Source organism: Hetaerina americana, unplaced genomic scaffold, assembly GCF_022747635.1.
Source record: "Hetaerina americana unplaced genomic scaffold, ioHetAmer1.1.p SCAF_7, whole genome shotgun sequence".
Classification (NCBI taxonomy): Eukaryota; Metazoa; Arthropoda; class Insecta; order Odonata; family Calopterygidae; genus Hetaerina; species Hetaerina americana.
The window spans coordinates 71,188,952-71,333,130 of record NW_027287316.1 but is presented as its reverse complement, the minus strand read 5'-3'; the positions used below and the strand labels follow the sequence as shown (position 1 = coordinate 71,333,130).

Sequence of the window (144,179 nt, the reverse complement as noted above, 5' to 3'; positions counted from 1 at the left end):
CGTTTTAGCAGCCGAGAGGAAGTAATGGAAAAATCGCAGGAAGCACTGATGGACATACCGAAAACCGAATATAAAAAATGTTTCGAGGATTGGATCAAGCGCTGGCATAAGTGTGTTGCAGTCGATGGGGATTACTTTGAAGGGGACAATATAGATTTAGATGAATAAACTTGTATTTTTAATTTTCTGAATAAATTCCGGGAAATTTTTGATCAAGGTAGTATATCGACTTAAATCCAAAATGTAATAATGGATGGAATACAGAGAGACTATTCTGAGGTTTTGCTGATGTGCAAAAAATTGAAAACGGGATATCAATTTCAAACTTTCCATTCCACACACTCGAGTGTTCTGAGGTGAATACCACAGTTTTTGTGGATTCAGTACACCACCCAGGGGAAACTTAATGTGATTTCTTGGCGACGCCAACTGAGGCCAAGTCAACGTCAATTAATGGTTTTTGGTATGCCACTGCATGAGAGCAAAAAAATATTAAGCGAACGAAAAGATCAACCATATATCACTTGGTTATATGCAAGGCAGATCATCAACAACGAGGCAACATGCAATACGCATTTCCAGTGACAAAAAGGGCAAATAAATGAATTTCCCCTTCTTCTGCGATCCTGTGGTGAGGTGTAGTATATCAATGGAGCCCCCAAGTCGCAAGAATTTCTATACAAGTAACGTCATGAATATTTCCCCTGCTGAAATTCATTGCTTCCGTTCAATGCGTAATGAAAGACCATTGATATGGATAGTTTTTTTAGAAAACCATCAGTTTTTACAAAAATGGACATGATTGGATTTCATTTGATGGAATTGCCTTAAGGTAAACTCCGAGACCATTTTTCAGCCAAATGAATGCCGGAACTCCTCGAAAATCACCATTAAATAAAATTCCTGCGTAGTGTAGTGACGCACCTGGAAGTTATCTGAAGGTCACGGGGTCGAATTCTACCTTGAACGTGAACATTCGTGATGAAGTTGTTCTTATAAAATGCAATAGCGTTGCCGGCAGATGACGACGTCATTCACTGAAGTACTCTAAGAGCCCAATCGACACCACTAATTAAATAAAAATCGGCTATTGGTAGGGATAGGCCCCTTTTCAGTGTACTAATGTGCCCTAGTGCGTTTTACCATAATCGTGCAGGAATAGCCAAATGCACGGGTTTTACTATACTTAATAAATATAATCAATGGTGTCAGGTTTGATACATCTGAATAAATATTTATAACTCATAAAAATTCAACTTTAACAAAATAATTATTGCCCACGGTGAAAGGTTGCATTTTACTAGCTGGTAGCGGATACAAATGGATGATCTTTGATCCGCCAAACTCCCACGGAATATGGCCAAATCTTTGAATTCCTTAATAACCCAGCCCTTTCGCACAGGAAAAATTCTCCAAAGTTTCTTTTGGATTATTCTCTTTTCCACGGCGCTTCTACGTCCATTGGAAACCTTCCACAAGTATTAATTCTTTCCGAATGTCATCAGAATTGAGCATGAAATCTAACTAACCGCTTAGCTAAATGCACGATCAAGTAAGTCAACAAAGCAGAAATATTCACCTTTCGCTTTCACCTTTTCCTTTTAAATGGCGCAAACCTTATGTGCAGGTAGCATAAAAAAATTGCGACTTAGAAACTAAGTTGAAATGCGGTGAAAATGGATGAGGAAGTGAATGCAATGACGAGCTATATAAGGAATGGACCGAAAACACCTTTCATGGCTCAATAATGTTTTATTTGCAAAACGTCATGCAAATTTGAAATCCCGACATACATATTAGCACGCAAAAAATAACTTTCACTTTACAGGATAGTTGAGGAAAGCTGAACTCCGTGACACCTCCCTCTCCGTTAATGACATTTTTCTACGCCTTTCTCAAATTGATTGGTTTGACAAATTTGAACTTAGGCACAAAAAAAGGTGTGAGGTCATTCTAAATTAATGCATTCGTGCTGTACATCGAATCAGCGTGCGATGCTAGAAAATTCAATGCTTATACACATACAATTTATATGTTGTTTAGGAAAAGTCTTCATTTTGTGATTGATTCATTTTGAGAGCATTAATAGTTGGAAATTGATTATCGGCCATCTGACGCTTGGTGTCACTTTTCGCTGGATATATAGTATAACGCAAACCACTCCTTACAGCATGAAAAAAATCCCTTGGGTAGGTCAATTTTCCATATTTTCCTGAAAAGTCGTTTGCATAATTAAATAAACGTGAGATCGCGTCACAGAATTTCCAACCAATTAAATAAAATATCGCCTTGAATCTTTATGCCTAACTATAATGCCGCCACAATTCTACACAGATGCTCTGTTGGTCAATGGATGATCAGAGTACTTATCATTAGTTGATTTTTTTAAGTTAATTTTTTCCATTTTCACCTACAATGTGCCCGTGGCACAATTTGTTCACTTCAATTACGAGTGCGAAGAGGACATTTGGTCGTCGAAGGACGGCAAACTGATTCCATGCAATTCGAAAATACATAACTCAGGAGAGTTTTAGGATGAGAATCATTATTTGCCATTCAAGCAAGACAAACCGTACCCTAGGACTGACTATGAATGTTATATTCATACGTTGGAGGTAATTCAACCGAAAATGAAAATTGGTACATAAAGAAAAACCGAAATACCGCCAAAAATATGACTTGGAATAAAATATGACTCTTGGCCTACCGATATCCCCGGAGTACTCAGAATAACAGCGGTGTTCCCTTTCCACGAAAAAACCCACATCAACATTTCAATGTGGATTTAGAGCTTTATTCTTTATCTCGAACCAACCCCGTTTAAGGCTCTCGCGCAAGGAGATCGCTTTGACTTATTGAGCGCGCTCTAGCCCAAGATCTAGTCGAGCCTCAGCGGGCTTTCGTCGACGTCAGGAGACTTAGTGACTCGTGTGCCCCAGGCACACGAAAAATTCACATAAACTCAATCAAGGCCCAATTAATCGATTTGGACTCAGAAAATGGACTGGGATTAAGTTATGTGGCATATATATATATATATATATATATATATATATATATATATATATATATATATATATATATAACGCTAGTTCGATATGCAAGAGAGCGATTCTCTCCATATTTTTTTTCATATCAGCCGAGCTTTAGGTGATTTCATACCTCTCGCCTTTTTTCATCTTTCTCTCGTGTTTGTCAAAAATAGTTCCATTGTTTTCAGATGAAACGCTTCAGGTCTTATGGCTCACGGTCACAGAGCTCAAATTCTGATTGGACTCTCGTTACTTTAGGTTCAGTCGTTTCATCTTCCTGATGATGGAAGTTGAGGGAAGGGAAATATTCGTCATTCAAAGGAACGAAATGAATGCACGAAGCTATCAATTCCCCAGTACCTTCGAGCAAGGCCAATTAACTGTGGCGGCAACGAAATTCCCAGGATAAAATTAAAGCAAGACGGCAAAAGAAACTTCTACTGGTACGAGGGTATGCCAATAAATAACTCGCAAAACACGACAGAGGCAATAATAATCGAAGTAACTTTCTGACATTTATTTTAATTTTCTAAACATTCACCCTGTACGCTTATCCCATCTATTCACAAGTCCTTGATAGCCGGCAGCAGAGAAGTATTTTGTTTGTTGTACCAGCCAACGAGTAACCTATCGGGATATGGCATTATCATTTTCAAAACGTCGGTCACCCAAATGATTTCTTAGGGGTCCGAACGGATGAAAATCACTGGGGGCTAAGTCGAGAGACTAAACACGTACGGTGGATGTTCCAAGCGTTCGCAATGAAATGTTCGTGACAACTCCTGCGTTTATCGTGCTGACGTTTGCGATATATTTATAATATATTTAGTGACTTAACATCGTATATTGTCAATACTTCGAAAAAGCATCCTCCGCCATGGGTTTCACATGGACTAAGTGCAGGGAGATGTCAATCGCAGAGACATGCCCGATACCATTGAGAGATCAGACTAAGCAATTACATAACCTGCCTCATGGCTTCAATACGGTCATTAGTAGCATACGGAGCCGAGACAGTTTCTAACACACAACTTGAGACTGACGGAACAACAAAAATGTATATTACCGAAGAATGTTAACGCTTAAAGAGGCACACAAATATATCTATGTGATGAGTAAAGGTTAACTCTACATAAAAGTTCTAACCATTTTATTAAATGACGAAGACATCAGATACGCCCACCCTAAATCGGCAGCAGCGGAATAGACGCCAAAGGCTGTACTTGTTACCCTTCTTCTCAATGAATTTACAGTATTGAGGGACTAAATTTTATCTCTGCGACCATTAGAAATGATGACATGTGACAAAGAACATTAAATCATAACAGACTCACGGGGTTCCCATACAACTCCGAGCACACCACGATGGAGTTTTATTTTCAGAAAGTAATGCTGCGCGGGAACTTGACGACATACCTAATCGTATTACCCACTCGCAAAAAGATATAGAAGTAATATATTATTTTGATGAATAAAAATATATAGCAGTGATATATTATTTTGATGAATAAAATATGTTCTCGCAAGGACTTCCGCAGCAGGCAAGGCTCGCAGGGCTTTCACTTCCCAGAGGGCCAGTGTGAGTCCGTACGGGAAAGGGTAACGAAACGGGAAATTAGAAAACGGGGAACTCTTTCGAGATCGCTTCGGAACGGCCATCTTCTCTCCGGCGCTACGTGCCTCTTTCCGCATCGACACTCGAATTCACTTTTCCTTTCTTTCTCAGGGCACTAGGTGAGTGAGTGGGTGGCCCACCAGGCAACGCCACGCCCTTTTCCACCCGTTGGTATGCATGAGCCGAAAGCAAGAGCGTTCCCTCAAAGTGGGCCTCTTTTCAGGGATGCTCCACGGACGAAGAGACCTTATCCATTATGCCCTCAGGGTTGAAGTTTCGGAGATATCACACATCATCCGTTGGAACTTGTAAGTACAATCAAGCACAATGTACGAGTAAGTACAATGGTACTTACATCTATCATACAGGAACGACAAAATAGATTTGGGATATGCATTGTGTTAGCATAACAAGAATGTGTAAGAATACAATAAAACTAAGAAATTAAATAAGGAGCTTCCGCCGAAAGAATAAGTCAAGTTACCACACTGTAACCACGATGACAACCCGGGGATCTCTCCACGCCAGCTAGTGATGGCAACAGGGTTGTGGAGCTTGAGAAGAATTATTTGACTCTTTCACTTTCACTTCCCAATAATTCTCTAATACGCCAGCGTCTCTAACTTTGATTCGGTTACTTTTTAAACGTATTTACACAAAATAATTTCTTTGATGTAGCTCGGGGACTAAATTTCCTCTGACATCGCTAGCTGAAAAGGTATAAATTTAGGATATACCAAAGAAAACGATCAACATGAAGGTTGGCTTGACATGAGTGAGTATAGTTCACAGTGTACTAAGCCTTACCCGACGAGTGCAAATTTACAGCTCAAGGTATGGAGCCGGTACCTCCCCTGTGCCGCCTACGGTTTTCCAGAGAGGTCACCGGTTCACAAAAAATCACACAACGATTTGGAGAAACCCAAGTGTGTACATAGTCACCAGGAATCGAACCCGGTTTATCCAATCAACAGCCGAACGCAATGCCCACTAGGCAACTACGCTCCTATTTAGCAGGTAGTAACAATAACTTGACTCTACATGTACATTACGATGCATATTTTTAAAATCTTCAGTATTTTATTCCTAAGATTGGTTTACTGCAGCCCTCCACTCTTCTTTATTCTATGTTGATTCCTCAACCACGGACAATTTTTCTGTTTTACATCCTTAATTTGTCCAATGCTTTTAACTCTTCCTCGCGAGATCTTCCCTTCTATTTTCCCTTCTATTATATTTCTTACTAATCCAATGTGCCTCAAGTTATGTCCAATGCATCCAGTTCTCTTTGCGGTAGGATTCTCCACATGGTCTTCACCTCTTTTGCTTCGCTTTATAAATTTCTTATTCCTCACTTTGTCCGCCCATTTAACCTTCAGCATTCTCCTCCGCCGCCATGTTTCAAAGGCACTCTTCGCTAGTCCACTTTTCCAATGTTCCATGCCTCTGTTCCGTAGAGGGCCATACTCAATACGAACGTTTTTTGACGACCTACTTCTGTTACTGTTAAGTTTGTTTTTGTTGACTATTTTCTTTGAACATAGTGGTTTCCCCTTCTTCATGAAAGCCCTCTTAGCCTTAACTATTCCGTTGATGCCGGTCAAATTTATTCAATCCCAAATTATACTGCTGCCCAGATAGATGAAGGATTCCACCTGCTATAGTTTTACTACTCGCATCGTGATAGCTGTCTTCAGCTTCTCCCTTTTACACACAAGAATTATAGTTCTTATGGCGAGTTAATTGATAAAAATACGAAACGAGGATTGCGGGCTAAGTGACTGCAAATCCACAGCTACGCAAATAAAACTATCAACTCCACGACCCCTGTGTCTTCTCAACCATGAATCGTAAGTTCATTTTTCTTTTTTTATCTTACAATTCCGCTATTTATTTATTTCGCATTCTATCAGGAGATGGGATTGAAGAGGTGAAAAAAGAGGAAGATTCCACTCTTCGGGAAAGAGTAAGTCACGACAACGCAGAGCTTCCAGAGAAGGGCGGTTTGGGGTGGCGAGTGAGGGGTGGAAGTCGACAGGTCGCCTGGAGACGCAGCACGATGAACCCGGGACGGCTCCTTCCCGGGAGGGAGTAAGTCCAATTGCGGGCACGTGAAGGGGAGCTCGCCAAGGGAGGGGGGGGGCACACAGAGTCATGTTTCCCTCACTCCCCTTCCCCACAAGACATCCGCCGGATGCAACGCTCTGCCACTCTTGATCCGCTCGTTGCATTCCCCGGGAAAGAGGAAACGGTGCTCCCTCCAAGTTAACCTCTGACTGTATGCCTCTTAATGACTCCAAGAGCAGGGATAATCTTGAACATAAAGCACATTTTCCACAAGCGACACATAGGCCATGTTCCAATGGCCCTACCTCAATCCCCAAGCTTCTGAACATTCTTTGAACTTGCCTGACGAGTTTCACGAGACTCCGATCGTTCGTCTCAACTTTTCGCGGTACTTCCAGGAGAACCACGGATATGAAAATTGCACGTGAAGGTAAATTATTGAGAAAATTATAATCAAACAAATGGGTGCTAACTGATACGTTTACTGCGCACTCGTGACGTATTTTTCAGAAATATATGACGTCCGTCGCCACTTTATGAGCGAGCTAGAAAGTTGAACTCGTGTGATAAATTTTCGCTTCCGTTTATTTCCTCTTCCGTCGAGTTTCAAAGCGCAATTCCGCAAATCCAGACCATTTTTACTCTTCCAGTAACAATACCATCACTTTTAAAAAGTCATTCCAAATAGCCTCCATTATATTCTGAAACTCCATCACACCTTTGAAACAGAGCCCGTTGACCAATTCAATGAAAACCCAACGGTATCTGATTCAACGACAAAACCTTTGGAGTTTCTATCCGCTTACAACGTCAAAAACTGTGTTAATGAACGTTTATTTTTCATAAATGTATATATGTTCTTTATATCTCATACATACTCACTATATTACATTTATAGAGCATTAAAATAAAATAAAAATGCCATGTACATATATTTCCTTTTTAAATGAACTATTGGCAGTTAGTTCTACACCAACATTGTAAATTTATATTTTGTCTCTATTATATTTTACTGTAAATAAACATTACATAACATCTACAGAAGCCGAGCTAAGATTATTGTTCATACATTGTTTCCTATAAGGCATTTCATTAAAAAACTAACTGCAAGTAAATATATACTGTATATAACAGTAGTCATTACGAGGCAACTTGGACCCCAATCCATTTATAATAATTTGGATAATTAATTGGTTTGATCTGGTTTGGGAAGTTTTTTTGCAATGGACTTCGTTATTTCATTGCATCACTGTTGATTTACACCGGAGCAACGTATATGTTTGCTATTCACGAATTGATGGGCTTTTAAGCACCGATGGTTTTCGTTGTGAGGCAAAACTTCACCCCTAACCGACGATTTAAGTGCAGGCCCGTATTGCTAGATAGTTTTCCGGGTAAAAGATCTTCCAAGGAAACCGCAAATTGACTTGACTGAGGGACTAAGGTGATTCGTGTGGAGATGTGCCCAGGTTGCACTCGTGAAGTTAGTGTGCGACTACTGAAACCTTGAGTATCAAAAGAACAGGCCAGTGGCACGTCGCTATGAATATTTAGCGTAATTTTATGGTTTTCATTAACTATCTCTTAACGAATCGTAAAATAGAATACGTTTTGCCAAAGCGGTTTCTTTACTAACTCATTGCACTTACATTGAAATTACTGACGGATAAAGTTGTTGCCTCCAGCGTAACTTTATAGAATTTACAAAACATATTGAAAATAAGTAACTTTGGGTGTGTAATTACAAAGCGGTGTGTGCGGAATTACAAATTCACTTATTTCATTTCAATATAACGGAGAAATGATAAAAGTCGCGCGTCATTTACGGATTACTTTATATCAGCTTTATATTTTTAATATCTACTTATAATTTACTTTATAGACAATGAAATCTGTTGCTCTAACGATGAAGATAAAAGTAAATCTTGAAGACACGATGGTTTCTTTTAAAGAAATTCATTTATACGATAATCTTTGAGATGAAGTAGTAAGTGTTGTTACTTCAACGAAAAAAGGATACCAACGGACACGTTTCCCCTTAATCGCACAAATATTTGTTCTTAAACGATAAACAAACCAAAATTACAATACACGCACCGACATTCATTGTATAACATAAATGCCGGTGCATTTTCCTCGCCCATGTTTTTCGTGTTTGCCTTTCATCGAAAGAGCATTTAGTAAATAATTATAAACAAAGACCACATTTGAGCCTTTTTCATGATGGCTGCCGTTATACTCAATTCGTCAACAGGTAAATTGCATCGTCACTTGCACGCAGGAAACTTTGGAATGAAATGAAAGAAATTTGCACCGCGCTCGTAAACGATTCTCGACCCATAAACGCATTGACCGAAAGTGACTACAAACCACCTCCTACAGGTACCGAGATAATACGGAGCCTAATGTACTGTTTTCCTACCCCTAGGGCTCAGGCTCGGATCCCGGAGTTGGCCGGACTTTTCAGCGGTATTCCGATCCCTAGGCGGGGTGCTATGTGGAGAGACCACTTCAATCGGGGTACGCCGCCCGTCGCATGGGACGTTAACTTGTGGACCACATGGCGCCTTTCCTTAAGAGTAGGCTACCGCTGACGCCGGGTTTCTGTCCACCCTTCCTCCCATTCCATGAATATCCTTCCCCTACTGAATTACCCACCTATCCCAAACGGCGCAAACGACCTAAGAAGTCGGTTGCACCTTCCAAATAACTATCACCATTACCGCCTCCAATTTATCTTTTTGGGGTATTGTTTTTAAGTAATTATTACTAAGCAATAACCGAGATATATGGATAAAATGTATTCTGCATATTCTCGTAACCATTTCCGTACATTTTGCTGTAAATTACAGCTATTAATTTTGATATTTTTTGTTCCAGGATGCCTTAAATTGAAATATTATTCGCAGTGTTATTAAGTTACTTCATTTGAAAGGTCACGGTGCCCGGCTAATCCTCGATGAAATGATAGCTGTTTATAAAAATGATAGCCCGTCACAATAGTGAGGTGGAAAAGGAATTTTCAAATTGGCTACTGGTCCCTTGCAGACGACCCATGAAGTGGCAGACCATTACTCACGAACGATCCTGCCACAGTAAAGAAAATGCAGAAAATATTTTTTTCTGTGAAATCGAAGAGCAATCATCCAAATGAACTCGAATGTGACTGATACTAGTTACGGCAGTGTGTGGAAAATTATTCACGAATAACTGCACATATCAAAAGTGTCAGCACGCTGGGTTTCGAAACTAATTATTCCTTTTCAGGTTCAAACACGCGTTGGCTTTGAAATTTTGCCATATCCGCCCTATTCTCCCAATTTCGCCCCAGGCGACTTTTTCTTTTACCTAAAACCTCGGAGATTTGACAACGCAAATGAACTCAAACACAAATGACGTCATTCAAGAGGTGGAACAATAGAGTTCGACGTAATCTGCTGAGTCCTACAATGACGGTCTTTGAAAAGTCAAGAGGCGCTGGGAGAAAGGTATGTTTCACTCTGAATGGTGACCATTTAGAGAAGTCTTTATAATAACTAATAAAGGTCATCTTATTTCGATTATTTTTACTAATAATTAAAACATTACGATAATGCCTCGTAAATTGTCATCTTTAGGAAAAACGAACCGTTGGGCGTGGCTCCGCCTGATAACAGCTCTCGGCAATACACGTTGCTTCAATGGCCAAAGATAGCGGATTCTGTCAACAAAGGCGTTAAAAGCAGAGGAAGCAATCAAATACCCCGTGGCCGGAACGGTAAATAAACCCATTCTAATACGCGGAGCGGACTCGTGCTGAAATGGAATGCGACCGCGTACAGACGAGCCCAGCTCCTTCAGTACCGCTGAAACACCACCATCACATCCCCGAATGTCCTGGAATTTAGGGCACCTAGCATTGCAATAAATTAAATTAAGTACAAATTGCCCAGGTGATTAACTGGACAAGCCTACTTTCCGCTGATGAATAACTTCATTACAGTGATATTCGTCATAATATAGCTCAATTAAAGCGTATTTTCTTTTATTCGACGAACAAAAGTTTTATTTGAACTCCAAAGATTCGATTCTGATGACTCTGATGGATAATACGGGCGAACAAAAAACATCGCATCCCCTCTGCTGCCCAATATATTTTTCCGGTAAAAAATACGAAAACTTCCATTAATCCATTTAAGTTTGTTCTAGTTTTTCCCCCAAGATATTCCCATTAACGATTCCCTATAATTAGAGTATTTCTAGTAATTCTCAAAGCTATAATTTATTCCTATTGTTTATTAAACCCTATGACCACCACACCCTCACAAGAATAATGAGCAGAATACTCAGCATTCGGGTAAATTGTATCTTGCATCTTTTTTGCCTTAACAGGGTCATTGTAAAGAGCCTCTAATTTAATTTTTCAACTCGGGGAAAAAATACGGAAAACGGAAAATTTACGTGCTTGAAGTTCAGTTTCTATATTAATTTTTCGTAGCTTTTTACTTACCGTGCTCATAAATTTAAACGATTACCTTTTGTTATTGAGAATAACTTTAATCCAATCATGACAAAAAGGTAATTCATCCACTCCATTCGAAATTCCCATGTTACTTCAGGCGCTCTGCAAAACAATAATGTTAACTAACTGGGATGCCAAATGACCATCCTTATAAGGTTGTCAACTCGGTTACTAATTCCCTACCGATCTTATGCAGTTATAAAAGCCAGGGACTGATTAGCGCATGGTTAATTCGACAGACCTTAGACAATGAGTTTTCAAAGTGATGAATAACCAACTAAATTGGGGAAAATCGCTGCAAATTATTTCGATATCAATATTTTAGAGAAAAAAGAATATTTATTATTTAAACATGGTCATTAATCTATGGTGGCCATCCATTCTTTTGAGCCACGCAGGGGAAAACGGCTGGCCACACACTTCACAGTTTAAATGCTTCAATGAATTATTTAAGAGTTAAAAATTCATTTCAAACAGCCAAAAATGGAAGTTAGATAGTGTAATGAAATAATTCTCTATCAACTCAAATATCTCTATCAAAAAGCGTAGGTCTTCACCTTCAACCCATGGGCCATGTTAATATTTTACAATTCAAACTATTTAGGGGTGGCCCACATAAGTAATCATTCAGTACCATTACCCGCGATATTCTATCACCTTAAGGCAAACCAAATGTCAATGAAAATTTAACAGCAATAGTAATGAGTCAATTATTACATTGATCGATCGAATTTCCTGTACACTCTTGGATGAATGAATGCTTTCGTGTTTCACAGGGGAATTCATACACTTTCTAAATACTTGTACCCTTAGTCTACAAGTAGGTTTCTAACGGGGCCAAGGAATAGACATTCCTTCATTTTTAATCCTGCCTAATACAACCTTAAATACCCTAACACCCCACATTAAAATAAGATATTTTTTAACACCATAGTTTTAGGCTACCTTTTGCCACCTTTCAAGGTGTCATCTCCAGGTTTCTCCACCTCGTTTGCCTCCCGCCTCCATCATAACCTTCAAAATCCAAAATATTTTCCGTTCTTTTACCGACTGATATCTAAAAGTATTTCATGCTAATTCATTAACAACTCACTTTGGTATTATTTCTTTTGCTCAAATAATCTAATTTACATTGAAACTGGTTTGAATTAAAATAATCAGTTGATAAAGTTTGTGCGAATATTTTCAAATTTATTTCAAATGAACTTTCAACCGAACTTTGTAACGGATTAAGTCAATTTAAGAGCATTTATTATAACTTTCAACATAATTAAACTAATGAAAAGTGATTTCGCCTTAAATCAGATTCTTTTAAAGCTTGAACGATTCCAAGTACAACGACTATACATAGCAAAAATGCATAATATGTTTATTTATTAAACAGCTGGCATATTGACTTTTCATAAGACAGGCCTTGCAAGATATAAACTTTTACGATTTTCATGTTCCACTAGATCACACATCCTCCCACATCATGTATCAATGAAAATTTCCTCGTTTAATAACATTTCAAATGATTTAAATCAAGAAAGATGGACTTCAAGAAAACAGAGTGGAAAACAAATACCCTATCGGAATAACTGTGCGTCACACTGACGCACACGACGCAACACTTTCTCATATTTTTCACATTTTAAAAGAGAAAGCAGGAAGACACGAGCATTCCCGCTTTAAAATTCAATTACTTGTTACACTTACTTCTGTGAATAGAGACTTTCCTCCAATTAACATATCTGCCATCAAGACGAGACATTTCTCGGAAAAACTTCGAAAAATCAATAGCACAACTTTCAGTTGATTTAGCCAATATCTCTAAGGTTTTAATTTATAAACACAAACGTCTAATGAGTATAAAGAAACATATTCGGACACTGTGAAAATATATTCGCAGATCAAAGCCTTCGATTCTGTTTTCTAAAACGGATTCTAAATATTGTACTTGCATGTAATTCTCGGAAAATCACTTCGGCAAAGCTTCCTCTCAAGAGCAACTCCTATCAGCAACATATATTAACTTGGGCGCACATAACTTAGTTGAGTCAGAAAAAGCTACTTCACAAAAAAATGAAAAATAAAATAATTAACCGATAATAATTTTAATGCGGGAAGGTAACGTAACCTTAACACTAAACCTTAGTTGAAATACGTCAAGTCCCAATGGAGTATTACATACATTTAGATTCATATCAACAACGCAACTTTGGGACAGAGGTGGCATGACCCCTGTTAAAGCCTCATCCAAAATAAAATCCTGCCGACAGTAGTGAACATCTCCCAGAACAGTGATAGAGCGGAGCGAGAATATGCTTAGTGATACTTTTTCCCGTTTTGAGCAGTCTTTAGCGAACGGCGAATGTCGTTTTTAAAAGGGTCCTTTTCTTCTCCTCACAGCTCAACACTTCCAGCAATAATACTTTGAGGATGTCGATGGTTTACGGTTTTACTTTGTGAAATTTCATGATAACCGAATCAGCAAAATTGTTTTCATATTTAACTTTATTACACTACTACCGGTTTCGACGCTTAATCGACATCATCAGGCGATCATGCCATCTATGCGTCGAAACTGGTAAAAGAACAATAAATTTCAGCGTGAAAAATACAAAGTTAATTTATTCAGTTATAACTAATGGAATTAAGCAATCAGAATGGTCGCACGTCGTCACGTTACCCGTTGGTGTGGGTCTAAGCGGATTTCCCAATACTTTTCCCCACCGAAGCAATAACATTTACGCTACAAAGGAGCATTCTGAGGGATTTTAAAAACAAATGCAGCACGGTGACGAGAAATTTAACGTTATCCCACGAGCACTCCGGAAAGTATCGCTTTCGGTTGATTAGGGGTCTTGAATTTGTTTCGCCTAAGCTACCAAATAAAACGTAGTGAATCACGCCTCCCCTTCCACCCAGGTGACAGAGCTTCCCTCCCACACTGCGGCTTTGGTTGCGCGTGCGAATTCCCGCGCGGAAGTCGCCCGGGAGATCCATTCCAAATGAAAGATAGAAGATTGTTCCCATGGAAACCACAAAGGGAGATACCGGAAGGGGGAAAAATAAAAACCTCCGCCGTCTCGCCTGTAACAATGCATATTTAATAATCAACCGGGACCGGGTTTATTTCCGCAAGTTAAAATGAGAAGATAGTCGGCGCATTCTAACTCCAGCCCATAATCTACGCTTCCCTAATGCAAAGCGAAGATTAAATTGCACTCTAGCAGTGGGAGTGTTGTCCCACTGACAAGCATATTGAATCTGTTTTTCTCACATCAAAAACGTACGGTTACTGAATTGTGTTTTTTTACGTAACACTTTGAAGTATAAATTATTCACCATATAAGAGTATGAAAACACATTCCGCGCACGCTTGGTGTAACACCAAATCAACAAAGGCCTCCACGCCGAGTGCTGTTCTCAAGGTCGCGAAACCTTGAAAATAAAAATTTGGCATAAAACTAAATAGAAAATCAACCTGACATTTTCATTCCATCAAAAGACATACCACATATGTTCCTAATTGAAGCCTAGACCATTCTCAATCGTGTGCAGCATTCATCCACGATGCAAACAGTCGGTATCTAATGTTTATTGACTGTCTGCGGTTTCCCTGCATCGAAGCCAATGACTAACCTATCGGAAATCTACAGCCGAGCACTTCAACGCCAATCGTACGTTTTGGCGTCAAACAAACATTCCTGTGCCGTTCGAATGCATTTCCAATTCTCAATCTAGATCATGACATCCCTAGTGGACAAAGAGTTAATTACTTGATGTTTAATAAAACGCACATACATTTCCTTAACCACCGCCATCCTTAAGAACACCGCGTCAATCTAAAAAAAAACACTTTGAAACAAAACGCGACTTCCATCTCTAGCCCGGGAAGTGATGAAGTTTCCCTTATAGCATCGAGCAAATGGAATACTAGCGGTGTAAATCATGTAACTGTGTAAATGCATGACCGACTTTACATAATAGTTTTAAGTATAAATGTAAAGCAGCCACTGGGTAATAAATAAACTTCATTGTAGTCATTAATATATTGTTTGTATGTGATGTGGACGTCATTTTGTATGTGATGTGGAAGTTTGTTTGTATGTGATGTGGAAGTATCATTGTATGTGAGAATATTTTGTCTCTTATCTCTTTTTCTAGTGCGTGTACGTACGTATTTTTCGTTGTAAGAGTTATCTTTGACCAAACTTGACCGTTGCCACCAGGAAAATCGCCTAATTGCAACGTAATTCTTAAATAATAAAAATAATCATCGGACGATTTAAGTGAGACAGGTAATGACGACGGGCCGAAATGACGATAAAAACTACATTATCTATTAATTATTTCAGTTAAATTTTATCGGGAAAAAACTTTATGGATGGGTATTTGCAAGGTAGCAGTAGATTTTCCAATTCAAAGAAATTAGTGTATTCATTATCAACAAACACAGATAGTTGGCTGGGAATAAATTGAAGGCACCCTGTCACTATGGTTACCTTTCTCATACCTGCTTTTGCTAACAGTTAATAGAAATGTACTATTCTGGACACATACCTAGAATACTGCACCAATTGCAGTCATCCATTTAAACTTCAATCGCCATTTTAGAGAATACAGAAAATTCAAAAACGACTTGCGGTGTCGAAATTATGAAACAATAATAACACTGCAACAAATTAAACAAAATTGACCCGGAGACGAAAACAATACACACACACACATATACTGCGTGAATAACTGTATTGATTACCGGAAAATCGGGAAGCCTTACGCTGAAGAGGAAAATAAATCACCGCCCAGCCGAGGGACTCACAAGCTCGGAGGCCAATTCTAGGTCAATAAGACAACAGTTCTAATCGAGGAAATGGAAGGGATAATCGTCCTAAAAAGGAAGCGCCCGCTCACTCAATTGGAATAGGGTTCGCCAACAAGGAAGGCCCAAGATGGCTGGCAACGAGGGAGGTCGCGATTCGTAAAAGAAAATGGAAGGCAAATTTGCAGAAAATTAGCTAAGACGGAGGCTAAGGGACTGGGATGGAAATCCACTAATGTGTTTGTTCAACACGGTCAAACATTATCGGAATGAGAGTTACCTAAAAGCACCGAATCAAGGGCACGGCGGGAAAAGAATGACGGGATTCTCCCAGTTCCTCAAAAATAAGTAGATCCTGGGAGTTTTGCGTACATTTCATTCTTGCTCTGCGAATCTTGACGTCAATCCCGTTGGAGAGAGACCATGGCACTCCGTCCAGCCCACTCTACCCTACGTCAGCGTGACAAATACAGGGAGTCTCTCAGGACAAAATTGGTTCCAGAGAGTCCGGTCTCAATTATAGTAAAATGGGACACTTTAGGAACAATTTTACTTCACACACTAAAGGAGAATCAAACGAAGTGCACACTAATTTATTTCACCCTAAAAAAATAAAATTCAGGTTCATTCACAACAAAAACTTAGTAGATGTTTATTTATTATACCATATTTTTACACAATATTATCGATTTAATATTTGAGATGCTTAGTATTTTAAAGTAACTAAAGCCTTCGATCAAAATCAAGATGACCAAATCAAGTCCAAATATTTGTCAAGGGCATGTAATGCCCAGAGAATCCTTTTTCGTCACCCTTTCTCTGTATTTCTTGACCGTCATCATGTGCACAGCGAGAACCGTCTCTGCACTTCCTATGTATCTAATGTATAAATTGAGTAGCTTCAGGTGTGATGCGGTGGAAGTTGAACAAAGTGAATAACTGATCGTAGCACTTTTCCACTTAATAAAATTTTCATTTTATGACCGGGTTTCGATGTATTACATAAACTTGTGTGCCGTCTTATATACATTTAAGATTCCGGAAGGAGGGGAGAGGACGTGGTAGAAAACGAAGCGGGGATGGAGAGAGAGTGGAAAAGGGGGGGGGGGGGAAGACAAGGGAGACTATAACAAAGGATAGCGGAAAAACAGCTTTTCGAACTTTTTGACGCCGATTAACGATTATGTCGATTAACATCGAAACCCGATCGTAATATAAAAATTTTATCAAGTGGAAGAGTGCAACGATCACTTTTCCATTACCTAATGTATGTTCCAATGTACCTAACAAAATCTCAGGACGAGTTTTTCCGACCTAATAAGGATAGATTACGACGGCAATTTACATTCGAGATAAAAATATGAACAACGACTCTCACATTTCTGTTGACTTGGCCATTTAAAAATGCTAAAAGGGATCGCAAAACAATTATTCGCGATTATCACAGTTGTCACATATTATCACGTATTTGTTCCAGAAGAGAGAGCAAAAAAATATCCAAGCGACGGCTAACAATGAGCATTAAGTATTCCACGACAACCTTTCCTCCACTAAGCGCCTATTGTCGGCGGGGCCACTTCCAGAAAACCTTCTGCTGTTTCATCACCAGTGGGGGAGGAGTCTCTGCCATTAGCGAACCTTCGGCTGCGCGGGGGGCCTCGAGTAGAATGAAATCCCCCGCGTCCACTGACGAAGTGCCTCCATTCATCCCCTTCAGCGTCGTGGGATAGAATAGCAGTCGCCGATGAGTGAGGGGCACAATGACAGGAAGTGAGGGTAGGCCGCCGAGGCGGTCTTGCGAAAATGAACGTCAGCGACTGACCTAGAGAGACAATCGACCTCTTCAAGGACGATCGCTCCGAACGAGTAGTCTCCGTCGGAATGATGATTTACGGCCACAAGATAAAACCATTCGTTCGGAATGGTATTTATTTCCAGACATCAACACGACAGCCCCGCACCGATAGCCCGATCGCGACGAAATCCGCAGACAACCGCATCAACACGGGGCTACTAGAAAATCGTCGGAGACAAATTAGGAAATTTTCCAAAAACAACCATGCAAGTCCGAAAAAGTTGAGATATTGATAATAGCTATGTGAAAACTTAATGAAACAAACTGCTCCAGGCCAAACTTGGTGGAATCGTTTCTTAGCGATATGAAATAATTTTGTGATTCCACTTACACAGCATATTTGAACGACCCAGGCTTCATCGCTGTGCGAAATATCATCAAGTAAAATACATAGTCCATGCATTTTACCTGATGACGTTTCACACCGACGAAACTTAGGCCGTACGAAGAGTATTATGTGTATGTGGCATCCAAATTTGATGTCTTTCACCTCGAAAATGAATTCTGGACTTTTTTAAAAATGAATTCTGGACTGGTTTAAAAATCCCTTTTAAAGGGGATGGAGGAAGAAGGTAATAATCGCACACGGGGTTTCAAAAGCCAACGAGTCCAGATGGGCAGTGTTAGGAAGAGGTGTAAGGCAGGGTTGCCCATTATCACCGTTGCTGTTCAATGTACGTGGAGGAAATGATTAAAGAGGCATGGGAGGAACTGGACGTAGGAATGAAAGTGGGCGGGGAATTCGTAAAATCAGTTAGGTTCGCCGATGACCAAGCGTAAGTTTGTCAGTCAGCCAAGGGGTTGCAAGGATTGCTAAGTGAATTGGAAATTCAGTGCGACAGATATGGGGCGAGAATCAGTATTAATAAAACAAAGGTTATGCGATTTTCTAGAAAGAAAAAGGCTAAGCTTAACATTAAAATAGGAGGGCGAAAACTAGAGCAGGTGGAACAGTTTATGTATCTCGGAAGTGTTTTGGACCAACACGGTCAAAGTAGTAAGGACGTTAGGAGAAAAATTGCGCTAGGCAAAGAGGTTTTCACAAGGAGGAGGGAGTTGATAACGGGGACGTTGGGTAAGGTTGTTAAGAAAAGACTCGTAAAAACTTTGATGTGGAACGTGGCTATGTACGGCGCGGAAACGTGGTCACTGAAGCAGGAGGATAGACGTAGACTGGAGGCTTTTGAAATGTGGGTGTGGAGAAGAATGGAGAAAGTGAAATGGACAGAGAAGAAAACGAACGAGGAAGTACTTGGTATGGTGGGCGAAGAGAGGGGTTTGTTGGGAGCAATCCTATGGAGGCAGGAAAAGTGGGTGAAGGGGGTATTGACCGGCAGTGGGATGTTGAAGATTGTAATAGAGGGGAGAATGTTAGGCAAACGAGGAAAGGGAAGGAACAGGATAGGGGTGTTGGAAAGGATGAAGGGAGGAAGAAAGTAGTCAGAGATGAAGAGGGACTTTATGTAGAGTAGGCTACTGGATTTTTTTAGGAGTCACAAAATATTTATTTAGTAGCTGTGTCCATCGAAAAACTTACCTTAACCGGTAGATTACCTAATGAAATAAAATTAATATACATAAATTATTCAAATAACATACACCGTGAATACTACAGGTACATGTACTACGGTATCTAAGGGATCTGTACTTTTCTACGTATGCGAGAGGAGCTGTAGGCAACGAGAAGGGCAATACCTACAGCTACATGATATTAGACAAAATACTATACTACTTAGGATAAAAAAAATAAAAATATTTCCCAACTAACGCGGTCGGTTAATGCTTCTCATATCTCTTATCGTCCGTGGAAAAATTGCATCAAATCAATGGCAAATGTAAAGGAATCCAATGCTATAGCATAAGTATGAGTTAGAAGATCTTTGAAAATTTAGAGGAACACAATATCTAAGGGAAAAACATGAATAAAATAAAAAATTAAACCGTGTAATAGTGGGTAGACATCAAGCTTCTAAAACGGCTTCGGTTTCCACTTTTAAAAAGTACACCACCTCTCCTTTGCCCGAAAGTAACCCTGCTAGTGGCATTCAGTTAATTATGCTTGAAATTAAGGGCTATTGAAGCTACCAATTAAACAGAAAGTTAATTCGTAAGATAGGGAAATTTTAAACTAACGGTTTTAAAGCATATATTTCAAGGGGGAAAGAATGAGATTGAAAACTGTGACACCACGTAATTCGACTCTACGTGACATAATATGATTATATATAACACTTCCAGCGGCACACGCCTTTCCCTGAAAATGTACAATAAATGAATAATCCAAATCCTCAGTCTACCCGTAGCTTTCGGATGTGTCGTCGAAATTATATATATATATATATATGTATATATATATATATATATATATATATATATATATATAACACACACACATGAATACCCCACGATCCACCAAAAAGGTGTGTGGCAGGAGCTGCAAGCACCAGGTGATGGGAAAGGGATAGACGAGTATGCGTCGTAAATTAAAAGAAACGACCAAGAAAATTGTCTCGGGCAAAAACAGAAGAAGAAAGAAGCCTTCACCAACTAAAGGCCACCGAAGCCTTTGTTTTGGCAAAAATATATATAAATAATTATTTTATCAGCAATTGAAAAGAAGAGAATTAAAAATAACGGCCAACTTGATGAACATCTAACAAAAATGTAATACCAGAGAACGGCGCCATTCCAATCCTATGTTGTTTTACAATTCATTTGTACTTTTTTAAAATGAATCGAACGAGAAAAAGAGTAATTTTTGGAAAAAAACTCAGATATGAAAAAATCGAATTTACTAAAGGCGTACGTATCTCTTTTTACCGATTGGTTTTCTTCATAAAAACAATTGGACCTCCACATCTCTTCGTGCAAATGAAAAGTATTAAAGGAGTTGACGTTGCATTGTAATTGTTAAAGCCAGAAATCAGCAAACACTTAACATCAATGTCAATTTCCAAGAAAAATAAGCTCTGCGTCTGGATCTATGTCGTTTCATTCAGAATAATCAGTCTGTTTACCACTCATTTTTTAACTTAACCTTATCAATCTAACTAAATTTAAGTACATTATTGCACATCCTATTCAAACATTAATGCACCGGCATTCCTAGTAATGAAATAGTATGGAAAACGTCGCTCCTCTCCAATTTCATAAACCATTTTCAAGTGATCGATTTCAGTGAATTAATTGTCAGAGTCACGTGCTCCAGCTTCGGCATCTTGGAAATAGAACTTAATAAAACATCTGGGTCATTTCATTTTCGAGAAAAAATTTTAGATAGCCTTTGAGCTGTACCACTTAAAAATTGTCTGTTGACCTGATAAGATACCATTATCACATTTGCATAATTTATTGATTGAAAAAATGCCAATCAGTATGGATGATAATTCAGAGGACACCATGTCGATTGCTCCCAATTGTCGGATTATACTAAACAACCTTGACCAACAAACCGCAAAGAAATGTTCCTGTTAACACGATGCCGGATTTATATGGAGGGGCCATTTAATTCTGATGTCTGAGGAGAAGGATGGTTAAAATAAAACGTGCGAAATAATAACAAACGAAGATTTGCTAGGAATGGTAGGGAAAAGGACACGACAGGAGGGAGAAATTCGAAGAGGGCAGGAAACGTGGGTGCAGGAGATGAGGAAAATTGAACCTGCGATAGAAGGGAGAACGATAGGTAAGGGAGGTCGAGGGAGGAAAAGAATGGACATTTTGGGAGAAATGACAGGAGGTAAGTCCGATTAAAAAACGATTTACAGTTATGTGTGGTGTTAAGTAATTAGGCAGACCTCATAGAGGCAGCGAAATACGGATCGAGCAGACTGAATAAGTGTAGGGAGGTTGAGTCAATATCGTGAGATAAAGAATAAACTAAACTGAACTAATTGAATTATGGCAAGAAGAAAGGGGGTTAATAACGGAACGTGAGGCTTAAAGAGTACTTAGTGTCCTTTTGGTCGGGGGTCCGAAGTTTTCCAGTACTAAAATGCGTAGGTCCTTGAAAAACCTACTTAACCAGTAGGCTACTGATAATGAATACTTAGTTCTGGATGAATGGGCCACGGAATCACACATGCGTACCTTGAAGAGCCACCACCTGTGCATGGATAACGCTGAATCTTATCGTGCCCCACCATAGCCCTATTGAATCCACTCCCTCCGCAAGGAAGCACCTAGCGACGTGACGAGCTCGTCGACGCACCTGTCATGTTGACACGTCCATCCGTGACGCCCGAGGAACCCTTTTTATGGCCGTGAGACGCTCACCGCGACACAGGAGGGCAGAAATACATAAGTATGCATGTGAAGACGCACTTATCGAACGGGTACGATGGATTAAATATCCGAGCCTTGCCGATGGCGTCGTGCCGCGACGTTTAGTGCGGTGATCGGCACAACCACGTAGTGTGCCTCGATTCTGACCTGGAATCAGCACTTATTGCGAAGTGCTAATATACGTGAGACGAAGGAGGGCCGCCTCGTTAATTTGCTGCTCCGTGAGCTTCCGCGGGGCACAATCTAAGAAGCACACGGACATTACAGAACGTGGAAGAACCTGTTGCTGCCATTTGAGGACAGATTTGTCACCAGTGATCGATCGACTCTTTGTAATCGATTGCCGAATGACCTTCTTGACCCGCGTCACTAGAAACGACAAAAGGCGCTAAAAATAGATAAACAGAATTCGCAATAAAATGTTACTGGAAGGTACAGGACATCTTATGTTATGTGACTAAAGTATGCTATATTTAACAACACATAACTCCTTCCCTAGACTATGGCACCATTGAAATATTGACAGACCAATAAACTTGCAGACCTATACACAAAAAATGTAAAAAAAAACAAGAGAATTGGAATTATTTTTTTTGATGAGTTGAGAAATGGGGTTCCCCACAATATTGGCAATTGAACGACAGGAGAAATCACGGGTAGAAGAGCGGAATTAACAAAAGAGTTTTTTCTGAACCATAAAACTAAAAATTCAAAATCTTTTTACTGAGCATTGTTTTAATTTCGGCTTGGATCGGGGTATTTCATCATCCTTAATGCTTTTATTTATGCTATGCATGCCAACAGTTTTTATCCTGCAAAGCAACGAATATCGAATGTTCAGCTAGCGTGACGAATGAGAAGGTACACTTACTAAAATGTACACTTATTATTAACTTCTATAATCACCAAAACCGGTGGAGTTTAAACCACAAATAAATACGAACAGAACAGAGAAGAGGATACAACAAGTAGATGATAAATAAAAGTCTAAAATAAAAAAGTAGAACGTCAGCAGAAACGCACAAGAAGCTAATGGAATAAAGTGGAATTGGAACTGAATCTCAAAAAAAAATGTTTCCTCGCGTTAACATTTTAACGGGAAATTAAGTATTGTAATGACAAAGGCATCGAGAGTAAAATACTACGACTCGGACACAACAGCAACGTCAACACGTCCCTAACAGCGAAACGAGAATTAAAATACCTCTCAACTTCGGTGGACAGTTTAACATCAATTTGATGAATTCTCTCTTTTCGCTGACGTAAGCGACAATAATACCAGGATGACGGCATCAAACGTGAGTTAAAAACACGTGTTAAGAGGTTGGTAATGTGAAGAAAAGTCTCCTGCTCCGAAGGATACCATTCCGAGCCGTTGGCAAACGAAACGACGAACGACCTGCAACAAATTCGAAAGCGTCCCTTGCACCCCATCGAATTTCGTTTGTGATGATCACATTCCTAGTGGTGATGGACTTCGGGGGAAAGGTGGGGGAGTGTGGGGTGACGAGGACGGAAGGAGACGGCCACAGCCATCACAACAGGTGGGTGCGGGGTGAGGGGGAGCAGAGGAAACCGCACCGATAAACCAGGGCGTCGGCATTACACAAATCGATATGGGTCGAAGGACAACCATCCACGAGAGATCGGAGGAACAGCAAAACGTTTTCCACGCTCTAGCTTTGAAAAAAATGCTCCATCGGCCGTGCCCTGAGGGTCCGCTGAATCTCCCCGATGGGTCGACGCTTCTCTCGGACTGGAAATTGCCTCGGACGTCGATATCGTGGCCACCGCCAGTGTTTTTGCACCAAAGAAAACCGGATTTGCCGTAACGTCATGTCCCTGAATTCGCACCCATGACTCTGGCCGAATGATCGACGGTATAATTTCTGACTTCCTTCTGTTTAACTCGACAACCTGCAGAAGAAAATATTTTTCAATTCATTTCAATTTACTGCTTCCAAAACACTGACTACCCCAGGATTCATTATAAATTAAATAATATTTTTAATCGTCCCTGGCTTGCATTTAATCGCGACTTCTTAGCCAAAATGGCACAAGTAATACAAGGTTTGCAGTTATTTTATACACACGTTTCGTCATCTTACGAAAACGAAAATATAACGAATAAAATACGTCGATCTACCTGTTTAAGCAAATCTCCAAGTAAATACAAAATGTGAACGATTTATATTGAAATAATAACCTTTCGTACAATGGTAACAGTAAATTCCACAGATATTTCTGTAAAGTAATCAGGAACAGTTATTTAATACATTGATTCAAATACTTACGAACGAATCTCCTGCGTATCATCTCGTATTTGATTATTGAATTTTATTCGCATTGATTTTGAATAAGGTAGCATTTAAGGCATAGCATACTTGTAGCATGGTAGTCCTTCATGCTAAAAGGTAGCCAGGCAGAATTTCTAGATCAAACAACCAATACGTGAGAAAAACTAATCGTATCATTTTTACCTACTTTACGGTAACGACATTGACTTCGTAGTCACAATTAAAATACGTTGATTTGCTGATAATGCAGCGGTTTACCGTGATATCCGTGATCCTGAGGACACACCAGCTTTATCAGATGACTTTCATGCTATACAACTCTGTTACGATACTTGGCAATTAGAATTAAACTTTGCGTAGGGATGAATTTTTGGAAAAGGAGCCATTTCCTTCCGAACGCTTCCTGCATAAAGAATATCTAAATGGAATGTGTAGACTCGATTAAATACCAAGACGTTACCCTCACTCAAGACCTCTCCTGGATGAAACACATACGGGGAATATGTGGACAAGCTAACAAAAAATTAGGATATATTAGAAGAATACTGGGTAAAAGTGATGAGAAGGGCAAAGAGAAATGTTATCTGTCGTTGGTTAGACCTCCTTTAGAATATGCTCTTTGGGATCCTCGCGAAGTTGGATTAATTGCCATATTGGATCGCGTGCAGCGTAGAGGAGCTGGATTTGTAAAAAGTTGTTATGATAAACTAGGTAGCGGATCCAAAATATTAGAACGGCTCGGCTGGGAATCACTCACGGAGCGAAGGTTAAATCGCAGATTAAAGCTCTTGCATGAATTGGAAGGACGTCTCTTCAGCAGTGACGATGAAAATGTGTCATTACCCTCATCGTACTACGGTAGGTGAGATCATGTCAATAAAATTAGGGAGATCAAGGGTAGAACAGATAGATTTAAGATGTGATTTTTTCCACGAACGATAAGGGATTAGAATAAGAGTATCCGACCGCGGTAGAGTCATGTTCGGGTAAAATTAATTTGGCGTGTATTCACCCTTAGCCACACACCCTTGCGGTGGCTTGCAGGGCATATTAAATAACAAATAAATACCTCACATTAAAAAATTATCGGGCGTTAAATAAGCCACTTCCCGTAATCATCAAATTAAGATCCAAATCAGAGAAGGAAACCCGATTTCACGTAATATTTCAACAAAAACATTTCTCCCTCGGGGATTAAATCTTACGAAAGAATCTCTTAGGGTGCCTTGGCCGTATGCGTAGCCTTCATTCAAAGTTGTTTTTAAAGAGGTTTTGGATACGCTGTAATGAATTATTGAGTTATATGTCTACAAATATAGTTTAGTCTGCGAGTTTACCGAGGTAGGTATCCGGGAAAATGTTAATAAGGAGCACTGAAGGCAACATTGTGCAAGCCAGTAACATTGGTTTATTGCAGGTAGAAGACAGACTTCGGTAGAATATTTTTCAGCGATAGGTGCGAAAGTTAATTCTGCATGCGTTGATTTGGAGCAGGTATACGACAGGGTAAAAATAGTTAAGTTGTGGAAGGCTTTGGGTGAATATAAATGGGTAGTTGCCAAATGCTATAAAAGCAATGCATAAAAATAATAAGACCAAAGAATGGCACTTTTGGTGATCTGCTTGAAATAAAACATGGTTGTGAAACAAGGGTTCGCAATCACCATAAATGTTTAATATCCTTATGTAAATATGTGTGAGTGAGGGACCAATGGTTAAGGCAAGTGCAGTGCTTGGAGATGCAAATCTACCCATACTTCTATGCACCGGCATTGCAGTACTGCTGGCGGAGAGCCAAACACGCCTATAAGGTGCCCTGAATGGCTTACGTGAGATAACACAGACAAAAAAATTAAGAGTACACGCGAATAAAACAAAAGTAACCATAGTAGTAGATAAGAGGAATAGGCAGAATCAATGAATAGCGAGTTTAAAAGAAGAAAGAACTGAAAAAGAGGATAATTTTGTGTATTTTGGCAGAATATTTTCCAGCAATGCGTGGAATAGATGGGGAGATAAAATGGCAGGCGAATTCCACAAAAAAGTTTTATTAGTAGAATGTGGAGTACATTGAAAATATCTGCTTACGGTAGCAAAAACGTGAGAGCATAAAAATGTACTTCACCCCACATAACTGTTCGGAAGTGATACATGGTTATTCAAATGAGCGAAAATGCATATTGAACTCGTTTGGAGAGGAGTGACTGTAATAAACATTGGATAGATAGGGCAAGGAATAAGTTAACTACGAAATAATTGGCGTTGTGCGTACTGGCAACAAACACGTATGAAATAATTGTGCTGGGCTGGTTTGTGTAGATGATGGATGTGAGTCGAATCACCAAAGAGACGGAAGAGTGAATGGTGAAGGAGTAGACCGGGTGGTGGAGGGTGTAATGATAGAGGAGGATACTCTCAAGAAAATGGAACATTACAAGGCTCAGGCGTAGAGAAGCACGTAGGAAACAATGCCTGAATGTAACATAGGTACATAAAGCGCGCAAATAAAGGGCAGCTTTGAATGAATTAGTAAAATGAAGTGGGCTTCCTGATATAACCAAAAATCAGCCTTTTTCACGTAGCATACCCGGAAAGGGAACGTGAATGATATAGATACATGCTTGAATTTCGTTTTACTTGTTAACAAGGTAGCAACAGGACAGTTGAGGGAATTCAAGAGTCGATAACATTAGCTCGGGGAACAGAGAGTACAATAAAGTGCAAACTACTGGTTTATATCGGCGTTGTAAGACGCAGAATTAGTCTACATTAAGCAGATGGTAATTAAGAAATTCATTTTAAAAATTTAACTAGAGCATTCTGCATTGTCGGGTTTCACCGCGTCGTTGTTCAAACCACCGTTCGTACTTCAAACCACCGCCGCGAAAACCTGCGCAGCCATATATTTAACTAGAGCATTTAGGAATAAGCTCGATAGCACAATGCGCTAGAATTTAACCGTGTGTCAATCTACTATTCACACTAAACAATTGCGTATAAATCTGAGGCTATCAATCAAGACCAGCATCAATTTTCAGTCGAGCAAGCTCCACCACTTTTATATCGTCTTGGGAGAGAATAAACAACAACCCAAACAAGAGGGTTCCAACCCGTGATTTTTCCATATGAGATTTTCTGGTTTTCATATGACCTGCCAGTCGTTACTTTCGCCATAAAAATGGCTGTATGGCTTCAGTGACTGGCGGGGTTAAATCTTTAAGAGGTAAGCCGGGAGGAGAGTCAGGAGGCTTTACCGAAGCCTGCACCTGTAGACGGCGTCCCACGCCGTATGGTTATCTCTGAAATGATCTCCGCATTCATATCCGACGCACAACCAAAAATAAGGATACAAGAACTACTTTGAAGTAAAAGTTCTGCTTCCCTATTTCGTGCCATTATTCAGGCTACATTATGGCGCCATTTTATATTTCCAATATACACCTCGCGCTCTAATACTGAGTCGTTTTAATGGCAATTACACTTGATTTAAACGGAGATGACGAACGACTGTTAAAGTTAACAGGCGCAAAATATTTTACACACCGAAGAGGAAAGAACACACCCTTAAAAGGCCCCAAAAATAATCAAATTTCCGCCCTATTGATTACAGCAGTCTCAATCAACAATTTACGAGTACCAAATGTACGATAGTATCCCCACTGTAGATACGAAAAACTAGGAACTAAAATGAGGCAACATGAACGAAGAAGTAAAGACAGAACTCTGATTGAAATTAAAAAAAATTTTTTGGTGTCGCACAAAACTCGATAGATTGCCTATAATGAGGCAGGAAACCAATTCCGAATCGATCAAGAGGTTCCCTTGAATAGAGAACGAAATACAATTAAATGAAGATCTCATCCACCCAAATAAAGATTGGATGAATTTTTCACGCGACCGTATATTGAGAAAATTTCCGAGACGTTATAACTCAATTGGGGATCTGAAAGAGAAAATGTGTGGCATAATGCGGCAAATAAAACAATAGCGAACCAATGTTCCTTACCGGAGATCGTAAAATTGTTGTTGCAACACTGATGTCACGATTTCTATTACATTCAGTGCATTATGGACAAATTGCCTCTCAAATCTGCCCTTTCACAAGCTGGGACTTGGGTGGCTATTGGCACAAGTAGTGCCGTGCGAGGAGATTCCTCGGTAATCAAGACTCCAGTGGTAGGTTTCTTTCTTGCTTCAGTGGCGATGGCTCCGAAGCGCACACCGTCCGTTATTCCGTCTGATTATTCCGTCAAGCGATAAGTGAAAATCGGCTTTAGTAACGCTGACATGGCATCCGCTAATATGTATCCGCATATGGCCAGTTGTATTCCTCTCCTCAGCTAACCTTTTCATTTTTTTCATAAGTTCATACATCAGCATTTTTATTATTTAACCAGAGGCAAACCGTACTTGGGTCTTCCTATGCAGTCCTTCCTCGATCCTTTCATACCATATAGCGATCATCCCATGAATGTCTCCAGGAGATTATTACGCCTAGTCATGAGTCGAAGTTTGTTTCTTCCCCTTGGCAAAGTTTTCAATGAAGAACTTTCTTCCCCTACTCTTCGAGGACTTTCGTCACCGGTGTTTCGCCCTCTTCATTTAATCACCATCATTCTTCTGCAGCATAATTTTCACTGCTTCCTCTCAAGACTTTTTGTTCATTACCACTGAATACTGTTCTCTAAATTTATCACTTAAAGAAGCGTTTCCTTACTTCCAAGCTTTTGTCGCAAACTGTCAGCAGACTTTTCTTCTGGTATTACGTCTTCTTTACCAGGGATATAGAGGTCAATATCTTTTCCGGCGTCTTCACTGGCATTCCAACTCCTCGGTATCAAAATTCCTCCACTTGTTTTCGTTTTTGCTGACCTATTTTTATTTTGATCATATATTTCTTCAGCCGGCTAAATGTAGTGGTTTTATTAATGCTTATCTTCATTAAATGATTTTCCATAATCTATTCACAAGGAGTTTACATTCTATATCATTACCAAACAGAAGTAGGCAGATTATCTACCCGTGTAAAAAAATTCCTGCTATAGTTTTTATTTTATTTCATTTATAGTAGGTGCAATAGCAAAATTTAAGACCGCTTACGACAGGGCATATCGTTGCCTTACTCTTTCTTTACAGCAGACAAACTTACTTAATAATGCATGTCTTTACACACACTTCATATCACTTCCCTGTCGTTTCGAGTGACTCATTTTTCCTTCAAAATGATTATATTATATTGAAATCAACATTATCAAATGCTTTCTCTAGAATGGATGGATGCTCTAAAAATTAGATTTTCTCATGGCTCCCGCTCTCTCTTCTAAGGCAAAGGGACAATTAGAATCTACTGCACTGCAAGTTTTCCAAGGACAAATTCAAAAGGTCAAACTCTATAACAGGCACACAATAGTCTTCCCGCATGTTTGACTAACTCGGAGAGGATTTCGCAAACTTATACGACATTTCCTTCTCATAAATCAACACGAAATCTCGATCTTATTATAAAGTTTCATTTTCCATCTTTATGCACAATGTGACCGTTGTTACAGTACATGGAGTTCAGTATTTTTACTACTGACAATTTTATCTTTCTCAATGTATTCATTGTTTCATTGGAATGAGAATTTTGCACCTTAAAGTCTGTCCGGAATAAAATTTGTGCATGGAATTTCTTTCCAGTGACTTCGAAATGTTTGCGTACTTTTAAACATTTTTCATGTGATGAGTTTTAATGCAATTTATCACGTAAGTTTTTCGACCATTCTTCCTTGGCCTTCATTGATTTACGGCTAATTACATTCCGGATTTCAATGCTCCTTCATCATAGACGAGATTGAAAAGTCTCGTATTTGTGTTCACTCCAGCGAGTGAGTCCAGTCGAAGTTATTTTTTGCGACGTTTCTCGCAGTTTCTCTAAATTTTTCTGAGACAAATCCTTAAAGGGCTTTTAACTTGGACTTCAAACTCGTAGACTGTTGCGTATTGCACACGACTACGATTATCTAGCCATATTTCATGTACAATAAATCTTCAGAACATCTTGTTCCTTAATACGCCTTAAAAATTCACAATATTAGATGACGCCTTGGTGGTTAAATGCCTATACGAGTCGGTTGAAAACTGAGAGATCAGGTCTCGGTGACTCATTGTTTTGCGAAATTCATTCATTTCACTATGAAACTCTCTCACTTGTGGGCATGAGGGCGGGTGACCCCGGTAAAAGTTACCGTAGCGGTATTTCATATATTTCTTTGAATTGTTTCAATGCAACAATTTCAGAGTGTAAAAATCATTCGCCTTGACTGGGATTCGAACCCAGATCCCTCAATATCCGGTCGAGTGCTTTAGCCACTTAAGCTACCGAGGCGTCCTCTTAAACTCTGACATTTTGGGGCTTTTAAAGGAACAAGATGTTGTGACGAAATACCGTACATAAAATATCACAGGCATTCGTAGTCGTGGGCGACGCGCCACAGTCCACGAGGTTAAATCCAACTTTAAACACTTATGGTGTTTATACTTTGACAAATTCCAAAGAAACTGCGGGAGATGCCGCAACAGTAACTTCACGACTATGAATGCCTGTGATATTTTATGTACGGTATTTCGTCACAACATCTTGTTCCTTTAAAAGCCCCAAAATTTCAGAGATTTCGAGGACGCCTCGGTAGCTTAGTGGCTAAAGCACTCGACCGGATATTGAGGGATCTGGGTTCGAATCCCAGTCAAGGCGAATGATTTTTACACACTGAAATTGTTGCATTGAAATGCACATTAGCGGATGACTCCGTTAAAAGTTACTGTTGAGGCATCTCCCGCAGTTTCTTTGGAATTTGAATTGTTTATTAAATGTTACTCGTATTCTCACTATCTCTTCCGCTGATTTCTGCTTGCTGTTGTGTTCCAATCAGTTGCGTCTGAACACATGCTACACCGTTCCGTATAGCATGAGATCAGACGCCAATCCGTCATCTGTTTCCTCGAGTTCCATCACTTGCCGGGAATTCATCGATCAGTGCACTTTCTCGTCTTTTTTTTTTAATTCAAACATGCCTTGAATTCTAACATATGACCACACTCCACATGCACTATTATTTAGAAATACCACTCCTCCACTCGGTCTGGAAACCTCCGTTATGTCAGAATCAATTTGGAATGTTCTTTTCCTCGAGCATTCTCCAAACGTATCTCATTCAACGCTGGTTTCAAAAAAATGAATCCTGCATGACAAGAGCACATTGGGTTCAGAATCTCTCCTCTTCCATTTGGCCAACTCAATATATACTTTCCCACTGCCTTTTTTTCTGACCCTTTCCAAAAACTGCATTCCACTCTCCAACAACCGTCTCCTATGATTTACTTTCCTTCTTATTGTACGATTTTTATATAACTCCCGATTTTCCGTCACAGATATACGTAATCCACTTTCTCTTCATCGTGTATCTCCTGCTTAGGAATCTGTATTTCCCCACAGTTATGCCCTCCAGATTAGTTTCTGTTCTACGGTTGCACTGTAAAACATTATACATTCCCTTTCCTACAATCTTCAAAATTATTCTGACTTTGAATTTTCACTGACACATTCTTTGTATTTGCTCTTCAATATTTGCAAGCCGTCTACCATTTCTACGCGATCAAACGTTATTGGTACCAATCCAAGTACCGCTACTTATTGTGTACGGTGAACACGATTGCTTAATTGTGGAGTGCACTCGCAAATTAATACACTTTATTACCATTCATTGCCGAGTATTATGTATTTTTGAATGAAAATTAAACATATATTCCTGGCATGGATAACAACATCGAAAATAGATCATTAATAAGTGAATTTAAAACTAGTTATTATGGAAACCAAAAAAAATCACTAGGTAATGGATATCTGAAAGTAATATTCAGTCTCAGACGAAATTTCTTTAAAAATCTGTAAGTGGGAATCAACTCATGCACACGAAAAAGTGCCGTAGTGACTTGACCAAAAAAAGCTTTTGTCCAGAAGAAAAATTATGACTTGGAAATATGTGACGGGGGATTAGGGCTGGATTGGACGGATTGAGGGAAAAGTGAGACCAGCGAAAATTAGAGTGAAAGGGGATAAAAATAATGAAAATATTTAAAAATACTGAGGATTATAGAACGTCTGATGGTGGAGCCTTCACTCCTTTCGTTAAGTGAAAGCTTGTGTCGTCGTCTGTTTTTTCTACGACCTTCCTTTCTCTTTTCCCCTTCTCCTAAATCACTCACTATTTCTTATGGAGCAAAAATGATCTAGCCGTCGCTCGCCTCCCACAGTATGCAACCGCAACTAAAAAATATTCCTACCCGCATATTTTATGCTTAGGAAGACACTAATTCCCAAGTAGGATACGCATTCAATAATGATACAATGATTTGAGTGATATTTGAGGCAGATACTGAGTAGAATTCCATTTTATGCAAAAGGAAGAAAATAAAAGAGACTGCGTTTCCACGGAATAAACATAGATTAATCAAACATTAATTACAAGAAATTAAAATACCATGTTTCATGACAAAATAGCAAAAAATCCATCAAATGACACCTTCACGTACGGTAATGCTCTTGAAAAACGCTACATACTATATCAGCTCTCAGTATTTCGAATCCTCTTGATTGTAGCGTAGTCAACACCGAAAGTAATAGCAAGACGCTAGATCCATTCTTCCCAAATAATAATTAAAATGGCTTTAAACATATGAACACACTCATTCTCGACCTAAGTTCAAGTCACTTGCAAGTATATCGATTCCCCGCGGAGCGAACCCGCGTTGACCGAGGGCGTGGACAACTCATAGTATAACCCATGGGTGTGAGGGAGGGAGCGTCGGAAGGCGCCGGACGTCGTCGCCGCGAGAGGAGGCAGGCGCCGGGGCCCTACCCCAGACGCCAAAGACCGACTGCAGAAGCATCCGCTGCTAAAAAAAATTGCACCCGATGGAGGGATATAACTACTGGTGACAACGAGGCCGGTGATGAAGCTCTTGACGCGGAGCCAAGAGCATTTACACTAAATGCGGAAAACCCATTTCCTGAGGTGGCACTCACGAGAGGGATAACATGAATCAATTTAAAATCTGAAGAGTTCTAATAGTGGTTTTGAGCAACACATGCGGCGGCGCCAATTCATCTATTATGCCTCAGTAAACAATTCAGATGACCATTATTTCTTCGAACGCCTGAGCCTAAACAATTGCGTTAATAAAACCTCTTTCCCCTTCATTAGAAATGTATAGAATACGAACGACGAACGGAACCCTGCCACGGGAGGAAAATCCTCGCACACCCTAAATTCGTGTGGCTCGGGACTCACGAGGGACACAAACCGGCGTGGGAAAATGTGCTTGAAACTAAGTTGTGCATTGATTGATTTTTTTATTATCATTATTATTTGTTTTTACTTATTTTTTAAATATATCTTTGTTGAATCACCGTTATCTACACATGTGTCCAAAAGAATACGGTCCAACCAGTAATCCTCTTTTTTAGTAGGTGCACGTTCGTTCTCAATTTATTTAAACAAGCGGAAATTCAAATTGGCTAGACCTGCATCGTTGAGGAGCGTTAAATCATAAGAAGCATTAATCTCCTACGGCCAGATGTACCCGGGAGACGAATTAGGGTGTGTGATGATAGGTCGCTCACCAGCAGCAGTGACGAAATATAGTCTTTACATATTCTCCTAGTCGATGTTTTCTGTAAATTAAACACGAATCACAAAATGTCATACCTTAAAAACGAGACAAGAATCGTGAGCTCTGACGTTAACGCACAAGAACACGCCAAGTTAACCATATGGGGCTCGAAGTGAAGAAGCTCCTGGATCATCCGAATCGTTGATCATTACAGAGTGAAGTTGTCTAAACCTTCATTCACCTCTGAGTAAGTGACAACTGAGAGACATTTAGACGGCCCAGAGTAGCAGTAGCTCAAACTACTCGTAAATACATTTCAATAAACCACGTAATTTACGCCATGAGCACAAATCTAATACGCATTTATATATGTATTCCATGTATTACGTGCATATCCTAAATTACTTCAAGAGCAAGGTTGGAGCAAAGTATCATCAAGTGGGATGTGAGTCACTTTTTACATTCGCTGCAATGATGGTATTAAATTATAGTTTCGTAGAATTAAGGCTCCATAAACATGTAATGGATCACCCCACAACGGACAATCGTCCTATTGCTGAGACGGGAAGAGATTTCGGTAGAATTCCTACCCCATACTTATCTGGGACTTTTCCCACTGGTGACTTCAATTGAAAGATATTTAATGCGGGCCGTGAATGTCTCACCCATCTAATTATTTCCGCTTGACCCCAAATCTTTCACCAGAGGACACATATTGTCTCATTTTTCGATCCCCACAAGGACTATTAACATTCTCCAAGAAAATATAATCTGTGAAATTAGCAGAGAGAACCTTCTTTTCAATTCCCGAAAGTTCTAATCTTGAAAAGAAGTTTTTTTTATATCATTAGTAGGGAATCCTGGATTTGTTCCAAGGACCAAAGGCCGGCTGAAAAAACCGAGAATAATGAAATTTGAATACAAATAAGTATGACGTAAGAATCACCAAGTAATGGCGTACTTTTTTTGATGACCCACACATACACGTACACGGACAAATACGTATCAACGGGCCAAAGCACCACCAAAATGAAATTGGACGAAAGATCCCAACAAATGCGCCCCTGGCTCATCCCAATTAGTGATCAATTACAGAGCGAAGTTGCCTAAACCTTCATTTACCTCTGAGTAAATGACAACTCGGGAAGATATACTAGATGACCCAGAATAGCAGTAGTTCAAACTAAATACGTTTTAATAAACCCCGTAATTTACGCCAAGAGCCCAAATGAAAATACACATTTAAGTATGTATTCCATCTATTCCGAGGATATCCTAAATAATTCAAGAGCAAGGTTGTAGCAAAGTAGCATCAACTGCGATGCGAGTCACTTTTTAAATTGGTTGCAATGATGGTATTAAATCATAGTTTCGGAGAATCAAGACTCCATCAATAGCAAATAAATAGAAAGGAACTTTTAATGAATATCAAACCCGCCGAAACGGATGGAATATTTTGGAAAACCGCGACTCCATATGGTGCACATGGTAGACAGATAAACGTCTTTATTCGGGCGACGGTATCTTTATTGGGTACGGCATTTCGAACCACGCTCTTTGGGTTGATATGATTACTTTCTCTAGATGAAAGAGGTAAATATATAAATCATGGCCGAGAATGATTTCCGGATAATTTAACTTCGGCTGGGACATGACTAAATTTTCATAGCCATTTAGCCATTCCTCGAGCCGACGTATTTAAAGAATCAGTTAAAAGAAGGCGAGTGATGCAACGCTGCCTTACTCTGAGGTTTTGTAGTGCAGCCGAAATCTTTCACTTGCAATACTTTCTAAGCTTTCAGACTAGTTTAAAAACAGATAATGGCTACGGTGAGCATTTCTTTTGAGACCTAAACTTTCGATTGCACCAATAAAAAATGTCGTAAAAAATCCCATTAAAAAATCACTTCAAATTAAAAAAAATACTTCATTGTTTATCCCCGTGGTCTTCACACAATTTTATTAATGCTTGATGTGAAAAGTAATTCATCAAAATAAGAAAATATTATTATAACATAATAATATTAATATAAGAAAATAGTACAACACCAAAGATACAAATTTATCTACACCAAAGATTCAAGTTTTCGATGGGAAACAAAATATTTATACTTCGATACCGCCTTAAAAAGAAATAAAATTCTCTTCCACTAGATAGATTATAATACAAAACAGGATATCAAATTAAATAAAATTTATGAATAAAATATACCTGTATAACCATCAGAATACGAACTTTCCTCCTAGCGGGGAATTATGCAGCATCGCGTTGGTAAGCAAAGCAACCCGCCCAGGGTCTAAAACAAGTAAAGAAAGTATAATTGGTTCGTAATTTTATACCAACATGTTGCTGTTTGGGCAGAAATGAGACCATACACAATTACAATGTTTGTCCCATAAGTAGTGTGACCTATTTTTTCCGGATAGATGAACGGCGGTTTCGCCGGCTGGGTTGAGGGAAGGGAGTGTCAGGAAAGGCTGAAGGCCTGTGGCAGTTGGCTCCCAGACTTTGCGGAGTACAGATCGTTCGTTTGCGAATCCTCTATAGCGTGACCTCGTTACGCTCTGTCATGAACATGTTTTTGGAACTGCGCTACGCCATACAATTTTGTGTGAAACAGGGCTAAACCGGGAAAGAAACTCATGCCATGCTCAAGGCAGCTTATGGTGATAACGCCATGGGTAGATCGGGCGTTTGAGTGGAACAAGTTGTTTCAGGAGGATAGAGAAGATTTTGAAAACACCGAACGTTCAGGACGCCCTTCGACCTCCTCAAATAGTGACGAAAATCTGGCAATAAGCAGCGATAAGCAATGTTGGACAGGGATCCCAAATTAAGCGCTCGCATGGTTTCTGATAAACTTACCATCTCTATAATTGATGCACATCGACTTGTGACCGTAAACATGGGCATGAAAAATATGTGCGCAAAGTTAGAGCCGCGAGTTCTCTCGGTCGAACCAAAGGAAACTCGCACGCGGGTCCACCAAGAGCTTATCGACCATGTGAGCGAAGATCCAAATTTTTTAGACAAGGTCGCTACTGGGGACGAGACTTCTTCATCCTACCCTACCTTAAATCCGTGCTGAAAAGACGTCACCATGGCTCGTTGGAAGCGTTACACCAGACCGTGGCGCGGGAGCTTAGCAGCATTTCGGGAGCCGCCGTCCAGAAGGCGTGCGAGGCGTGGAAAAACCGCTGGCAGCAGTGTGGGGACCCCAAAATGGTACTACTTCGAAGACTTTTGAGTGAATCAATCAAATCTGCCAATAATTTTTTTTAATCGTCTAAGTTATAGTTCTTTTTAGACAGATCTTGTAGTCTATAAGTTGGGAACATTAGCTCATAATTATAATTAAGCCAAATGTTTCAAAATCACGAAGTAATTTTACCTGAAGCCATCCACCTAGAGTTGCCAGTGATCAAATATAGGGTGCATTCCAAAAGTAATGCAATTAAATTTCCCGCGCCGCTCCTATTGGTCGGAGTGGGAATGAACCACTTGACGTAGGTGGGGGCGGGGACGCTAAGCTTTGCCGCAAAACCAGTCTCAGTGCTCTCCAAGCTTTGAAAGTGGCAGGACATCAGTTATTGTAAACATACTACCTTGATCAAAAAGTTCCCGGAATAACCACCGTGTGGCGCTCCCATCGTTCCGATTTGAGTTCTGTTTTTTTTGTTAAATTGGTACATCTGTTGTTGATATTCCCTTTAAATCTTAGTGTCATAACTTGACATTTGCCAAAGTTACGTAGCCAAGAGTACATCTATCTCTGTGTGTGTTGGCGATTTTTTACAATTTCAGAAATGGATTTAAATTTGCAACAACGAACTTGTATTAAATTTTGCGTAAAAAACGGATTTAGTGGCGCACGGACGTTGAAAATGTTGGAAAAGTGTTTCGGCAACGATTCTCTAAAAAAAACGGTCGTTTACCAGTGGCACGAGCGGTTCAGAAGTGGTCGTGAGTCAATCGAAGATAATGAACGCAGTGGCAGACCATCGACATCGAAAGTCGGTGAAAAAATTGATAAAGTAAAAGAAATGTTGGTCAATAACCGCAAATTAACCATCAGAGAAATAGCGGAGGACTTGAACATTGCCTATGGATCCGCCCAAGACATTGTGGTTAATGATTTGGATTTCCGTCGTGTAGCAGCAAAGTTGGTGCCAAAAGACCTCAATTTCATGCAAAAAAGAGACCGTGTTGACGTCGCAAAAGACATGATTTGCGAGGCTGAATCCGATCCCACATTCATCAAAAGGATCATTACTGGAGACGAGACGTGGGTTAATGAGTACGACACGCAATCCAGACATCAGGCAAGTGAATGGCGTTCACCAAATGAGCCGAGACCAAAAAAACCACGTCGTTTTCAGTCAAAAAAGAAGGCAATGCTGACGGTTTTCATGGATTACAACGGTGTAGTGCATCATGAATTTTTGCCAGAAGGCCAGACAGTAAACAAAGAGTATTATTTGGGCGTTATGAGACGTTTGTGTGAAGCAATTCGCCGAAAGAGACCAGAAATGTGGGCAGAAAACTCGTGGATTTTGCACCATGATAACGCACCGTCGCACAGTGCTATCATTATTCGTAATTTTTTGACGAAAAATGCAACAAATACCATCCAACAGCCACCTAATTCACCTGATTTGGCTCCCTGTGACTTCTTTCTGTTCAATCGAGTTAAAAAACCATTACGGGGAACGCGTTTTAGCAGCCGAGAGGAAGTAATGGAAAAATCGCAGGAAGCACTGATGGACATACCGAAAACCGAATATAAAAAATGTTTCGAGGATTGGATCAAGCGCTGGCATAAGTGTGTTGCAGTCGATGGGGATTACTTTGAAGGGGACAATATAGATTTAGATGAATAAACTTGTATTTTTAATTTTCTGAATAAATTCCGGGAAATTTTTGATCAAGGTAGTATGCGCGATTAAGTTTTGTGCTAAACTGAAAAAATCTCTTGAGGAGACTAACATAATGATTCGTGAGGCTTACGGGGACTCTGCTCTGTCCTACTGACAAGTTTCGAGGTGGTCAAAGGCCTTTAAGGAGGGCCTGGGAAGAGGTTCACGACGAACAACGCTCTGGGCGGCCGTCAACCAGCAAAACCGACAACAATGTGGCTCAAGTTCGATAATTTGTGGACTTTGACCGTCGTTTGAGTATCAAGATGGTTGCCAATGAACTGAACTTGTCGTCTACTGCTGCGTTTCGCATTTTTACTGAAGATTTAGTGAGGAAAGGGTGCGCCTAGCTCGTGCCCAAGGTGTTTGTCAGACGACCTAAAGGCCAACCGAGCGGAAATTTCAAGTGAACTTTTGCAATGTATTGAAAATGAGCACGATTATTTGGACAACTTCATCACTGGTGGTGAACCCGTTTTTCGTCCATAGAAGAGATTCAATCAGCCGTGACGAAGACCTTGCGAGAGGAGAGATCCCCGAAGACGCCTTCCATGGCACGTACCGGTCCTGGCAGTCGCTGGAAAAAATATGTTGAGGCCCAAGGACAGTACTTTGAAGAATTTTAAGTGTTTGTGCTAATCTGTTCAACCAATTACTCCAAAAAAACTATATGCATAACTTTCGGAACGTAACCTGTATATGATCTAACTCTTTGACATTAGGCGATGATGTCATTCGGAGAGAATGGGTTTACTACGTCCATAAATTTGGCATACCTATGGATCCAATTTATAATTTTCTTCTTTTCGCCTCCTTCCAAGAATTATTTTGATAAGAATTGCTTGCATGGGTTGTTTCCAATCAACTACACATATTCAGAGCAAATTCCGTGAAGTAATGCTTCGTCAAAATAACACAACCCGCAAACACCTACAGACAGCTAAAACAACTTCAAGAAGAGCTACATGGAAATTATTCTTGTTAAGAACGGATAAATAACCATACAACTAGTTTGGCAGCTTTCATTTTTACGATCTACTGTCATTGTAACAGCCACTCTTGAATCGCCTTCCTCGGCCAAAAGCAAGTAATAATAACGACCAGAGAGTCGATTTAAATAAGACTTATATAACACCCCGTGAACTAAGCAACTTCATGAAGATTTCATTTTCACGTCAACATATTCAAACTAGAACTTTGGAATAAATTCAATGGGATTCTTTATTTCCCATATAACTGATTACTTCTAAAAAAAACCCCTCTTGATAGGGAGTCCCATAAAAGTAATTGCATTTCAAAAATGGTGAAAACACGAAGAAGTGCTTCCCGATTCGCGAAAAACTGCCGCGAAAGCAATTGCGTGACACAAATCATAACGTATTTAAAACTTTAGTGAGTCCATGGAGACGATGACTGAACATATAAAGAACTGATTACACATACAGGTATATCAATGTACCATTTTACTTTAAGTGACAAATAAATCATCGAAGAATAATGAAGAAATAATTAGTCTCGTAGTAATAGTAAGTAATATAAATTGGAGTCAGAGAAGACAGAAACTGGGGAGCAGATAGATTCAGGAATTCAATTTTCGATCGCACAATTCACGACAGTAACTCAATGAAAGCAAAAATATTACAAATTAAACACATATCTCGCCTTTGTAGACTTACTCAGACACATTTCCACGACTTCACAACAACTTCTACCACAAGTCCTACGATACCTTTCAGTGGATTTCGGAGATGTAGATTCGAACACTCCAAAACAATGAATATGAGCGTAATAAGTATACAATACCACGATTATGCTCGAATGATTAAGTATATCTCAGTTGATTTGGTGGAAATATTACTCGAGAACATAATAAGTAAATAGTGATTTGCGTATGCCTTCCTGTGAAGGCTGATTGCTCATTCCCAAACGTCTGTTAAGTCGTCCGCTTCAGCTCCCTATTTAGCATATTGTTTCATCCGCCCTTTCCTCGTGTCTGTCAACCACATCCGACTAAAGTATCCATAAACTGTGCAACCCATCCACTTGAAAGTTTCTCTGTCACCATAACCCGAACCATCCACGAAAATCAACTACGCACCACCGCAGAAGACCTCACTAACTCCTGACAGGAAACCTTCATCAGAATAATGTTACCATCGAGATTTTCTTGCGCCATTGAGTACAATCTTTTCAGCTTCCTTCTCACATCAATTACAGACAACAAGCCAACTTATTTCCACTCATCCTTCTCTCGTTCATTATGAAGACCAAAGTTAAATAATAACACTCACCACACTTTTCCAAATGACAATTATTCGATAAAAAGTACTTTCCATACAGTTATTCTCCACCTTTCGCAGATTGAGAACGGGCTTCATGAATTTACCAACATCTCCCATTGAATCAAAATGTAAGCATCATAATTACATGTGAGATGGGCACGTAACAACGAGCGAGATGACGCACAGGTGTGTTAGAGGGTTCGGATTCGAACTGGAGGGTTCAGAGCACTAATCTGGGTTATCTCAGCTACAAACACGATGCACTATTTTACTTGGTACAAGATCTTCCTGGTAAACTGCTGGTGGATGAGGGAAGGGGACTGGCCCACATTCACCAATTAACGGATTTCATAGCCCGTTGGGTACGAGATGAGCTCCGCCCCGATCGATCGAACAATCCGTCGGGTTGATCACTGCAGACATGTCGTAACTTTTCAACAAGCTTATGTCAACTTAGGATCATGGTCAATTCTAAGGTCAACTCTCGAGTGCTTAAAGATAATTTTCATTGAAAATGCAGAGAGAAAAAGGAAAATTTAAACTCATCATACTAGACAGGGTTGTCAGTGATGACCGGTGTTTTTTGACACACGTGCAGAAGAAATGTTAACGGTGGAGTGGGAAAGCCTCGAGCAGGGATTCAGTGGTCGGCGAGGCGAATAATTCAGTAATTCATTTAGGTTGGCTAAAATCAACAGCTAGGCATGTAGAAGGCAACAACTAGTCAGACAGCCAAAGGGATTTCAATTACTTCACAGTTGTAATGTTAGAAGTATGAAATGAGGATTAAACTACAAAAAAAGTAATGGCATTCTCAAAAAGTAGGAAAGTAAGGTAAGCATTAAAGAGGTGGAAATAATCTAGAACAAGGGGATCAGTTCACTATATTAGCACGGACGTAACAGTAGGGATGTTATGATTAGACTACGTTGCAAAAGAAGAATTTCAAAGAAGATGAAAATTAACAGCAGGTACGTAAAGTAGCGACATAAAGAAAAGATTAGTGTTGAAAAATAAGAAGCGCAGTGCTCTGTGACACTAATAAAATCTAGCATTTGAGGCAAGAGATTGAGAGCAGATTGGAGGCTTTTAGGACGTGGGCATGAATTAGGAAAACAAGTTGGACAGAAAGAAAGACTAACAACCAAATTTGAAATATGGCGGGAGAAGAGATGTTGCTAGTGAGAAAGAAGCTGATAGGTGAAATACGGAGAAGGGAGAAAAGGTGGGCAGGGTAGGAAATGTTACGTAAGAGGGGTAGATGAAGGAACAGAAATCAGACGGCATGAAAGTGGTAATTATACGCGAAACGTCTACGTTAGACACGGAACATGGTCTGATGTAGGGCAAACAATAGGAAGTTAACACGACATACAGTACGTGTATACGGAATATAGGCTGTACGCACATTTAAAAAAATGCGCACGAAAGTACACAGGCCACGGAAATAAGATTTTCCTTTGAGATTTCTAGAAGTATAAATTTCCGTGACAGCCGAGGAAACTCGGGCTGCAAGAAAAAAACGCTACAGGGTTTGATTTACAGATTCGCGAGGAAATCTTCATGCTGAAAGCGCAGAAATTACACTGACGTATTCGGGATATAAGTTTACATCAAAATTGTTATCAGAGAGATCGATTCAACTCCATGTTCTCCCGCCAATATCTACAGAAAAATCAAATATGAACAGAAATTCGCCAACGTTTACCCGACAATCGGAAAATATAGGCAGTAACTTCACGAGGCCCATGCAACTCTTCACAAAATGTGAACTAGTTTTCAACATTCTTTTATTTCGTTCGTAAAACACCTAAAAACTACAATCTAAAATCGCTTCCACCACGAGCCGTTACGTTACTCGAGTCGCAATATAAACACTCAAGTCAGGAACACCAGTTGCTCCATCCACAGAACTAACTCCACATAAGAAATAAACATAGTAATCAATATTATATTTCGATATGTATCTGCCGGAGGTTGGCGTGATTTTAACACCACGCAGCAAAAGCGGACTGACCACGTCAACGATCGTTGTTGAATTTTTTTCTAACTTAAGCCAGTCAATCCCCAAGCGAATAAATGCAGGGGGAAAATTTTTTCTTGTCCAATTGAACTTCTAGCAGGATCGTTTACTTCTATCAAGTTATAATTTTACTACTACCAATTAAAACAATTCTCCCATTCCATTCACATACTCGACATCTCATTGTTCAACGGGAAGGTATGGAATGGGAATCTAGGACGAGTTCAGTGGCATTGTCGTGAAAACAGAAGGGGGGAATGATAACTTAAGAGTTATATTTATTGAAAGAGATCGCACAACAGAGTAGCGTGTACTAGTTTCGAGTACACCAATAATTTGGCTAAATGCTCACGAACACTTTGGCTGTACTCGGTTACCTCATCAGCGTGCGCTACATTACTGCGGGAATGGAAATACAATATACCTATACATTATTCTGGGAAAAAATGACGAGTCCAAAAACAGATGGATCAATTTCCAAACAAACTTTACAGAAAATGTTGCTTGAATGAAATTGTATTATAGCAATTAATGTATCAAGTTACCTCAGAATTATGTACCACATGTGTTTAAACAATTTGGTTTTCTAAAAAATCGAATTTGGTGAAAACGCCTATGAAGTTGCAGTATATACATGGGTGATTGGGGCCATTTACCAATCTCTCTCTCTCTCTCGGGTGACTGTAATTGGGAAGTAAGGAGCATCTGCAAAAGCGATCGCCCGGAGGAAAGACATTAGGTATATTTCAGGCTCATCTCCAAGCAAATTAAAGGCGTAAAAGGAATTGAGAGGATGCGAACACGTTTTTCTTTCAAATAATTAAAGGCGTACAAAAAATGTTGAACATACGAAAACTAAAATGAAAAATGGAATACTTCTGTATAAGATACGTTAATAAAGTATATCCTGAAAATAGGATAAAAGAAATAAACAATTGCTAGGCAATCCTTCGTAGTCACGTTTCCAATACAGCTAACAAGAAGTGATATGTACAAAAATGAAAACTAATGAAGCCTAACTTTCACACATTGCATTAAGAGTGTAAACAACAACTTTTAGGTGATTATACACGAATAAAGAGGGTGTCATAGCATTTCGAAAGATTATTATATTATTATATAGCTAAACTTGTTATGAGTTTACAATGAAACCCCAAAAACTAAGGGCAAAATATTGCAACTGTTTTAACCATGAAATAAACATCTCTGATTAGCCTCTTGGGTACGATTAGCTCCTTGGACACTAATAAGTAAACTTTAATTGCTGTACAACAATTACGTACAAAACGAAAATTTTAAAACTTGCAAAAAGAAGTGAAGATCAAATACTCTGAAATCATGAAACCGAATTTTGCCTCGTTTTGTTGCGGCGTCAATCTCTACAAGAGAAATTATCCAGCATTTGACAGATAGGTGTATATTTTAACCAAGTATACAATAAGTTCCGTTTGCAAACGATCTCATAGTTAACACACACCCTAGTATGAAATTGCTTACATTGACAGTTCAAGTCCCACACTTAACATCAACTGACCAAGGGACTGCCCTCTTACGCGAAACTGTATTTCAATCAAAAAGCTATGATATTTAATTCATAATAATGCTATTAAGCCACTTTGTTGTGGATTGATTATTTTAAAATAAATCTCATGAACTTACATCGAAGGCTGCAGCAGATCTCACAAATAAAATCCAGGATTTTCAATCAATTGGAATATCACGATCGGCAGATGTAAAGCACAGAATTCTCAACCATGTGTTACAGGATACAGATGTTGCTTCACCAAAATACAAATACTTGCAAGAGCGGTTGTCAGCACAATTACACCGCCCTCAAGCTGACATCCCGTCACTCCTAAAACAAAATGCTGTACGAATCACGAATAATATTCTCTCGGGTAAACCTTTGAAAAACGAGATATCACGAGATTCAACATGGAGCAGCGCCGTGCAATTGAACAAATATATGAAATTACATGAATGCAGAAAGTTAAGTAGTTACAAAGAGAAAGGGTCGTACTTACGATAGAACGCTGTCTTATTGCTCATGGTTTACTCATTTCAACTGTCGCAAGTTGTCAACTATTTTATTTTGTGATAATGCGAAAAGGGTGCGCACTTCAGTTTTCGCCGGTGCACCATCTCACCAGTATACCGATTTAGACATTAAATTGTTTTTATGTGTAGTGTATGAAATGACAAACATCGTACCTTAATATATCATATGAAGTGGTATAATTTTGTGGGTTTGAACTTTTTTCGAAATAATGGTAAATAGTTTTTTTTCCCTGAAAACTGTGCAGAGAAAGAAGCTGACGATTACCTTTTTTAGTGCAGCGTTCATTGGCGTTATTTATGTTTTGCATCAGTTTCTTTCTGTGAATCAAATTGAATTCTACGCTAGCAATCAACTTATTGGTGGAAAAGTGAACAGCATTGAGAATGCACCAGTCAAGCAAGATGAGTTATCACCGCAGTCGGACGGTGTACGAATGAAATATTCTTGGCTTTTGAATGGTGATGTTATTCGTGGAATCAAGAAAAGTGATCGACACTTGTACAATCCAAACACAAGCGGGAACTTTGTGTGTTTGACGTCTCGAAAAGAAATTGGTATGGATCGTGTAAATGACGATTTTTGTGATTGCCCCTTGGACGGTAGTGATGAGCCTGGAACCTCGGCATGTTACAACGGTGTATTTCACTGCCACACGCAGGATTTAGGTGAGGATGCATGCAGATGCTTCATCACCCTACACCTTGCTTGATCGTTTCTAATTCCTTCGTCATGAATGTATGCTTACCACATGCTTACATTTCTTTCAGTTTCTATTCCATCTGGACGGGTCAATGATGGGATTTGTGATTGCTGCGATGGATCAGACGAGTGGTTGAATGTATCCCACCCATCACATTTTGAAGGTAACATTCCGTTGATTCCGTGTAGACTATGCTTTTTAAGGTGAATCTTCACGCTTTTATAGATTTTCCTTTCCCTTTGTCTCAGCACTAAGTCTAAATAAGGTTTTCTTAAATGGTAGCCTCGGGCCAATTTTGAAACCGAAACAAAGAATAAAGCTATGAATCAGGAAATTCTATACCCACCGTGGTGTGTGACCAACAACCTAAAGTGCATCCTCTTCACGTGTCCAATATGCCCTGCCTCAGAAATAAGAAATAATTCTTTCATTTGCAATTGTTTTAAAGTTTTTCAAACTTGGAATCTTCTCAAGTAGTTGTTGTCAACTTTTAACCGATAATATTCACGTGAAATACCTAAATCGATTTGTTGGACTTACTTTTTCACTATTTAATTTATTCAATATTCATTCTTTCATGGGAATTATTTTCTTCTGGATCCATTCCATTTAATGAAACTAATATCTAATTTTAATGTCTACTTTCAGTGGCTAAGCAGAAGAAGTTGGGTGTTTACTTGTCACCATGCCCAAACACCTGCCCAAGAAAATAGCTAAAATTAAGCTAATATCAATCGAATTTAAATTTTAGAACGGATTTGTACGTTTTCATATAATAGACTGACGCCAAAAATAAATTGATAAAGATTTCCACCGTACACTTTTCCTATTTGAATAAAAATGCCGCAGGTAGCAGCTCAAAGTGATACACATTAATTGATTGCATATGGTGAATATATACATACTTAATTATATTTTTAGCCATTGCCTAATGCAGTAAGCAAGATAAAGGTATACTTAAAGAACACATCATTCAAATGAAAAACCTTGGAATATAGTTAGTCTGCACCGCCATCCCTATTTTTGCTAATAAATTTGTTTAAAATTGATGTATCTCCAAAATTAACTCTTCCTATTCAGATAAGATATAGTAAGCATTCTTAAACATTCGTTGGTTAAATGTTGTATTCGTTGTTTTCACATCTCACTTAGAAAAAAAAATCTATTTGCAAATATAAATTATGCATAATAATTTTTGTTATCAGCATATTGCTTTGTAATATATTTGGCTTTTTATTATTATACAGAAATGATGCTCAAAATGTTTCCAAGGCTATTGAGTGGTGACAATATGTTAATTAACCATCTCAAATAGCGGATATGCCTGCAAATTTCTAAAATGTTCTAAAATAGCTGTAGAGTAAACAGCTGCATAGTAGGTTGCTTTATTGTATTGCATCATTTATTTTCAAGTGTAATGTACTCCATTATCCATATGATTCTCATCATTGATAATTCTTCATTAGGGAAAACCAGGAGTGGCCAAATTGTTTAAAGATTGATTTCTTTTGCTCTCCATGTTGATATCTAATTGATAGAATTTGCGCCATGAAATTGTTCCTGGAGTCTTATTGAAATTCCCCATGGACCCATGTGAATGTGGTGAGACTGAAAGCAATGGAAAGTCAAGGAATGACATTTGCCCTCAAGTGTAGGAAGTTCTCACCAATTTGATAAGATTTTTTAGTAGTTTCATAGGAGAATGTATCAAAGATTATTAATTGTAAGCTAGATAAAATAATCTAAAACTTCAAATCACCCTAATTATGAAGTATTTCCTTTTTATCTGTGCTGAAAAATGAGTAAGTGACTAGTTCATTTATGAAAAAAAATAATGTTTACTTGTTTACTCTTTTATCGCCTATCTTACAATGTCCTGACTCACTTAAAATGGTAAAGCCTTGTTTTTTACTAGGTTTTTATTGCATTTGAGGAGTGGGAATTATCAAATTTCTTGCTGCTGTGTGTGGGTTGCTATGCAATTTAATGAGAGCTGCACTGACAGCTTTTCATGCCGAAGGCAAAAATTGCTTTCACAGTAATTTTGAAACCTTTTTGCTTATTTTAGTGGAGAAATATTTATCGCTTGTTGTAAACCTATTAAAAGTGATCATGAAATGATGAAATGAGTTTCAAAAGTGTGTCATGGCATGAGCTTTGGGGGGTAAATCATTTTAATAATTGTATGACTTGTAATGGGAATGGCCTGTAAACAGTTTTATGACTCATCTCGATTTGTTTTTGGTATTTAGGATTTTTCTGTGCATGGTAGCAACGAAATACCATCATATTATCCTTGTGAGTCAATCCTTAAATTCCACTTCCTCATTGAATTATGCACACTTGATTTCAGAGTGTATACTTAACAGTCCCCAATTATGATCCATCCAGTGAATCTGAATAGCTGACACAATTAAAAAAAAAAGGAACAAGAAGTTATAAGGTCAAAGCGTGAATGAGGGAAGAGGAGCTTGACAGTTTCTACTGAAAATTTAATTTTTTATGACCGTAGTTTCGTCGCAAGGCAAAATTCATCTATCATCATCATTCTACTTTAATCTGCCAGCCTAGTCTTCCCTCATTCATGGCTAGCATGAAAGACTGCCACCAAGTAACACCAGAGACATTGTCTTATTAGAAGGCCTAGCTTTCATTTAAATGATACAATGCAGTATGCTCGTTGCTTAGTATTTTGTTGCTTTGTTAAAACCATGTGATATAATATGTTGGTGTAAAATTTTGTTACTGTGACATGGTTAAATTCCATGGAAGTTATATTTTCCTTGTCCTGTTGACAAAACGCCGACTCGTAGAACATTTTTAATGGGTGCGCAAAGAATTAATTTGAATAAGGAACCAATTATGGTCATTTAGTTCAACCAATTATAACAGGGACATGTCCAACAAGTGCCTAGGGTCTTAAACTCCCTGACCCAAACTTATTTTTTAACTAGAGAAATGATTGAAATCTGTAAGGGATGTCTTCTTTCAAAAGAAACTGATGAGATTTTGCATCTTTACCCATAATCTATCCATGAGACTCTTAAATTTTAATGCCAATGTGCCACATTTACAATTACATATTTATTCCCTCAAACAATCATATCTTTTTTTGTATTATTAAAAGGTACACATGTGCAGCAATCCAAAAGTTAGTTACCAATCAAAAAATCTTTCAAATGCTCATTCCTATTTACGAAGCTTAAAATGATATGATTCTGCAATAGATGCAAATAAGTGTAATACCATTGACAGAGTAGTTCGCTGTGAATAAATACTCATTCACCTTATTATAAGTGATGGAATTGATCTCATTCAAAATTAGTGCCTTAATTGTAACACCATGAAAATTATTTTTGTGGTAATCGGTGTATGACACTCTTACTGTTTGGCCATTTTCAAGTATAATTTAAAACTTTGTGTGACATCTAAGGGCATTTTTAACCATCTATGAATTGTAGAATGCATCTAAATTAGTTAATGGTAAAGATGCAGCCACATTTATAACTTATCTTTGGGCAATATGAATGTTAAAATGAAATGTTTGTTAATGAAGTTTGTTCTGATACCCACTTCATTTAACACCCATATGGTAGTTCAGCTAATATTATTGCATTGACATGTCTGTGATTTTTTTAACTGTGGAGACTAATGTACAAAAGTTGATTTGATTAAAATATTATTTACAAATTGTGATGAACGTTAATCAATAAATAATGAGGTGCATAAGAATAAACGTAAATTGGATGATTGAATTAAGTAAAATTCATCCAGTTACTACATATATACAACTAATGGAAGTTCTAAAGTATAGAAAATTTCAAATGTGTTACCATATGAATATGAATTCAGTTTTTAATTTAGATTATGTGCATATCAATCAAATGTTTACTCTGGTAATTAACCTATTGCTGACAATTGAAATATGCAATCCTGTTCTACTATTCTGATGATTGTTGTAATTCTCAAAATACTGTCAAATTTGAGTAATGCTGAAGTCACGAGGAAATGCTTAAAAATAAAATTTTGGATGACTAATCATTTGAATTTTCAAATTCCTTCAATTGAAAAAATCAAATATTTATTGGTGTTACAAATTTTACAGTTTGATTTTGCTTTTGAGGCACACATCCAAATTGTTTTATCTTAGTAGTATAGGCTTATGGTTTTACCCTAGTGTGGTTTTACCCAAGCTAAGGTTAGTGGAATACTGAAGAAGTTCAGTTCCCTTGCCATCACACCAGTCTACCTCAAGTCACATTCTCCTGCCAATACAATTTTTTTGTCTTTCAGTGGATTTATCATGAAGATGTATTGCATGGTGGAAAAAATTTTAGCAAACTACCTTATAGGAAAATGTTCACAAAAAGTAATTAGCATTATGAAGATATTGCCCAGAGAACCCTGAGATAGGAAAGCAAATAATTATCAAGTAAATCTTATGCTGTATAGCAAACATAATATTACTTAAACTACAAATTATTTATCCACTTGAGATTTCCAACAGGAGTTATTAAAATTGCATAATGATATTCAAATGACAGATTCACATCTATTTCCGCACTTGATTTGCATCAAAATGATGTAAGGCTTAACCCTACCCGGATAGCTCTCAAAGTGCATGAGGGAATATTGCTGCTCCTCCTGACTTCGTATTACTTTTTCAAGAGTGATACCATAACCACCAATGGTTATTTGTCCTCCTATAGGTTGCAGGATCTAATCCTAGACTGTAACTGGAAGATTTCAGACTTAAAAAAGTCAATCAACAGATTTTCTGCATATGTTTAAACCAGAAAATCATTACAGTGTCATCATGGCATTCCATCTGATAGTAAGTGCTTGTCTTCTCAGCTTGTAGCTTGGAATATGCTTCTCAGGGCATATAATTCCTTATTTAAAAAGCAAGGGATGTCAAAACTTCACAACATTTACAGTAAGTGATTTCCTTGATGGACCCAACATCATTCCACATTGTTACAAAAAATCAACGAGGAATGATATCTCAAAGAATTCTCACATTTTGAGGACATAGTAAATTAAATGAGTTTTTCCGGTTTTCAAGGCACGTGGCCACCATGGTATAATCTTCATTTAATATTTTTGAGATGATAAACATTTCAGGCATTAAAGAAGACTAGTAAGATTATTTAAGTACAGTGTATGGCAGTTATATCCGGATAAATGGAACTTCTGTTTAAAAGCAGATGTATTTTGAAAAATACAAATGAAAATCCTTTTGTATACAAGTAGTTGTATCTGTCAAGAATAACATTACTCAATGTAAACCCCCTTCAGCTGCAATGACTATCTCCAATTGTGTCCTGAATTGATCGCACACTCTTTAATACAGCACTGTCCATATTCGTGAATGCTGCTATGATAGCTACGCGATGCAACATTGGGGTGCCTCGTCTTATTGGTAACTCTTTCGACTATGCTGCAAACATAATAGTCGAGAGGAGTCAAGTCGGGGGCCAGAACTCCTTCAACCAGAACATGTAAATGTTATCTGAGAGCCAGTTTTGGACTAAATGATTCGTATGAGCTGGCACATCGTCCTGTTGAAAGACATATTGTCTCCCCGAGGCCACAGTTACCATCCACGGTTTCACGACTTTCTCCAAAATTTGCAAAATTCCTGTGAAATCAGTGCCTGTACATCTCCTCGCCGGGTTAGCGAAAACCTTCCCCAAAGCATTAAACTTAGCCACAATATCGTAAACAGTTGATCTGGGGTACCCAAAGAATCGAACTATTTCACTGGGCGAACGCCCAGCATGAACACTTGCGAAAATAGGGGCTCTTCGATTATACTCCGCACTTTTATGTAACATTTCGTCCATTTTGAGGTTATGACTGTTTACTAGATGCCTATATGTTTCAAGACTTCCAATTTTGACCTCCAGTGGCTACGGTATAGTGGGAAATTTAAATTTGCCTGGAGATAAGTGCTGCACCCCTGTGTATGGCAAGTTACTTGAGCTTGGAAAATAAGGAATCAGAGACCATGACCATCAACAAGGATGCTTACAGTGATCAATCAATGTCCCAAGAAATGGTTTCCTGCTGGCATAAGATATTCCGGGAGGGTAGAGAGGAGGTTAACAATGAGTAATGCCCTAGATGTCCGTCAACAACAAGGTGAGATGAAAATGTGTAAAAAGTTAAGAGGCATCCTAAATTCCATTGATAGATACATAGTCGTCTTTATTTTGGGGCGAGATTAAGACTATGAGTCTATTCTACCACCAAACTCCTAATGAGGTCAGAATATTAGCAGAAGAGTAGAATACTCCACCAACCATTGTGCATCGCATTCTTACAGAAGATTTAGCCATGAGTAAGACGTGTGCCAAGATGGTTTCCAAGAGCTTGCCGGAAGATCCGAAGGCTTGCACGTGTGACCTCTTGGGCTGCTTTAAAAGAAACCGGCAGATCTGATGTGCCACCACCAGACTTCTTCTTGCTCACAAGAATAAAAAGGAGCTTGAAAGGCAACCATTTTGGAACTATGGATAACATCAAATAGGTTGGTGAGGTACCTGAATGATGCCTTCCAGGAAGCATACCACGACTGGCAGAGCACTGGCATTGATGTGTGAATGGACGAGGGTGATATTATGAAGAATTTTAGTCATTTTTACTTTTCCCAGATTTATTCTGCTCATTTTTGAGACAGACTCGGCAATTTCCTCATCAGTAACATATTCAACCACTTTACTTGAATTGCATTTCTGGAAACAAGGAATGGAAAGAATTATTTACACTCATTCTTCAATAGTTGAAAAAAATCTTTTAATTTGGAGTTTCTTCTTCAATATTACAATAATTACAGTACTCATTCATCTCATGGCATTCACAAGAAATTAACATTCTTTAACAAATTCAGAGTTACACAATTTTTTGTCTTAATAAATGCTTTCAAGTATAATTATAGGCTAGAAGAGTGATTAAACCCTGCAGACAACCAAATTAGGTCACATAATTCTCTTCAGACAATCTTCATTGGATAATTTGTTGTATAATTATGTTATTTAAAAGTACATCTAGGCATATTTCAATTTTTAAATTTTAAAAATTGATCAGGACCACAAAATGACATTACTGCATAAACCCATCAAATTCTTGGAGCTCACTCAAAAAATTGTACTTAAATTTTGATTGAAACAGCAACCAACATACACTCCTAAATCACATTTAAGAAAATACAATATGTCCACCCAAAATGTGCATGGGGAAATTTTTAGGAGATTATATTATGTACTGAAAAAAATATCTCATTCATGGACTATATTTTAATCTCGTAGATAAAACAACTAATGCTAACAGGGAGCATATCTTGACATTTTCCATTGAAAATCAATTTATACAATGGAAAGTCTAAAATTTCAGTGTAAAAAGATAAACCAATCTCCACGTTCACTTGCTCTGCTTGAAAACAGAGCATGGTAATCCAAGGTGCCAAATTAATGAAGCTCCTAAGTAACTGCTAATATACACCAATAAAAATATCTCCTGTCCATGCAATACAATGAATTCTGACTTTTTACAACTAGGCAACTTTTCCTGTTTACCACTTGTGATCAAACTGACAATGTTTTAGACAACTACATTGAGGAATTTTTAGAGAAAAATAAATAACTAGTGTTATCACTTCAGATGTGCTACATAAACAGGGGAAAGTTATGAATGAAAAATTGTCAATTTAGTTCAACATCTTCAATTCACATGAAAAAGCTGCAAAAAATTGAATGTTATTACTTGTACTGAAAAAAATATTATTTCAACATTCTTGGCTTTTAAAAAGCCAATTAAAAAAATCATATTTCCACAAAACTTAACCCACCCAAGCATTATGATTTTCCCTCGGTCCTCCTGATTCTCAGCATAATTTGATCACAGATAAATACATCAGAGGCCATCATAAAACTAAGCACCCGCTCTACTTTTAAAATTTAACTTTGACAAATACTCATACAATTATGAATAATTTCACTTAGGTAAGATATCTGCATTACTGGATTGCCCGAGATAACTTATCACTACACAGTATGACAGTATCTTGGCCTATTTCCTATTGTGATAAGCATTTGGAAGTTTGGATGGCGATGTACAAAAGCTAAATAAAAAGCACACCAGATCTATTGATGCAAACCGCTTAAAATGTTGGAGACTGGTATATAGTTCATTGGCATGCAGAAAATATTTTTTTTTTTCGAGTAGTTAGATTTAGATTTGCCCACACTGATGTAAATTATTGAAATATCACATGTTTTACAATTTTCACGACAGAAATTAAGTCACATGCCATTACTCACTCTTGGAATGTGACATAAAACGTATGTTCAGATACAAGTAAATTAAAATATCACTTGCTACTATCCATTCACAAATAAAAGTGACATCATTAGTGCTTTTGGGAATAAAGTTTCACTTCCCTCCCTCCCATGTATAAGATGACTGCAATGAAAAACTGAAAAACCATTACAGTTGAAGCGGAGTTCTAAGGAAAATAAGCCAACGGAGAAATAATATTTATTAAAGTTGAGGAATAAAGGTCGTGTGGAGTCATTTTTTAGCACTCACTGCCAAATTAGATGTCTGCCATCATGTATTGGGTGAATACACATGATACAATTAACATGATTGATCTATTATTGCTGAACAAAAAGCATTCGGATGTTCCTTGTGAAAGATATAAAGCCTAACTGAACTACATACTTTTACACAGCATTTATTTACACAGATTCAATGACCATGAATTGTGAATGCAGCACTCACAGGATTCTTTGATAAATGATGATGCTTACACAAGCAGTACAACCCTCCGCATTCATTTGATTATTATTTTTCTTATGAACAAACAACAGCAAAGAAAACAACTTAAAATTGTTTGACAGTTAAATTGAAATATCCTTGGTGAAAAAGCAAATCTTCCCATCATTGAGCGAAAGGAGACTAAAACATTCTGTGAGTCTTCAAGTCCACTACAATTATAATTGCACATAAAAATGACGAAGGAAAAACAGCAATTATAATTGCACATAAAAATGACAAAGAAAAAACAGCAAATTATATTTGCCATTTTCATTATAATTAAAAATTGCAGAATTTTTACATCCACCAGAAGCCAAAGTGAAATTGATACACAATTATAAGGGGATCATGTAGTGCGTGAAGGATAGGGGATGAGAGTTAACAACATCTGGAGGACATGAATCATCAGCTGAAACTGGGGGATCTTCTGTCTAGTCATGAAGTGGCACCATTTCTCTGAAGCCCATGGTCACAAAAACTGTAACATCATACCAGACACATGGCCAAACAGTTCATAATCTTTTATAAATAATTACTGCATGAGAGATTGGGGTGGTCTGAATGCTGTGAGCACATCAAAATGGGTGCACAACGTCGGTGGCTGACTCTCAAAATGTAGCGTACGGGAGACTGGAGCACCAAGCCTCCTCAGCAGCTCCCCAAAAGCTTTTTCCTCCTTCCGAATCCAGGGCCTTCGCTCATCTTGCACTTGGTAAGGAGTCACATGGATATGCACACCAATTCCTTGAGAGATATAATTAAACTCATTAGAAGACAAAACCTTAGTGGAGACAGAAAAGAAAACAGCAATTACCTAATATCACTTTGTTCATTGCTCTTAATATTGCTCCAGTGATATAAGCACTTTATCGATTAAAATCAAATGTTAATTCTAGGTTTTACTCTTATGGGAACCTCTGGGTCTTTGGTTGTACACCACAGTGATTGACTGTATGGTTGGTTCGACAGTGAGGGTAGAGTTTAGTTCATCCCGAGTCCTATTGAGTTTGAGTCTTTTCTCAGGGTAGGCGACCAGTTCCTTCCCCTGTATTATTTTTACTTTTATGGGAAGATATGGATTTGAAAAAACCACACGGCTTGAAGCAGAGTCCATAATTTAGGCATCATTTAGATATGAACCAGAACTTTCTAGTAAGATGCTGAAAACTACACCCACTATGTTATTCCTAAAACCACAGAGGCAGCTAAATTTTGTGGAATGAACTTAATGGTCAAAGATAAAAGAATAAAGTGGGGGGTGGGGGGCTATATGAGGGACATGATAGAGAGTAAAAACTACATTTTACAGTTTTACACACACTTATAACAAGTGACAACAAATTTAAATGCCACTCAATTGAATTTTTACAAATTGTAACTTATTCCAAAGCAGCCCCTGTAATTACAACTACCACTTGACTAAGTCACCTTATTTCTTCTCACGGCAATTCATACAGTATATAATCAAATCTCAGTTTTAGCCACAAAAATGCCCAGAACATCACGATTAATGAGGGTTATTTTGGTTTCCCATTAGCTAATTGGAAAAACTGTTATTATTATTTATATCAAAGTGTGAAATTGCAATCCTACTAGAAAATACTCAGCAACCGCAACCCATTAGGCACTGGACCAACAAGTAAAAGTGCCAACTAGGAGACGATCTTAAGATCTTTCAGCCAAAAACTATTGTAAAATGGACTTTCACCTAGGTATAAGTGAAGAAAGTGTGATGGCAAAGTCAATTTCTCACTGAATTAAACATAGGAAACAACAAAATCAAAATAAAAATATATTGATTTGATTGAGAGAACTTGAGGGAGTTTGTTGAATATCCAACCAACCATCTGCAAATACTCACATCAAAGCATGAGAATGGGGATACCATTGACATGTAATGGGTACAGTTCTTTGAATATGAAAGTATTCACATGCACATTACAGACAGGATAGTGCAAAACCACAATGGTACCTTGGTATGGTCATAAATCTTTAGAGCAACAAAAATTATTTTCAATGTCCCAACACTCATTGAAGTCTTATAAATGAGCATTTGAAAAATGCAGGCAATTATTCATCAAAAAGAAAAAAACATGGGAATAAGATCAATCACATAATCCACCTTATCATACCTAGTTGCAATATATCTATATATATTTCCCCCCACTGACTCCTTTGGGGAAACCTGCAGGCATTCATGAATGCCATTTATTAAATAGTTCCAAGATATTAGACAAACATGAAAAGTAAGAAAATTTAAAACCAAGAACTCAGAGAAGAGCAACTGAAGGCATGCAGTATGAGGAGAGAAACTAAAGGAAGTGGAAGCCATAATTTATCTCAGAAGTGTCATAGATGAGATTGTTTTGTCTTGTTGAGCAAGAATTCTTTATTCTCACAACATGAGCAAGGCATTGAAGTCTTAATTATAACTTAGAATACGGAATACAACTAGATAAAGTGAAAATGTAGGTTTAGGAAAACTCAAGGACTCAACGTACCGGAATATCATTACCCATCCAACATCACTTAAAACTTCCAATATCATTTATGACTATCAACCATTCAAGAATTTCCAATTTTCTAAACATTAGAGAAGTATTGTGACAAGTTGTTTAATTTCAATTTCAAATACTATGTGATAAAATATGCAACATTTTCGAGCAAGTAAAATCAGTATTTATAACTTGAATATTGGGATGATACAAAGAGAAAAAATAAATTACAGAACTTTAGATTGATCTAGAAGTTGACTAGGATAAAAAATTCAGGCAAATATAATACAAAAATTCAATTTGTCACTGCATGACTTTACGGATGATGGAAGTTATTGTTTCTTCATGCATTGCAAATTTACTATCATTATTTTCAATTATTTTAAATGCTCTTGATTATCAAACAATCAGCATTATGTAAAATGAAATACTCCTTCACTTATTACTTATTAAGATTGAAATACAATTCTACATTTTTAAAACTATTAACTCAGTAATCAACCCAAGGGTCGGTTTGGTAAGTCATGGTTGAGTTCACCCAGAAGTAAGCCCCATACACAATGTGTGAAATTCTCAAATCAGGGGACGGGGGTCAGTGCCTTTCCCTGAGCTGGTTATGGTTTCCCAGGAAGATCTGATACCCGAAAAATCACATAGCTTGAGTGGAGCTGAGGTTGATCAGAGGGGCTTGCCTGGGAACCAAACCCAGGCCCTTTGGTCAGTAGTTCAACAGTCTACCTCCGGACTAATGCGACCCACCATTCTACATAATCCAGTCAAAAACATAAGTATCCATAAGAGTCGATTTCTGATTTCCTTCTTTATCTCCCACTCTAGCCATGCTCCAGACATTATGCAACATGTAGATTTCAACATATGAGCAAAATCCTGCATTATTTCCTACAATTTCATTAACATTAATTTTTATAGATAATATGCATTTTTTTCATCAAATATTTTTCAAAAACCTAGAGTACCCATTATATATGTAATGATTGTGCTGCATTTTTTTTAAAGATTAATAATAGACATTTTTATTCACATTTTTAGCCACTTAATACCTGATATTTGATCACATTTGGATTGAGAATATTTACAAAAAAAAACAAATATAATTGTTTGATTTATAATATAAAACTTAGCTAGCATAGCTAGAGATAGTCCCCATGTTCTTTGAGTATCCTCCAGCTATGGTCACAGGATGATATGTTTTTTCTAAATATTCGTTGAAATATGACGAGAATAAAATTCTAAGCAATGGCACAGTCCTGTGTCTCAAAAACATAATTACTACCCAGAAATCATTCAGAATAATAAATATTGAGAGCTTTTAGTAGACTACCCACTTTCCAGAAGATTTTTTTAGACGCAACAATGTTCATCATGGAAACTGTGATGAAACTAAGCTAATGAGGTTGAAAGAATAGCTCTTACACTTTGGCACTCCTGAAGAAGAGCAGATTCACCATTTTTAGTTTTCATACATGTTTTTATTCATTCTTGGACATTCTTCTTCCCACATTTTAATAATTCAAACATTACTTTTATGACAACAGAACTGGTAATGTTAGCAAATAATAACATTATAAGTGGATTTGAAAGAGAGAATGGTTAAAATTACTGGGCGGGAAGTAAAAGTAAAGTGTGGCCTTCAGAGGCACGGGAGAAAGAATTTGGAGACTGAATTAGGCTGACAAATACAATGAGCGATGCTTATGTTAACCTTTCCGGTGTTCCTCTTGAGGTTGTGCACGCAAACAACCCCCTAAAGTATCTTATTAGAAGACTGCAAGTGTCAACAGTATTTTAGGATGGTTACCTCAGTATCCCTGAGGTAACAAAGAGGAGGGTATGAAGAATGCTGAATTGGGTATTTCCCAACTCCTACACTCTTAATTGAGGCAAATGCTGAGTATAATGGTGACAGATTTAAAATAATCTGATGGCCAACAAATTTGTGCCAAAGGAAATATGAATGTATAGATTTACAACACTGGAATCCCAATACAAAAAGCATATTTAAAGAAGTAACTCTCTGCATTATTTATAAAAATGAGATGAAATAGGACCTCAGCTGAACTGATACAGTTCTAAGCCTCACTGAACAAGCCTCAACCTGAACTCCAAATGATAATTAAGTTTTCTAGTATTCCATATACACTTCATCTCCCTTCATTCTGTCGAACATGCCCACACTTTTCTTACCACTACCTCATCTGACTAACAACCTCCCCCCTCAGTGACAGTGATTCAGCAGCATTCCTAAACCAATTAAAATGCTCAGCATTCATCTTTCCTGCCTTCTTCGGATTTCTCTCAACAAATCTCTCTCCTCCCCAACCTAGCATAGTACTTCTTTGGTTGTTTCCCTTCTGTCCATTTTATCTTTTCCATGCTTCTCCACACCAACATCTTAAAAGACTCCAATCTATAACCATCATCTTCCTTCAAAAACCAAATTTTTGGGCTATAAAAAACCATGCTGTACACCAAATTTTTCACCTGTCTTTTGTTAACGTCTTTCTTTAATGCCCTTGTCATCAACTCCCTCCTTGTGAAAGCATCTTCGCCAGATGAAATTCTTCTTCTTATACCCCTGGTAAAATTGAAATGTTAAATAGGAGGACAAAAACGAGAATAATTAGAACAGTTGACCTATCATAGAAGAGTTTCAGACCAAGGACATCCAGCAGTAGAAACATAATTAGAATACTGGTATGCAAATAAACTTTCACAAGGATGAGGGAGCTGTTGATATGGACATCAAGAGAGGATTTTAAGGAAAGATTAGTAAAAATTTTGATATGGAGTGTGGTTTTGCAATACGCCAAAACTTGATCATTGAAGTAGATGACAGGCATAGATGGGAGGCTTTTAAGATGTCAGCCTGGAGGAGAATGGAAAAGATGTATGGGTGGAAAGGAAAACAAACCAAGAAGTAATAATCATAGTGAGGCAGGAGAGAGGATTGCTGGAAGAAATCCACAGGAGGCAGGAAAGGTGGACTTTTAGCATTTTGATTGGCGGTGGGATGCTGAAGACTGTGATATGAAAAGGGATAACGTTAGGCAGGCGAGATAAAGGAAGGAAAATGAGAGGCATGTAGAATGGAATGAAGAGATAAATCCTTTTTCAATTCCACATAGCATGTGGAAATGAAAAAGGGTTTATCGTAGTGTCTGGTGTCAAGTGTTACATCTTGTGAGGCGAGGCTAAGGAATGTAGCGATGTTAAATTTTCATCAATTCAAAATCCACCTTAAATAAATAAAAATAGGAGCTGACTGGTTTTGGGAGGGTTGATATCACTTAAACTACTCTCTATGCTAAACAATTAAGTTGAAATTTCATACATTGAACACAAACAAGCTTCTTATATAGACCCTTCACAGACTGGGGCAACATACTCACCAAGCCTTGTAAGTGTCTCCAATAGACTACGAGAGGTGATCCAAGTGTTTTTGCCTCCAGCATGGCCCCCATCCAGCCAGAACATATCTCTGATTCTAGTAACTAGCCGCATCATGGTGTCATCATCAGGTGTCAAGGTCTTGAGGTAGTGGAATTCATAGATGAACTGATTCAGGACTACACACCCTTTGGAAAACCCTACCAAAGTCAGCTCTGCCTTGTCGAGATTAATGTTTTCTCGCCACCAAAGCCTACCACCACTGCCACTACCACTGGCCCCTCCTTGCTCCCTCTCCGCAGTGCCACCCGTCACCCCACTCTCTTCCCCACTAGAACCATTTTCCACTGTTAGTCGCTGCTGCGGTGTTGTCTGGGAACCTTCCGCACTATCCTGTGAAACGGCCACCTCCTCAGTCATTTCATCCTCTGCACTGGGCCCCTCTTCCTCCTCATCCTCTTCATCCTCATCTTCTTCCTCCTCATCATCCTCATGGTGTCCACCCTCCACATCGTTTCCTGCAGCCCTCATTCTGTCCCTTGCACGGGGCCGTCTCCGCCTAGCCCCTCCATTGCCACTCATCTGTTAAACAAGTGGAATTTTTTTATCAACAAACATTAACACATAAAACATTCATAAAAAACCAAAAACACAGTAATCAACCCTAACGTCAGTTTAGTAGGTGATGATTGAGTTCACCCAGTAGTAAGCTCGATGGCGTGTGAAATTCACACATCAGGGTAGGAGGGCCAGTTCCTTTCCCTGCGCTGGCTATGGTTTCCCAGGAAGACCTGGCACCCGAAAAATTACAAAGTTTGGGTGTAGCTAAGGATGCCCAGAGAGGCTTGCCCGGGAAACGAACTTGGGCCCTCCAATTAGTCCTGTGCTCTACCCCTTGACTACCGCAACCCCTAAACAACATTCACTATTCACAAAAATGCCAAACTCCATAAGTCATGAAGGTTAACCACAAACATTATGCACAACTAAGGTCTTCCATTTAAAAAATTCCTTCTGAAGCTTGCCCAGGCAAGTTTAGGATGGTGTTAGCAACGTCATCGATCACAACTGAATAGAACCAATCCAAGATAATTCCACAATTTTCCTCATCAATTTTTTTCATACTTTTCCAGCAATTAAGCAAAATGATAATTAAACAACAAAAATGAACATCAAGCTAGTTTAATTTATTTATAATCATGGAATACAGAATCCAGTGCACTGATGTTTTGTACTAAAATAAGCGCAATTGCATAAATTATCTCCCCAATAATATTTAAAGCATGGTCATAAATATACCAACATAAATTTAAGTAGGGCAATCCTTCAGAATTCATTTCATTTACTTATATTTTTACTAACCGGCCCAAAAATTAATATTAACAATGCTTTTCACACTTCTGCACAGAAATTAATTCAATGAAAGAACAAAAAATTATAACCCTGGCACTAATGAATAATCCAACAAGACAAGCACAAGGTACATTCTGCATTAACTACTTCCCCTTCCCTGCAGGGGTGAAATATAAAAATAACATATTTATGCTTATCATATTCATCAATGAAAGCTAACAATTATTCATTAATATTGATATATCAGTCTATATATCTTGATAAAAATCAATATAAAACAAAGGTTATGCAATTTCTCAGGGAGAGAAATGCTAAGGTTGGCATTAGCGAGGGCAAAAACTGGAGCAGGTAGAACAGTTTACATATTTCGGAAGTGTTTTGGACCAAATGGTCAAAGTAGTTGGGATGTTAGGAGAAGAATTGCACTAGGCAAAGAGACTTTCACAAAGAGTAGGGAGTTGATGATAGGCATGTTGATATGGATGTTAAGAAAAGGCTAATCAAAACTTTGGTTTGGATCATAGATAGCTATGATCAATGAGCCTTTGTTGAGCGAGCAAGATTTTGACGAGCCTTTCCTGCACCGTATACAGCTATAGCTATGTACGGCGCAGAACCACGGTCACTGAAGCAGGATAGACGTAGAGTGGAGGCTTTTGAAATGCAGGTGTGGAGAAGGATGGAGAAGGTGAAATGGACCGAAAGGAAAACGAATGAGTAAGTGCTTGGTGTGGCGGACAAGGAGAGAGGATTGTGGGGAGAAATCCTAAGGAGGCAAGAAAAATGGATGATAGGTGTATTGATTGGCAGTGGGATGTTGAAGAATGTAACAGAGGGGAGAATGTTAGGAGAACGAGGAAAGGGCAGGAATAGGAAAGGGATGTTAGTAGTAGTATTTGGGGAGGCGACCGACAGCTGAGGTCATTTGCACCATTAGGGATGGACAGGAAAGGATGAAGGATGGAGAGAAACCCGGCGACAGCATTAGCCTACTCTTTACGAAAGGTCCCAAGGGGTCCACAGTTTAACTTCCCATCGTACGGACGGTGTACTCACTCAAAGTGCCCTCGACAAAGCACCTCAAGTAGGGATCGAGATACGACTGAAAAATATTCAACACTGCCCAGATTTGAACCCGGGCCCTCAGGGTGGGAAAAGGGATGTTAGATGGGATGAAGGGAGGTAGTATAAAGAGATGAAGAGAAACTTGTAGTAGAGTAAGATGTCGGCTTTTGTTTTGTTTGGAGAAACAAAATATTTTTTTGGTAGTTGTATCCAACAAAAACCTACCTTAAATTGCTTAATAATAACTGATATAATATCACTCATCATCCTGCCATTTTCATTTTTCCTCATAACCCTTTCCCAGATCAAGGCACTAACCTCACGCCTGATTTCTCCAACACCATCCTCTGATGCAAGATCCGTTTGACCACCACTCCGCCTCTTTCCCACTTCACAAGATGGGCATGCAGCACTGTCGACTCCAGGCGATGTCCCTAGGGGAGGCACCTCTGCCACCAGCAGCTCTGCCTCTGGAGTGGATCGAATCCTTGAAGATATCCCCTGAAGAAGCCTCTCCAAATGGTGCAACGCGTAGTGAGTTGGGGTGTGGTCAGGAGCACCACAGTTGTTGCAGGGCACAAAGTTGTCATAGCAGCTGAAGGTCTTAAATTCCATCCTGTATATTGCCACGTTCAACCATGTGAGTAGATATACATAGATATTCATTCACATGAGAGATTTTCTACAGCTTGTCTTAAGCCTAGGCTCTTTTTCCTTGTAACATACAAAACAGGCACAACTAACTGCGTCATAAACTTTTTACTTCACCACTCACAATTCTGAAACTAAGATCAATAAAATGCAATAGCAAACATATTCCCATGTAAATGATTTGTTATTCAAGAGCTTGACTAAGAAGTTTAAAAAAATCAAAAAATATAAATGAAACATAATTTAAAAAAATATAAATTATCTCCATTGGTATTATGTTTATGCATTCATCCTGTGCAAATCATAGAAGTTACCAAACTCAAAATTGAAGGGATCAGAAATTTTAATTAGGTTAATGAGAAGAATTACAAAAAAATAGAAGGGAAGTTCAGTTTTTCAGTTTGCTCATGGAATTATTTGCAATAATATAAGCAAATTAATGAAAAAATAAACTTTATTCCCTTAATCAACTGTGGTCTGTGGAAAACCATAGCCATGGCAAGAGCATCACATTAATGCAAAAGTAAATGGTTCATTTTTTTACATTTGCAAAGAAATACCGCCTTTATATTTCTCTGATCATCAAATCTCGGACATGGAATGCATAGGCCTATTAATTTCCGCATTACATCACTTTCTAAGTAAACTGTGATTTCCTTAAAAATTAGTAAACTTTCCTGCTCATAAGAACATATAAGCACCATCAAACATGGTTAATGTTTGAGGCTGAAACTTTGTAGAAATCCTTTCAGATAGGAAAAGAATGTAAAATATTTAAGAATAGTATCACAATGATTAAATGCATTAATTACATGTATGTATGTTATTTCTTAATTTTATCAAGGGAACTCTGGAATAATGTTTTAAGGATTATCTTCAATCAGCTTCTAAATGATGAATGGCAGGAAATTACAGTGGTACTTTCAAGTCATATTCTATCCATTTAAAATTGAAATAGATTAAAAAAATTTCCTGAGGAATCGTAGAGTTAAAAAGATACTAAATGAGAAGAATGTTTTTCATTCATTACTACTTAGCATGTGGGGAAGGCCCTTTTACATACATATAATATATACAAGCTTGTATAGTCAAAAATAGCATACTATATAGCACATATAGCATACACAGAGCAAGCTTAAATTCCAAGCTGATTGCCTATCTCACTAAAAATTTTCACAATGAGATAAAGAGCTAAATTGAAATGGCTAAAAGCATTCATTTTTAAGCAACATATATGCAAAACCTTGTTCGCGCACATCCAAAATAAGTGAGAACAGACATTTTACTGCCTAACCTGAGCCTAAGAAATTCACACTATTGAGGGTGACTGAGTATTTAAGTGGCACTGACAACATGACTTTCCAACTTTCACCGGGAAGTAATCTATCATTACAAACCTAAAATTCCATATAAAGTGTAGCCTGCGGGTATTCTATAGTATTCCACTCAACTCTTTAACTAGAGCAGTTCCCATTTTGATAGCCTTGAATTATAATGAATTTTCAACATTCTAGAGACTACAAACAAATGCTGTAATTCAATGCATTTTAAAAATGGAAGATGTGGAGCTATTGGCTGTTAAAGTAATAATCTCAAGAAAGAAGATCCTAAGGCCAATAAAAATAATTAAGAAGAAACTCCTATACCGGTATTTCGGTCACACAGGTGACCATCAACGGGGAGAAAATCAAATAGGGCACTTGAACTAAGAAGAGGAATGTGCACAGGCACCGTCCAAAGTCAAGTGGGTGTTCAGGTCGGGGGGGTGAGGTATATATACCTGGAGGGGCAAGGGGGGAGGGGTTAAGTGATGGTCCGTAGGTGGGGGGGAGTTTGTTGAGGTCACGTGGGAAGGAGTGGGGGAAGAGTGGCGGATATTAGGAGGGGGCTGTCTGTTTCTGAAATGACTAACAAAATTAAAAAGTGAACTGTTGATGATGCCTGGTTCATTGTTCATAAGTTTATTCTTGTTTAAGTGTATGTGTAAGCTCTCACAGGCATCGAGTTTATAGTGTTGTATCGGTTTTAATAATGTTAAGTCGTTGGGAGTGATAGAGTGTTCCGTTTCAAAAATGTGTTTGGCGACCGCTGATCTATCGAAACGCCCGTTCTTAAAGTGTCCTATGTGTTCCTTGAATCTGATTTTGGGATTACGTTTGGTCTGTCCAATGTAGGAGAGTTGGCAGTGTGAGCAAGTAATTTCGTAAATACCTGATTTGTCTAACTGTGGTGTTATGTCTTTCGGGTTCCCTAAACACGTAAGAAGAGTGTTACGGTTCGCGTAAGTGACATTGGTACCAATTTGTTTAAAGACCTTATCAAGGCCTCGGGTTAATGTGGGGAAGAAAGGTAATGCGATAAATTTATTATTGTTGTCTTTCCGTTGTGGTAGAAGTGTAGTATGTTTATTGGCAAGTTTTCTTTTTTTGTTTCTAACTAATTTGTCTATAATTTGGGGTGTGTATCCGTTGTTAATGGCTATTTGTTTGATGTTTTCCAACTCTTTGAAATAGCGTTGTTTGTTGAGTGGTGTCGTCAGTAGTCTGTGTATGAGAAAATTAAAAGCTGCCATTTTTTGTTGAAAGGGGTGGTGTGAATCTGCTTTGATGTAGTTGTCGGTGTGGGTCTGTTTTCTAAAAATGTCAAACTCTAAGCCCTCATGGTTTTTAATTACTAGTATGTCCAAGAAAGGCAGTGAGTTATGTTGTTCGACTTCAAAGGTGAATTTTATGGAATTGTGTTTTTTGTTCAGCCGGTCCAAAAAGTCATTTATGTCACATTTTGATTTTCTCCCCGTTGATGGTCACCTGTGTGACCGAAATACCGGTATAGGAGTTTCTTCTTAATTATTTTTATTGGCCTTAGGATCTTCTTTCTTGAGATTATCAATGCATTTTGCCTAAATTTTTCATTTGGAAAGTGGATAAACTGGAGTTTTTATTACATATAATAATTATTTCTCTATCATCCCTGATAATTGAGAGTATACTGTACTAGCAGATGGCTCTTCACATCCAACATTGAATACTGATTCATATCAAGCATGCAAAATTCACCTCACCTATTCCAATATGGTCACAAATAATGCAACATTCCTAAATCCAATGCAGAAAGGAGACATAACTCCAACACTTATAGTTTTGTCATCTGGAGATCTCCATTTGGAAGAGAAAAATTTGAGAGCATGACAGAAAGGTTCAGAGAAGACACAATTCTTGGAATACTGACCTCTTTCCATAACAAGCTTACTATATAAGTATTTCACTCTTCAATGAAGATTACTTATCGACAAAAATATTTGCATTGGGAGTTATCTATGCCTTTTGTGGCTGAGAGATAATGGAGTTTTTCCTTAAATCATTATTAGCATCATTCCAGTGCAAGTCAATTCAGCCGGAGAAAAGATGGATTACTCGGCATAATTCACTCATATTTCAATGACCAGAAGAAAATGATCGATCGTATATGCTCAAATTCTTTATTCCTCCTCTGAAAACAGCACTACCTTGAGCAGTAATACATGCTTTCAAAAATTATTTTTGCGATACTTTTTCCACATAGAGTCATACTCTTAAAGACCTTGCACAGATAAAAGTTGCCAGTGGCATAAAAAGCTATTGATATTGAAAAAGAGTAATACAAACGGTTCAGATATATATGAATCAGTTAACGGCTGATTCCACTTTTTTACTGGTCATGGTTTCAGTTTGATTCTTGATTCTAGGTACTAAAGCTAAGGCAAATGGATAGCTAATAAAGCTATCAACATTGGTTAAGTAAAAACAAAGCACAATCACATTCATTTTTTGGGCCAAATCACACTATTGGAATTAATATGTTCAGTTCATGAGAATTTTCAAGTCGTTTCAAAGTTTTATATACAATTTTAATGATTTTTTTTCTTTAAGTTTCATGAGCAAAACATGGTTGTATAAAATGTACACATACCTGTATACATGTACAACAATGAATTTTACATAATATCTTTCATAAAAATGGTTAGGCAATGGTTATTCTTCCACATTTTCATAGCACTATTGACATGCAAAAGAAGGTAAATTTATAAAAAGCAGTATCCAATATTTTTGGGAAGCTTAACATATTGTTTTGTGATACTATTTACACCAAATATTTTTGTAATTGCACCAAATATTATATACCAGTTTTTTATTATTCGATAAATTGAAGTGAATGAGTTTTACAAATAGTGGATTCCAACAAATTTTATATTTTAATTTAAAGATTTGGTTCAATAGATTCGGAGTTACATGCCATTACACATGTAATGCCTTCTCCCATTAGAAAATACCAACATTTTACTGAAATGAACCCGATAACGACGCCCGACATCAAAACCTTGGTCGTATTTTAATTAAATGTGAGTAGAATTTTGAAGTTACTTCTTTCATTTCAAAATGCTGTGTAAATTCCATTAACTTACGCTGGATACAACAAATTTCAACTGATTTTATGTAGCACTTCTTCACATTGTGAGAAGCCACTAATATAGCTTTGAAATAAGCTGTATTATTTATTTCTGTTATTATGAAAAAAATCTAAAAATATTTAAAAAACACATTCAGACTGATTCTAACAATTTAAAACAAATGGGTACAACTTATTTGTCTGAAAGATTAAATTTTTTGAACCAATGAGACATGGGTACAGTAGACTCTTGATTATACACGAGAAAGGGAAACAATAACCTCGATAATGAAAATCCTGGTCGATCCCCACCCTTGAAATGAAAAATGAAGGCAATTCACTTTGATTTACAGTAATTATTTCTGCAGCCTACAGAACGCAAATGTTTTTTTCATTATAATTTAGAACAAAGTAATATTCGCCAACACAATGCATGTGTTACCCAATTTGCGAACATTCTACCTGGTAAACCTTGGGAGATACAATTGCTCATTGAACAACACACATTAAAATTTTAAAGTGCATCCCCCTGGCTGCCTATACTGCAGAAAACTTGATTTTTTTTAAAATAACTATTTGGCAAAGGGGTTTATTAAATTTGAACCTGGACACTTTTCAGCTTAAAAATCAGCTCTTAATCTTCATTAAAACATGCATTAAAGGTAATTCCTTTACCTGCACATGCTGCGATAAACATATCAGTGCATCAGTACACAACTTCGATTAAACAATACAAACAAATGGCTTTTCTGCAAAGTTGTTTCAATGGCCCTGGCATTTGACACCAACTTACACACTTAATATATGAGATGATTTTGTGTGCGGTGCACATAGAACATTTATATCTACCTTCATCACACATAGGGTACAAGAAGGTTTCTGTTTGACTGATTTGGTGACTTATTCTCAAGAGAACACATCTGATTACAAGTTACTGCACAGTTTTTCAAGATTAGCTTTTATTTCGACTTCCAGTTTCATCAAGAGTCTACTGTATGCATAAGATGGCCACAGGTAATAACACTTTGATCTAAAAATGTTTAATGGCGGCATGACATCAAGATGGTGAATATTAAAACAATATAAGCTTGATTATTAGGTGGGGAATGTTAAAACAATACACAAGGTTTCAATGTGTGGAAACAACTTTAACATATATTACATTAGCTCCAAAACAGACATATCTCATTTGGACCCCAGTTCTGTTTCTAGAATAAGGAACGCATGGAACTGAGAAATGAGCAACCGAACCAATCTAAAACTAACATGAATAATTTGTATATTCTAAATAAAAAAGTAAACATTAAGCACATCACGCTTATAAAAGAATTGTTGATGTATTTCACATTATATTTCCCCAAGCTGTTATTTATATTCACCCCATATTTCATACCGGTATGTACCTACATGCAATTGTTCACCATCCAGTAATATGTAATGCCAATGAAAGATTGAGATAGCATAAAATTTGTTGTAGCTGTTAATGAATAAAGAAGTTTTCAAAATCCTGAGTTATTTAAATTGATAATTAAGGAATTAGAAGAGCAGAAACTCCTGATATGGAGGAATATAGTATGAATTCCAAAGTGATATCACATGTTACAGTGTTTAAAGAAAATGAATTTTTTGGAAGTTGATATCAAGAAAGACTACCATAATTTTAGCAGTGGTACAGACTGCAAGACACACAATTGAGCACTATACTTTCCTTTACATAATCAGAAGCACAAAGGACTCCTATTTATCACCTCCACTAAAGCAACTTTCAATCCTATGACTCTGTCACTCTTTAGCCTATTCCCCACACACACAACAATGAATTTACCACAGATAACAAACATATTTAATAGTTATGATTATACAGCATATTTTTTAGTTATTTCAGTTAGAGAAAACCAGGCTGTTATGAATTTAAAAGTTCTTTTATCTCCCCTATTTTAGAAAGGCTTGATTCTTGTATGGTGATAGTACAAGTTATGGTTTTGAAAATAGGCATAAGAATTCTTATCATAAGAATTTTTCTAACATTACAAAATTAACAAAATGCTACTGATATCTTCAACTATCACATGAAACCCTGGATTTGGCTGAAAAATAATGTTAATACATAAATGCCAAGCAAAAGACAACGGTAGATTAATAAATGTATACACCAAAGCATTAATTAAAGGTGAAAACTTAATACATAAAACAATGAGATCCATTGAACTTTTAATCAAGTTATTCCTAGAAGGCTATATAAAAATGCACATCAAAATGATAAACATAACGCAAGTGCAAAGTTTCTTTTTCTACCCTCATCATCAAAATGATAATCAATGTCTTACCCTTAATAGGCAAAAACCGGCCACAAATAAACCCCACACAAAAAAATATGACCCACAAATCAAATACTGACATAAAGAGAGAGGGAGAGAGAGAGGAAGAGACAATGAAAGACTTTAACAGACACTTAATTGATTCCACTAGTCTAAATGAAATTACTGCCAAATGCAAGACCAATGAAGCTATTGTCACTTACTTGCAGGTGATAAACATGGCATCAGCCTTTTATGAGGTAGAAAAGATACCTGGGAGTACCTTCCCCCTCCATCATGCCATCCCAACTGGACTGGCTAATTTAATTTGGAACTCAACAAAACTGTTGGTTTCCTGCACACACTTGCCTGTTCTGGTCCATCTCGGAAGAGACAAATTCCATGAACGTTGCTAGTTTAGGTGTAGTGGATCTAAGTTCAGACAGGGGATGGCAGGGAGGGAACAAGCCAATATCAGAATATTGTATTTACTAATGCACAGCACATAACTAGGAATGGAGGTTATAATATGATAGTGTACGTTAATTATAAAGAGAGAAATTCCAAAGGATGAAGGATGAAAGAGTAGGGTTATATAAATAACTTTATCCAAACCTATCTCACCAAACTGCATAAATGGCTTCTTCAGCCTTTTTTAAAAAAATATGTGAAGGCCAATTACACAGAAGTTAGACTATTTCACCTGGATGAACCAAATTTGTAAATTTGATAAATCTATTTTTACTGATATCATCTCAGGAATGTTTTGTATTATGCCAAAATTTAATCTTAACATTCAATTTAATAATGAAATAAAAAGGCCATCACACCAAAAAAGTTTAGAACAGAGAAATTTAAAGCACATTTTGTGAATTTTTCAAAGACTTAGTCAGCATAATTAATGTCTTCACAAAATCTATAAAATTTGGAATAAGTATAATTAAAAAAATAATTAGGCATGGTTTTTGAGAGTAACCAATGATGAGGAAAGAAAATTACGTGCAGCTAAGAAAAAAATGTCATTCATTACTACAGGAATCAGAGTTTATGTACTCAAAGAAGGCCAATTTAACACCTTTTAACTGCCAAATATGGCAAAATAGGGCAAGTGGTTAGTGAAATGACAGTAACTTCCACCTGAGGTGGGTCAAGGGTGCCAAGGTGGTATCGGTGAATATGTGTTCCAGTGCTCGAAACAAACCAGGGTGCATAGCAGACTTTCCAGGTAAACAAAATCCAGCTGAGAGCGTAATGGTAGACTCCAATGGAAAAACCAAAGGCCATGCTAATATATATTCCATTTTCTCTCTCTCTTTCTTATTCTCTCCCTCTCTCATTGAGATAAAAGATGGGGAAATGATAGGTGTCGTCACATTTTTAAAAGCAGCCATGGAGGATTGCCTGAACATTATCACACCACCACAGCAACCACGAAGATCACAAAGAATAATCCATAACCAGTGAATGGTACATGAAACACTACCCATAAAAATTGTCTATCCCAGGGCCATTATTTCAATTTTTTTATTAATCATTTATTATCAACCTTACAGAGCTATTAAGACTGATTTTCACATGCTTCGTGAGGATTAGACGTCCTTTCCATTGGAAAAACTGAAAATTTAACAAGTGCTCATGAGTGGCATTGCAGGTATTTTGCACAAATTCCTCGATTTGGGAAGTGAAAAAAAAAATACAAAATAAACAAACAAAACTCTATCAACCAGCGGTGGTCATAAATGGTGGTCATTTTTTTTGTGGCTAGGATATCTTGGCAAAAGAGAACTTTGCAGTAACATATCCACTGGGGAGGTTGGTGAGCAGCCCCTATCTTTAGGGCATCTGCTTGCAAGTGCTAGCAGCATGTTTCTTTCTGATGGATAATATTCGCCTAGGAATCTGTGTAGTCTTCGTGGGGCATGTGATCTTACTGTAAGGCAAGGCACGGATTCCTTTGCTTTGCTCTATTCCAAATGCCTTGCACCCCTTTCTGTTTCGAGCACTGACATAAGTGACATTAGGCTCATGTGAAGCACCTTAAGAACTGTCACCACCTCTCTGCATGAACAGACTTGACAAAATGATACCAAAAGTTTTACTGCAATGAACTCTCAATAGATTTGACAGAAAAATTAACAATTTACAAGTCTCAACTTCGTTAAATGATCTCTTATGGTACTTAGTGGGAAGAAATGAAACACAAAAAGTATATCCAGCAGATGAATATACCCTCAAAATTATGATAAAAACAAAGTAACACAAGAATACATTAAGATAAATACATTAACCTTGCACAATGAATAATTTTACATTCAACTTTTTAGAAATATTTCCAGACACCCACGAATATTTAAAAAAAAAAGACTAACATTCTCAGAAAGCTTTGACATATATTCTTAATTTTTTATGATTCATGCAATCCATTCTAAAAGAAAATTGCCTAATCCTAGGCCCATAACACTCCAGTGCTCTTTCAATTCATTCAATCCACAGTCATGGGAACTGTGCAAATGATTACATACATCTTAACCCAAAACCAATGCAAAATCAAAATGAAAACTTGATGCAAATTTTTCCATTTGTTTTGCAAATAATTTTTACCAAGGAATAAACACTCCGTAAACATTTCATTAAGGATTAACGCTTGAGAATATAAACATATTATCAGATGCCAGCACTGGGCCTCCATAAATGTATGATCAAAGTGAGCCAATTTGCCAGAAGTTAATATAAATTTCATGTCCTTATACCCAAGACAAGGAGATAACATTTAATTCAATGAAGAAGGGGTGCTCAAGACAATTAATTAACTTATTTAAGAAAGATATCTGAAGGATAACTGAGAAATTTTAAGTTCCTTCCAAACTTTTGGAGTCTGAGCATCCCAATAGGCTTCAGAGACTTTTAGCATATGAACTCCTACATTATTCCTCAGCTAACTGATAATAAACACGCACACACCCCAAAATATGTACACCATAAACTGAATTAGGTGAACCCACCTGGATGGCCTTACAACAACTATATGGGATTCAGGAAAACAGGAGTGAAGGAGAATGGCTGTGCTCTCAAGGTTCCACCGAAGGTAATTCTTGTTGTCTTTATGGCTCTCCATGTTTTCAGGAAAATCCTAGATTGGTTAAGAATGAACACTAATTCAGAAACACACTAACTGAACAGAAATTATCTCAAAAGATCAATATGAACTACATGAGATTTTCTTTCAGAGTTAAGAGTGAAATGCTTCCCGACATTTATTTATCATAAGTTTCCATAAAAGGAATTATAGTTCTAAAAAAAATGTTTCCAATAATTAGATATCATATGATTTAAGGCTTGAATACACTGATATTCAATTTACTTCCCTCTAAAAAGCATGAAACTCCAAATGTCCAAAAGTCTCCTTGCATTCAACATCACTAAATTACTGGCCTTGACAGGTTTCTTCCAGTTTGCAATTTTAAGAATTAGAAGTGCAGATTGTTCTAGCAATAAGCAAATTAAAAATACAACCTTATCATTAATTACATGTGCATAGTTTTGTCTTTATCCTCGAGTCAAAATTACGTAGTCACCCTTGGGTGGTTAAAGTGTTAATAACGACAGCAGAACTCAGAAACCAAGAGAACAAGACAGTATTAATCAATGTAGAAATCAATGACTCTATAATGTTATGTCCAAACTAAGTAACAAAATGGACTTAAATATTTTTTAACATTTTGGCCACGAAAGAATTTTATTTCCCAGAGCTAATTCGAAAAAAAAAAATTATTGTGAAGTGATTAAAGAGTTTCATCGGAGAAAATGATTTACATCCACTCCATACGTGGAAACATAAGAGGCGGTGAATGGCACACTAAAAACATCAACGGTAGAAAAGTGAAAGCCAACAATGGCAATAACACAAACAAAAAATCAACAATGATAAAATAATTCCATGGCTGTTAAACCAAACAGTCAAATAAAAACGACAAACGATCAAATAAGGCATAACAATTATTTTGCTCTTGAAAACACCCTGCAAAATGAGTGTAACATATTCAATCCACTGAAAGCCAATTGAGCATCATCAATTTCAATTCTTTGATATATTACATTACCATACATATACCATGGCATTTCCCAGTCAATTGATAGGCTAAAATCACTGCAACTGTAACAATGCAGCAGACCTCACCTGCACATCTCCCCCAAAGAAAATAACTGCCGAGTTCCGGAGTGTGTGTGTAGCTGGAGGACAGTATACAATGTCATTAGACCGCCCATCATAGCCTCCCACCCCACTAAGACGGATGGGGGTTGACCTCAGGGTTGGCGGGCGGGGTGATGGTGTCTCCTCCCCAGTCGCCGCTGGGGTCCCAGTGCCGCATGCCTCCTCCTCCCTCGTGGCCTGCAGTCCCCCAGCATCTGCTGTTTCACTCGATGGTGGTGACGGAGGGGCGATGGGGGGTGGAGGAGGGGGTGATGTCCCCAGCATCCTTAGCTAACATGAGCCGGGGGGACAGAGAGAATAACGGTTACAAAATAAGGTAGCTCAAATGGCTGAAAGTGAAAAAGAGACTAGCACCCAAGAAAAAGTCTCTCAAGGAACTCACATGCAAGAGTGCTATCCGAAACAGGTTTGACATTCGGAAGCAATGCATGTGACCCAGGGTGTTATTCACCCATCAGGAATATGCTTGCTTCAATTGGTCTTCAGACTCTCAAAATATATACCTTGAAGCAAAAATGAGAGGAAGGAAAATTTAAAGTCTGGGTAAAATATTGTAAAAAAAAAGTATTGTAATGGAAAAATTCAACATAATGTCATAATGCGCAAGGATGAAATAATAATTTCGGGAAAATAAGTCTAAAAAATCTTAATTTATTATCAGGAGTAATGAAGTTTTGGAAAAGGAATAAAATATTCTATTTTTCATTGGCATCTAAAACAAAACTGAAAAATAAATAGTAAACAAAATTGTGGAAAGAAGAACATGTATAAATGTACAATATGAAACGAGCTTTGAACTCGAGCCTACTGAGTAAGAAAAGAAGAAGGAATAAATAAAAAATTGTCTTCCACACTCATGAAGAGATTAATTTCATGACAACATAGACAAGGCGCTAACCAACAGAAATATTGCCAAAAATTAATAGATTAAACAAGGACAAAGAACACGACCAAGATAGGTGCCATGAGGGACCATCCTACATTAACAAATACTTATATATAGTATACATGAAGCAATGCCACTTATAACCTTCAAAATTCAAGTTCTAACCATAAATTATTAACTGACATTGTAGACTTAATTAAACCTGTTTTAATGCAGTGCTTTGCTGAACAGTACAACAATCCAGCAACTCTAGCAACACCACAACATTAATTTCATTTCGGAGAATATCAATGCATACAAGAAGTAAGAAATACACATTCCTATTGAGCGTAACAACAGTTTAACTACCAACAAGTTCTGAACAAAAGCTACCAGCACGTCTTTCAAATATTTATTGAAAATCACACATTAATGATAGTTAAAATTATATACTAAGATCATGAAATATATCTAACATAAAGCAAATCTAAAAATAAATACTAATACATAGAAGAAATTAAACATGCAATAATAAACACACTTCTTGAGTTTTTACTACATTTCTTTCACATTTAAATACTCAACAAGTGTCATAGCACTTATGATTATGGCCTGGATATGAATGAGATCAGGAATGTGGATGGATATATGAAAAAATATCTTTAAATTAATACAAAGGACATGGTTTTCAGCACATGACTTATTAGCTGTAAATGAATACTCAAATTTGTATACTATACATATATGAGATAAGTATGAATGCAAATAACATAAATTTTGGCTAGAAATTAAATCAGCATTTCTGATGTAAACATGAAACAATAATGCACCAGAAAATGTCTTAAGCATGAACTCTGCATATAGACGAATGTATTCATCAAATAGCCATGATGTGAGTCCATCAATTACCAAGTAAATCATTCATTATCATAGTAAGGTATGATATACTTCCATTATTTGTTCATTATATGCCATATTCAAAGGACCTAGCAGCGTAGTGGATAGACACCTACACATGCATTGAAATGACAAAATAAACTAAGGAAAATGGTTTAATAACACTAACTTCATAAATTTATAGGCAAATTCATAAAAAAAATGCACTAATACATAAAAACATCAAATGAAAAACACATAAAAATAGTGTAAATAAAATATTTTTGTTAGTTGGCTCTTTTTCGTTTTCTCATTAATGTTCTAAAACACTAAGTAGACAGTTAACCGCTCATGTTCTAAAATCTATAAAGGTTAATCCCCTTCAGAGTTGTTGACCATGTTTCTGAAATATGCATACCCACTTTTCACCATGCATGCAAAATTTATTTATCTTTTCTAAGTTCTCTCATTTCCAAAGGAAATATAGTCTAACACGTCTACATGTTGTAACTCTATTTATGAACAATAGATAGTATCTTTTATGGTTTGAGTGTTAGCCTGTACATTCAGTCCCTAACATTGAAATAATTTCCCCTCACCCTGCATCATGTACTCCAAGACCTATTAATCCAGTCTCCTTTCCAGGGTCAAAAAATCACGATAAGGAACCAATATTAGGTATGGTGTTTGAAATATGTTTGTCTTTGGTATCAAAATAATTTACTTTAATTGTCACATGCCTGTCTTATGACCTTTAATCCAAGGTATTGATTTAAATTTCTCCATTCATAAAATTTTTTTCATGCTTGCTTTAACTTTTAAAGTTAGGCATCAAACTTGATTATGATCGCAGGAGATCTTCCCTATTTGCTTCACAATAAAAAGGCCTTGAAAGCTCATCCGACATTATGAATTGGCGTGAAATATTTTTTAACTAACTTCTTATTTTGGTTATTTACACAAAATGCATATGAAAAGGCCATCAATTTTATCAGAAGTCTAGAATATATCTTCTTATTACTGTCACAAATTTAGTTCTGGGAAAAATGATAACTACTCTTGAGCAAAATTTGCCCATCTTCCATTTCCAATGCAGGAGACAAAGGGCACACAAATAAAACAATTTGACTGAGCACTACAAAAGAATGATTTCCTCACTTTAGATTCAAAAAACCTGACAAGCTGATTAAGAATCCACTTTGTTCATTCCAAGACACTGCGGGAGATGCAGTAACTGCTAACGGAGTCATCCGCTAATATGCATTTCAATACAACAATTTCAGAGTTAAAAAATCATGCACCTTGACCGGGATCCCAGTCAAGGTGAATGATTTTTCAACACTGAAATTGTTCCATTACATGCAGTAAATGGATTCTTATAGATCTCCATATAAAATAATGCAAATTAAGAGAGAATTTTATTCGGAATTAAGATGATGGAAAATAGATACAATAACTTTAAAAATTTAGCATCATCTTCCACTCCAATTATATTATTAGAAGTGCGACCACCCAAAAAAAACAGATGAAATAAGGCTGAGATGATTCACTTGTGTAAGATCCAGTATTTCATGAAAAGGCAGATACATTAAAAGATGAATACAGAAACCTTAACTCTGGGGAAATTTCATGACACTTAAGCCAATCCTCCAATTCTCATGGGGTAGTAAAATGATTTTGGGAAGACTTGGGAGTAATTTTTTCCTGTCCTGAAGCCCTAGGAACTTAACACAAACTGTAGTTAATTTCAGTTGCAAAAGGGCTAATAATACTTAAAAAAAAGAATAATAACAACTATGTGAGATAAACTTTCTTTCACCTTTGAAAGATTAAGAATTATGTGATACATAAAGAATAGCCTCTGATTGCAGGTAAAGATTTTATGATTCAAACTGTTAAAAAGTCCACACTAGAAATTTATGCCTAGTAAATTTATAAATTGTGGGGGCATCCAACACACTTGGTTTGCTAACCAGGGATTTCCATTTTCTAATGATGACTCTGTAAGACTGCCTAGGCTGAGGGCAATGGCTGATCAAAAAGAGTAAGGAGGGAGAGGGTGAATTGTGAATAGAATGGAGAGTGAATAGGGAAATTCCCCAGGAGCATTAAAAACAAATGTAACTAGATTAGTGGCAGGGAGATACAAGTGTAGTTAAGAAGGTTCTTGGAATCACCAAGATGTCTGCACTAACACAAGTTTCCCATGTAGTAATAGGTAATCCTTTATGAGCAAACACATAACGCATCAATACTCTGGGAAGAGATCTATGGTGCAGATGCCTCTCTATTGTTGTTCCTGCGTTGCAATTTGCAAAGACAGAAAAAAATCAAGATTTGATCAGTGATTAAATACTTTGTAAAGAAAGGTATGGTACGAAAGCAAAGGAAATTCGAGTCGACTTTCAGTACATTGGGGGGCTCTGCTCCTTCATATTCAACTGCTACCAAGTGGAAAAACAAGTTTAAGTTTGGTGATGATGATACACGTAGTGGTCAGCCAAAATGTGCCACTAATTCAGAAATTATTGCAAAATCAATCTTGTAAAAAAAATACCTGGTTCACGACAATCTAAGAATGGCAAAGAGTCTAATGAGAATGTAACAAAAAGCTGTAAAAATTATCCAATTTCAGATTTAGAGGCTAATATTTCTCCTTAATCATAAGATAGAGTATTTTATAAGTTTAAAAGAAAGATACAATTATTAACGTCATTGGAAATGATACTATTTTTCATGAAATGAAAATCAGCATGCATAAAATATTTCAAGGTACATTTACAGATCGCCAACACCCCATTTCCTCACAGCCACCTCAATGAACTAATATAATTCTATACCATCATCACTGCAGCCAATGTAAGGCAAGTCCTGAAAGGTCATATTGGCGAAAGTCGTCATGGATAATAGTTATTTGGTTATGTGAAAAAAACTTCCAATTAAAACTAACTAAAGACCAAATAACCATTCTAAACTAAATTAATATTTTCCAGCGATGAAGTGACGATAAATTGCCTTGTGTCAGCAATTATAATCAAGTAATGACATTAACATTAAAGTCAATTTTAAGCTATAATACCAGATTTTTTTCAAATCACCATTACTTTTATGAGTTTATCAGCAAACTTAAGGGAAACACCATCAATTAATCAATCATTAAGTAGTCTAAGAATATTTTATAAAATTTAAAAGAACACACAAAAATAAATGAGTGTATAAAATGTGGTAAGAGCTTTTAGAATAATTAGTAAGAGTAATTTAAGCAGAAAATATGATGAACTGGGGAAGGTAGAAGAGATATTCTGGATATGTGAATCAGGAAAGGAAATGGTAGTTAACTCAAAGTGAAAGTCTGGAAGCATGGAGGCATTATTACGGTTATACATATGAAACACTTAATATAAGAAGTTTTTCATTTACACCTCACCAGGAGAAATATTTCACACAAAACATTCATGTTACATTTAGAATTATTTGACAGACAAAAATACTAATCTATACATAATATTCACTTTTTAATAGATTACTTAACACAGTAAACAATAAAAAAAACATTTTGACATGAAATTTTTAAAAAATATATAAAAAAACACAAACAAGTCTTACAAACAACCTAAATAAATTAATTTCTTCACCGATAAAATATTTTTGAATGACCCGGCCTAAAACAAAAACCCATTTGATGAGACCTTTTCATATTGATTGAGAGTAGTTGAACAAAAGCAGTCATAAGTAAAGAATACTGTATTGGTGGCAATTAATTACTAGTCGAAGTGCTGCGAAAACACTGATATGAATCCATTTTCAATGAACGTAAAAAATGAAACACCTGTCCACTAATGCAAAACGAACAGCCTGGAATAGCAATTGCCTGTCAAATTCAAAATCACAAACTGCCAAAGTGATGAAGATCAATTTAGTGTGTAGCGGTTCCATCCAAATTCTTCTTGCAGCATTAATATCTTGAGGTAGAGTACGACCTTCTCAGCATTTCCCTCGGAGTTGCTTCAATGTCGTTGTTGTCCTCTACATCCAGGGGTATCAGACCCTGTGGCAGGGAAGGAGGGAGAGACCGACCACGACCCTCCCTCAGCTCCCTCTGCAGGCGACGACGGCGCCTCCTACGCCTCCTGCGCTTTCTACGCTCTTCCTCCTCCTCATCCTCACTCTCGCTGGCTTCTTCCTCTGGTCCATAGTAACACTCTGTTGCCCGCAGACGGAGACTCTCAAGCCAGCGGGAAATCTTGAAGGAATAAAAAACCATTTAAGCCCAATGAATAGTATCCAAAAAAACTGCAGGAGATGCTGCAACAGTAACTTTCAATGGAAGCAATCGCTCAATAAGCATTAAAATACATAACTTCAGAGTGTAAAAATAATTTGCCTTGACCAGAATTCGAAACAGGATCCCTTGATGCCCGGATAAGTGCTTCAGGCACTTAAGCTACCAAGGCATCCGCTTTTGCATTCCAATGAATTAACATTCAAATGATCATGGCTTTTTCAATTTAAAAACTTTGGAGAAAAAAATTATAATACCGTGAAAGAAAATAGGAAATGAAAATAGAGGAGTGCAATCACTTTTTCAACATTTTACAGGATAATCTCAGTTATACACAACTGCTATGGATCATTATTATGTAAACTCAAATTATGCAATCCAAAGGAGCAAATTTACAAAATAATGATAAATTGATATTGACAAAAAATGGATCAATTAAAATTGATTGAATCCATTTGCCTACAATGAGCATATTTACTATGAAAGAAATTCATTTCATTTATGCAATAAATACAGAGACCTAATTTGGCCTTCCCGGTCATCACCCTCTCAATGTCCGTCTCTGTGAAGGCCTGCCTCCATTGAAATTAACATCACATATATGAGGCAAAAGATTGGACTGAGGATAGGAATTAGAAAGTTAGTTCTGACCAGTTATGAACACTAAAAGTATGAGAAGATAAACAAATAGGGCACTGTATGGCAGATTACGTCATGCCCCTTACTGTAATTTAATACAAAAATTTGGAAGAATTCAGTTTCACATATTGGCACTGACAAGCCTTCATGGCCAAATCTGCCAGTTATGCCATAAATAAAAAAATACTGGAAATTGCAAAAGTTGTTAAAATATCAATACCTGATACCAACAACCACATCATGCATGAGAGCCCATAGTATTCAAGTATATAAAGTGAATAACAGATATTATCAACTTTTAATACGCGCTCTTAACTTCATTGCACAGTATAAGTCATGCAACATTGGCATTCCAGTACTTACCCTTGCTTTTAAATCCCTTGCCCTCACAACCACCTCCTCCCTCATCAAGTTGTAACACATGGCTATCAGGCCCATTCCCAGAAGAAGGTACACAAAGTTGATGACTAGCTTGGTGTGCCCTTCACCTGTGTCAGCCATGGTGCTCTCACCACCTTCCCCTTTGGCCGTTGATTTTTTAATCCCTGTCCCAGGTACAAAATCACCAATACCTATCTTACAAAGGGAAGTCACGCAAAAATATGATGCATCAAGGTAATTCCAGCCCTCCCACTCCGCAAACATAATGGTCCCAACCAATACATATCCTGCCAGGACCCACAAGCAAGCAGTAGAAGGCACTATGACACGCACAGCTGATCCGGAACCAGAACCTCCTCCACCATCCATGCCATCTACAAATGAAACAAAACAATTACTATCAGCCAGAAGGGATTCTGATTAAGAAAAATAAATATTAATACTGGATTCCCACACGGGGTCCTGTGTTTCAGATATGCAGAAACCACATCACATGCATTCTTATAGAAACAAGTGGTCCAAATGTTCACTGACTGCCTGTTTTGTAAGCTCTACAGGCTAGTGTCTAAATCTTATACATCTAATGTGCAGAATAGGTCAGACCATAAAATATGTTTACACAACAATCAGTTAATTGACATAGTTGGTTGTTTTTGCATGGGGTACTATTCCTGTCATACGTCCACTGTATTCTCATAACTGTCTTGAATCATCGCCACTACTTGAGTTAACACTCTCCGAAATGATAAAGGACAGCACACTAAGGACATGGTTGACAATTTGAAAACAAAAAAAAGTAATGGGACATCCAACCGGGCAACTCTAGATGACACCTTATTACAGGGCACAATCTGAGCATGGTAGAGTCACAGTATCCTCTGTAGAAATTTGAATTCATCAAAATCATAATTTCATCATAGAATGACAATGAACATGAAATTAAATATGGTCAATGTTGAAGAGAGGCCAGTTATACCTTCAGGGTGGTCATAAACAGTTTGTGGGGAATTACAAAAAAATTAACTACAAAAAAATAGTGGAATATATGCTAAACATTTTTTGCTTCCCTGAGTTTAAGTTTATTTTCTGAATGCTTATTTGATCTCATTTCCTAGGACTACAGGCAGCCAGTCAAGGAATTAGAAGAGATTCCACGATGATATTAAGGAGATAGAACAATTATATCAAAGGCATATCAACATAATGACATACTATTTATTGCTTGCTGTTGCAAAGAGACGGTCCAGAAGTGGAATTAAAAAAAAATTACCAAAAGAAGTCTTGAGGAATAAAGCCATTACAGGGACATTTAAATATACAATATGCAGTTATTTACCATGCCAAGTGTATGCATTAAATGTTTAAAAATTAAACATAACAGTTTCAGGTTTAACTTTGTGGAATTCCTTCATGATGAGGGTAAAAAAGAAACTTAACACTTCCACAATAAAGATTTAATTTTCACGACCATGGTTTCGATGCTGCGCACCATCACCAGGTATCATCATCTCATGATGATGTGCAGCATCGAAATTATGGTCGTGAAATATTATACCTTTACTGTGGAATTGTGAAGTTTCCTTTTTACCCTCATTGTTTAAAAATCAAATAAGTACGTATAAGTTAGTAATACCTTAGAATTATTTTCTTAAATTACTGAAAGTGCAAGGCTATTATCTTATATTTTCTATTGGCCGCAATAAGAAATCCTTAGTTGACGAAGAAAAATGCAGTTCATTCTTTTATAACAGCACTAAAAATGTTTCACAATTCATCTAAAATTTCCAGATAACTTTTGATGGCCTTGATTTTGCAAGGCTACACTATTAATGGTCAAAGGTTTCACAACGTATAATTCATAAAATGACCAATCAACTTAGCAAACACTATGCATTACCATTCTCTTACCCTTTGAGCTAGATGCATCGTCCAAGCCTACTCTATCTTGAGTACACTGGTACATCTTGGTATAGAGCCAACGAAAAGTGCTGGCTAAAACTCTCCCCATGTTCATGAAGTAAAGCACATACAGCGGAATACCAAGAACTGCATAAACAACAGTGGCAAGCTTCCCCCAACCAGAGCGTGGAACCAAGTTACCATACCTTGAGAAATAAAACATAAAAAATTGTTAATTTTTTCCTGCTTTTAATGAGTGCACATGGAAAGAGTACATCAATACTTTGTTTGGTCAATTTGTTTAGCATCAATTTCTCACAAAAATTCAATATAAAAATTCAAAATCACCACCAGTATCAATTTAACAGCATTTTAATGCTTGGATTGCTTCTGAATAATGACATATTTATAAAAATCTTTATTTATGCAATAAAGCACATCAAGTGATGTGTTATAATTTGGTATGATGTGCTGATTTTAAATATACTGAAATGGTTTTTTGACAAATTGAAGCATATATTAACAAAACTGGGAAGTTTATCAAACATTAAAACATGAAAAGGAACAACACCAACAACAAACATTTTCAGCAGGCTCAAAAGGTTTGCCTTTGTAAGAATTAAGTACATAATATGCATCGATGGATAGCTACAATTTCACCTTTGAAACAAATATGTTAAATCAATAGTCTTTTTGAAATATGTATGCGAGAGAAGAGGATACTACCCAAACAATTTCTCACAGTGAGAAGTAACACAGCCTACTTATGTACTTATGTATGTACTTGAAATTTCAGAATTACTAGCTGTTCAATAACGGGATCCAGTAAAATACATGAACAACTTCACTGAGGGAATGCATATCTTGGCTAAATTTTGAATGTTCATGCCTTATTTTAATGAAAGAATTAGAGATTTTTGAACTCACTTCAACCAAAGCAAAAAGAATACAGTACTTTTAAGGATTGCTTTGCCCAAAATTTTTAAAAGTCTCTTACTTACCCAATCATAGTGAAGACAGATAGAGAGAAGGTTAAAGCTGCTGGGAAGGACCATGCCTCTTGGACTGTGCGGCCATCATAGCCGGCCTTCACAGCACCAGCTATTCCATCCTTTTGAAAAGAAGAAGAAAGATGAAAGACCAATAGTCAAACAAACACTTCTATTAAAAACCACATATCAAAAGTTTAGACAGTTTCCAAGAGAGACATAATTTTACTTCAATTTTAAACATGGTTTTTCTGAATACAAAAAGAAACTCATGAATGATAATGCATATCCTCATAGTTCACAAAATCCTTCCTTTTCTCATCCTCTTTCAGTACAACAGCCACATTTAACTACTACCAAATACTTTTCATAAAACCTGAAATTACTTTGAAGACCATTAAATAAGATACACAAAATTGCAATGCAACCCTTTTTCAGGAAAGTTTGTTGGGCCACACAAATATTATTAATCGGTTTATTACATCAATCAAATTATAACCACACAATTACTGCAGCAAAGCCATGATCTCAGATGAAATCAAGCATATTCAGGCCACATTCCAGCTTTTGAAATGGACGTACAGAGCATTTGATAGCAAATAATATTGAAGCCTACAACGTTTGTTTTGCCCACCTAGCAGGGAGCCTACGAGTCGTGGAAAAGCCACCGGCAAAAGTGTGTCAAAGCTAAAGCAATGCACTTTGCAGAATTTTGAGGCATTGTAGCAATATCTGAAATGAATCAAATTTTTCCAAACAACCAAAAAATTTATTGAAACCATGTATGAGATAGTAGGTAGGATAATTGCAATTCCACTTCTGAATGAAAGAACGTAAAAATGAAACACTTTCAAGTGGCTTCCGAAGCACAGTTCCTTTGGAACTTGGCAATAATGAAATTGATAAATTGTGATCAAATGGCACAATCTTTTGTCCTGATTACTCAATGGAAAACAGCCAAGTTGCATTCGAGAAGGAAAGCCATATAAACCTATTATTACTCTCTGTTACATCGATTTCAATGGTAATGAGGAGATTCCATACTTCCAGATGCAATATGTGCGATTACTTTCATTGACATTTGGATATCCCAGAATGGCATAGTCATATTTTCCCATGTGCCTCATCCTTCAATGGTTTTTCTTTCAAGGGGCAACTGTCAAAGCTGATATGGATTCAAATTCATATGAATCAAACCACCCGAAAACAAAGTTACACAGAAGAACCTATCAATGAATGCAAGCACTGATTAATTTAAAATATCCTGTAATCACATGTATTCAGTACTTATCATTATGGACAAACCTGAAAAGCCCTCAATGCTGCACCCACTCCTTCCCTCCACCGGGATTCATTGAAAACATTCTGAGCATTGGTGACAGCCCACAATTTGGCAGCTGTTGAATGACGGAGCTGGTGCACCACAGCCCATGGTCCACGACCAGATCGATGCAGAGCCAGGGAGTCGAGCGCATCACTGCCATGGGTCTCCCACCACTTTTCTTCTGCCTCATTACTGTCTCCAGCTGGAAAGATGCTTTTACCCATGTATTGCTCTTCTGCTTCCAGTGCTGCTTGAGTCTCAATGGTGAGGAAACCAAAGGCTCCCACGAGAGCATAGCCCACTACCAAACCACCAACTCCAACCTATAATTAAAATATAATCAGAACTCATTTCAGAATGAAACAAAATTGTATTCAGTCTCAATTATAGCATGCCCACTAAATTCTGAATAATTTACATAAAAACGAAATTACGAAACATCAAACAAATAAGACCACTCTATTCAGAGTGAAATGACATATTATTTATATTAAGAATGAAATCAGGATTCAGAGATTCAATCAAATCCTATTGAATCTATGGATTCAAGAATCAAATTGAATTCTTAAAATAAATAATTGAATCCCTTAGCCTGCACCTTAGCAAAGAAAATGGACAATAGCTAACTCTACAATAATTCATTATCAACATGAATCAGGGAAATTTTGAGTGGGAGCTGAAGCATGACCCTAGTGCTAATACCAAATTCCTAAACTAAAAAGTTGTAGTAATCATATTGATGTTTGCGTTTTATAGAGATGGGTGGCCCCTCGTTACCAATTTCTGATCGAAAGACTAGTGAGTAGGGACTACCTGTTAACATCAAACGTTCAATGATATCACTGCAAAATTGAGTCTAGATGTGTCATAACTTGCTTATTAAACATTCTATTTAACTATATCTACAATATGCTGCTTACTATGGAGATAATTAACAAAAGAAAAAATTGTAATTTAAGATGCTTTGGATGTGTATTTGTTTGCTTAGACTGCACACACAGGAGACAGCAGATAGCTATTATTGTACACAGTAACTGAATGCACATTAGTATCGGTGCAAAAACCTTTTTAAATACTCAAACTGATGTAATACAAAAGAGTTAATGCTGTACTTAAACTAACTTGTATCCTGTGAAAATGCCTTCAAAATTAATTATTGTAGTGTCGTAACATGTAGCATAGTTAACGTCATATTTAAATACAGAACACAAGGTATTTCTATCCTGTCACTCGATTATTAATATATCTTTTGAAATGCATCTCTTAATATACAATATAATGTGAAAGATCATCACTAGATTTTTTCCAGACACTCATAGATTTTGCACATACCTGAGTACACATGAAGGCCACAAGTTGCCTGCAGCAATCTTTTAGCCTTTCTCTAGGAGCCATTGGGGTCGGAGGAGTTGGGGGTGTGGATGCAGATGACCCCCTGCTCCTCACAGAGTTACTGCGAACCATTCCTCGCTTCATTCTGCACTATTACAAAACCAACTTTCCACACACTAAATCACTACTTTATTCACTCCACCCACAAAATCACTCCATGATGATACTATTTTAATTAGACCAACCTAGGAGCCCACCTGATGGACCTTCACTTCACACAAAACACATTTTTTTTCAGGCACCACACTAGGAACTCTTCTTGGACATACAAATGAGCTCACTAAACATCTCCTAAACAACAGTGCACAACAGCAAAAAATTGAAACTGCATTCAACAATATTACAATATTTTGGTTAATAACACAATATTACTTAACATAACTTCCTCTGTATTTCCTCCTGATACTTGTTCCAAGGTGAGAACAAGTTCCGGATGACAAAGCCAAGCGAAAAAGAATAACTTGCACACTTATACTATATCTATTAAATTTTGTAATATGTACTGTGATTCATCAACACTTGAATGGAAAAATATACATTATAAAAACACATTAAATCATTCTCCAATTATATTTCACAAGTTACTAGTATTTAGTACGAATAAAATCACATCTAGATAACCTAGTAATACAAAATACAATTTAAATGCCTACCAAAACATGATTGCATTTTATATTTGAACTTGGGAACCAAATTCATGAACATTAAATGCAAATTACACAGGGAACATCATTCACTCCAGTATTTGGTACTTGATACAGGAATATATACAAATTGCAACCACCATGTAGTCAAAATTATTTACCAATTTGACATATTATAGCATTTCACTCTCTCGGAATCAATCGGTACAAGAATAAAAACAATAATGACATTGACAATTCTCACATTTGAATTAGGTTACAAAGGAAAAAGCTCTTCATGTATTGGTATAGTGATAGCCTAATGGCCACTGGAAAAATCAGACTAGCAAAAAGGTATTTTAGACATGTATCCTTAACACAAAATAGACCTAACATTTATCACCAGCTATCAATCTAGCACTCAAATAGAGTAACTTAGCAAGAATTGCTTCCTAGTCGATGCCCCACCTCTCCCTTTCTCTCTCTCTGGCTAAGTGTTCAAACCTCCCCTTGGTTCTATATTTAACCAATCCTCAGCCATGTTGGCAGAAGATGTAGGGGAAATGAGGGAGGAGTGAGTTTGGGGGTCCAGACTTTCAGTAGGAGGGGGAAATGAAAGAGGTTAGTGAGAAGGAAATAGCTTTGGAAGAGGGAGATATGTTATGAGAAGATGATGTTGTAAAAGAAACATTTTGTTGAGATTGAAGGTGTGAGGAGAGAACAGGTGTAAATAAAATATAGTAAATATGGATATTAAGTACTTAAGTAAATAAAATAATTCCACTACGTCACTTTTTACTAGCACAAACTACATACATGACAATTATACTCAGGCCACTATAATTAGAAAAACTATTCATAATATATGACTCATATAAATAGCAAATACATAAAAAATGATTAAATGAAAAAAAAAATGAATTTCCTTAGGCTACGTCGATTCGCTGTAATGCAAAGAATAACAAAAAGACTTCAAAGTTTAAAAGCTTGAAAAGTATATTATAAGCTACAAAAAACACGTATCTACAAATATATCATAATGCCACGGACTAAGAGCTTGACAAGCCAAATTTTTCAGGATTTAAAGCAATGGAAGTGTTCAAATATCGTTTCTCTTCGTTCACCGAAGATATGGCTATTCGCGAACAATACATCTAGACACTATGGCCCTCGCGTTTTAAATCCTCAAAAAACTTTTTACGGAAAATCTATCTTTTTAAAGAATATACAGCCCGTGCATTTGTGACGTAAAACATAATGGAGTCCCAGAAAAATTTACGAGGAAAATAATATCACTTGAAATTACGACAAATGAAGTTTCCCGTTAATTACGCGCTACATTTCCAAAAGAGACAAAGGAATCCCGTGAATGAAACCCGACCCATTATATGTCTCCGTATCATATATATATGTATATATATATATATATATATATATATATATATATATATATATATATATATATATATATATATATATATATATAATGTATAACACTTAGCACTAGTGGACACAGACAAAAACACAGAAACACAAAAAAAGAGACTCACTATTTTTCGAATTTTCGGTGGTCGTTGCCACCTTTATCAAGGAAGAGAGGGACAGAACTCCGAGAGTGCTGTATGTGAGAGAGAGTGAGAATACTGTGAGTGCCCTTTCTTTGTGTCTCTATATTCTACCAATCTACATCCGTGTTTATATATATATAAACTGACATCTCAACGAGGTAATGCGCCGTCTATTTATTCAGAATAATTTAAACGTCGAGGTAATTTTTTATCCAATGATGGTTTACGTCACCTGAGTCGAGAAGGAAGGGGAAGAAAGAAAAATGGCAATTGAGAAAGAAATAATTTTCAGTCGCGAGCAGATTTACGTTTTTCCAATATTGCGGGCGTTACTGCCAAAGGGGGAGCAACGATACTTCAAAACTATTTTGAGATAAAAAATGTAGGAAAATACAGGGCGCAGATCAATGCTACCCTATATCACCACATGACTGCTCAAGAAAAGCAACAATAATATTTCAAAATGTCAAGAGGGAATTTTCAGAAATTTAATTTGTCCAGCACTAGGCAAAAACGTTTCAAACTTATATCGGATTAACTATACTTTTCCCGAGTTTACGTGTATTCACCGGAACTCAAATAAATGTTTGGAATAATTTATGTAAATTCGCAAATTATCAAGGATTTATTCTAATCCTACTTAGCATTTTCACAGTCACTAAATCGGAAAAAAAGGATGTCGCACCACATATTCAAAGGCTATTTCTCCCGGGTCCTTTTCCATTTATATTGTTGACGCAAGTGGGTTATTACTTCAAGTACTAGATAAGGGTAACAAGATGTCAATATAATAAATATAAACGTGCAAATGGCGCTACGCACCGACATCTAAATAGTATCGGCATTCGAGTTTACTGTAAGGTTGCAATTCGCTTCAGTAACTTGATGCCCGCTGTAGATCTCGATTTATGCCGCCGATAGTCCTTTATCGGTAACCAAAACGAGTATTTCCTCGTAACGTATTGCATATCATCACTTGACAAACAGCTTCCTTATCACAGCCCTTCCTTTCCTTAGGAACTCCGCAATTCCCCCAATACTAGGCAACAAGTAGCATTCGGTGCGGATTATCACAGTTTCAGGAACATATTTACGCAAGGGGCCAAAAATCAATTAGTAAAATTGCCTAACATTCCGACGATAAAAGGAAAGCTGAAAGTGAAATCTTCAAATCTTATTATAAAATATACTGAGAACAAGTTTATTAGCCGGTCAATCTTTCAAAAGGAATGATCATTTTTCATATGACTACTTCCCACATGAAAACGAGACTTACTGGCCTTCACCTTTAAAAATGTCACACTAACCGTAAAATTACTGACCCTGGTAATTGACATTGAACAGGCACTAATACAAGATATTCGCAAGAAAATTTAAAGTGCATAACTGACTTATAAGACAGTCAATGCATTTAACATTGATGGGAGGTCGTAGTAGGATTAATAGTAGACATGTTATTTTGAAAAGCAAAATTTAAGTACAGATTGCGTTCTTGTTGAAGGATTGTTCTATCTACTAATAATCTGAAACCACTCATTGGTGAAGCTGAAAATAGAGTTGAAAAATATTCGCATTATATTTTTTCTAGAAGTTAGTCTAGGTAAAGCTTGACCCATTCTGTTACGCCACAGATTCTAAAGGTTAGTCAACTGATAATGGCAGAATGTAGCTTTTACTAATCCTTAGTTCATGTGTAATTCACTCTTTATGGGAGCCAGTTCCTATCCCTGGTTCAACTATGGTTTTACAAGCAGACATGGACCTCAAAAGGTCAGTTTGGATGAATCTGTAGGTGTCCAAAATCACTAGTTATGGAACATGGATACCCAGGTTATACCAGAACCTTCTATCTATCAATCCCAATTGTTTTTCTTTAAAAAAGGAAATCGACATTTTCGTTAAAAATTACTTTTATTCCAACCAGAATTATATTAATTTATCTATGGTTAAAATCAGTCAAATTTACAGATAAAGAAATTCTCTTAGAATAGTAATTTGTCTAGTATATCCAAATTTTCTCCTCTGATGATTATGTTAATTGCATGCGCACAATATTATTTTTGATTCATATAACAGGACTAGAGTATTTTCATGGAAACTTATTAGGAAATTCTGCTCTCTAAATAAAGAGCTGTAAGAGGATATGCCATGGATATATAAAATATTATTAAAGAGAAAAAGTCACTTTATAAATCCCTCTACAAAAGAAATCATACTACATGCATCGAGAAACAAAACCTGCCACAGCATTTATGTTAAACGAAATCTTGTGATCCATAAATAAATTATATAATGCACTTAAAAATTCTCGTATAATTCATTAAACACGTTTTCAGGATTCGCTATAAGGAAGTGATATTAATGCATAATAATATCTGATTCCTATTTCCAATTCATCATCATCAACAAGCTACATACACCTTTATAAGACAATCTGTCACATTTTGACCATACTTTCCAACATGAGAGGAGGCAAGTATTGGGATGGAAAGGCTCTCATGCAGGGAAACTGATTGAAAGAAATATTAAGACTAGCATTTATAGTGATATAGAGGTTTCCAGCTATGAGGGCCTCCTAAATCATAATTCCCATGTGGTATTCCAAGGCGAGGAGTTCCTGAAAAATTTCTTATAACACATTGCTGTGAGAAGCGAAGGATCTAAGCGGGTTTGAGATGTATGATGGCTCTTACTTCCCAATTATTCTGTAGATTTATAAAATGTACATTTGAGACTGAGAGTATTTCTATGGTATCAGGTCTACTACAGAGGGTATTTACGATTTAAAAGAATTTTCGGATGTGATATTAATGAAAATTGTCGGTTTCCTTGTTACCGCATTATAGCCTCGTTTCAGAGTTTCTTGACATTGTCGAATATTAGTTGCTCTTCGAGTATATGCGTAATCTTGTACTACTATGACTAATGAATCAATTTCACTTTTTAATAAAAATTGCTTGGGATTGTAAAGATGATATCAATGCAGCATTAGGAAAATATTCAGGTCCGTAATCACACAAAATTGGCACCATGACATTTACTTATGAGAGCCTTAGAAAAGGGTTATAACCTCAAATAAAACTTTTAAAAATTGCATAAAATTATTTCGCGAAAACCTAAGGTCAGCTAAATTAATAATGCCATTTAGTATGTGCCACATAGGAAGGCATACATTTCCTAGATATTTATGTCTCCCAGGGAAAACATTAAACGAAAGTCATACTTTGTAAAAATTATTGGTGATTAGGCAGAGAATAATGATATCGAACGTTGATAAAAGTATTCATTTGGTAATGATTCGGTAAAATATATTGCTACTTGCCAGAATTAAAGAACACTACAGTTGATTTAGTTCAATGCCAATGTCAACAATATGTCATTGAACAACGAAAGAAATTCATAGAAACCAGTAAGATAGGTCAATTGGTTGAAAATATATTATTTTAAAAAATTTGGCATTCTCATAACAACCCTAAAACAAAAGAAAAAAGTTTTCAGCTTTTTCCAGAGGTGCGTTATATGCGAAGTATATGCATCCGTACGGTCTCTGATTAAAACATACCAGAAAGGGCGATGCAGTTATCTGTTAACATTACAGATCACTAACCATGCCAGAATCCCATCACGCCTGGGTGGGTTGAAAAAAATTCAAGAGCACCATAACCTCATTTTCACAATGCCAAATATCAACCAACAAAAATTCAGGGGCAAAACTAATCCCGTTCCAGAGGTTACATTTCAACCATTAGCCAACTTAAACTTGATATATAATTATCTATTCCGCCATATATTTTTCACAGCAGGAAATGTGCTATTGCCGCATGCCGGCACTGTTTACTACAGCGGAACTTTACCGAAGCGAATTACTTCAATTTATTTTAGCACCGCATAACTAAAAGAATTTATAAATGATGTAAATAACCAATATCAATAAGTCATCAATTATGTTGATCGCAAACGCCAGCGTACCAATTATATAATTGTCCAAATGGCCCATAAAATAAACAGATACGTGTAAATTTTAAGTTTAATTACTTATACGGCTACAGTTAAATAGCAATGATTCGCTGAAAAGAATTACTTTTGTGTTCGCTCATCATGGTAGCTAGTTACGACCGTTAGAGAAGCATAACACTTCTTCACCTCACAAGTAATAGGTATCGTAAATTTTAATCTGCAGAACAAAAATGTACCCACTTACCTTCAGAAGGCACAATTAATGACGCCTCCCGGCTACACACCGCTAAAATCGATCAAGTCATCAATGCCTTCATAATAAACAGCGAAAAACTAAACACACGCCTATGTCCATCTACTGCACATACACAAACAAAACTGAATATCGATTGTTTCTTAAAACTCTCGACAGAGGGAACTGGTAGCAGCGAAACTTTTCAAAACGAAGAACGTTTATTAACAGTCCAACGCGGTAATTCAACTTTCTCTCGTGCGAGGAATACTTCATTCCGTCCTACTCATCTCATGCACAACGCATTACTTTCATCCCCAACCCACGTCACTGTCACAAATTTTGAATATCAGTTAAAAATGATATACTTGTGTTACTCCTGGCCCAAAAATAAAATTCTTGCTGGTCTTAGTCCTTCCCTGTAATTTCGGTTAATAACCGCATCCTCCGTAAAATAATTATTCAACATTGCTCGTAATCGATCTATTTTATGTCCCTTTGAATCACATTACTGATTATACCTACTCTTTTCATCCCACCATTAGGTACTGCCGGAGGGTATCCTCAGAGCCAGGATATTCTTAAACTTTTCATATTCCCTCTCAAACGCTAAACGCTCTGGTAAATTTCGCTCACCGTAGGAATCTTCCAAATATGCTCTTCACTCTCCCTGAATATATGTTGGTGTTAATAATAAATTCCCTGTTGTATCCATTCAGCATGATTGTTGACATTTCCCTTTCCTATTAGGTTTATCACCTAGTAACACTAATTTGACAAATATCTGAAAGCTTAAATATTCGTACAATCAAGTGAAATTATAAGCATATTATACATCAAAACAAAGTAAAGTCACGAACATGATCATAGTATCAATAGATATATGTGAAAGTGTCTCTTTCAGAGTAAATTGAGAACACTATTTGAAATAACAGTAGTTCTGTGTATGCATATTCAAAACCACATTCACATATGGTCTACCCAGGCATACCAGCTGGATCACTACATGCCCATGGAAAAAATTAAAATATCAATGAAAAGTTTATATAAATGTCATCACATCTTTTGAGTAATCCCCATTTTGCTTTCCCTTGGGCATTTTTCAGCTAGCATCAGAACCATTAACACTTATATGTAAAATATTTTGAGGGTAAGCTGTGATGTAAATGACATTCAAGCGACTATTGTGTAATATTGCTTCAGACCAACCCCAACATTGACATGAATTCCATGAGAAAATCCAAGACTAACACAACTTTGGAGAATGTTCATTGATGTGACACATATATGAAACTAATGTAATGATTATTTGATTTCATGTTAAATAAGAATGAAATTCAATAGTCACAGAGAGACCACTGCTTCCAATCAAGAAATATCCATAAAACCAGTGTAACAAACTAAAGTAAATCTCACTTCATAAAAACATTATATGAAATTTAAGTATTCAGTGTAGAAGATATAATGCCCCCAGATATATTCCACGATATATCCAGATTATCATACGAATTTACTCACAAATCTCCCACTTGTTTTTGACCAACATAAACAACACGCTATGACAGGCATATGCACAGAGAAATTATCCACACTTATGCATTTACCAGACACTACAAATCAGGGACATTTTTTGGCACATGGCCAATATGTATATTAAAATTTCATAAGTATTGAAGTTCTTGAGTACCTCTGCAGGTCTTCAGGCTTGAGAATGACATCTTACCATTAAATTAAAGATGCAGCATCCAATAGTTTAAGGACTGGCATTTCCGATCACCACAGCAGCTTCATAGGCTGCAATCTTATCAGATCTCATGATCCATTAATCCCTACATATGTTTCAAATCTGGTTTATATAGTAATTACACTCCATTGAATAGGCTGATTTATAGGAAAAATATGATTCATAATTATGTTCGCAATTGATACTGAAATTATTATTATATGGTAATCTACGAGTCAAGGTAGGTTTTTGGGTAGACACAACTACCAAATAAATATTTTGTTCTATTGTTTCAGGCTTCACTTCGTGGAAGTAATTGATATCCATTATTGAAATAGAAAGAAAGACTTGTACTTTTCCACAGATTTTATTATACGGCACGATGCGTTTCACCGATTTGCGGCATCATCAGGTACAAATTTGCAAAACAGACAGAGCAAGCATATATACCCTCAGGACAGAGTGGGGGTGGGGAGGGTTGGAAGGATTTGAGGGGGGTGGGGGCTCGCAGGTGCGTTGATGGATTGTTTTGACCATTTCCAGGCTAATTTCTCGGAGAGGAGTGGGGAGGGGTATGGGAATAATTGCTCATTACAAAGTGTCGTGTTGGGGTTCACCAAGTGCCTTCTAATCTCTAATTGCTCGAGAGCGTCCATTTTTAATCCTTTTGGGAGTGTGTGTAATATCTCTGGGACAAAGTCACTGCTGTGGTTGAATTCTAGTAAATGCTTGGCAAAGAGAGAGTTGTTATTCTGATTTGTGTGACACCTAGCGTGTTCCTTGACTCGTAACTTGATATTCCTGCCGGTCTGACCGACATAAACGCTGTTGCAATCCTCGCATTTCAGTTTATAAATGCCTGATTTGAGAAGGCTATCCTGGGTGTCTTTTCCATTGGCTAGAAGTTTGGAGAGGGTTATGGGTGGGTAGAAGGCTGCTTTGAGTGAGGTGGGTAGGCAGTTGGAAATCCTATATGAAAGATCTCCCAGAAACGGGATCGAGCACCACTTAAAATCTTTAGATACTGCGGGCTGAGATACGAAAATGCTTTTTATGGCCATTGCTTTTTGTTTTTTCCGTAGTAATGTGTCAACTAGTTTGGGGTTGAAACCATTGTTGGTAGCTATATTAGTGATATTCACGAGTTCAATTTTGAAGTTTTTGGGGGAAAGGGGGATGTGTAGGAGGCGGTGGATCATGGAGTGGAGGGCTGCGTGTTTGTGAGAAAAGTGGTGTGCGGAATCATTAGAAATTATATGGGGATGATTATATGATAAGGGGATATGATGGGGATCATATATGATAATTATACGTCAAGTATGCCAGGACCTAAGCTATCTTACTCTACGTCATGTTATTTTTCTAAGTCTAACTTCGTTGGTCTAAGTTCTTTAATGTACAGTTCTTCTATATATTCCTTTCATCTCTCTTGGATGTTTTCTGTGTCAGCTATTATCTTACCCACCTTATCTCTAAGTGTTAGCATAGATCTTCCCTTCTTACTTCCCGATAAAGATTTCATCTTGCTGTAAAGCACAGAAATTTCACCCTTCCTCTGCAAACTTCCCATATCCTCACAATTCGTCTTCCACCATGCGTCTTTTGTTGCCCACCTCAATTTTTCATTTGACCTTTTGTACTTCATTTTGCCTAACTCTGTATTCACATTCTTCCATTTACTCCTCTCAACCATCTTCTTAATCATCTCATCTAAGAAGTTGACAAATCCCCACGAACCACAACATACTGCACCAAATTCGAACTCGGTGCCATTATTTAATAACAACTAAATTGTGGTCAGAGTCCACATCAGCTCCTGGGAAGATGTGCGAATTTATCACACTGTTCCTAAACCAGAGTCTAACCAGAATATAATCTAGCTGGAATAGCTAATAGTATATCCTATCTACCTCTTCCTCCATATGGTTGCTCGGTGGCATGCAATCCTGAACAATGACCAAGTTTGTCGGTTCTGCTTTTATCTCTACTAGTAGTATTCTATCCGTTGCTTGTTCTATGTTGAATACGCTTCTTCCTACCTCTTTATTTAATATAATGGCAACCCCTCGTTAGCTCTCGTCCCTGCCGCTGTATATTATTCTATAATTATCACTCCTGTGATCCCCGCTATCCTTCCATCTCACCTTGCATAGTCCTAAAATATCTATACTTCCCCTTTCCATCTCTCGCTTAATATTCTCTAATTTTTCTGTCCTCGACATTATCCTAAAATTCTAAGTTCCTATTCTAACTAAATTGGTCTTTTTCTTCTGTCCTGCTGCTGTCGGTGTTCCCTTGCAAGGGTTTCGTGGGATGACAACCGAGGAAGCCTTGCCTCCCCCACTGCCGGGCACGACACATGGCTGATTGGGCATAACCCTCTAGTTGCCAGGACTCATATTCTCTGTAGTGTCCATCATATTAGTCTTGAGAATGATAATTGAGGTGGTTTCCCATTGCCTTCCTCAATAGTGTTTTAACGTGACAGCATCACTTATTGGCCACCCCACTGGGGACAGCTGCCTCGCTGAGGAACAGACGCTACATGGACTACCTTTCGTCTGGCTCCTAACCTTCAACCTATCTGGCATAGGTGACCCTAGCATGAGCAATTATTATTACTCCCGCAAGCACAGCTTAAGCGGTCATCAGAACGCACAAGCCCTTCCACCACGTCAAGACTGTAGTCAATGGGAGGGTGAGACTGAAATATCTCTTCTAAAATGTTAATAGATAATATGCAATAAAACAATAAACAAGGACATAAAAATAAGTTTGTTTTTAGCTTTATACGTTGAATTAGGTTTTCATACATATATATTGATGCCTAAATGAATATATGGTATATAAAAATGTCAGTAAGACTGTTGAATACTATAGGACATAGAATAATGCAAGATATTATAGCAAAAATTGGTGTTATTTGGAAAACAATGCAGGTACCCAACAGGAATGTATGCCAAATTCTTCACATGCATCCACCTCAATTGGCTATGCATCAAGCCAACAGAATAAGGCTGTGTTGTTGCATATAATTACTAATGGCTTTTTTCATGTCTATATTGTATTACGTTTGCTATACCATTAAATATGATGACATTTGTGCATGTTTATACAGACCGCACAACTAGTGATCGCATGTTTTCGCATCGCATCAGCTTGGGTGGAATGTGTATCTCGATCCCTACTTGAGGTGCTTTGTGGAGGGCACTTTGAGTGAGTAGGCCGTCCGTCGGATGGGACGTTAAACTGCGGACCCCTTGGCGCCTTTCGTAAAGAGTAGGCTAATGCCGACGCCGGGTTTCTCTCCACCCTTCATCCTTTCCTATCCATCCCCTATGGTGCAAATGACCTTAGCTGTCGGTCGCCTCCCCTCAAAACTACTACTTGGGTGGAATGTTTGAATTCAGTTTTGTATTATTTAAATTATGTATAAAGTACTCAAATAATACTATCTATCATTAAACATAGAATAAATTTTAATTTATTCTTCCTACTACAGGGGGAACCTATACAAAGTACATGGGTTCCCTTGGAATGAGCATGGTGGGTTTTGTGAAAATTTGTGCAAGCCCCTCATTTGGATGCCATGAAATCCTGGCATTTGTCACAATCCTATTGCTGCTTTGAACCCTGACAATTTCTGACTCCCTTCCCCAGTTTATTTATTCAATATTTCCTGTGTTGTGTCCCCTCTTCTCTGCTGTCACAAAATTTCATCCCTTAAGACGTCTCCCAGAGCCACATGTTTGACCTAATACCGTATTGGACTTCCTCCTGAATCCATATTAGTTAACAGATTTTCTTTTGAAGCCTGAGAAGTCTGTGGCATCTTCACATAATTTTCATCCTGGCGTCACTTTCTGTAGCGACGTATTATGTGCTAGGTCCACCTGTAACAGTTGTATTATTTGTGAATGCTGACCATAAGTAGATATCATTCTTGCAAATAGGAATTGTTGAGTAATTTGACAGAGATATGATTTGAGGGATAAACCAGATGATGGCATTATAACAAAAGGCACCCAAGGTTCAAATGAATCTTTAACATTCCATCCAATGTATGACATGTATCTTTAACTGCCTAAATGCACACCAAGTAGGAATTAGGATACCACTGAAATCATCCTGTACCTATCGGGATTCAAATCCCGGGCCTCGGGATGGGAACCAAGTACCCTAGCCACAAAACCCAATACTTCTACATGTACAAGTTTGAAAATGTCACAATGGATTGTCAAGCAATTATATGGAACAAATAAAAGGTTCATCGGTCGCCGTAGCCCGGGTAGAGCGTTGAACTGCTTATCGGAAAGCCCGGGCTCTAAGACCAGGCACCTTCAGCTCCACCCAAGCTGTGTACTAAATCTTCATTGGAAATCATTGCCGGCACAAGGAACTTGCACCTCTACCCGGACGTATGAATTTCACACGCCGTCGGGCTTAGTACTTGGTGAACTTTACCATCACCTATAAAATCGGCCTTCGGGTTGATCCATGCGTTTATATCATGCGCTTTCAAATTTTGCCGATTGACTATCATATAAACACTCATTTTCACTCTTGGTTATAACAGCTTAATTATTGCAAAATGCTTATCTAGAATCTGAATGGATGCCAGCTTTCACACTGCATACATCGTTGGATTCTAATTTGCAAATGACGTCTCAGAATTCACCTTTAATTGCTTTCTGGGAAAGGGGAAACATTAAGGAAAGAGCGCTGAGAAGGCGGCACGTTTAAAAAAGTAGTTAAATAAATCAAACTTAAGCATATATCTCCATTTAATATGGATGATCGACTTTTGAGTTGATAAAAACTTAAAGCAATCCTCTTGCAGAAGTTACACATTTCCAAATCAACAATATTTCGAAGGAATTTCGTATGTGTTGATAGACTTCTTACAGCATAATACAATGTGTATAAATATAATATCATAGCGTACAATAATTATTTTTATATTTAATTACAAGACGCTAACTGTAACAGAAAAATTTCCATTGCTCGAAAAATCTGCAATTAGCCCTTGAACAGCTGAAATTCTGCGAAATACTTTTGCACTTTTGGCTTAGGATAAGGCTTGGTAACGACACAAGTGGGAATATTTTCCGGTTGTTCTATCCAAACTTTATGATCTACCCCTCCTTCTTGTAATGATTTAGCTAATTGGCGAAGACTCTCTTCACTGGGAACCTGAAATTAAATTTGTCCACACAGAAATTAAAAATTAACACAAGCCTTTTTCTGGCTATATTCTCAAGAGTGTACCTGTAGAACCACTTTATGCATGTTGTCCAAGTCTGTCAAGTAGTCCTTTGTATTTTGATCGTGGTAAAACATGTGGGTGACGGAGACACAAGCATGGCAGGCCTGAGCTATGATAGCACCGTAGGGCCACTTCAAAGAAGTTGACAAATCCCCACGAACCACAACATACTGCACTAAATTCGAAGTTGGTGCCATTGGAAGAGGAATTCGATACACTAAGCTATGTCTCAAGTTTAATAAGCACACTCCGTTCACTGCATGTATACGGAAAATACCTTTGAAGTCAATGAACGTAAAGACAACTGACAGTCCTACAATTGCACATGGGCGGTTTGCGACAGTATGAGCCAACAAGATATCACGCCCTCTAACATCGATTTGAAGGAGTCATGGGTTTGATATTCGTTTTTGTTTTGTTGTTTTCTGATGGCTGCCTTTGGTTGAAAAAATGACCAGCAACTATAAAAGCCGGGCAGGGCTTACTATTCAGCATTTTCATTGAGCAGAATTACGTGAATTTAATGTAAAGTAAGTACGGCATTGTCGTCTGATTATATGCTCCTCTGTATCCTTTCTTGAGAAACTGGGAAGGGATTGATCAGTTTCCATGTTATCGGGCAATAGTATTAGTTCATTTCTACGAAGCTGTTTATTAGTACTCCATAAAGGATGATTTTTTTAAATATTTGTATTTCAGGTTAATGTTGAATGCTAACTCGCCGTATTTACTTAGGTGACGTGACATTCTTGCGAAACTTTGTATTCTGATGGCTCTGAATTTTTTGTTGAATCGGCTGAAAGGGTTGATCCTAGTGTTCTTAGGAGTATTCCGCCGTGCGTTATGCTGTTTTAGGCGAAGGAGAAGGAGTTCATCCTGTACACCTATCCCCTTAACGGCTGTTGGAGTGGTTCCAAATAATGTCATATCTTCCAACGAAAGAGAGGTACGCTACCTTTTTTTCCATTTCGTTGTAACTAATAATTACATCCCTATTACATGAAACGGCACCCCGTATTTTTTCTTTTAAGGATGGCCCAGAACTGAGTTGGAATTCCTGGGAAGATAATTCTAGTCCCGATTCAGTTGTTACGGATGTTGGCCAATCTCAATTACCACCTGTAAACTCCATACAACAACAGATCGAATTATATAGGCAGTCTCAAATAAGGCAGCCCAATGATGCTGAAGCAGAACAACCGGCAGACGATTTCTTTCAGGTAATTAAGTGACAATGTTTCTCTGTTGGCCATAAAAATTGACATTTACATTATTTCACAAAAAATGAAGTTTAATAAGTCGCTTTGTCATATGCAATGTAAGAAAAATGTCTACATGACGAGTCCATTAATTGAATTTATGAATTTGGTACTAACAGTAATATCACATTTCAGGATATGGCTCCTAGAATTACTAGGCAGCAGAAGGTATTAATACCTTCGGGCAGAAGAGGCGAAGGAGAGGGACAAGAAGGGTCACCAGAGGTCACTTCAGGTGGTGCAGTATGGTCACCTCGTCTAGCAGTTTCATCTACGGCCTTACCTTTCCCTGTTAGTCATATTAATTAACTTCATAAAAATAATTCTAATTGTTAGACTCATATCTAAATCACTCTTAGCCCTTGCACAATGTGCAAATTTATTTAATTGTTGTTCTAGGCCAAATAACTAATAATTATTGTCTAGTTAATCTAATGGAAACCTTTTCTTGTGACTCATAAATTTGGTGGAACTGCTGGAGGAATACTGATGTGTTAATCAATGGATTTTATCAAGCAACAAAATACCTGGCACATTTACAGCGGCCAATTTAATATTCACCAAATAAACTGAATGCCATGAAGCAGAATAACCTCTTTAAACATAACAAATTAGTAGATTATGGCAAAAAGTATTCCTCAAGTCTTCAAGACCAGAAGTAGCCATTTTTCCAGATTTGATCATTTTGTTATATTTTCAATATATCTATATTTCAGTGGAAATAGTTATCCAATTTTAATATTTTACGTGTGCAAAATGGGATAACAAGATTCAATTTTGAAAATGGGATATATCATTGTGTATTAGCGTAGAATTTTTTTACTTCGTCATGACAATCTAAACCAAGAGTTATCATTCATTGAATTCTAAAATAAAATACCTCACAATTGTGTCAATAATTCAATACATACCTATATATATATAATATATATATATATATATATATATATATATATATATATATATATATATATATATATATATATATAATTTTTGACGAAGCCCATACAATTATGTATTGTTCTATGGCGAATAAAACTATCTATCTATCTATCTATATATATATACACACACACACATATATGTATATATGTATAAAATATATATATATATATATATGTATATATATATATAATATATATATACATCTAATGAAGAGCATCTACTGTGTGTTCCTCTCATATACTTATTGTAAACTTTTAGTCCTTTCTGGAGTTGATACATTTTTATTTATTAACAGGCTAACTCTGAGCTGGAGGTGTGGGATGAAGCTGGACCAGGAAGTACTGGATGGGATGAGGCAGCAGGAGATGAGGCTTGGGAACAAGTTCGTGCATTGAGGCAAGCCAAGAGGGCTGCGGAGCAGCAACGACGCCGGCGAGAGAGGGAAGGGAAAGCGAGGCTTGGTGCCAGGGTTGGGGGGACCAGCTGACAAGGTGTGATCTCAGAACAAAATGCCTTCTTTGGGACTCTCCAATATCTCCAGGACTTGAAAAATGTGGCTTAAAGTCAAAAGCGTCAATGTATCTTCAAAGGAAGATGATGAAGAAGAGAAACACTTGTAAATAGGGCAGCAATTCTGTTTATTTTTCTTCTAACAAAGAAGAGCAGAGTGCCCAGTGCAATGGGAAGAGTCAGGGATAGAGATTGGTTTGGGGAAAGACAATATAGCTTAAAACTTAGGAAGTTATACAAACTGCAATAAGCACACTAATAAGATACAGGTATGCTTCTTTTGTTTAATGTATTTGGGTGCAAATCTTATGGAGCCTTTGTTTTGGAACTTTTCCTCCGTCATCAGCATGAGCTTATGTATCATTGTATGCATTAGCTTGTGGAATTAATGGCAAATATATAGAGCTCTTAATTGCAAGTTTAAAATGAGAGACCAAAGCTATTAAAACTATTTGTACATGAGCGTTATACACAGAGCACTGTTAATAAAGCATGGGCTTTTATGGTGGTGTCCTGGTCTTTATAAAAAAATGTATTCATTTATTCTGAAAGCATGCAAAAATCATTAGATAGCTAATTGTATTGTCATGATGCAAATACATATATATCGGAATGGACATGTGTGTTTATGCATGAGAGTGCAGAAATAATGTTGACTGGTAATTATGAGGTAAGAAAAAATAAAATTCCCAATTGAAAACGAATGTATGTGCCCAAGAATGATGAAAGATAATAAGTATTGAAGAAATTTATGCAAATATACCTATTATTCCAATTTGATGTGAATATTATGATTTGTTCGAAATCTAGTGGCTGTAATCATAGTACCACTGCAGATGCTATTATGATCCATATGGTGCATAAGCTCAACAATTGGAGCATTTGTCTTTTGGGTGACTCTTATTCATACACTGTATACTCTTGTATAGCTTCATCTCATAATGCCCATAAAAGTTGAGTTTTTTCACCTAATATGTAGTTTATCCCAGTGTTCTGTTTTTGGGAGCCATAGATTTTCATCTTGGTTGACATTTTTCATTTCGATATCGCAAAGCTAACAACCAAAGTATGCGCTTGAATTAAATAATTTTCATTTTCCTCTACCAATAGAATCATTTTACCATATTAACGGTAGAATTGAGACAATATAATTTTTTTGAGTTAGAATTTTAATCCCTCAAAGGTGTTTCTCTCCTCCCATTTTATTTTACCAAAATGTTGGTCTTTAAAATTTGAACTATACGAAGTATATACTGTTAAGTAACATTTCCTCCAATTACACAATATGCCTACCAATTTTGTACTTATAAACCAAAAGAATTAATTGCCATATGAAATTTAGTAAAAAAATAAATTATGATTGTTAATCAGATCAGTTAATTTACTTTTGTGAGACATTATTTGGTGTGTCATGTTAAAATATTTGTGGAAATGTCTCTTTATATTACAGTAGAAACCACCTTGCATGGAGTATTAATTTACACAAAATTCAGCCATAGTTCTTTCCTGCTCTTATATTTCTCAGTGTCTATTTTAGAGGAAATTTTTAAGATTTTATTTGTCAATAGTAAACATTTTTCAGTGCTCAGAAAAAGCATTTCATTTTGTTTCAGATTTTATGAAATAGTATTTTTGGCTGGAGTTTCCTAAGACACTAGTTTTCTTATAGCAAGTCTCTAAAAAACTAATCCCAAAACTCAACACAATAGTGAGGCAAGACATTCAAAATTTAAGATGTTGAAATCTTGTGGTGAATAAATAAGAGTTCTCTGAATTTTTATACTACAGTTGTGTGTTTGAATCGGGAAAAAGTTATTCTGATTCTCACCTTGCAAACTCAAAGTGGTAGGAATGTTAGTATGAAATCCATTAAGCATGAATAGCAGAAAAAGCATCAGCAACATTTCAAGTTTAGTGATCTCTACTAAATTAATGTTTCTAACAAGCGTTTTCCCATTGTTCATGGAGTGATTGTGAATATGGATTCAAATATGATATTTAAATTGCTATGAATGTCAAAACTCTTCTACCAACACATACCTATTTCCATTCTTTAAAAAAGTCAGTTTTATCTGACTCAGCTCTGAAAAATTCTCATCTTGAACCATTTAAAAGATAATGGAAACCTTCTATCCTGAGTGAAGACTAACTCCATGGCAAGTTAGGAATAGTCATCCACATATCACCAAAATTGAAAATTGATCACCACTCCTCCCATTATAGAGGTTATTTATTTTCTTGGAAACAGACCTTCAGCCATTTCAAATCTTTCCAGCATTTGTTTATTAATGATGTCTTCATTTTTCGAGTCATAGCAGGAAATATTGTTTTCATCTTGCAACAGTTTAGTCATGTTCCAGATAGAATCTTCAGGTTGAAAGGAATTATTTCTCAGGATTTTAATAACAACTCAAAAATCTAGGGAAATGAAAACTGTTGCCCTCATCTACCAATGGCAGTTTCAAAATATGAACATCATTTTCAAGGTAAAAACACAGTTGTCAACCCAAAGGCTAGTTTGACAGGTAAGTATACAGGTCACCTTACACCGATCCTCACTGCGTGTTAAATGCACTAATTCTGGGTGGTCCAGAGAAAACGTATCAAGTCCATTACTCTTGGTGGTATCAGGCTTGACTAAATGGAATATCAATTTCAAATGAAAGAAGAATACGATGTATTTTCCACAAAACCCCATATTCTCCGTATTCACTTGCTGGTCTAGTAGCGTTACCATATAGCTCTTCTAGGTACTCTTTCCCTCCCTCCTGGTTCTTTTCTCGGGCAATCCATTATTTTACTCTGATAGTGCATACACATACAAAATTTGCCTTATTTCCTGGCAGTGTTTTGATCTCAGCTAATTTAATCTTCAGAAAAAGGTAATGTCATACATGGACATAATTTAATGATTTATCTCATAACTATCCTGTACATACCTAACTTTGTAATTTTATTTTTTTTATAATCATTAGAATGTCTGATTGTATCTTAATTAAGAGATTATAAAATTATATAATCTAATCTTTTATTTGTACTACAGAAGACATTCCTTTATTTAAAATAAACTATGAATACTAGATTAATAAAAATATATCCATAAAGATTAAAAGAAAGATAAGATACAAATATTATGAGCAAATGCTATCATGTGTGTTAGGGAACTTGCAGGGTTAATTTAAGGATTGATATAATAACAGGTAAAAGCCCAATATGATATTTCACTGTCTTCATATTGCTATTATTTTTAGAATTCAAGTGCAATTTTAATTACCGTATTTTCCCATCGATAGCACGTACCCAGAACTTTGTGGTTATCATGAATTTGTATAGATACCGCCCACCCAGGGCTTCATAGTTATCTTGATCATGTCGTGTATCTGTGTGTGTATATACTACATATATTGTGCGTAAAAATGCGTTCATATCCATGCACAAATAGATGGTAATAACCAATGAAATTCATGGAATCATAATTGCCTGTGGCTCTATGTACCGTAAGTATACAGAAGATTAGAGCCAGGTGATTGATATTAATTCCAAGCAACGGAAGGATAAAAAAATAAATAATATTTACAATCCAATATAATATGCGGCCTTTTTGCTTTCTCGCTACGATTCGAAACGAGGCATAGGTTTGTATGCCCTTTTATTTGCTATATAAATAAACTTTCAGCAAATCAAATATAAAAAATAAGAGAATGAATTAAGTAAAATTCTCTCATTTCCATTACTTCGCTTTGTTAGTCTTGGTGCTCAGCTGTTCCAGACACCCTTTAAGTTCTATGAAAGTGCCGCCTTCTTAATGATTGTTTCGATACTGAATTGAATTAAGTTTTGTAATTTAGAATTTTCTCAAGAAAATTATCCAAAGAGAAGGAAATCGTATACAGCAATGTTTAACCTAGAAGTCATCAAAAATGCGAAAGAAAAAGGAAATAGCGAGGCTGCCAGGATTTATCCATTAATAAACATTTTAAAGCAAAGTTATGTTCTAGTTGGGAAAAGTGGATGATTTGTGGTATGAAAAAATATATAATAGGGAAGGATTAAAAGAGTGTCTTATGAAGAAATAAGCCAGTGGATCGTAGAAAGTTGGGAGGGTGTCAAAGGGGCTTGTGTAAGAAAGGGATTTGGAAAAGCTTTAGGCAATATTTCAACGACAGTGCTAGCACAAGAGGAAGAGTTAATTCGGAGGGTGAATTTGGTGATGTGCCTAAAAAGATAATAAATGCACCTAATTAATTTAATTGTGAATCAGGTGATCTACCTTTTCTATAATATATTTACACGTACCTGTATATAATACAACATCTCTATGTATACGTAAAGTACTATGTATTACAATAAAGAAGTAATATGCATTAGAATAAATGGTGTAGAAGTTCTGTTTCTTCTTTTTCTCATGGATTTATGAGATGAAATAACTGTATCAGGAGCAGATATGTATAAAATAGAATGCAATTAGAAAGGCATGCTTCCAGACTAATTTATTTTTTGCGAAACACTTCTATAAATTATTGTGAAAAACGTATGTAAATGTTTGAATTTTTTTTAAATGTCATTACATAATGCGCATCGTAATTTTTTCGATCATCTGAACATTTTCGCATAGTTTACGCACGCGTTATCGATGGGAAAATACGGTAATTTTGGAAATCTCAATTTCATAAAAATAAAGACTCGCCTGAAACTAATATCCTCTTTCTAATATTTCATCAGAGGTAAAAATAAGGAAATCCCTTGACTACATAAAAAAATGAAAGAACGGCTATGTAGGCAACAATAATGAATGATGGTCACCACATTCCTCTACTCACAAATGAATGAATGCAAATTTTTAGATTATAATACCATAATATGTCACATTATTAGTAATACAATGTTGTTTGCCCCACAGGTGGAACAGTAGGAAGACTTGTGTTAAAAGAAATACCTATGACCTTCCTGCTATGAATGCACATAGCGAATTCCATGAACCTGTTTTTTTAACCTTACCAGTTATGGAATTCAGTACATTGCTCTTTTGTTGTTTTGGGTAAAAATGACGCAAGTCAATACGGAAGAAATCTCATAAGGGTTTCTTTTTATGAAAGTAATTTATCTTCTAGGGTCAAGTAATTTCAATTTTTTATTCTTTATTTTCCACTGCTGTATCACTTGTTATTTATAGTAGGTAGGTACTCTATAAAAACTTGAAATGTAATACAAGGATATGAGTTCATAAAGTCAAAATTAGAAAACATTCCACCACTGAGAATATTTTTAATGATATAAATTTCAAGAATTTTGATTATGTTCAAGTTCTTATTAGAGCCTTTTTAAATTGTTACTTCCAGACAGAATTATTACTTTAAAAAAAACAATAGCAGCAAAGTATAACGTGTACAGTCATAAATAATCATTTTAACAAATTCATTTAATTCAATTAACACAATTTATCTATTTAGTTCACTCAATCATAACAAAAATATTTCATTTTCATAATCTTACAATCATTTAATGATAATATTAACAATGATAGTTTGTCTTGGTGAAATTCATTCAAATAATGAAAATTTAAATTAATTTGCATTTGGGAGATGGTACATGAATAAACAAGAGAGCAAAAAATTGGCAAAATATTAATTTTTAGTCCTCGACACAGAATATGAGATGCTTGCAGCCAAAAAATTAAATAGTATGCTCGTTATGCTAACTTTCCAATTGTAATCAGTAAGCACATTGTTTATAAGTGGATAAAACAAATAAAGTAAATATTATGGAATCAAAATATTAATCACAGAAGTAAAATAAGCTGAGCAAGAGAGCAATAAGACGAATTTGAAAATTTTCTCATACTTTAAGATCAATCTAAACTAAGTTGCTAAATCTTTTGCATAAGGTGAATAATGCAACAATTACTATCAAACTGCATATAATTTACTTCATATTTGATACGTTTTTAGAAGTTTAATATCCCAAAAAAAAGAGCCATAAATTAAAATCACTTGGCTGTGAAAACAAAAATCAAAGAAACTGAGTAACAGTAAGAAATAATGCCAAAATTAAAGATTACATGTCTATGAATGTATGCCAACACTTATAAGTCATACCAAGCAGAATCATGTAACTAATAAATACATTTTAAATACTTAGACATTCACAAATGTCATTTTAACAAACTGGAAAATAAAATACCAATGCTGGAACAATTTGTTTAAGGAAATTTCACCACAGTACAATGGGGAAAATAAAAAGTTCTTCTGCTTGATGGGTAAATCGAGGAATGTTGCATTCACTCAGATTTCTTCACAGCCCAAGACGACACTGGGAATAGGGCACTTCCATAGCACTTGACATCACATTCCCTCACAGAGGCCAGGAGATTGGTTTGATGTGATAATCATGTGTGCCCAGTAGGTTGTTGAGTTTATTCACACTTCCATTCTCACTTTACACATACATACAAAATAAAATACATGGTAGTCCTCAAAACTCCTCGTGAACTTCATAGTTTTTGATTACGCCATTACCTGAGTTTTAGTAACACCACCACATGAGTTTCAGCACTGTCATCACCCCACATCTCAATAGATGCGGGGCAACTTACATAGCTGGACTGATTCACAACCTTTAGAGCAACCACTGCAATGGCGAACAAGCAGCTATGCTTGGTGAAAAAACCTCATCTGTAAATGCTTATGCTATTTGTATGCTTAACTTAATAAGTAATTTTGATTGACATCCTCCTTCCTCCATTTCTCGGAGTCTTCAAATAAGGTGATAAAGACAATATATACATACAAAATTCAACCCCCGAGTTCCAATTCAACGACTTCTCCATTCCTACATAAAAATGAATGAGGACTTTGTGACTGCATGTCAAAATGCAACAACAGTGTAGCCCACATCTTGTTTCATTTTCGGAGAATGATCAATTAGCAGTCACTCTGTCATGCACTCCATCTGCTATTTATTTTTCTCCACCTACGTAGAAAGACTCACAAGGAACTGCAATGATTTTGCATAATTATTTTCGTTGATCATAAACTTCAATTGCAGCAGCCTCCATCATATTAAAGCTTAGCTACAACTGGTCAAAGTATCTGTTTATTTTGCCTCAGGTGAGAAGTAGCAACCACAGCGCAATAAAAATAATGATTGCTAATGGTTACAGTCTCCAATCTAATCCAGCAGTTGATAAGCAGAGGTTACGTAGCGATTGGCAGGGAGTGCGGGAAGGGCAACATGGCAGCAAGAGCTTGATACAATCTCACTTGAGTGGACGGTAATGAAGGACAACATCTGCAGAGTTCTTCCAAATGAAGTGTCGCACAGTTCTCAAATCCATGGATGGATCCAGCACCTTCACAGAAATCATAAGAGAAAAGATGCATCTTAAGTGACTATGGTAACACATTTAATATGTTAATACAGAGACACAGTTACTCTATGGTTGTCATTCCATGTTAGGGCAGCTAATCATTTACATGGAGAAACTTGTAACAGTAGAATTTGGTACACCCATTTTAAATAAAATTTCATTTTCCACATGTCTCTATGCAGCTGGAATCCACTGCATACCATGTATTTCATTGAACTGACATATTTCTTTAAAAGATTTTACAAAACATGGATTAGGCCCCCAGAAGAAACATTCAATCTTTTGCTTTACAAAAGTGAACAACAGCTCTGTTTGGTGGAATTTGGTATTTCAACAGAAACAAGAGGGTTTGTAAACTCTTCAAATGGACTAGTGGATGTTTTAAAATGGAAAAGTTAGGAAACATCTGAGGTCTTGCTTCATCTTATTCATTTGTATTAAAGAAATAACAATGCTAAGTGTATGGTTATTTATTAAAATTCCACTGAATTGCCATAAGAAATTGTATAAAATCTACATTACAATTAAATACACATTGTGGACACCAGAGATATTACGGAAGGTAGTCCATGACTCTTAGAAGTGGTGCTACATCATCTGCTGTTGCAATTCAAGCTTGTTCAATGGCTACGGCATACTGTGTGCCAGGGAGTTGAGAAAAATCAAATGTACTACTCCAACGAACTTCATAATTAAAACAAAAATTCTGTTTATTTTTTAATTATATTGATGGAAATGTGCCAAAAAATACTAGGATACTCTATTTGCACAGTGTGACCTATGATGTTTCTGAGGGGACTAGTGAAAAAATATGTAAAAATTAAAGTTGAACATATTTGAGTAGAGGGAAGTTTAACTCTTTTAAAATCATACTATTATGCTCTGCAAATTAAATATCTCTCGGGGAAAATAATAAAACAAAGAATATAAACAACAACAAATTTGCTTCTACAAACATGGGCAATTATTCAGGCTAAAAAATTCTCACAGTGAAAATTTTGTTGGAGGCATCTTTACTGGTAATGGGATGTCATGCCGATAGAAACAGAATTTTCTGTAGAAACCAGTTACTCTGTGAAGGTAGTATATGTGGTTTCTCTGTAAAAGTTGTTATAAAGGCAGAAAACCTTTGGAATGTCTGATAAATAATTATTTAAAATTTTATTTAACTGATCCAAATGATTGAAGTTGAATTACCAAGACCCATAGCTGCATATCTTCCATTTTCACTGAAAGATACTTTTCATGACCTTTCTATTCTTGAGCATTTTTTTACATCTTTTAAAACATATTCCACTAGCTTCTGCGCACTTAAAACATTCTTAATTTATTGACCTGATACTATAATGCTCAGTAGCATGCATTGACAACGTGATAAACACTACCAATTGATATTTAAAGTAAATTTTGAACTTAAATTTTCACAGCACTCCATTTTGGAATAAAGACTAAAATCATGATTAATCAACAGAAGACAACATAAGCCCTCGTCATCAAAGCCACCCACAAATATCTCTTGAGACACGTAATCAGTTCTAACATACAAACTGATGCAAATCTTGCACAACATACACAATCTCAGATTGGCCTTACAGACTCCTTTGCTAACTATTTGACATGGTATTGCTATTTACCAAGCTTTTGATCCCCGAGTTTATGATTATGCTTAATAAGTTGAGAGAGAGAGGATTTTGGAAGGACAAACCAAAATTAGCTTCTTTTAAAAACATATTTTTCATTTCAAAAAGGGTAATGGGGAGGGCAGATTTCATAAAATATACAGTAAAATCTTGATTATCTGTGCACATAGAAGTATGATGAAGAATGGATAATCAAAAAACACAGATAAGAAAATTATGTGGAAAATATGGTAATGATAAAAACAGATATACATGGAGATTCTCTTTTTCTTTCCTTGAGATTGATTTACATTTTTTTAGCAAAGGAAAGTACAATTTTTTTCCGTTTTGCGGTACTTTTTTATTAGGATGGAATTAGGTTTATAAGAACAAAGAACAATCATCAAGTTTAAAGCAGAACATATTTTTCTCCGAAAACAGAAAGGGTAAGAGGTCCAGTTCTTTTCCCTGGGCTGGGTCCACAGCCTGTGAAGATTATTATCAGTTGAACTCTACCATCTTACCCACAACCTACCAGTCAATCAACCACTGCCTTAATAAAAACCAAGCCCATGGAAAACTGCTACTCACCTGGTCATTGCACAGCAACTCCACTTTCTCCTCGGCAAGAGATGCAGTCTCAGGTCCTTCACCTTCTGATGGATTGTTTCCATTCTGAGTGTTGCCAGCTGGTCTCTCAGCTCCAGGTGATCCAGTACCCATTGCATCAGATCCAGTAGTGGCTCCAGTCCCAGAGGAGTTCCCACCTGCTCCCAGTACCTTCTCATACACATGCTCGGCAACTTTTCGTACCTGAATGAAATCGTTGGCAATCAAACGATCCCTGAAAAATCAAATATAATTGATACAGCGCTTGGTGACAAAGTGGATAAAAAAGACAGGAAATCGAAGTTATTTACAGAGCAAAAATTATTAAATTGAATCATATTGCAAACTTCAGAAGATACAAACATTTAAGTACCTGTGTCCCAGGCCACACCACATCACAATTCCACTTCATTACTTTTAAATTTCACTTCCAGTCTGTTTGGTAGATCTTTTATGAAAAGACCATTTAGAGTGACTTTTAGTGTTAGGTACATAATTAATGAGTAAACCAAATTTTGGAAATTGAGGTCATACAAAATATTTTCTTTTATTCAGTGAAGTTTAAGTGCTCTAGAAATAATGCGACATGCAAACTTCATTGTGAACTAGAGTAGGGAAAAGCAGGCAATGAAGAAATTATGGGGAAAACAACCTACCTTTTAAGGCTCTTCAGGGCAGAGGATGCTGCGGAGGATGATGATACAACAGATGAGGAACCAGGACCAACACCGGCATTTGCCCCAGATGTGAGTGATGGATTATTGGAGGAAGATGAGGATGTTGATGAAGATGAAGACGAAGTGGAGGATGAATGTGGATGAAGGTGGAAGGGAACTTTCAAAAACCTGGGCATACTACGTTCAAACACTGCATCTGCAACCCACGAAGGAACTAGCTCATTGAGGAGGACATTCTCAGCTTCACCTCCAGCTTCCCTCACCAACAAACGATACTGCGTTCTTCCTCCAACCTCACTGTAAACAAGTTTAGATCGTTAAATTGCCAAGGAAATGTACCATCTAATCCCCAAATACTTGGGGAAACTGTCATGGTCTTGGGTAGAAATGTGCCTTGGGGATTACTCATTTTACCAAAAATCTAATTATGTACATGCTATACTCATTATTTCAGGATTACATTGTAATATTATTTTGGTCCCCAGTTAGTACTACTGTTACCTACACTATATTATTACAATACCAGATTTGGTCACTGCTAAATACAGGACAGAAAAATATTTTCAAAATTTTCTCAATACGGATTATGACCTATGTCCAAAACACTGGTTTAGTCACTCCTCTCTAATACAGACTCCCACATAATCTAGACAGAGTTCAGCCATGTAACAATGGCTGCTTATTTAGGAGCTTCGAGCAGCAGTAACACTTTTTTTTTTGAACAGCAACAATTTTGGAAAAATACATTTAACTAGCAAGTTTTTACCAATGTGGTAGAAAACCATGATAATATTTCAAACTTTAATGCACTTGTAATGTTGTTACAAGAATAAACTTTTGCTTCATAACACATCATAATTCATCAGTGGCTAATTTTTAATGTGTGTTGAATGGAAAACTTAGCCAATAAATGGCTAATTTTTCCATTCGATTTATGAACTCTTGATATAAATAAATAGTTAAAAACTATGGGATCTTCTGCAGCAAAAAATAAAGTAATTTCTGACAAAATTACCAAAGAAGGATGACAGAATAAGAAAACGTGTAATTTTGAGCACACAACAAAGTTTAGTTTCTAGACAAATTGGATGTACACAAATGATCATGTTTGGCTATACATGTGTGGCCCTATAATAATAATATTTATTGGCCCTAGGACTTTACAAAGTAAAATATAGGGCAAGTCAGAGAACAACAAACAGTTTCAAAATATTTCTGACCCTAAGGTCTAAATAATTTGAATAAAATCTTGATTGCTTGACTATCTCAACAATGGAAATGGATAAAATAAATGAGAAAATACAATTGAGAACACAATACCACAATTCAATTTGAAGTTACACATGAATTACTGCTGGGTTCATTTTTGGAGAAAATTGGCAAGATATTTTATTTAAATAAGTTAATTTTATATTTGAAGTATAAATGGGATATCATTTAACTTTGACGCTCTAAAGTAACATATAAAGTCATTAGGGTTCCTAAGGGTGCACAAAATTAGAGGAGGATATTTTCCATACGGTTACATATCTTAAAACCCAAGAGATTGGGTTTTGCTTAATCTGGACTACCCCCCTTCTCCATGAAGTCTGGATTACCAAGGGTTTATTGTATTACAATATCCTACAATGTATCCTGAGTTAGGAGTATCATGACTCAATATCAACAAAAGAAACATATTGTCATCAAGTTTCCCAATTGGAAGAGGAAATAATATTCTAGGAGCTTCCTTCATTTAACTTTGCAAGTATGTGAAGTGAGCTTGCAAAAATTTTTAAAATTAATTTATTGGTTTAAAGAGTAAACTGATAAAAAAAACCATAAACACAGTAATCAACCCGCAGGTCGGTTAAGTAGGTGATGGTAGAGTTCACCCAGTACTAAGCCCTATACGGCGTGTGAAATTCACACATCAGGGTAGGGGGGCCAGTTCCTTTCCCTAAGCCAGTTATGGTTTCCCAGGAAGACCTGGTACCCGAAAAATCACTTTAGCTTGGGTGGAGCTGCAGGTGCCCAGAGTGCCTTGCCCGGGAATCGAACCCCGGCCCCTCCGGTCAGCAGTCCAACGCTCTACCCCCTGGACTACCGCGACCCACAGTAAACTGATAACAATCCAAAATTATTCTCACCTGCCGAGGCTTAATATACTAAGTACAAAAATGATATAAGTAATCAACACTAAAAAACTTACCTAAACATTACAGGTGTATGCCATGGAACAGAGAAATATCGATTACCGCCCCGAGTTTTAACTTGACCTCCTCCAGCTACTTGGGTTTGTTGCGGCATGTCTCCCACCCTGACATTTCCCATAGGTATGCCATCTGCCTCCTCTTCCCCTTGCACGGGCCGCCACCAATATTCCAGTAATGCTTGCAGCAGCAAGTCTCCGTAGTTCACTGCAAGTGTAACAAATTCATATAATTAAATAAATAAACACGATTTCTGAAAAGATTCCATCAGTAATATTTGTTATCTTTCTTACTGGTCGGCATAAAAATATGTAGAGATTTTTCAAAAATCCAAACCACATATCTTAATCTTATTCAGTGTTGGGAACTCAAAAAAAAGGTTTTAGTGAACCACCAGATTAGATGAAATAAAGAATTCAGATTTGGTCACATTTTGCTTAGATCTATCCCAGTTTTTCATCATAACGACAATTTCCAGGTTAAAACACAAAATTGGCATAATTTTGAGCTACGCACACAATGCCCTTCCCCAACTAACCAACCTAGGGCCCTAACCAGCTGCAACAAGTACAAGACCACACGAGGTTACTGGCATGAGGTCCAGTAAATGTCAGGGGCCTTTTTCTTGAAGTAACCACAGGATGACTAAGAAGTCAACTCTCTGCCCCTCTGCGTCCACGCCACCATCACTCTCTGTCTCACGCAGGCTGGGGCTGAAGAATTACCCTCACACTTTTTCTTTCCATACTTCTTACCGCACACGTCATCCATCAAACTTTTTTTAAAATTCTGTTTCCTTGCCATATTTCTCCTCTCTTAGCAGAAGATGGTCACCGTGTAATTTTTAAACCCAAGTAATAAATTGTCACCAGCGGCAAAAATAAAACCTGTGCCTTCCAGTTACTCTGACAGACACCAAATTCTGAGCTCATTCCACAATCTCACTGAAGTATGTCATAGTCCAGGTGGAGTACATTATGCACTTCATAATTTCTAAGTCTTTGAATCAAATTATAATCCCGTTTACATATTATAAATAAAGTTCACTGAATTTGTAGCAACTGACCTTTGTGCTCCGCGGCATCACCAGCTGTGAGCCCTGCATCCCTTGATGAAACCCATGCAGAAAAGCAATCATTTTCATCTTGACCCAAATGGATGGTAAGCATCTAGAAAAGAGAAAAATCAGTAATGATTTTAAAATCAATACTGCATGCAAAACAAACTGAATAGTACACATCAATGTACAATGATAATTAATCTTCATTACTTCATATTATTAATTAAATGCTATTAAGAGGACTAGCAGAAAGAAATCACATTGATTTTTTTATTTTGTCACATTAACAACAATGGGTAGGGTACACTATTTATACTTGTTCTCCCATCTTTTAACCAAAATATTTCTGCAAAGTACGTTGGACAGTTTGTCTTTAGCTATCATTCTGAATGGACTGAGTACCTCCGCTTCATCAGAATTGTTACATGGTATCAGGCAGATAGATAGATATATTTATTCGCCATAGAACAATAAATAACTGTATGGGCTTCGTTAAGATTCAATTACATTTATAGGTGCATTAACATAGAAATAATAATGTACATGAAATATATGAGTATTAAAGATTTAAAAAACAGAATTCCCTACATTGGCTCTTTCCATGTACTCTTGGATGTTATAAAAAACATTATTTACAAAGAAATCTTTTAACATTTTTTTGAATTTATTTTCTTGGGGGAGTATTCGTTTTAACTCTTCAGGAAGTCAATTAAACAGCAGTCTTCCTTAAACTTGGGTTCCTTAAACGGGGTTTTTTGTAGAACTGCTACTCTGTAATGGCTATTATGAAGATCCTTACCCCTGGTTTCGTATTTGTGAACATCCCTATTTCTGAGCTTGGAAGGGGGTTTTGGTGCAGGCATACAAAATCACATTATACATATATGTACAGGGAATGGTCATGATTTTGAGACATTTGAAATACTCCCTGCAGGATTTTCTTGAATTTAGTTATAATATAACCCTCAATGCCCGTTTAAGAAGTGTGAGTATTCTATTGATGCTTCCATGTGCTGAACTTCCCCAGCAGATGATGCCATATCTAGCTATGGACTAAATATACCATGGTATACTGGGATTAATACTTCTGTATTACAATAGTTGGCAAGATATTTTAAAAGGAAAAGGGCTGAACATAATTTTTTACTACATTTTTCCCTTTGAAACCTCCAGCTTAACTTGTTGTCTATTTCTAAACCCAATAAGGTGATATGTTCCAACTCAGAAATCAACTGGTTTCCTATTTCTACAGAAATATTTGATTGAAGGTCTCTATTACTATATACCAAGTAAACAGTTTTTCTTGCATTTAGTTGTAAATTATTTACATGCTGCCATTGAGCATCTGAATTAACCATAGCATACATATCTATTTCTAATTGAGATGATTAAGTATTAGACCAGCTATTAGACTTTTGTCATCTGCATAGAGCATCATGTTATTATTCTCTGGAAAGATTATGGGTTTTTCAGTGTCGATCACATACACCAGGAAAAGTAAAGCCCCTAATACGGAACCTTGTGGAACACCATATTTAATAGATTTCATTGTTGATTTGTAGGTAGCACCATTTTTCCGACAATTTCTTAATACTGTTTCCTATTTTCCAAAAATGTTGAGCCAGAGATGAGCTACTTTCCTGATACCATAATGTCCTAGTTTAGTTAAAAGAATGCTAGATTTTACAGAATCAAAGGTTTTTGATTGACCTATATTAGAACCTCCCGATGGACTAAAACTTGACATGGTGGAGGGGCTGGTGTATTCTGATGATCCCTAGTGCTGAGGTACTGGGAACAATAAGCATTGGTCCTGATAGGGTCATCTATGCCAGATAGGTTGAAGGGTAGGAGCCCAACAAAAGGTAGCTCATATGGCATCAGTGAGGTAGCTGCAAGATACCTGACCCCTAAGGGTCAGCCACTTAAATTGATGACATCACATGATGACACTATTGAGGAAGGGAATGAGAAATCACCTCGACTATTTATCTTATGAAATTATGACCCCTGACAGTATGGAAAATAGATTTCCAAGGAGTTACCCTTTATTCAATAGCACCCTTTATTTAGACAGGCTTTACTACAAAGTGGTGCAATCAGATTGCAATATCAGGGGAGCTAATAAATGTTATGACACTTTACACATTACTCTAAACTAAGTGCACATAAAAAAGTACTTTTCTTCAATTTGGCCAACTTTTGTGCCTGAAGTCACTTCTAAATACACATAGAGAAGAAGAGGAATGACGATGAAGAAGGATAAATGAAAAATTCATAGTTGAAGGTGGGCGTGGAAAGTGAGTTAAAAGAGAGAGGTTGCAATAGCCAGGAAGATGAAGAGAAAGAAAGGGAGAGAGAACATTTGCATGGGAATCCAGAGGACAGGGAAAAGACAGAAACTACCAATTGAGAGGGAAGTTGAGAAGAAGGGTGAAAGTGGGCTTGGAGAAAGGTGAGACTATTGATACAAAGCATTGGGGGGAGGAGGGGATAAAAAGGGACAAAAGATGGATGGCAGGTAGGTGGAGGAACAAATGGAAAGCAGAGATGATGACACGCCTGCCATTACAAAGACTTAAAGGAGAATAAAGCAAATGAGGGGCATTTCAACAGTTACTTCAAGATTGATATTTCAAATACTGATGCTAGATCCTTGATAGTCAAGAGAAACATTTCAAGTTGGCTGAGAGAAATGCTGGATGTATGTGTTTCATGTACCAAATCAGGAATCAGAATACTGCAATTATTTTATTATTCAGGCAATGACTAAAATTATATAGGCAACCTATTGGCTTTCATTAAACTTTATTGGACAAAAAAACTTTTGTGATGAGTAAGGGGAATCCCTTCAATTACAAAAGATTATAGTAAGCAGTTATGTGACATGGATAACTCTGATAGGATGGCTAATAGTTATTCAATCACCCAATGAACATGGAAATGGACAAAATAGTTATTCTTCACATTTCTAGATTTGACAGTCTTGAACTTGTGAATTGTCTTGATATCTGTTGAGAGCAAAATCAACCGTAGGGAGTTTTGTATGACCTTTGACAGAAATCCTTTGGAGGAAATTGAGGAGTTTCAGGCATAATGTAGTTGAATTAAAAAATAATGAAGAAAAGATACTTTTCACTAGATAAGTTTAATAGTACTATTAAACTTATTTAGTGGAAAATTGTCGGTCTTTTCTTTATTTTATTCATTTGGAGGAAGCTCGGGAAGGGAGTCACTGAATTCATTGCCTTGAGGTAATTTCTCTCCTCCATCAACAAAATTGTTTGCCTTTGGACTAAAGATAACTTGGGCTGAAAGGGGAAGAAAAGCTAGATGTCACTTATTCTCCCTTAGAGGCAAAGATGTGCATACTATTTTCCATTGCTCAAAGTGCAACATGTCTCTGTGTTGATACCCGTTTCAGGAATTACCATATGAAAACAAATATAGACTTAATTTTCATTAGTAGGGACTTGGCTGGTAGATTAAAATCTGTGAGGAAAATGGTAATTTCAAAACCAAAGTATTGTAAATTTTTGTAATTTTTAGTAAATTTTTACTAAATTTCATATTTTTTCAAAAATGTTGAGCGTCAAAGACTAAGTTATATTAAAACCAAAATTTAATCATAAGGCATATGTTTTACACTACTACACCTTTCATTTTTTAAAATATGCACCCCAAATTTTACTGAGATAGAACCTAAACAGTGCCTGCATAGCTGAAATTCAATGCCCAGAAAAATTTCAGCCAGCAAGACCATCAGTGTGATTTTAAATGCCAGGTTTTTAAGGTTAATTTATGTAAAGACAATCCCACACTACATGCAAAGAAAGTACACAAATTACAGTACTTTGGTGGTTACAATCAATAAACATATTTTTTTAATCACATTGAAAAAGCAAACTTACCCCAGTCTTTAAGTCAACACTGAACCAATTTGGAACATAAACCATTCTGAAACGTTTCTTCACTTCTTCTTCAAAGTCAATTTTTCCCAAATCTTCTACTTTACATGCCTGTAGGTTATAAGAAGAAAGTTTATAAATAAAAGTGAATTTTAAATCAATAAAACATTGAAAATTCAACTACAGAAGTCAAGAAAATAGTTTATCATAACATCTGCCTTTATAACAGAAACACCAGAATACACAGAAGACTTCCAAAATTGGGATTTTTTTTCTTTAATGAACAACAGTAATATCTGCCATCAAGTGGGATGTGACACTCTTTGGATTATGATATATTGCATACTATGTAGATCATACAACTACTCTCGCGAATACTGTCTAGTTGTCACTTCTACAAAATACTGAATACTCTCCTTCATTATTTAATTATAGCCCCACAACACTTTATTAATTCATAATGAAAATTAAAATGCATTATTAATAAAAATAAAAAACACTAATATTTATTCATTCATAATTTAAGACACTACTTGTGAACTTCAAAAAAGTATTAAATACAAAATTGTTTATTGAGAATTACTATGGTAAATAATATGTGACTGTAAGATTACGGCAATCATTGCTCATATAAACAAAACCTAATTGCAAAAACACAGAATATTTTAAAAAAAAAGTACTGCTTTAAAGTATCAGGGACACAATAAGTTACTGCATAGATGCTTTAAGCAACACAGCAGTACTTTTGAATGAAAATACTTTGTAACTTCCACTCAATTTTTATTCGTACTACCGGTTTCAACGCATTGGCGTCATCATCAGGTACCTCATGGGTACCTGATGATGACGCCGATGCGTTGAAACCGGTAGTACGAATAAAAATTGTGTGGAAGTTACAAAGTATTTTCATTCAAACGAACATGAACCTCCACAAAGTTGAGCCCGAGACCATAGAATTCAACACAGCAGTACTTCCTAAGAACATCCTTGTCATGTGAGTTTTATTCTCATTTCCATTTGACTCCTCTTTGGATTGAAATCTGAACACATTTCATTTTCTTTTTCCATACACAACAACAACATAGAACTAAAACTCTTTCAACCCATTACCTGCCAATTTATGAGCATCAATAAAACAAAAGTTTCTCCATATCCTCTCAAAGGAGCTCAGCCAAAAACTTTTGAATAATGAAATTACTACAAAAAAGATCTTTGATCACCACAATATAAAGAAACCAACTACTCACCTTCAGTACATCATAGATTGCTACATTCTCCTCGGTATCCTTGGTAACAATATGCCTTTTGTCATTGAGTACACGATACTGGCGAATGGCTGGCCCTCCTTTGATGGTGTGCGAGGGTCGAGAGTGCATAGGCCTCAGGGGTGGTTCCTCAACATCCCTTGTATCAGAACTGAAGTTATCATCAACAATCCGGCTGTTGAATTTGTGGTCCCCCCCATCAATAATGGGTCTCTGGTTATCCCCAATCTGCTGAGCAGCTCCTTCCCCAACAACTTCTATCCGCACTCGGCCAGATGGCAGCAGGGATCCAACGATAGGACCATTGCTGTTACCATTTGTCACCAAAGTTTCTGTTAATGACTCACGCTTTGGGACGGGCTACAATGCAGCATCATGCAAAAGAAGAGCACACAGTACAGAGTTACGATATGCACTTAAAATTCATATCTTTCCTTTCTCTACTCTGATGTTCAGTATTATGCATAATTATAAAAAAAAATAAATGGTTAACACACTGAACCCTGATTTTGGTAACCGAAGTTCTTTGACTGCGTGGTCATTTTTAAAAGTCATTATCTCAGTAAAACAATACATCCAAACATAGGAATATCCAAGCCTTGGGTAAGATTCAAATTCTGATCAGAAGAAGTCATTTTTATGCAACAATTGATACCATCTTTTTAGGCCTCTTAAACCAAATCTCATAAACATGGATTTATATAAATGGTTAAAAGGTACAAAAATATTAAAATATTCCAATTCCCATTGCTCAATTATTTCAGCGGTATTTTTCTTAGTGCAGTATTGGCTTAGTGTAGTATTTATTGGCTTAGTGTTGTCAATTTGCTGAGACTAATGCAAGTAACGCGAGTGTCTTTTGAAGAGTTACAAAATGTGCCAACTTTTGCCCAAACACATTTTGTTTACACAGTCAGGAAAACAGGAAGATAATCGATTAATTTTATTGATATTAGGAAACTATCAATAATTTCTTCTTGAAAGCTTAGCACATGATCGGGAATATTAAAACCTCTGATGACCTGAATCTGAAGATTTTGATAAAAATGCCACTAGCTTTATAAATTTACAAACAAAATAATGGAAAAAACATGATGTTTCAATTGCTATATCGATAACTTTCCCATTACAATAAATTCATTTGCATTTACATAACTGCTGTGATCCAATTTTGGCCGTTTACCCATAAATCATACTCATTTTACTTATTTTAAAGTCATATTATCAATCTTTATTTATCATTCATTGCTTGATTTGACATAATTCACAGCAGTTTCCCAAAAGCATAAAACAAATATAACATAATAAAAAGAATAATACTTAAGTTGTCACCTATGTGAAGCAGCTGAATTGCAAATGTATGGAATACAAGACTTTCTTCCACTTACCCATCCATTAATTGTGGAACTGGAGGTTGCTACCCAAAGAGTGTTGGTCTCAGGAGCCATGGCAAGTCGTAGTATAGGCGCAGACTCTTCACAAATAAGAACCCGCCTCTCAGGATTTCTTACATCAGTCATCCAAACTCGCCTGTCCCTTCCACCAGAGATTACATGGCCAAAGTTATCTGTTGACTACGGAAACAAGATTACAGCAAATCAATGAAAATTTTTTGTGCTCAAAAAAAAAATTTATATTTTCTGAATTGCCTCCCATTTTTTCCAAAATTCTCAGACCTTTTGAAAAATAAAGGTGAATATATATTTCCTATTTTAACTCATTCTAAAACAAAGGTCCTTTGATTTAATGTGCTATATTCCACACTCCCAATTGCTAATATTAAATGACATTTACTTCTAATGAAAAAAGTACTCATTCCTTCGGTAAAAATAGCTTTGATATGTTTTCTACAGAATTTCATGAGTTGACATTGTCGAACAGGTTATTTGGACTTCTTCCGATTAAATGAATCATCTCATTCACCCTGGGGTGTGGAAAACTTACAAAATGCATTCAGATGACCATAAAGAACTGATTTTCATTACTGGTTAGCCCCCTAACTTGCAAATTGGAATACATTTGGCATAGAATACCACATTCTACTGATATTACTCAATAAGTTATTCAAAAACAACCAACACAAGGAAAGTAACATAGGATGTGGAAAAGAGTAATAGTGAATTGAAATGAAATGAAATTATTGACTTCGTAATTCCACATACTTCATTTGAAAACACGACCCAGGTTTCAATGTTGAACGTCATCATGAGTTCATCGTCGAAACCTGGGTCGTGTTTTAAAATAAAGTTTGTGAAATTTCGAGGTCAATAATTCCATTTCATCTCAATATGTTAAGTAAATTCCATAAAGTTATGCCGTTACAACAAAAACAGTAATAGTAAAGGCTTTTCTAGGAAGTTTCATGAGTTTAGTGAAAGAAAACGTAAGAAGACAGCCCTATTTGAAATGATTAAATGATGACGTGACAAAATATTTAAAAAAATAAAAAAACTAAACGGACAATACAAGAAAAATTAATTGAGAGAGTACAAAATGTAAGCATATAATAAGGACTCACTGGCTGTAATTAGAAATTATAATAAATATAAGCAACAAGTACACAAGCCTCAAAAGTAAAAAATCATCTTGGGTTGCTCCTAGTTGGCAAAACTCACAAATAGAAAGGTTTAAGCGACAAACCCTGAGGCAAATAAATTTACTCATAAAAATGGCGACTCGAAAAAAGGCTGTATACAAGAATATTTTTATTTAATCATTTTATTATTATTTTTAGTTCAATCCAGAAAATGTGGGGTTTTTATTCACTAATCTATGACAATATGAGATACACTAATCATTCATGTTAAACGATAGAAGTTGGTGGAGGGTGACGGGGAAGATTCATAATTATAAGTTATTAACTTACCAAGAGCGTCCAGACACCCTCTGTGTGCACCCTGATAGTGGAAATGCATCGCTGTTGCCCTAAAGACCATAACTTTATTGTACCATCAGAACTACCAGACAAACATTGGGTTCCATCCCAGTTGAGCACCAGTGCTTTCACATTGTCTGAATGGCCTGGAAATAAGAAAAAAGATGGTAGGGGAAGTAAATTTTGAAATTTTTCCTCATATTAATGGATTTTATAATATTCTCTCAATAGTAACAATTTCCACAAAATTTCCATTTTCTATTTTAACTCAAAAAATATTCCAATGGTTGTAATATAATTACAATACTTCTCTTAACTGTAATTCATTTTATATTCAACATTGCTATTAAATATTTCACAAATTAGGGTAAAAGTTATAAGCCCAAAAAGTAAAATTCTATGTAAAAGGTTTTTAATTACTTAAGACTGTAATTATAAATTTATCTGATAAAACCAGCACTATTTACACATAGGCTAATCGAATAACCTGTTTAAAACAATTAAAACTCTTCATGCATGAACTCAGGGCTAGATTTAATATTCCGAGGAAAGCAAATGGTGCAGCAGCCTACTTTAAACCTTATCCATGGTGACGATAAGTTAATTTCTGTGTTGTTTAAAGAGAAATTCAACTTATTAGTAAAAATAGTACATTAATATATATTATACCTTTCAGTTTCATAAGTTTTGTGCATGTTCTAGGATCCCACACTCTAAGAACTTTCTCAGTAGATCCACTCACAATGGCTGTTCCAGATGGATTCATAGCTAGACTATAGATAGAGTCTTTGTTTCCACTTAAAGCAGAAGCTGAAATTTCACAAAACACCAGCAATAAATACAAAAAACTTGGGAGAAGATGAGAATAGTTTAAAGGTTACACTACCTGGAATCATCTAAATAGTCTAAAATCTCTTACATTAAGAATTTAAACTCATAAGAATCAGTAACTTTCCATTAATAAAAAATAAGTTTTAAGCTTAAATAAATAAATTTTGAAGCTTACTTGAAACGGTATTGTTTGTGGCAGTCAGAGCCATTAGAGTATTCACATCCCAAAGATATATCGACCTGTCGAGACCTGCAGATGCCACTTGCTCTCTCTCCCTGGCATATGCCAATGCTTTCACATAATCTCGATGAGTCCGAAGTGTAGACATGCAAAAGCCTTTGTGCGTGTTCCACACCTTCACCATTGTATCTGAACTGGCAGAAATAACTGCAAAAGAAAATTGAAATTAGAAAAAAAATCAAGGTAATTATTGCACAAAAGGAAACTATTAATACGACACTCATACCTTGGCCAAACTAAAAATTAAATTTTATCATGGTACTCTACCATTAAAGGTAGGTTTTGTAGATTAACACACTGTGCCTTTCTACATTTCTTAACCTTGCCTAACAAAACAAAACCTGTCACCCATTACAACACTTAACTTTTATTTTTTTTGAGTCCACAAACATTTTCTCTCCCTTAATTCCATCTAACATCCCCATTCTACCCCTATCTTGATGGCTAAAAGTCCTCCCCTCAACCAAAGTCTCCAGCATTCCATTATCAAACAAAATGCCCTGCATCCATCTTTTCTGCCTTCTTTGGATTTCTCCCAACAATGATTTTTCATACCCACTATGTGTGGTACTTCTTCATTTGTTCTTATTTTCCATCCATTTTACCTTTTCCATTCTTCTCCACACCCACATCTCAAAAGCCTCCAACCTACAAGTATCATCTTTCTTCAGACAACAACGTTCCGTGCCATGAAAAGCTTCCATACAACAAAGTTGTATTTAATTTTTTCTTTAAATCCTAAATTGATGGGATTGCGATTGGTGCGGTGGCTATAGTACTGGCTTCCCACCCAGAGGACCTGGGTTCAAATCCCAGCGGTGTTGAATATTTTTCAGTGGTATCTCGATCCCTACTTGAGGTGATTTGTGGAGGGCACTTTGAGTGCGTACGCCGTCCGTCGGATGGGATGTTAAGCTGCGGGCCCCTTGGCGCCTTTCGTTAAGAGTAGGCTAATGCCGACGCCGGGTTTCTCTCCACCCTTCATCCATTCCTGTCCATCCCCTATAGCGCAAATGACCTCAGCAGTCAGTCGCCTCTCCTAAATACTACTACTACCACCTAAATCGAAGTCCCTACAATGAATCTTTCCTCTTTGTAAAAGCTTTTTTACCTATTACAATCTCTCTTTTAATTCTGCATCACATGTTACACTTCATTAGTTCTAAATTATGATCAGAATCTGCTCCTTGGACACTGTATGAACTAATTAGTTTGCTCCTTAATCTGTCTAAATATAATATAGTCTAACTGATATCTCTAAGAAACCCCATATCTATGCCTCCTCTGGTGTTTACACTAGGGGTTCATTATTATTTAACCCAATCTCCCGCAGAACTCTATTGCTGTTTTCCCTAAATTGGTTCCTTGTTCCTAAACAGTAGTGCCCTACCACATTCCCATCACTCCCTTCACCTACCACCACTTGCCCACCACCATAGCTATGAATGTTTCCTCCCTGGGAAACCCACAATTATCTCCTCTAATTGATCATATAACCAGTTCCTTCCTCCCTATTGTTACTTGTTGGCATGTAAACCTGAATAATGACCAAGTTTGTTGGTTTCACTTTTTACTTCACCAACTGATATTCACTCACTTGTTCAATGCTTCTTCTTATCTTTTTGTTTAATATTATTTCCATCAATTGAATTCTAATAGTATTCTCTGCCATGAGAATTCCATCACTCACCTGCTCTATATTGATTACTCTTCTCCCCAGTTTCCTATTCAATTTATGAAATGAGGTTAAATTACTTGTTATAGTTGAGAAGTAACATGCTAAGAATTCGATTGTGATTAGGAGGATTTTTCATTTTTTGGAGACGCGGTAGAGTGCTGGGCTACTGACCATTGAGGGTTTGTGTTTGATTCCTGAAGAAGCCTCTGGGTACTCTCAGCCTTACCCAAGCTGTGCTATTTTTTGGGGGCCAGATCTTCTTGGGAAAACATAACCGGCACAGGGAAAGGAAATGGCCCCAGTACCTGGATAAGTTATTTCACAATTATTCTAGTCTTGATCAGATTGGGTTCAGAAAGGGGAGCGGAGCATGTGAAGTCATTCAGTGATGAGAATATTAGTAGATAGAAATATCAAATATAATCAGGATGTTTCTGCATTTTACCTGGATATTAAGAAGTCTTTTGTCCATTTTAAGTGGGCAAAGATAATGGAGATATTGTGTGGATATGGAAATAGATCTGACCTGAGATAGGAGATACTTATTCAATAATTGTACATGAAATCAGATAGCACAGGTAAAGGTAGGAGGATGAGGATTGGGATGAACAGGTTGGCAGGAAAGAGATGCCGGATAGTACGTTATCATCAGTACTTTTCCACTTATATGCCGAGGAAATGTTATGAGCAGTATTGGAAGGGCTCCTGCTGGGAATAAGAGTGTGTGGCAATATAATTAAGTCAGTTAGGTTGGCAGATGGTCAATGCAAGTGGTATAGGAAGACAATTAAGAACAATAAAATGAAAGTAATGTGATTCTCAAGAAGTAGGAGAGCTAGGTTAAACATTAAAGCAGGATGGAATAAACTAGAGCAGGTGCAGAAGTTTATGTATTTGGGCAGTATTTTAAAAGGGCATTATTATGGGGACATTAGGGGAAGAATTGTACTAGCAAAAGATGAATTTGCAAAATGGCTGGAATTGGGCACACTAAGTTAAGATCTAAAAAAGGATTAGTAAAAGACTTTAATATGGAGCACAGCTCTTTATCGATGTGAGTTGTGATCTATGAGGCATGAGGGTGAGCATAGATTGGAGGCTTTTGAAATGTGATTGTGGTGGAGAATGGAGGGAATAAGTTGGATAGAGAGGAAGACAACAGAAGACGTTTTAAATGGGGTAGGTAAAAAGAATTTACAGGGAGAAATCTATAACAGGCAGAAAAAGTGGATGGAGGCAATATTGAAAGGCAGTGGTAAGTTGAAGATCGTTGGAAAGGAGAGCATTGGGTTCCTATCTATATAAAACCCTGCATGCCACCGCAGATGTGTGTGGAAGGGGGTGTTAGGTCTCAACCCGTAAAAGAGGATAATACCACATGCAAAACCAACAATTTCATGCAAAACCTACACCCACAGAAGAATATACAGGTATACTCATGCAAAAGCCTTTTTAACTTACACACGTGCAAATACATATATTATCAACTAACATACACATGAACCTACAAATATAGTATTTATCTATCCAATAACGTGGCAAATTAGAATTGAAATTTAAGAAGGGGAAATTCCCCTACCACATGGACATGGAACTCATGGTCTCCAATCACAAATACACAGGTAGGGAATATGCCACACCCCAGCAGGCAGGCAGCGGAGGTGTCCGCCGTACAGAGAGAAATGAGGGATAGAAGGAGAAACATGAAAACAAACAAAGCAGGGCAAGTAATACTGTAACCAACACTACATTCTTTAATGGCAGTCCCATGTGGTCATGCGGGAAGGGCTTGACAACAAAACACATGAGATTAGTAAAAGTGCATGCATTTCTGTAAAACTAATCATTCCCTAGGTGGTGTGGGTGGCAAGTGGGATTTTTGTGACCCATAACCTTACAGTTACTATCCTGTATTGTCTATGGGAAGAAGGAGTCCTTGAGTCTGCTAGTTCTGGCATCTATTTTTCAGATTTTATATTAATGATACAAGCGACCAATGTATGTTGGAGTGCAATAATTTGCAAGACCTCGTGGCTGAGACATGTGGCTCTGAATTTATTTATTAAGTTTAACCTAACATTGAATTGTCTTTCTTCGAATGATTCCCAATCCAACTCTAAGAGCATTTCTGTGATGCTTTACGTATTATCGTAACAGTTTTTAACAAAATAGACAGCCCTGCTCTGAACCTTCTCAATTTCCAGAATGAAGCCTTTTTCAGTTGGTTCCTGTACATTACATGCTCATTCTAAATGAGGCCTTACAAGAGCATGGTAACAACATTCCTTGACCTCGGAGTCACTCCTGCCAACAATGCATCTAATAAATCAATGGGTAAATGGGTTAGCTGAAGGAAAAGAGTGGGCTTTTTAGACAACATGAATGCAGGTAGAAGTTACAAAGAAATAATTTATGGTAAAGAAAGAGCAATTTCCCAAAAAACTTAAATTGATAGTCGATACAGACCATTTGAAAACTATGTTTACATGGTTATAATATTTTGATAGGTTAGAATACCTTGCATGAATTGCTCATTGGAAAGTTTTTATTAATTGTTGAAACCACATTGAAATACTTCGAGATAAATTTATGACAACAATTCCAGGAATGAAAACCAATACTTTTGGACAGTTTGGGTCTGTTTTAAAGCCTGGGTACATTATGCAATTCTCAATAAAGTAATTGGAACGATTCTTATGATGAAAAGTTCAGGAAAGAATTTGCATCAGGAGGATTACTAATTTTCACCTTTTTTTCTTTGCACGAGAATAATGGGTGAGAAATATGGAAAAACATGGTGTTATGATTCTTCTAATGTGATAATATCAGACGCAACAAAAATAGTTAACTGAAAACAAATTTTTTTAGAAATTCAGTAATTGACTCAAGAGTAGGGGAGAACATTGTACATAAAATTAAATAATGATCCCTGGTAATAAAACAGTAGGGCAAATTAACAGTGACAGGAGCAATTCAAAGATAAAAAGACACGTAGGTAACATAGCAAAGTAAATGAGGTATTCAAGATGGCTAAAGAACTGCCCGAAGGTTAGGTAGGCAAAGTGCTACCAACTGGATGATGGGTTGATGGAATGATGGTTTTAAGCAAAGAAACTTTGCAATCCACAATTTTTTTATGGTTTCTACAGTAGAAAAAGCCTAACATGTCATACTAAGCACAATTAATTTCATTGAACACAAGAGGAAATTCATTAATGAATGAGAAAGATTTAGGTAGGGTGAAAAAAAATTAATTAAGAACCTTAAGAAAAAAACCACATCCGTTCAGATTTGGATCAGGGTTACTCCAACGAATACTACATAGCAAAATGGAAAATGGAAAATGAAAAATAGAAAAGATAATATCTACAGATAAATTTAACAGGTTATGAAAATAAAGGAAGAAGTTTTTGGGCTTAATTATATTGATATGATTGAGTTTAGCTAGAAACCCTAATTGTAAAAATTTTGATACCTGTTTCAAAAAGGAATTAAAACAGTAATACATATGTTTGAATCTTCAAAAAAAGAGGAGAAAAGACTCACTACATAGGCAAAGAACAGTTTAGGAATAGGAAGGGAATGCATGATGGCACAGCGGCAATGAAAAAATTAATTTAGGCATGAAATATAGTCTGGAGGACTCTTAAATACTTTATGAACACAGTGTAGAATGAAGTTCACAAGATGGATATATGCCAATTTGAAGCTTTCATATGAATTTGACTACAGACCCAAAATTTGTTCCTTTTTTATTATTCTTGAAACCGCCATAACCTTTTGTTATCGCCTTTAACAAGTAAAAAACCTGCATTAATTCAATATCCGATTTATGTTCATACTTGTATCCAAGGATATATAAAAAATAAATCTGTTCTCATCAATTGAACATTTCTATAGCTATTCAACTTCTAAGGCCACATCCTCACTAAGAGAACCAAAATCGCACAGCACTCAAGAAGTATTAGAACACTCATATTAAAGGTGAATGGGTCAGATAGACATCAAGTATCAGCTATGAAAATCTCATCAGGATGACCATTAAAAGTGCTTCAAAAGGAACAAGGACCTTCGAAATGCATCAAAATAAGACATGACAGCTTTATGAAATCATGAATGGAATTCAACTCAAGGTTATTAATCATCAATTGGGTGAATGAGCCAATCTACAAATGAAAATTTTCACATACAATTCACATTATGTATAGATTATAACTTTATCTTGAGACAGTCTCAACTTAATGAATGATGCAAAGTTTAATAAATAGAAAAATGTTACAATAGGCACTGCACATATGAGATCATTGAAATGCCTACATAGATAGTATTTTTTAAGTGCAGTGGAAAGTATCCTTCAATTTGTTGATTTCTGATCAACCTCTGAAGTTAACCAAGAAGATTTACAATTCTCATAATCCAAATAGGACCTTTAATTACTGACATAATAAATTAAAAGGTATAACTAAATTACACGCACCCAATTATTTCTTAAGTTGTCTGAGTACATGTTTGTGTTTCAACAGGCAAAAGGAGATATTGACTGTTTTTTATCAGCACGGTAAATCACCCACATAGAGAAATCCAATCTTATTCAGATTTAGCCACACAGAAACACAACAATGCTTCTTTTTCAGAACAAGACTAGAAAAAAATACCCTTGAATCTCACACGAGGTGCACAGTGTGTCTGCTTTCAGTTTCTCAAGCTGGCATTGAAATTCAGGTAACTCAACATGTTTTCGTGGAGAATCTACACAAATATAACATTTGTCGTATATTCCAAAAATAAAATTCAAGTAAGAAACAAACGTCCACTGATGATAACACCAGATATAAATATGCCAGCTACGCTCAACTCCGCCATAGTGACATAATATTAGAGATATTAAGTGAAATAAGTGATAAATAATTAAATGTTGCAGTCATGGTCATAAAATCCAAGAATAAACTGGTAAAAACAAAAACTTACGATTTTTTCCTCCGCAACAAAGTACAATGTCATTGACCCAGTCAGTATGATGTTCCATAGATTGAATATATGGCTCTTTAATAGACGTTGTCGTTGTTCCACCAGTGTTCGAAGGTACAGCTGCTGCTTTAGTGTTCCAAACTCGTATTATGCTATCACGCCCAGCAGAATACAGGCGGTGGGTGTACGGGTCATACTGAAGGGAATTCACCCCAGCCCGATGCTGTCGCTCCACTTCATCCCTGATCACGAAAGATACCTGTGAAATAAAATGTACAACATGCTTGAAACATGTACGGGCAAATTTCAAACGAAAATATAGAAGTAATTCAACAAAAAATATATTTAAAAAAACAACAGCAAGGCTCTGGCAAACCTGTTTACATTGTATCAATAACCAATTTGGAATTGATGAACTCGTTCTTTTCAACCATTATACATATCGTAACGGGCAATTTATTTCACAAATTTAATAAAGGAACAAATTAGTTTTAAGCACAGCAGAAAATACACCCTGATCTGGCTTCCCGCACTTGTTTTACTTAAAGTCATTCAGGATTAAATTTTATTGTATCAGTTATAAGTCGCATCAAAATTTAAGGGGTCAAAAAATATTCAGTGAAAACTGGAATTCAACGTTTCCATTAACTTTAAAGTAGAAAAAACTTAACAGGAATAACCATTAAACATCAGCATTTTCTTGAGAAATTAAAACCTTATCGTGCTCACATATTTTACGGGAGAAAACACTAGTCGACTTTAAGGGCTATTTTCAACGAATAATTAAATACTTGAGACGGGAGGAAATGGCATGTATTTAAATGTAATCGCTTTATTTACCTGGACTTTCTTCCGGCCGCTTTGGCCTCCTGATTTATGAGAAGCCATCGTTTTCTCAAGAACTCAGGTTTCACTGCAGATGGGTAATTAAAATAATATATGCAAGTAAGGATTCATCGAGATATCTGTATAAATACGTCCGACTTATCACTTCATTCATCATAGAAACGTTTAATTAAATTAATCACAGGCCAACTACACACATCTGACATTATAGGAAGACACGGGCTGCTATTCAATTGTTTTTTCTGAAAAACAAAGAAGGTAGCGTTCGATCCGTTGCCTACAGTTACGTAAAAGTTGTTTGGGTCTACGAACAAATGTCAGACTGATTTAAAGGTTAGTTTGGATTTGGCTGCCATTCGAGTAAGACGTGTTTTGTGATTTTCGCTAAGATGGAAAAAGAGCAGTATCGTTCGGTAATTCGCTTTTTGTTTTTGGGTGGGAAGAAATGCGAGGAGATAAAAGCAAAGTTGGATGCTGTTTATGGGGACACTTCGCCATCTATGACCACAGTTAGATATTGGTTCAACGAATTTAAACGCGGGCGAACATCTGTTTTTGATGATGAGCGACCAGGACGCCCGGCAGCCGTGGTTAACGAGGAAATCATTCAAAAAGTCCACGCCATTATTCTCGCTGATCGACGCACGAAAGTGCGCGAAGTAGCAGAGGTCGTGGGTGTGTCGACCGGAACGGCAATTAATATTATACATGATAAGTTGGCGATGAAAAAATTTTCGGCCCGATGGGTACCGCGATTGCTTACGGTGGACAACAAGCTCATCCGGCTGTCAACTTCGAAGCAGTGTTTGCAGCAATTTAAGCGAGATCCGAAGCTGTTTTTGCGTCGAGTTATCGCTGTTGATGAAACCTGGATTCATCATTACACACCAGAAACTAAGCAACAATCAAAAAAATTGATTTCTCCCGGTGAATCTGCTCCAAAGAAGGCGAAGATTGTCCGATCGGCCGGAAAGGTCATGGTGACGGTTTTTTGGGATGCAAATGGTGTCATCCTCATGGATTTTTTAGGAAAAGAAAGAACGATCACTGTGGAATACTTCAGTGAGCTATTGGACCGCTTTGATAAAAAATTGAAGGAGACACGACCGCATTTGGCGAAAGAGAAGGTGCTGTTTCACCACGATGACGCACCAGCACATTCATCCGAAGTTGTCGCCGCCAAACTGCATGAACTACATTATGAATTGCTGCCGCACCCCCCGTATTCACCCGATCTGGCTCCCTGCGACTTTTTCTTATTCCCTAACATGAAGAAATGGCTCGTGGGAAAAAAATTTAGCTCAAACGAGGAAGTTATCGCCGAGACAGAGGCGTACTTTGGGGAGTTCGACAAATCCTATTTTTTGGAGGGGTTAAAAAAATGGCCGGAACGTTGGGAGAAGTGTATCTCTCTAAAAGGGGACTATGTCGAAAAGTAAAAAAAAATGTTTTTGAAAAAATGGTTTCTTCATTTCTAACAGGGGTACTTATTGAACCGCCCTCGTATTAGATGTTATGAGGTATCGGTAGAACTAAGTAATATGGTCAGTGGGTAGCATCTTCGTCAGGGAATGCGTGCACACTGATAAACCCAAGCTTGCGCGCTGAAAACGTAGAATGGTTTTTCGTCATTTTCTAAATATTGTTACGCTAATTAGAATGTTCTCTCTCTCCGCCATACGATGATGATTTAATTCATCTATGTTGTGAATGTTCATTGTCCCATGGAAATCAATAATGCATTCGTCGTTGAGCAGGGTAGAATAATTCCATTAAAATTTTGTGTTGCCCTTCTCTGTAAAAGTTGGCATATGATTTTGATTGGTAATCTCTTATAAGCACAGTGACTAGGCACCGACATTTGAAATATGCTCCGAGAGTGTATTAATAATTAACGGAATGAGAAAGTGCATAAGTAATAGCAAATAATTAACTGTGACTAAGTTTTCTCAGAATTTATAGTTAACAACTAACTTTATGTGATTAGCAACCGTTCCGTGGTATCGTGCGTATTTCTCGTGTGGTTTGAAGCGTAGATACGATATAAAAACAAAAGAAGGAATTTACTTAGATGAATATTTTTTTTAAAATTTCTATCAAAATTTACATGAACAAGGTTGTTGCAGGTAAGCCCACCATTAACAGGTTACCTCAATCCATAATTAGTGTTAATCATAATTAATCTAATGCAACCATTTCAGAGTTGCGGTATCTCCCGCAGCTTCATTGGGAATAATTAAGCTAATTTGTGGGTTATTTATTTAAATATATTTTTTTCATCAATTGCATTAGAGGTTTATCTCTTCATTTCAGAACAGCCGATTCTTTAAAAAGATTATATCATTCTTTCAACCAAATGAAAAAGGTGATATTCGTTTTGGGCCCACCGGGTTCCGGAAAAGGCACTCAGTGCGAGAAGATCGTCCGTAATTTCGGCTATGTTCATCTGTCTGCCGGTGAAATTTTGCGGAAAGAAAGGGCGAGAGAAAACTCGAAACATCGTGAAATCTTGGAACAATGCTCTCGGAACGTCCAAGTTGTCCCTTCGGAAATCACCTGCTCCTTATTGAGAGAAGCCATAGATACATCAAAATCACAGAATTTCATTATAGATGCTTTTCCGATTAATGAAGATAACTTAAATCATTGGGACCGTAAAAGCTCATTTGACATTAGTGTTCAATTTGTTCTCTACTTGGAATGTCCGCAAGAGGTTTGTGTAGAGAGGTGTTTGAAGAGAGGCACTGCTGGCAGTAGAAGATCAGATGATAACCTTGAATCTTTGGAGAAAAGGTTTGTCACGTTTCTGAACGATTCATTGCCTGTTATAGAGCATTACAGGGATCTGAATTTGCTCAAACAAGTTTCTGCCAACAAAAGCGCAAACGAAGTATTTGCTGACGTAAAAAGCTTATTTGAGTGTTGGAAATTGATATAATAAATATTCTATTCATTTAAATTTGTCAAATAAATGTTCTACCGCACTTATCCTTTGGTTCGCAATTCCGAATTATTTGCTTTATACCAAGATGTTAATCAGCTAAAAATATATATCTCAGTCAATAAGGTGGTACACAAATCAATTTCGTGACCCTTGCCTACTGAAGCAATTCTTACCACCCCATGTAAACATTTTCTGGCAAATAGAACTTAATGCAAAATGTTTCAGGGGTACTTGCAAGAATGTAACGGTCAGAGTGTCCTGGATCAGACACAGATGAAACACATTTTGAAGGATTGTGATTTGTAATTACATTGTCAATTAGTGTCTCAGATTCACTTGTCACTCTAGTAGGCTTTAATTAAAAGCAAGATGTGTCAGTTCCTACAGAACAAGGTAAATGACCATTATTGAGGTACCTTCAAACCCTAATACCTACATAATACACAAGATAGTCAAGAGAACAGCAGGCTTGCCCAATATCAAAAACTGAGGAACATGGGATTAATAACATAGATACTGCAAATTCTGGTGGGACTATTTTTATATGTCCTCATACTACACTGACATCTTTTCTCTTTATTTCCATCCATTTTATCATGGGGAAGATAATGAAGATTAGTTTTCCATTGCCCTTCTCATTAATGTTTTTTACATGAAACTATCTCATTTATTAAGCCACCACATGAGAGTCAGCTCCTTCGCTCGGGAACAGATGCTCTGTTGACTACTTTTAATCTGGTTCCTACCATCCAACCTAGCATGGGTGACTCTACCAGGAAATATTATCATTCCTCTTCCATTAGAGTTCTAAGGGTCCAAGGAATGCTCAAGCCCTTCCACATCAGAGTTAGAGTCCATGGTAGAGGAAGGGAGTAGGTTTTTTTTAGACCTTATGAAGGCAGGTAAAAGTTATGAAGAAGGAAATAATGTAGGGCAAACATGAGGGTATTCTTATAAGTCTAGTGGCTGCTCAAAACCTACCTTATTAGATAGAATTCCTTAGATGAATGAATTTTTTGTCTAGGATGCTGCAGTAGTCATACCTCATTCAGTAATGTCACTGAGTTTTGAAATCTGCCCGATGAGTTTGACCTAACCCTTAAAAATCTAAAAAATAATGAATTTTAATGATACTATTCACGCTAATGCAAGAGGGCCAAAACAATATCTTTCATTTCGGATTGCTAATTTAACACCAGTCTCAAGGATATTACTCTCCCTATTGCCTCATGAAATTCTCTTCCAAACTTGTGCAACTCATAAATTTGGCAATATGTTTTATCATTTTTAATCTAAATATTGGAAAAATTATATTGAAAATGCTGCAATTACAGATACCAAGTAGCTGCTGGAATACAGCAAGCAATAATTCACATTGACGTCAAAATGTCTGGCTGATTTACTTGTTCTAAAGTTTAAGTATTGAAATTTATATGGTTCTCAAAAAAAAAAAACATTTTCAGGGTTAAGCAGAAAAATGTCTTGTATCACTCAAGTTAATTAGTCACAACTAAAACATTTATTCCCTTAAGTGTCTTTAGAGGACCATCAGGGACCTTCAATCTCAGCCCTGTGCAATACAGGGTTTTGTGTCATTGTTTCTTCATAAAAGAATGATATGATTAGATAGCCTAGGCTATCGTATTTCATTTCAAGATTCATTTTGGGTCTCAGGTGATTTGACAGGCTCTAATTTGTGGAAATTCATGATGAATAAATAAGCTGGGTTTGCACTTTCCCATTATACTTCCAATACAACAAACAATGTTTTTCAGCATTATCACATCATCTTCAGGGATACACAAACGCGTGGATGGGTGGTCAACTATACGTAGGTAACTAAGCTGAATAGGGGCATGGGAGAGAAGGGGAATTTTTATATGCATACCTGAAGATGTAGTAACATAAAAAACGTGTTGGGCACTGTAATAAAAGAATAATGGAAAAGTGAAGGCCTTAAGTCTTTATCAGCTATACTTTGAATCAGTTTCTTATGAAGGCCGGGTCTATACACACATTATAACCTTCATAATTTATATGGTGTCTCCTTAGTTAATCATTAACAGAAGTTGCTTAAATTTAAATAATATTTGTTTCTCAACTTGTTTAACCTTAGATGCCATTTTAACACTACCTGACTAGGGAAACTTTTACCACAAGTCATGTTGCCATTCCTGAACAAAATCCATCTGATGACATAGTATGCAATTAAATGTACATATGGTCAATAAACAAGAAAATCAAAGGTCATGCATTTGAATTTTTATTTTAAGTAACCATGTTTTTTATACCACAAACAATACAGGCAACAACACAAATACTAATACAATTACGATCATATTTTAACACTGAAAATTAAACATTTGATCAGTCATGAAAAGTGTAAGCAATCTCATGGTGTATTGAGTACATCAGAGGTTAAATGGCAGGAATTTTTCGTGGGAATTCTACTGTGACAGTATAGAAATATGATATACAGGAAAACCATTACAGTGAATTATACCATTGTCTCTCCACTCGACTTTCACTAGCCATGTCTTTATATCTAGGTGAAAAACCTTGACATTTAAAAAAATAATTATCTATGAACTTTTAACCAAATGAAGGGTGAAATATAATACGGCATCACATCATTATTTTAATAAATGAACTGTATGCTTATCCACAGCCAGAATGATAGTGAAATAAGGCATTCTAACAAATAACTCTTTAAGACAAGCTGTATTAAAATTTTAAAATGAAATACAAGATACAGCCAAGTATAAAGTAAATACTTGTTCAATGCAACAATTTCAGAGTGTAAAAATCATTCGCCTTGACTGGGATTCGAACCCAGATCCCTCAATCTTGTATGTAAATACTTGTTGCTTGAAAAAATCCATTTAACCTATTTGATGCATATTTCATGGACATATATTATCTTACACATTTCCATAATATGCAATTTTAAACTATAAGATTTACTGGCACTCATTCAGTAGCACACATACAGGTCTGTCTGGGCCCTGTATGCACTGACAAGGATACCCCACGGAATGTAAAATAATACTGAGACAGCAAACAAAAATTTCATTGTAAAACACAAACAACTTAACAATATGAAAAGTGTAGGAAAATATTGTTTCCTATTAATATGGCCCAAGCTCTGACAAAGCCATGGTCAAATGAAGTGGCAAGTCTGGACACTTCTATGAGCTGCCCTGATTGCCTAAAGGAGGATTTTAAGCACACACATCACACGTTTCCTCCTTGTTTTTACCATATATTATTCACATGAGGGCAGAGGTAAACCAATTGCCAACCAGTTTTCCACACCTTAAATATCCCCCTAAACATCCACTTAGCTCTCTGCGAAGAATTTTACTCATCTTTCACCTACGAGGCCATTTTGAACTCATATTGTGGAAAATACCAAATATTTCTCTAGGAACCCAAATCATAAAATTTACACAATATACTGTTTTAAAACCCAATCCATGTCTAAAAATGAATCACAAATAGTGTTAAAAAATCAAATATAGACAGAGAGGATTCCTTTGTATGTACTACGTTCAGAAAATTCAAATTGTTAATTATGAATTCCTGGATAACACATCACATTACTGTACGGAAATATTTACTCAAGAGTTAAAGTCTTTACTGCTACATTCTTTATTTGTAACATACTTTTAAATCGATTGCATACATGAAATCTATGAATAACATAGAAGAATTAATTTACTGTATGCTGAAAATTTACCCAAAGAGCATACATACAAGAAGAGTTTGAGAATGGAATGTTCTACAAAGTGGTGAGGCAAATTAAACAAAGGAATAGTTAGTTGAATACTGCAATGGATTTCAGGAGGTGCATCTGAAAGCAGGGTGCTTCTGGCATGAACGCCATACCAGAATATAAGTATTTTCATTATGCAGCAAAACCTCTTTTATACATTATATCCAGTTCCACATAAGTGTAGGTCCACCTGAGGTCAATACGGACATATAGATTTATTCAACAATGTTGTCTTTGGTTAAACGTCAATTTTATAATTCAGTAAATCTTGATTCCCATATATTCTACACTCGATTTGATTAGTTTGAACCACCATTTCAATATATCTATTTATGTCATTTTCAAAGATGAACATAACTTCACACAGGGTTTATTTACCCTTGAGAATGATATACAGAGGAAACGTGGTTGAGATAATAAAATTTAGTGTTGAATATTTCCACACTTATGATTTTTAATTCCTTGTGGATTTATTCTACTAGTTATGACTACAGGAATGCAAATAACATCACATTATACAGCAATAAATTATGGAATTCAAGGTCAGAGGGATTTCACATTCACTTAAGCATTACATTGATATAGAGGAATGATTTGAAAGCTGGTTCAGTCATGATCAGTAATTAAAAACATCTAACCTGTGCATAGCCCTATGGGTTTTCTGCCTCCAAAAATTAGCAAACGGAGGATAGGGGACATGAGATAACATGGGTGGCTCATGCCATGTTGGCACAACTATTTAACACCTAGGTCATGGAGTTGCCTAGGAGAAAATTAGAGTAATAATACAATCTATGTATATATATATATTTAGTGAGAGATGATCTTTACCAAACAACTTCCTTTCCCCTCTATTTTATGACTGGAGTGCAAGACTTTATGGTTTCGATCACATGCAAATCACATGATGGCAATTAGGTATAAATATGCATGAAGGCAGCTAAATCGCCAGGTGCAGCCCGAGCTCAATGAATTAATAATCTTATTAAAAATAATATAAATGTTCCTTTGCATGGCTGGCATAAGTGTAATGATGGGACAATAGGATGTCCACACTCTTCTAAACCTATTCAGCTTGTATTACTATTTTTTAATTAAAAGTGAAAATTGTAATGTTCAAGAAATTGTTTTGCCTATTTTAGCAATCATAATAGCTTGGGTTATGCATTCAGTTCTACATTAAACTCACAATTTACTGCAGATAATGTATAATATGAGGTTTTACTGAAGCCATTTAATATAATTGTGACAACTGTTACGCATTGCAATATGGTTATCCTGTAAAACTGGCATTGAAATTATTGTATATAGTAACTACCAATCACATTTCATACAAATACTTCAATCTAAAACCATGAATAATAAGTATAGATATTATGTGACTAATTTTTAAACACAGAGACGTGTCATAAGTCATCCTTCCCAATCAGGAAAATGAATGAATCCCTCTCGTGTGTCCAGGCAGCTGATATTTTTAGCATCATACAGAAGGTAAAATATCAAAGTATTTTTTCAACCATTTTGAAAAATAACAATGTAAAAATACACATGATGATCCTTCCAAATCAAATACAAGTGAAAAATATCCACAACACAACTATTTGCCTTCTGATTCAAGATGCGGTTACTATGACTCTTCTACAGTTGGCCATCACTATATATTTGTACTTTTCTTTTGCTCTATCACCACGATTAAGATGACAAATTCTTACAGATTGCCTGACGCAATAAGTGCCAATCAGTATCCACAAAGAGTCCTGATAATCATCCACAGTCACTTGTCTTAATTTCTAGTCATTCACTCCATCAGGGACATTTTCTCCCATGGAAGGCAACTTCATATGAACAACAGCATACACCATTTCTTTTGATATACATATTCAAATGCTCAAACAAACTTAAAAAGTTTTCACAAATGACTGGAAGGGACACTTTTACGCACTTATGTACATACATAGGACAATAAATAAAATTCCTCATAAATTATACATTCAATGGAAATTTGTGATGTACTCGGACTATGTGTTGAAAAGCATCAATTAAAAATCTGAGACTATGATCAAATAGATGATATTTTTACCAGTAAGAAAATATTCTCTTCAAAAACAGTGTGGGATGTTATATATTTATTGGAGAATTTCACTCATTCATAAGCTACTGCTAGCATTCAATTATAATCTTCAAATAGATAAATACATTATTTTAAACCAAGAGATATACTGGATCGAGATAAATTATAAACATTAGTGTCTCTCAAGAAAAATTCATGATGTGTAAAACAATTCAAACAAATGACAATCCAAATAAAATCTCCCTTTTCGTTTTTAAATTTTTCTAAATTCAATGCTGAAATTTAAAACTAGAAGTTTAAAAAACTGATTCCAAAGCAACAAGGGAATTAAAATAAAAGGGTGTTGCAATGAATTTGACTCTTTAACTGTATATATATACATATATATCATTGCACCTTTAAATCACACTGAAATAGTAACATATTTTACAGCTCAAAACATTCAAAATGTCAAGCATGAGAAGCTTAATCAATGAATCAGTGTGTGGAAGCAATTTAAACTTATGACGAGAGATGATAACTTTTATGACATTGTAATTAGGCTGATGCCCCACAAGGATTATCAATCCATACCATTCAATCTCAGGTTTGGTTGGATAGATGAGGGGAGAACTCAACTCATACTAAGCCTTCAATGATATGTGAAAGTCACACATCAGGTTAGGGGGACCAATTCCTTGCCCTGTGCCCCCTGTGGTTTCCCAGAAAGATATGGTGCCCAAAAATATCACACAGCTTCAGTGAAGCCAAGGGTGCCCAGAGGCCTTACTTGGGTTCAAACCTGGACCCTCCAGTTAGTAGTCCAGCACTCTATTCACTGGACTACCATGCCTTTACAAAAGGCTTAAAATACTAAAACAATGAAAGGTTGTACATTGAATGTCCTATTTTTCTAATTTATATGATTCATTAGTGGTTCATCAGTGATGGTCTTATTCATTAATCCTGAAAACTGTTTATAGAAGGGTGGGCAAGGTTTCGGATGATTTACTAAATGATGACCTGAAACACAACAATATCTCCACTCTTCATTAAAATATGCAACTTGTAAGAAAGCTTCAGCCAAACTGCCAAAACATATTCCAAGGCCCTACTTCCTATTTTCACTGAATTAATTTCAATGCAACTTTGGAAGTCAATAATAAATAAGTAGTTAATAAATGTCATGTGAAATATAGGACTGCCAAGCACCATTACCTGAACAATATATTTCAAACATATTAGTACTTTATTACCCACTTCCCAATGAAAGTGCAGGATGCTGAGGAAAACATTCAGCTACCTAATGGTGTCCCCTATTTCACTGTACATGATTCCTCTGGAAAAAGTCAGCTGCTGCTAGCATTGAGATTTCCTAGATTCAGGGAAAACTGCACATGGCGTGGGGAAATAAACTGGCATCTCTATCCAAATTTATGAAAATTAGATAAAGCAAATAAAATTTTCAGCGGTGGAATGCAAGATTCCTGGACTTAAATCATGATTCAAGTCGGAAATCTTATCAAATTCATGATTTTTTGCTCCATGGGTGCCAGAACTACCTGGAGGTGGGAAAAAGAAAATAACCCCAGCTCTGATTATGCTCTTTTTATGCAATGGGGATTAGATTGAAGCAAGTTCTTCCCTCAAATTAAATTTATCTCAATACTGTGCACAATTTCTCTTCTGATATTCCTGGGCTATCTTCAACAATTCTGTATATTGTTA

General features: G+C 36.7%; 6 protein-coding genes across 9 annotated transcripts; 2 read left to right on the top strand and 4 right to left on the bottom strand.

The window, feature by feature from the left end:
- Positions 1-45,261: 45,261 nt before the first annotated feature.
- On the top strand, positions 45,262-50,087 carry LOC139696532 (uncharacterized). The gene is made up of 3 exons (XM_071595334.1): positions 45,262-46,055; positions 46,158-46,253; positions 46,739-50,087. Exons 1-3 carry the CDS (start codon positions 45,599-45,601, stop codon positions 46,801-46,803), a joined length of 618 nt encoding a protein of 205 aa, XP_071451435.1. The 5' UTR covers positions 45,262-45,598; the 3' UTR covers positions 46,804-50,087.
- A 2,785-nt stretch (positions 50,088-52,872) lies between these two features.
- LOC139696190 (mitochondrial protein C2orf69 homolog) lies at positions 52,873-93,971 on the bottom strand. 4 transcript variants are annotated; one of them, XM_071594830.1, is made up of 8 exons: positions 93,857-93,971; positions 75,200-75,320; positions 74,782-75,087; positions 73,607-73,734; positions 70,974-71,036; positions 63,550-63,847; positions 60,816-61,395; positions 52,873-55,654 (listed from the first exon to the last, which is right to left on the bottom strand). In XM_071594830.1, exons 2-8 carry the CDS (start codon positions 75,245-75,247, stop codon positions 55,443-55,445), a joined length of 1,635 nt encoding a protein of 544 aa, XP_071450931.1. In that variant the 5' UTR covers positions 75,248-75,320; positions 93,857-93,971; the 3' UTR covers positions 52,873-55,442. The 4 variants fall into 4 exon arrangements, with proteins under 4 accessions (XP_071450931.1, XP_071450934.1, XP_071450932.1 ...); XM_071594833.1 differs by lacking the exon at positions 70,974-71,036; XM_071594831.1 differs by lacking the exon at positions 75,200-75,320.
- Positions 80,431-87,548, bottom strand: LOC139696708 (potassium channel subfamily K member 15). The gene is made up of 8 exons (XM_071595545.1): positions 87,405-87,548; positions 86,301-86,395; positions 86,054-86,171; positions 84,761-84,870; positions 83,816-83,965; positions 82,674-82,693; positions 81,843-82,213; positions 80,431-80,801 (listed from the first exon to the last, which is right to left on the bottom strand). The coding sequence occupies exons 1-8, from the start codon at positions 87,546-87,548 to the stop codon at positions 80,514-80,516; spliced, it is 1,296 nt and encodes a 431-aa protein (XP_071451646.1). The 3' UTR covers positions 80,431-80,513.
- A 5,113-nt stretch (positions 93,972-99,084) lies between the features above and the next one.
- On the bottom strand, positions 99,085-101,193 carry LOC139696704 (putative peptidyl-tRNA hydrolase PTRHD1). The gene is made up of 2 exons (XM_071595539.1): positions 100,836-101,193; positions 99,085-100,760 (listed from the first exon to the last, which is right to left on the bottom strand). The coding sequence occupies exons 1-2, from the start codon at positions 101,028-101,030 to the stop codon at positions 100,587-100,589; spliced, it is 369 nt and encodes a 122-aa protein (XP_071451640.1). The 5' UTR covers positions 101,031-101,193; the 3' UTR covers positions 99,085-100,586.
- Positions 101,194-101,239: 46 nt separating this feature from the next.
- On the top strand, positions 101,240-104,327 carry LOC139696703 (receptor-binding cancer antigen expressed on SiSo cells). Its single transcript, XM_071595538.1, has 5 exons — positions 101,240-101,363; positions 101,533-101,779; positions 101,865-102,053; positions 102,228-102,383; positions 103,333-104,327. Exons 2-5 carry the CDS (start codon positions 101,603-101,605, stop codon positions 103,522-103,524), a joined length of 714 nt encoding a protein of 237 aa, XP_071451639.1. The 5' UTR covers positions 101,240-101,363; positions 101,533-101,602; the 3' UTR covers positions 103,525-104,327.
- A 4,369-nt stretch (positions 104,328-108,696) lies between these two features.
- Positions 108,697-133,851, bottom strand: LOC139696531 (WD repeat-containing protein 48). Its single transcript, XM_071595332.1, has 13 exons — positions 133,677-133,851; positions 132,837-133,095; positions 126,125-126,337; positions 125,788-125,928; positions 125,110-125,264; positions 123,632-123,817; positions 122,226-122,603; positions 120,982-121,089; positions 117,077-117,179; positions 116,010-116,217; positions 113,798-114,115; positions 113,124-113,376; positions 108,697-110,895 (listed from the first exon to the last, which is right to left on the bottom strand). Exons 1-13 carry the CDS (start codon positions 133,722-133,724, stop codon positions 110,803-110,805), a joined length of 2,463 nt encoding a protein of 820 aa, XP_071451433.1. The 5' UTR covers positions 133,725-133,851; the 3' UTR covers positions 108,697-110,802.
- Positions 133,852-144,179: the final 10,328 nt, after the last annotated feature.

Coding starts and splice junctions, on each gene's coding strand:
- LOC139696532 (XM_071595334.1), top strand. CDS start 45,599: ATGGTAAATAGTTTTTTTTCCCTGAAAACTGTGCAGAGAAAGAAGCTG. Junction 46,056..46,157: donor CTGCCACACGCAGGATTTAG/GTGAGGATGCAT, acceptor CATTTCTTTCAG/TTTCTATTCCATCTGGACGG. Junction 46,254..46,738: donor CCACCCATCACATTTTGAAG/GTAACATTCCGT, acceptor GTCTACTTTCAG/TGGCTAAGCAGAAGAAGTTG.
- LOC139696190 (XM_071594830.1), bottom strand. CDS start 75,247: ATGCATTGCTTCCGAATGTCAAACCTGTTTCGGATAGCACTCTTGCAT. Junction 63,848..70,973: donor TCCGAGATGGACCAGAACAG/GCAAGTGTGTGC, acceptor GGCAATATACAG/GATGGAATTTAAGACCTTCA. Junction 61,396..63,549: donor TTGGAGAAATCAGGCGTGAG/GTTAGTGCCTTG, acceptor CTTGTTTAACAG/ATGAGTGGCAATGGAGGGGC.
- LOC139696708 (XM_071595545.1), bottom strand. CDS start 87,548: ATGAAGCGAGGAATGGTTCGCAGTAACTCTGTGAGGAGCAGGGGGTCA. Junction 84,871..86,053: donor CAGCATTGAGGGCTTTTCAG/GTTTGTCCATAA, acceptor TCTTTTCAAAAG/GATGGAATAGCTGGTGCTGT. Junction 83,966..84,760: donor TCTGTCTTCACTATGATTGG/GTAAGTAAGAGA, acceptor TTATTTCTCAAG/GTATGGTAACTTGGTTCCAC.
- LOC139696704 (XM_071595539.1), bottom strand. CDS start 101,030: ATGGCACCAACTTCGAATTTAGTGCAGTATGTTGTGGTTCGTGGGGAT. Junction 100,761..100,835: donor TGCATAAAGTGGTTCTACAG/GTACACTCTTGA, acceptor ATTTAATTTCAG/GTTCCCAGTGAAGAGAGTCT.
- LOC139696703 (XM_071595538.1), top strand. CDS start 101,603: ATGGCTCTGAATTTTTTGTTGAATCGGCTGAAAGGGTTGATCCTAGTG. Junction 102,054..102,227: donor CGGCAGACGATTTCTTTCAG/GTAATTAAGTGA, acceptor ATCACATTTCAG/GATATGGCTCCTAGAATTAC. Junction 102,384..103,332: donor CTACGGCCTTACCTTTCCCT/GTTAGTCATATT, acceptor ATTTATTAACAG/GCTAACTCTGAGCTGGAGGT.
- LOC139696531 (XM_071595332.1), bottom strand. CDS start 133,724: ATGGCTTCTCATAAATCAGGAGGCCAAAGCGGCCGGAAGAAAGTCCAG. Junction 117,180..120,981: donor GTGTTGACTTAAAGACTGGG/GTAAGTTTGCTT, acceptor TCTCTTTTCTAG/ATGCTTACCATCCATTTGGG. Junction 110,896..113,123: donor AGTTGCTGTGCAATGACCAG/GTGAGTAGCAGT, acceptor ATTTCTGTGAAG/GTGCTGGATCCATCCATGGA.